A 127,568-nucleotide genomic window follows, 5' to 3' on the forward strand; every position below is an offset into this window, starting at 1 on the left:
GTTTACAGAGAAGCTTTCTGCAAGCAAACTGTTTTGGGGAAAATCACTTTTCCTGGTTTCAATATCGTCATCAGATGCAAACAGCCCCTCTCCATGCAAGCCTTACTCACTGTTATCTGACACATACTGTCACAAGAGCTCCTTGGCAGAGATGGAAGATGTTTAGACAACTCAGAAAACACTCTTTTCTAATGAAGGTTTTAGAGCAGAGGAGTGGGAAGAACAGAACAGAAACAGTCATACCTGCCATTTACAACTTGACTTTCATTAGTCAACCTTCAAGCTCTTTCAAAAAGTGAACATCAGGGTTGATTAGGCCCAGAGAGATAAAGGAAGTTCATGAGAGTCACAGACAAGCTATGAACAAATCTAGGAAAATAATCTGAAGTTTCAGGTCCCATTCCAGTACTTTGTCTATACAACCTAAAAAGCTCATCAATCTTCAAGTCCCAACAAAACAGATGACAGCAGGAGGCAAAAGCCTACAAACTTTATTTATAATGCATGTCAGCAAAGTTCTCTTCTCCTGAACTGAACAGAAACACAGAATGGGCCTTGCTTTTGCTCACATTTCCCAGACTTGTGTATACTCCAGCTGTGTAAGCCACATTCTCCCTCTCCCAGCTTGCCTGGACATAGTGTCTGTGTAACTCTCCTCCCTCAGAGAAATTCTGATGCCTCCAACCAGTTAACAGCTCCTGTTAAGAAGCTCTTGAAAGAGTGCAGGGGAGGAAGGGACAGCTAAGTGGAGAAATCCAATTAGTGTCTCCACTGGGGGGGATGGAGAACAACAAAAAAACCAAACCCTCAAACAAATCTCAAAATCTGCTTAGCAATCAATGCCTGTGCTGCTTAGCTTGAGGCCAGGCCAGGCAGCAAGAACACCAGGCAGAGTTTTCTAATACATGCTGAGCCTGTCCCTGCAACAGACAAAAAATGAGCCCTGGTTTTCTGTCAGAGCAGATGACACATGCTCTGGGCAGATGTGCCAGGAACCCTTTCCACCCCCAGTATGCACATTCATCATTTCTTCACACCTTCCTAAAGATGCTCTTTGCTTCCCACTCCTGTGGCCTGAAACCTTCATTACAAAAGCAGGTTTCCTCATCTGCTCAAAACAATCAAACTTAATACCCGTCATCTTAAGTGGAGATGCAGCTCTTGAAATAGTATTTGTGTCAGAGGAGATCAAGCAAGATTTATGTGAACAGCTACTGCTCACATGTACTGAAAATATTAAAATACACTGTATTGAAACAGCTTCCTTGCTTTTTTCCTCTTTCTGAACTTTAGCCAAGCTTTTGTGAAATAACTTTGCCTTGCTGTATTTCAGCTTGCTAGCTCTCAGCTAGCAGCAGGAAAGCACTGCCCACAGTGTTCAAAGGGTCAGGCTCAGAACAACACTCTTGGTGGACCCAGACTTATTCAGTCAGACCCTGATTTCTCTCACATTAAGCACTTTTCTTTCTTTTTGTTTTCTTTTCTTAAGTTGCATCATAATCACTGTTATTAATAGTCAACTTCATGGCATAACTCATCTTAATTCTGGTAATTTTAAGTGTATAAATCATACCCTTACTTATGGGCATGAGAGCATCAAGAGCTTTCAGGGATCTTTAACAGATGCAAAACTTGCAAATGTAACAAGTGATTCTGTGCACAAATAAGAAATAGAAAAGCACTCTCTTTTAACTGGAAGAACCAGCTGGATGAAATGGGGAGAAATAAAACAAATAAAGAAATGAAGTTCTGATGCACACAAGCAGCATGTGAAGTTAATTAGAAGGTTTCATCAGGTAACTCATTTTAAAGTCTCAAATAGCACCAAAATCTGAAAAAAATGCATGGATAAATAACTGCTCGATAGCATAACTCAGTCACACTGTAATTTTGGATATACATATGGAACTGTCAGAATTGGCTGACTAAACCATAGACATTATTGAATTTCAAATTGCTTCCCTCCGTTTTTTGTCAATTTAACTCTTCAACTGTAAGATTCACAGAACCCTGCTGCTGGAAATTATGCTTATCAAGTTCTTGTGTTTCCATTTCTCTGCCTAAAAACCCAAACAAACAGCTAATAGAGGCACACAGGAATGATCCTTAGCCTCTGATGGCTGCTCCCTTTCCACATTTCCTGCAAAAGCATCGGCACCACAGCACTCCAAAGCTGAAGTGTTGCATGAAACTGCACAGGGAAGTAAAGTGGTGGCTGCTCAGGAAAGCAAGGCAAGAAAATGCTGCAATGTCACTGCTGCCCTGTGAAACTGCCCCTGTGTTTCCTGTTGGAATCTGGAGTTACTACAATCCACTGCAGAAAAAAAAGACCAATTGTCATCTACACTTTTTTCAAGACTGAATCATGCAAGATTGTAGTTGCCACAGTTTTTTTACTAACCCTCATGCATTAAAAAAATGAGGTCATTAGAAAACTGACTGAAATGAGCTTCCATGCCTGTAACTCTTGGTTTCTTAAAGCTTAATTCAGTTCTTAAGCCCATGGATAGCATTAAACCTTTCTATTTTAGGATTATAATATGCATTGATTCCAATCAATAACCTTGATTTTGCAGAAACTTTTTGAGCTGAAAAGTGCAGACTGAAAAATGCAGCAAGCCTGCCCAGAGAAATTATGATAAAATTTCAAAGGGGCAACTTGTACAATTGTATGGATTTTCTTAATCTCCTATTTAGACTGGAAGATAGCATTAGCTAGGTTCTTGAACAAAGTGTTGAAAAACACTGTGGAATATATCAGTAAGTGTGAAAAGTGATTCTCAAGTTAAAGTTTGCTACCCACTGGTACAAACCTCTCTGGTACTTATGAGATCCACAAATGAGTAAGGATTAAAAGTTTTGCCTCTTTCTTCCATTATTTATTCTTTTCCACAGATCAAATAGAAGCTGTGCATGGTTTCATCTCCAAAATTTGCACCACAAGATTTTAAAACTTAGCATAACATTAATTTTTTTAAAAAGAAAAGTTAGAAAACATCATATAATCTGATGGATAGAAAAAAATAAATCTCTCCCTAGTGTTCACATAGTATCATAACCTAGGATATGATAAAAGGGGAAAGAAAATACCCTTCAAATTATTAAATTACCTTTTGTTTTTCTTATTCAAGAAAATAATTTAGCTTTAGGCTGCATGAACTCAATCTTTTACACCTCAAACACCTCAGATATTGTGTAGATGTTTCCTCTTCTATAAAGAAATCACACAATAACTGCAATATTTCAGAATGACAATAACTAATGCATTTCAATGTTTAACTACATGAAACTGCCAGAGGTGTTATCATCATGCAAAACTCTTGAAAACCTCGTATAATATTCAATAATTGGCACTTTGACTCACTATAAGACTAAGGAAATTAAATTCTAAATGAAAAAAGAGACAGATCACAATTACAGAGTATAAAAAAAAGAGTGGGTGTGGCTTGGCTAAGCACCAAGGATCACATAGTTTGGGTTTCTAAAGACTTTAGCTTGGGAAAACTGTAGATTGTCAGAGAGGGATGGTTACAGGAGGCATATCCTTAGAAAGAGTTTGGATTCAGTAGAAGAAACATCTCCACAAATCCAAAGTTTCAGAAGTCATACACAAATTTTAAAAAAAAAAAAATTTAAAAAGAAAAAAAAGACCAAAAAAACCCAAACCCAGTGAGAATTTAAAATTTTGATAAAATGTTGGAGATTAGTGAGATTTTTATTGCTCTAGTAGTGTGTCTACTGATTTTGCAGTTCCTCAAGCTGCAGTGGATGCGAACCCAGCTTCCTCCAGGACCAGTTCCCCTCCCCATCATCGGGAATTTGTGGCTGCTGGACTTCAAACTCCGCCGAGAAACGCTCAGTAAGGTATTTATTTATCTCTGTGCTTGAAAATCAGTCTATTTTAACTTAAATTACATGGCATAGGAACAGCCTAAAATGCTATTTTATTAAACCTCAAGCATGATTATCAGCTAGTTTCAAAGCCTCTGAGGACCCTGCACTATTAAAAATATTTCTGAGTAATAAACACTACCATTGCTTTAGTCTTTGCTATTTTTTCTCTCTTTTGGTTACATTCTCACAAGCACTGTCATAGAATGGTATTTCATTGGCAGTTTGATTCTGTTTCTGTGTTGATATCCAGCCCTGTCAGGCACCTCTAGCAGAGCTCTCCTTTCCTGGCACCAATGCCACTGGAACATCTCCATTAGAAGACCAAACCTGTACCCTAAACAGACATTTTTTCCTTGTTTTTACAGCACAAAGATTTCTTGTCTGCTGTAAACAGGTTACTACTAAAGCAAAGCAGGAAAATCTGATTGCTGTTATGTTTACAACACAACCAATCAAACCAATCAAAACTATTTTTAAAAAGTAAGGAATTTGCTTCCTGCTATTATAAGGGAAAATATAAGTATGATATAGGAAAATAAGAAAAATCCAGTAGAAGGTATAGAAAATAAAGCAAGAACATTTCTTTGCTTTCTTTGTAGGTTAGATACAAGAAGATACCATAATTTTTGTTCCTTAATAAAATAAAGAGAAAAATTCTGGGATTTGCCTGTAATAATTTGTTCTTTGATTCAGAGCTGACAAAATAACTTGCTAGTTTTATTTCTGTGAAATTTTCAGAGGTGTTCTTCTGAGAGATGTCCTTAGCATCTATTCCATAAAGAACAATTATCTTCTCTTCCCAAAGCACATTAATAACAGAAAGCTATTTTTTTTCTGAAACCTGCAATTCCATTTGATGCCAACAAAAGGGTTTAGTTATAACTACAGAAAACTCTAACATAGATTGATATTTGAGTGCACTGATTTATAGTTATAAATGTTCTGTTATCAACTCTTCAGTTAACCAACATCTATGGAAACATCTATACACTGTGGATGGGACAGACACCCCTGGTTGTGCTGAATGGATACAGAGCAGTAAAAGATGCCATCATCACCCACTCAGAAGAAGTTTCTGGAAGACCTCTCACCCCTTTCTACAGGGATATGATGGGCGAGAAAGGTACAAGGTGTTACACAAGATTGAGCTGAACAAGGTGTAAAGGAAGATGTTTTCCTGTGCACACACATCACCTACTGCTATATCAGGCCATAATTGGGCTTCCATTACAAAAATCTTTCAAGCAGAGCTAAGCATGTCAAGGAAAAACCAAAAATTTCTTGTTTTATAAAGCACATCACTCAGGCTTTTTCCTACACAACAGATCCAAAAGAATACTTACCTGGAGAAGATTCCTTCCAGTTGGATCATTTCTAAACCAGGAGACTGCTCATGTAGAAGATATCTATAGACAAAGCTGTTTGGTCCTCACCAAAACCCACTCAGTTTCCAAGGACACATTTGTGAGCAGCTGAGGTCATAAAATCCTCAGAGACCAAAACTCAGTTTCTGACATCTAAAATCAGTGCATCTTGTTCGTGAAATACAACCTCATCTAAATCAAAATTTGCCTCTTGCAGTAAAGGATTTCCCTTCCCAGCAATGAATTAAATGTTTCTGTGTTTTCAGGTATTTTCCTGACAAATGGCCACACCTGGAAGCAGCAGAGACGCTTTGGCATGACAGTTATAAGAAGTCTGGCTCTTGGTAAGAACAATTTGGAGCATCAAATTCAAACAGAGGCCTGTCACCTTGTGGATATCTTTGCAAATACAAAAGGTAAATTCACTAGAAAAACAATACTTAGAGCTTTTCCTGAAATATTAGGGCTGGTAGAAGTTTCACAGTACGTTTTTACAATATAGATATTGTCGATGTTAGGTAGAACTTTCACTGGTTCTTAAATGCATTCTTTGCAAAAAAAAATGTTTTGTCTGCACAGTGGGCAATATAAAATTGTGGGGTTTTTTTAAATATGGAGAGTTTTAAACATTTTTATTATCAACCCAGCTGGTAATGATTCTTACATTCAAGTATAGAAAAACCTTCCTTAAAATACACACTATGTGACCTGCTGGAAGTCATTCTAGGACAGCAGGCTTTTAGGATTTGGCAGAGAAAGAATCCCAACACAAGGAATGTATCATTCAGTTATCCAAAAGAACTTCTTCTCAAGGTTTGGATTAAATAGAAACCAATAGAATTTTAGTAAGCTGCCAAAATAAAGCAATTAAATATAAATATTCTGGGCAGCCAAATCCCTCACCCACATCGTGTTCCATGTGAAAACACAGAGAGGTTGCCTGAGGTCTCTCTCCAGCTATCCTTGGACCAGGCCCATCTCTTTCCTGAGTGCAAGATTCACACATCTTTAAAATGTAGGAGATAAAAAAATCATCTACCTCGAGTCCCTGTACAGCCCAAAGCTTTACCTACCATGCAATCCCTTTTCAATTTTAGACTCAATACATTTATTTACACTTTCCAAGAACAACCAAGAGTGTTGGACCGAAGTCAGGGATGCATTTTCTACAGGAGTATACTTCAAAAGTAGTCCTTGCCATTGAAATGTGTACTTAATTTATTTTTTTCTGGATTTAATCCTTTTCCATGGGAGATGTATTCCACTCTATTAAATGAGCTTTGCCTTTTTGGTCTATGGAAAAAAAATACATCTATGGTTGGATTGTTAAGATGATACTTGAAAATCAAAAAGAGGTAAATCATTTCAACAGACCTAAGAAATGAAAACTCTGAATTTTTTTTATGGTTTGTTTTTACTTCTGGATTTTTTTCCTTTCAGGGAGAAGCAGGTTGAGGATAGTTTGTTTTGGTTTTTTAATTGTGAAACTTAAATATCTACCTCCATATTTGAAGGCATATGTTCTAATTAATTGCTTGAACCCAGACCACAAGTCAAAGCAGGGAAAAGACTGTCTTCTCAAAACTGATAATCACTGCATTTCACAAGGGTAAAGAGCAGATTGAAAATTAAGATTTCATACAGTTGATGTATTAAACCAGGCTTCACTTCCGTGAATTTTTTTCTAAAAGTAGCCTGATCCTTTGTTGTTTTTACCATTTAAATAAAAAAGTCTTCCTCACTTTTCTTGCTGTAGTCTAATCAGAAGTTCTCACAGCATCTCCCATATTCACAGGCAAACCTTTTGACCCCCACACTCCCATGGTCCGTGCAATTGCAAATATCATTTGTGCTGTTGTTTTTGGTCATTGCTTCTCCACTGAGGATGAATCTTTCAGCAAACTCATCAAAGCTATTTATTTCGTGGTCTACTTTCAAGGTACTATCTGGGGCAGGGTAAGAACCTAATTTTCTTGTTCTTGTTCCTTAAGGTACATTTGTACTTGACAAGTCAAAAGAAATTAAAAGTCAACTATTCACAAGCATTTCCATTTCTAAACATACTGTTGTTCTACAAGCCACAGTGAAGCAATAAATCAATACATATCTTGTATATGTAATTACTGGCTTCTAACCCTTCTTTGTGTCTGTAAATCACATCCTCAAATTAAAATTCTAGATCATCACTGCTTTTCACAGATTTCCAATGAGCAATCATTTGCAGAACACTGTGTATTTAAGACTCTTAGTTCTTAAAATGAAAGCAACTTCTAAAATGTAATTTTCATTTAGTCTTGCAAATCCAGAAATGCAGTTAAAAATAACTAAGTCTTCAAACTGATGCTCTTTTGAAAAGATCTTGCTTCAATTCATAATTCATATTACCATCAAGATCTGAGTTATTCTGAGCTTCCTGTAAGATACAAGTTACAACTTCATCACACCAAGAATATTTTTTAAGTTCTTGAAACCCTAGCTATTGCTTAACTGGTGCATATTTTGGTACTCTGGCATTCTTAAAGACTATCAGGTTCCTCATAAAGGGATGCCTAAAAAAAATTACAGTAAAAAATTCAAGGTTGAGAAAATCTGTCAGTCAGATTCAGCACTCAATTACTCACCCATTTTCAGAACCCGTTACATTATTAGGTATTGATCCAAAAAGCAAAATATAATCATGTTCCCAGTATTCAATCTCTCTTACTTGTGTCTATTGCCTCTCATCCCAATTTGGTTGCCCACAAGTTGCAGTGACTTCACAATTCTCAGGAAATCAGAACTGACATTCTTTGCTTTCTGTTTAACACCACAGCTCTACGATGCTTTCCCCTGGCTCATGCACCGCCTGCCAGGGCCTCATCAGGAGGTGTTTGCACACAGTGACTTCATGCACACATTAGTCATGAAAGAGGTGCAGGCTCATGAGAGACACAGCTCAGGTGATCCACAGGATCTCATTGACTTCTACTTGGCTCAAATAACAAAAGTAAGTTTCTGTTTATCACACTCTCTCCCTTCCTTGGCTTCAATGCCTACTACAAACATTTGCTATTCCAACAACTGCCAAAGGATTTTTACATGCACACTGTATTTGTGTAGCACTGTAGGTGTTATCATCAAACAATGACAGTTTCTGTGTGACTGGTGAAATATTTGAAATTATTTACTTCATAGTCCTCTTGTGAATGTATCCCACAGACTAAGGACGACCCTACTTCTACATTCAATAAAGAAAATATGGTTCAGACTGTGGTTGATCTTTTGCTGGGAGGGACAGAAACAACAAGCACCACCCTTCTCTGGGCACTGCTCTACATGGTACAATACCCAGAAGTACAAGGTGAGCAAATCCACTGTCAGAGAGAACTGCATTCAACATCACCACGAACACCATTAGTATAAGTGCTCAATCGATTGCAAGATGTCATCAGCAGTTGAAATCCAGAAAATGGAAGGTCAATAAATGAAGCAAACAGGTGCTTTCCCATCTGGTTCACCAGCAACGGTAGCAAAAATTCGTAGTAAGCCACAGTTTTACTTCATTAGAAGTAAAAACAGAGTAACAAATTAAAGACCTTTCATATGCAACCTCGTCTCCTCCTAACCTCTGAAGTAGAAAAGTTTTAAAAAAAAGATACCCAATCTGACACATATTTATAAAAGATGGAAATTATACCTGCCATTTCAAATTTTAATCTGTTTTTTGAAACACAGAATTGTACTATCCTCATCACCAAGTAGAATATGTCTTAAATAAGACATCATCCTGTGCTTTAGGGAGATGAAGTTCCTTGATCAACTGAAACACACACAGCAGTCAAACCACACGCCAGTGCATTTCATAGAGACATCCTTTCTTTTATATCCCTCGTACAGGACATTCTCATACCAAAATCTGCTAGGTAAAAAGGGGGGAAAGAGGGTAGTGGGGAATTAAAGTAGTTTCATTTGTCTGCAGAAAAAGTTCAAAGAGAGATAGAGGCTGTTCTGGACCCCTCCCATGTGATCAGCTATGAAGACCGTAAGAAGCTGCCCTACACGAACGCTGTGATTCACGAGGCTTTGCGCTACAGCAACGTCACCTCTGTCGGGGTCCCTCGACAGTGCCTGAGGAGCACAACTCTGCTGGGTTTCCACATTAAAAAGGTACAGAGGACACCCCCATTTCTCACATCTTTGAGCTGTTAATATTTAGTATTTGTGTGACAGAGAGAAGGAAAACCTATGGAAAATAAGATCTCTGCTGCTCCTTGCAGGGCACACTTGTGTTGCCAAATCTGCACTCTGTGGTGTATGACACTGAGCACTGGGCAACCCCTTGGAAGTTCAACCCAGATCATTTCCTAGATTTGGATGGCAACTTTGTGAACAAAGAGGCATTCTTACCTTTCTCAGCAGGTAACACCCTGACCTTGAATATTTCTGTTTTGCAGCAAGGTTAAAAATATTATTTCTAAGTTATAAAATTTTAAAAATGTACATTTATAGAAATGTATTTGACACAAAGATTTAAAAGTCAGGTTTTCTGCTGTAAGAGCCACAAATATTGTTGTGGATTTTGTATTTTTCATATATTCAAACAGAAGATAACTATGGCTGGGAGAGACACAATGCTCTTTGCTTGACATAAGAAGATTTCCTACCATAAGGATACCTGAGCTTCTTATCTCCTAATGTGTTAAATCAGGATAATTCCCTGTTAAATCAAGGTGATTCCCCTACATCAGGAAATTGATTTATTTTCACCTTACAAGCAGGAATGTGATTTTTCAAAATATACAGAAAAAAATCTGTGAAGAAGTAGGAAACCAAACCTCAGTCTCCCAAATCCTACATTAATAGTCCAGCACCAGGTTTTCTTGTATCTGTAGGAAACTAGCAAAATCCAGTAGATTTTGTAAATTTTCAGCAGAATATTATTAAGCAACCAAAAAAAAAATCATAACTTTTCAAAAGCATATTACAATGTACAACTTAACTAACTTACAGTGTAAAATGCAGGGATTCAAAGATATGGAGGAGGAAAAAAGGGGGAAAAACCAGTGAAAAGCAGTATCAAACAAGTCTAGCGAGTTTCTCTAGTCTACTAGTTTCTCCAATAAACTGATCATGGAAAAAAAGCAGCACAAAAGAGGAAAGTGGTATAATTACTAGAAAATTCATAATAAAACCACTGGGAAACTGCTGAGGTTTTTTTGGTGGTTTTTGGTGTGACATATTACTACACACTTCTTGTAGAGAAAAAGCAAAGAGCATACTCATACTAACACACGGTCAGATTAAATGTAGTAAATCCGGATTTTTAAAAAAATTGCCTAAGTTGTCTGCAAATCCTAAAATCATCTTTGCAAAACAGGTATTTATCATCTTACCTCCTTCACTTACCAAATGGCCATGAATCAAGACAATTAACTGGGGCTCCCACTTCAGCAGTGGCATAGGACTATTGCTTTAACTCACTCTGGTAGTTTCCTGTTTATGGAATCTGAGTATTTGTATATTCTGAATATTGATCTTTTGGTTTTGTTTTTTTAGTCTGGAATATATAGATATCCTGAAATATCCTGTGTAAGCAATATACCAAAACGAGTCACTAAGTCTTTATATCACTGCACATTTCACTCCCTTAGCTCACACACCTGTTCCTGACACAAGGATCCAATAGACCCTTCTAAATTTCTGTTAAAGAAATCCTAATTGTATCCTTCTCCTTGGCTTCAGAACTGCATCCCACATGGCTCCAACCCTCCCTTCTCAACAACCAAAATAAGAACATAAAGTATATTAATCTTTCTTAAATCTAGTTTAGCTAAGAAGCAATTCATGGCTCTCACAGAGCAAGAATCAACAATGGGAAATGAGAATCACATACATGCTCCAGGGGTGAAAAAAACCTAAACAAACCCAACCAAAACACCAAATCAAACACCTGACAGAGGTGCACAGTTTCTCAGTTAAATGTTTCCCCTCCCTCCTCCTAAAGCATTTTCTGTCCTGACAGAAGGAAATAGGAAAAAATGATCTTACATTAACAGAATTTATGGAACTCAGTAGAATTCTGTGCCAAATTCCTTTACAGAATTTAACTTTACTCAACCAACTGTTTTGGTTTTCTTCTGCAGGGCACCGTGTATGTTTGGGGGAACAGATGGCACGAGTTGAACTGTTCATCTTCTTTACCAACCTCCTTAGGGCATTTACATTCCAGCTCCCTGAGGGAGTGAAGGAAATCAATCTGGAGTACATCTTGGGTGCAATACTGCAGCCACATCCATACAAACTCTGTGCTATTCCACGCTAGTCTGCAATACACCACAATGCTTAGAGACTTCAACCTGTTAGTAACTGCAGATCCTGTAAAAACATGTTTCACTATCTCAGTTCTATTCAGGTGGAGGTAACTCAACACAGCAAATTAACAGTGGTTTTATTTAGAAGGTCTGACCTCATGTACTGAACTTTCTGAAATGAAAATAAGTCTATCTGCAAAACTCACATAATTGAGTCACAAATACACAATATCTCCAAAAAAAAGTCTTTTCACACTTACAGTAGCAGTGAATTAGCTGTAGGATGTTAGAGGAGTAGCCTGTATCAAGTAGTTTCCTGCATATGTGCTCTGTCAGGTATCATCTCTTAAAAAGGGACAGCTGTTCAGTAAGGATGCTTGAATAAAATTTTCTTCAGTAAGCTGTTACTTTTCTGAGTTCACAGGTCTTTTCTTAGATGATCTTGCAGGAGGTAACAAAGCATACACACACTTAGTGTTGATGCCTTTGCCTTTCACTCTCCCACAAAGCATTATATAGAGCAGCACAAACTTCATACACACAAAAATTATTGTAGTATGAGTCCTATCATAACCCTGGCCCATTTAGGAATCCTTATATCTCTTTTCACTTCCTCAGTATCAAATTTTTATTTCATCATAACTTGGGTCCATGCACTTTTACAAACCTTTCCTTCTGTTTAGAAACATTATTGCATGATTCAATAACTTCCTATTTGAAGAGAAAGAAATTAAGAAAATAAATGAAGATGTCAGCAGTTGTTTTAGTAGGTACAGTAGAGATTTATTACTCACGGTGATTTCTTCTCCTCTTTTTCCACATCAAGAGATGTAGAAGGTTTCAACCAATTCAAATTCAGCTGAAAGCATCCTGAATCCTTCCAATTTTCAAAGTTCAACAGGAGCTAGCAGAAATGATGGCAGGATGTATTTAAAAGCAAAAGCAGAACACTGCATATTTCTGGGACATAAAACTAATGGAAGATTGGATTCTCCTTGCAAATATTTCCAATTATTCCCTTCCACTAAGTCAAAACACCAGGGTTGTAACACATGGTAATGTTTGCTACCACAGAATAAATGCATACATCACTTGTTATCATTGACATTTTTCACCTTTTTAATAAAAGCCATTTAAAAATTTTCAATGTTACTTTATTTTTATTGAGGAAAATATAACACTTTAAAAATCCTGCTTGAATAAGAAATGGTTTCAAACATAAATTAAGAAAACTCTAAAACTTTACATTTCTTGCAGTGAGGGCAGCTCTTCCATAAAACACATTCTTACAGATTTACAAAAGCAGTCTGACAAGATAGTTCAATAGTTTTCAAGTCTTGTCCTTTTTATTTCTGGCATTCATGAAAGAAAAACTCACCAAAAGAATCTTTCCTTTGAACCCACCATCTGCTTAGTTCCAGAGAGGGCTCAAGGTAAAGTGCTCAGCAGCAGGACTGGCAGTGTCAGATACAAATCTGGACTTTTTCTACTCCAGTGTATTGTGATGGTTCTTGAGGTATATCCTACCAGAAAAAAAGACTACAGTTTTTCCTCTGTGTTCACCATGTAACTTGGTCACATGAAGTTATTCTGGCAGGTTGAATTCTTTTCCCAATAAAATATTATTACACAATCATAGAATGGTTCTAGTTGGAAGGGACCTTAGAGATCATCTTGTTCCAATCCTCCTGCCATGGGCAGGGACACATTCCCCAAGAGCAGGGTGATCAGGGCTCCATCCAGCTTGCCCTTACATGTAAGTTTTCTGGTTTTCTTCCAAAACTGTAGCTTGGGTTAAAACATGCACATATTCTTCACCTGTGTTTTTGAAGAACCGAGGTACATGATAGTTTGCTGTACAATGCTCCTTCTAAAAATGTAGGAAGACCAAATATTGAGTGTTCATGATTAAAAGAGGTATTTTTTCACAAAGAAGCCATCACAGGCCTGACAGTTGGTACCAGTTAAAAACAGCTGGGCTAAGAGCATTATCTTGTTATTCCATTTAAAACCAAGAAGAGCAAGAGATGAGGCATTCCTCAGCTTCCTGATGGTTCTTGAAAGGACAGTGCAAGAATTCCACATTACCTTTTCATCACAGTTGTAAAGGAAACCTACAAGAAAATGTGCAATACAGAGGAAAAAAGCTATTTCATCAGGGTTTTTTTTGTCAAGAAGAATTGAAGTGAATCAGAGAAAAGAAACATTTAGAAACTAAGGCCAAAACGCAAGCTTTTCATCTGAAACATCCTTTAAAAAAACCCTAAAAACTTTAAACTCATAAATCCCATCACTTCAGTAACTAGAGAACACAGTCAAACTTTTAGAAAAATACACTGACATCCAGCTCTGCTGTTGTTATGCATCTTTTAGAAATCACCAGCCCAAAGGGAGGCAGACTGCCTGGAACCCTCAGGAGCTAAACTCCTGAAAGTTTAAAGTCCAGTTTTTAGAAAAGAACAAACTGTTGAAGATTAGATTCAGGCATTAATTTCTCCCACTGCTAGAAAAATGTAACTGCAGTTTCCAGATTCTTGAAGCTGTCCCAAAGAATCTAAATTATTTGTTTCTTTGATTCTGTTTCCATAAAATAACGAAGAAATATAAGTTTTAATAGATTGCTTTTGATAGAATGGCCTTGCAACATTGTGTTCCCAAAACAATGGTAACAAAGGACCTTCACTCCACAGTTCAGCTCCTAAATATTAAAGTAACAGGAACCACATGGGAGCACACACAGGTCTGTGCCCACTTTGTGAAGCACACAAAATCCATACTGATTGTGTGGTTTTCAGAAAAAAATGTAATCACTGGTCAGCACGACCCAGATTCAGAAAATGAGTAAGCTAATTCTAAATTTGGGTAAAGAGTTTTTCCTACCATTTTTTTTTTTTGTTCATACCCCAAAGGGAAAGACCCAAGAATCTAGATGCTCTTGTTCTACATGATAAGCAGAGTGTTATCAAGGACATGTTTTGATCCACCAACCAAAACACATCTCCAAACCACTGTTAAAATAATACTTTATTTCTTAGTGAAACAAATTTTAACCAAAGCTCTCCTCTGTTACTCTATTCACATCCAACCCTTTTATATTACATGTCTATCTAATCAAGCAAAATAAAACCAAAATCTGAAATAGCTGTCATTAACTTGATCAAAACAACTTGCACTCCAGGAGGGATTATAATGGTGGGATGCTGCATGGGCTGGCTGTAGGGAAACAAATAAAAACTTAATCTCATTATGCTGTGCTTACTAAAGCCTTTACAACACTATAACATCATTAGCATTTTAAAATCGCAATGCAGAGGATATTCAAATATCAAAACCAATCAGAGGGAGGAAGGAAACAACATACAGTTAAAACAAGCAGATCTGTGGTGACACCAAGAATGAATCCATCCAGATATATCCATTAAAACACATCACTTACCTCTTGTAACACTTGTCCAAGTGTCTCCTGGCTGTGAATGCGCTTCCTGTTGAAAACCCAAACCGCACTTTTATTTCTGCACAAAGCACTGGGAATCTTGCAAATATCAAGTATTTATCCCACTTCAAAAACAGAAGTTATATCAAGCTTTGTTACACATCCTTTCCCTTAGCAAATCTTTCTGCAACTCTGTTGAGTCTCACTGCAGTCTTATGGAATTTATAATTCTGATTCAGAGGTTTTGTTCACATCACAGTTAGGAATTACCTGGAATAAGGCTGGCTACTCATTGCATTTTCCCAAAAACAACCTGAATTTTAAAAAGCACTATTAACTTTCAATATAAATCCTAACATTGGTGATACAGCTGGTATTTAATTACTTTAGTGTCATCTCCACCAGCAATAAACATCTGATATTCAGAAACTGATGCAAGAAGATTTAACAAATGCTACCTTTTTTAGTCATTCTTCCAACATGATCAAAGTGTTAAGCAGTGCATGCAAACACAACAGAAATACAAAGACTTGACATAAAGTTTCCATCAAGAGAACACATTACTGCAGTCATTTCCATGCATCCTGTAACATATGCATTAAAATTACTGGAAATGCAAATAATCATTTTACCTGTCTATTTTGGTTGCTATGACCACTGTAAAATTTCCTTCTGTATTGGGCAGGTAAGTAGAAGGGATAATGACATAACTTCCTGCAGGGAGCCTGCAAAGTCGGCTGACTTCCTGGGAATAGCAGTGAGGAACACAGCTCACCAGCGGCTCCAAGTGGACAAAAGAAGCAGTTTGTGGTTTCCAGCTGCTGTTAGGCACCTGCAAAAAAGAATGCAAACACATCTACCTTTTCATCTGTTTCAGGCCTCACAGTATTTCATTCCTAAGACACCATAGTGTGATACTGTCCATCTCTATTCCAAATACCCATTCTGCTGTACAGAGCTAGAGAGAAGAGGAAAACCCAGATGGCAGTACTAAAAACAGATGAATCATTCCTAGCCTGTTTGCAGACAATGCATAGAACCCACTACTCACATAACTCTAGTGCTTTCTCTGTTGTCTAACCTCACTCCTCCCTGCTGCAGCCTAAAGCGCTTGTTTTCCACCTCAGGGATCTGCTGAACAGATTGTTTCCTTCCTGTATCTAGCAGTCTTTCCTGTACTAAAAAGTCATATTAGACTTCATCTCAGTCTCCTATAGCCATAAAAATGCAAATCTTTCTTCACATACTGTACACTTGAAGTTTTATTATTACTTCTGGCACCCAACTCCACACTTTTCACTCAAGTCACATCTTTTTTGAGGCAGGTTTTCTGAAAGTAAAGCTACCTTTCTCTGCTAAATAGTTACTTAAGCAGCAGCTTCTCAGGTTACATTTATGCAGTTGAACACTGGCACACACATGCAGAATCTGTATCCATCCACAGCAAATCAAATCTTGCTTTGTTTCTGATCACCTGCTCAGGATATCACAGTCCTTTTGATCCAGTATCATTTGCATATGGACATTTAATTATTAGACACAAAGAAAGTAACCTTTCATGATGAATTACTAAAAGGTCTGCTCCTCAATTACTAGGGCACTGAGAATTCTTTGCAAATCCTCAAAAGGGTTCATTATTGCTAAAACTAATTTAGAGCCTTGTAAGAATTAAGTGGAACCAATTACCTGGGTACTATGCTATGCAACTAACTACCTAATTCCAGAGTGAGCCTGTGCTTCCCCCAGAAGCAGCAAGTCCCTTGCAAACTGCAAGGAGCCCTGTGCTGACAGGTTAACCTTCACCCTTGGCAAATGAGCAATCAAACTGACCAGAAGCCTTACCTGGAAAATGTGGAACCCTATTGGACAACACTTGCTATCCAGGCAGTGCTGCCGGAGGGTGACTTTCACGCTGCTTTTCCCCGGCCCGGCAGGAATGGAGAGGGGAAAGCAGGGATTGGTATGGAAGGAAGGGAAGTTCCTGCTACCTCCAGCATTTAGCCCATTCTTCCAGCATCCATGCAGCTGCACTGTCTCCCATTCACCAGCTGGGAGTTCTTCACAGAGGGCAGCATCTGAGGGTGGTGGCTTTAGTTCACTGTCAAACATAAGAGAGAAAATAAACTAAAATGTATAAAACATGTACTACTAGAACACAAATCTGACCAGCTTTTAAACAGCTGCCAACATTACATTTTGCCTCTGCACATAGCACTAAGCTGCAGTTCAGAATCAGGAGCAACATCATGACAAAAACATGATGTTTTTGTCATGGGAGCTGGGAAACTTGCATGAATTCAAAGACAATACAATCCCGTTACACAGCACTCCGCACAACTCTTCAAAATATTTTGAACATTCACACTTAGTGCTACACCTGTATTTATGGCAACAGCTTTAGGAAACAGTCTGTTTTGTTTTAAACCTACCTGAGAGAGATCCTTCCTGTTGAAAATACACGAAGCAAGAAATTCCCTACTGCATCTTTCAGAAAAGTGCTGGGAACAACAAGATAAAAGCCAGGTGAAAGGTCACAGCACACATGGACTTCTCTATCGTAGGAATGGCAGATGGTACCTACAACTGGAGGAGCAGAGAGGGTCTTTGGAAGGTTAAATCGTTTCTTCTCCACCTAGAATAGATGCATAATGATGTGTGGTGGTTTAGGAAAAATGAGTAGCTTTTTAATAAAACTAAAAATTAGCAAATATTGTTTATAACATTTTTAAGCATGCATACATTTAAAAATGAAACAAAGAAAAGAGTATCAGCAGATAACCTGAACATCAAAGAGAAGTAGGAAGAGCTAATATTCAGGAGGAGTAAATTTAGGAATGGCTTCAAGTAATCAGCCTGAAATTGTACTAGTTTGGAACAATCCTGAGTGCTCAGTGATAAGAAGAAAGTACTGGGTGAGTAATGGTTTGTACAGACAGTAACTGTGAGATAAACAGAACCACTCCAGCATAAAACAGAGACAGAAAATTTGTGACCAGTTGAATCATATCAGTGGCATAGGAAATGAATGATTTTACTCCAGTGTTTCAGTAATGCATTTAAACTTCTATTTGCAAAGAGAAAAATGTCACTTTTGTATTACCTTCCAGACATGCAATCCCACAGCCTGGTAATTCTTTCCCTGTACGCCTTTGGTCAAAGATGGATATTCCTCTGCTAAGCCAGTTGGATTTTGGATCCTTCCAGCCCAGTCAGTGCTGTATTTCCTGTGTTTCTGCAGCAGAGCAATGCACACCTCGCTCGATTCCCAGACCCTCAGCCAGAACTTGGGGTTGGTAGGGAAGCTGCTGTTGTTGCGGCAGCCGCCTGCAGACTGGCCTCTCACCCAGGATCCACAGAGATTCTGTGAGTGGTACAGCACTTTCTCTAACAAAATAAGAAAATCATGGTGTGGATTTCAGACATGAGAAGCTGGTTAATTTTACACAACAGGTATATGGCAGAGATTCCCCAGCCCAAGAAAACATGTTTCTGCCAAAGCAGAAATTCACGACCAAGATTTTAAGAGGCATGAGAATTAATGCCACAGCTGGTAATAAAGACTGATGACATGATTTTTACAAGAAACTGTTACTAGAAATCTCAAGTGTATCCAACCATTAAAAACAAAACATCACAGGCTGTCCAGAATAACAGCCTTCTATAGAGAGGACACAAATCTCTCAACCAACTAGCAAGTAACTAGATTTCATAGAAATATCAACAGTTTCTCTAAAGATCTTTAATTTCTCTTGTTTCAGTTCTGTCTGTGTTTCAGTAGAGACAGAAAAGGCCTATGGATCTAAAAGAGATGGGAAAACTGAGAAAGAAATCATGGTCTAGATGCACCCATTTGCAATTCAGATAAATTCTTCCCCTTGACATAATGTTATTTGCATGAGAAAGATGTCTTCTCATCACACCTGTATAGAGGCTCTGAAGCTGCCCTTCATCATTGACTGGAAAGCCCACGGTAATCTCATCAAATTCCCTGAAAAATTCCTCTTCATCAACCCAGAATTCTCCCTCTTGGATCTGTGAGAGAAGTTCTGAAGCAACTACTGGATCTATCTGGTTCCAACCTTGACCACTGCACATAAGAGAAAAGACAACATTCAGCTCTTTGCTCAGCAGAGTTGCAGAACATTGTTCTACCAGATATCTTATGGAGCAGGACAGCAAGAAGGGATTTCTTCATTTTACTGCAAAATTACTGCATTGAAAATTTCTCTGCACATTGCTGATCAGTGAGAGAGATCATAGGAAACACAAGTCATAACTTATCAAAGAAAACTTAGAAACAGCCTAATACCAGACTGGATCAGAACCGACTTCTGGGTGAAATGGGTGCTTTGTTTACAACAGTCACTACAGTGAAGTCTGAGAGCAAAATACTGATTTTTAACTGCTGTTAAAAACGAGGTAAAAAAGTAAAACAAGCTGCACTGTGATTGTTCTGAAAGAATTTTAATGCTTTACATCAAAACTTGTCATTCATATTAAGCAACTGGCTACCCTCATGAATCTGCTTGCCAAGTTTTGATAAACCAAGAACTTAAATGCCTCATTATTTAGGGTTCATTAAAACCTAGCATATTCAACATATTCCATTGTCTTACTAGCAAAGAAGAACAGTTCTGCACCTGAATAAGACAGAGCTCTAAGGTCACCCAATGAAACCCTACCCTCTTGAAACTACATGGCAAGTTACTCCTTGACAAAGAAACTACAAGAGACCAAGTGTGTAACCAAAACACTGTCCAAAGAAAAGAACATCAGTTGAAGTCTCAATAAATGCAATTAAATTATCTTTCTAACTCAGGGAAGAAAAACATTTCTACAAAAATATTCATTAACATCACCATATTGTTAACATATTTTAATATTGAATGCTTGTTGCTTTGGTCAAGAATTGCATGTTCTTTTGTACAGTCAAAACATGCTGGCTTTTTCCAAAACAAGCAAGCAGGGTCTGCCCTTTCATTCTTGTTACTTTGCTATTTGAGCTGCTACACATATTTCTGCAAGTCCTTTAAAACAGCTCTCTTCTTTATTTCTACTTTATATGGACTCAGTTACAGCTTCTCCTACTTATATCAATCTACAGAAATGAGAGCACACAAGCAACAAGTACAAGCATCCTTCCTTCTGCTGCAGTTTTGTAATTACTCCTTCGCTTGTTTCCTGCAGCTGAGCCAGGATCTAATGAGAGTCAAGTAAAGCTGAGTGACTGCAAGAAACAAACAAGATCAAAGATACTTAGATCAATGGCAGAACAACAAAGAAGCAAAAAAATCAAACAGAAAAATAGCCAACGCCTTAAGTTCATGTATATAAAAAATACGATGATTTGATAAACAAAAAAGTTATTTCAAAAATTTAGATTTAGAGAACTAGAAGATCAAATTTACTAGCCTTAGAAGCAACAAGCTCTCAGAACCAGCTCTCTAAAGGACTGCACACACACTGAAGCCTCTCTCCCCTGCTACAAATTATTAGCAGTGTCTGCCTATGCAATCCATAATAAGCTTTGTGCTTCAGAACTTACATAAATGTTCTTCCAAATGAATATAAAACTGCTCACCCCTCACACCAAGGCCCTTTCCAGCACCGTCTCCCCCAAGGATTTCTTATTCGTAGCAGGAAAATTTCCTTGCCTGACACTTCAGAGAGATTCAATGTGTCTATCACAATAAAGGCATGAAATTCTCCTAGCTCACTTGCACCTGAATAGAAAAAAAAAAATGAAAATAAACCAAAGAATCTGTTCCACATTTTACAATAACATTAGTGAAAGATGGCAACTTTGCAACAAAATTAAATTGGTTTTAAATCTGTACCAGAAAAGCACAAAGAAAACCCAAACAGTTCATTTTAGTGACTACAGAGAAATAAAGTAACATTGCAAAGTGTATTAACTCACTCCTTGAGCTCAAATCCCTACAAATTCACTGTGCTGAAATTCATTGATGTTTTCAAGGTTGTTTTTGAAGTGCTTTTTCAAGGAAGTACATTTACTTTGGAGAACTGACCATATCAGCTTCTCATATAAAAAGCACTCCTCAAAATCAGCCTTCATCCTGAACTCAGTAACATCCTTAAATCTTCATTTATCCACACATTTCAAATCATACCATGAAACTGGTAAGGTGTTAGAATCAGCACTTTGTATTTGCTAGCTGCCCTGTGCTTTGAAGCCTGTTAATAGAGACATTTACTATCACCTTGTCTGGAGTTGAGGACTGAACAGCTTATTACACACTGCTCCTTCAGATTCATTAATCTTCTGAACACTGCTTTCTCCAAAACCACACCAGTCTTCTCTTTCTCCACATTTTTTCCAGGGTCTTTCAGGGTCCATCTTTCAGCAATTCCTCCAGTCAGATCAACCAGAGCATCTGCCACCTGTCCTGCCCACAACTGCTCATAGGATCCATGCACTCTAAAAAAATTAAATAAAAAATTTAAAAAAAAACCAAAGAAAAAGTTTGTACACACAGAACAAAAGAAACACAGTTCCTACACACTCACAACCACACTCCATTTCACAGTCATGACTGTGCCCCAGTCCATAACCCAAAATAGGCAAGAGAAAGCACATACTAGCTTATTTATACAGAACACAACATCTAAAGATTATGTGAGCCATTGGATATTGCACTGCTTGATGGGAAGTTTCTTACATTCTTCTATTTTAAAACTGCTGTGGTCTAGTACTACTCATTTGTACCTTATTATCCATGCACTACATTATCTTTTGTGATACACAAAAGATTACATTCTATATAAATAAAAATATTTCTTCCTCTTTAATTATTTTTATTTACTCTGCACAAATAACCAGAGCAGCACTTCCCTCAACAACTTAAGCAAACCAAGAGACTGACCCACCTGATGTAGCACAGGCAAAATATAGCAAAGTAAGTCAAGACCAAAATGGACTTATAAGATTGAACAATGAGATCTCTGCAGAAAACAAGTATTATATTTCAAACCAACAGAGAAGCTTTAATATGACATTGGTGCTTCACAGCTTCTGCAGCTGAGTAAGTTACTTCAGTTATGAAGTCTGGCTCTGCCCTCTGCTGGCAACCACAAAAATCGCCTGCTCAGACTCTGGGACATTAGCTATCTATTTTACCAGCGCATTCTGCCTCTAAATTGCTTTGTTGATGTGCCATAAACCATCAAACAGCTGCATTTTTTTCCTAAAACTGTAAACTAACAAATTATATTAAAAAAGCAGTGAAACTCACACAACCAGAGCCTCAACTAGCACACACTTACACAATGTTGTTGCTTTCCATGAAAATATCTTCATGCTTTCTGCTTTTCATTGAGCTCTCATCTTCCTTTAACAAGTTAGATAACTAATGGACAGAGACTCAACAAACATCACTTGAATCCTGACAATTCATTGCAGCTTACTTTCCACCAGAATTACCTCCCTAAGACTAATCTTATTTCATATGCAACTGGAAGCACACCCTACAGACCTACAGTTTAAAGAGCAACGTCTCCACAAGCCAGGATGGGACCACCAGCAGCCGCAACACTCAGATCTCAAAGCATAAATAAGGTAAAATAAATAAGGTAGAACAAGCAAGCAGAAGAAATACACAAGTATTGTAGTTCTATTGCCAGCAGTGTTCACATACTTTGCATAAGCTTTTTCCAGCAGTGGAAGCCAAAACAAATCCTCTGTCTGACACTGGGAAAAGCAGAGTTTGCCCCCAAGGCAAGGCAGGCGATCATCAATGGTCACTTCCACCCAGTGGCCAAACTGCCAGACCCGGCAGGTGAAGCAGCCTTGGTAGGACTCATCTGTCCAGCTGGGCTGACCTGGAGGGATCACCTGGAAGGCAAACAATCATTAAATATCTTTCTTTTTTTGCAAACAAAACTGAATACCAACATTTGTAACAAACACAGAAAAAATATGATAACAAAACCAGTGAAACTGAGCATAATGAAGGCAATGCTCACAGAGTATCTTGGGACTCCAGAACAATACACAAACATCAATTAGGTGAAGAAAACTTCTCCAATATGAAACTTCTCCATACCTTATTCAGTAAATACTTGCTCTTCTGCAAAGCTACACAGGCACACAGGAACCAACAGTCTCCCAAAATTCCTTGTTTTACTTGCACATCCTGCAGATTGTTGGAAAATAACCGAGGAGAGGAACAAATGTCCTAAAATTAAAGAAGAGGAGTTAAAGCCAAATCCTGCATGATATTCTAAGAAAGTCTGTGTTTTAGAGATCTCTCATAAAATAAGGGAATTTTTACTTCTAGAAAGTTTCCTTTTCATCCACAGCCTAAGTAAGAAGCAACAAATGGCCTGTGAGGGTATTTTGCAGGTACTTCAGGAATGTAAAACCAGTTCCCACACGAATTTTAGTACACAACTGTCACCATCAGGTGCAACCTTAGCAAAAGCAGTAATAAATCAAAGACAACATAATTCATCAACTCCTTGCTAGACTTATGATCAACTGTGACAGGGTTGATGCCATCCACATTAAACTGCACATCCCAAGTTAGAAAAATCACAAAATTAGAACAAGGGAAAAACCTTCCCTAGGGCACAGAAAAATAGACTAGCTGGTAGCACAAGAGGGAATTTCTGAACATTTAATCAGATCTGGAAGTGAGTTGGTGAAATGGTTCTCCTTATATAAAAACACTGCAAGAGATGGAAATTAACTCATACAAGAGCAGGAAGCTGCACACTGGACTCCATGAAATAATTTGTTTGCCAATTACACCTGATAACCAACAGCTCTGTCACTGTTCTACAGACAGCCCCAGACACAGGGGAAAAAATACAACTCAAGACAACATGCTTCTTTCCTCCATTACATTTTTATAGCCTTTTTTTTCCTGCTACACAAAGGCAGTATCATAAATACTTCACTTTAAATGGCTGTACTGCAGAAATGCATTCTAAAGCTTTTACCTCTAACACAGCTTGCTCTGCAATCTAACTATAAGTTTAAAAGCAATATGTCATATGACAAGTTATAATCTTTAAAAGTTTGCTTTCTAGTTATCAAAGAAATCAACCACAAAAAAAAGCAATAGTCTCCTGAAAATTTCTGAAATCCAATTACTTATTTTGAAGACAGTTATGCAATATACCAAAAAATTTGGGAATGACATAATGCTGCATTCTAACTTGGTACGCATATAATTTGTGTAATGAAGCATATTTATAATAAAATATCTGAATTTCTACTACCACCATGAAATTTAAAAGCTGTACAAGAGGATTTAAATCAAACCTACAAACAAGCACCTAGACTTAAAACTGTAACTCATGCATTGTTAACACTAACATATAGTGGTTTTACCACTTCCGTATTTCTAAAAAAAAAAACAAACACCACCCAGAAGCAGCCATTCAATGCTAACTTGCATTTACTAGCTAAAAGCTCAGCTCTGCTAAAATCAGCCTTTTATACCTTAAAACTCACCTTAGGTCTCAACCAAGATATCTCGCCTCTGAACTGGGCAAGCGGGGTACAATAATCAAAAAAAATTGAGGTATCGCTGGCCGGAAATGTGGGGTCTGTGTAAAGGTCTCTTGCCACCATTAACTGCTTTTTCTCCCCCAGCATTTTCAACACAGTCCTAAGCAGCTTTGCCGGCTATTCCTACGGCTTTATATTGCCAGGCACCAACCTGCAACAAAAGCAAGGAATTGTAACAGGGGAAACAAACAGGCATCGCGGATTTATTTATAGGGATGCACAGCTTCTCACTCTAACACAGAGCACCCGGAACCACCACATCCTTCAGCACCAGCTGCCACCCTACAGCGCTCGGGTGCAAGAGGAGGCCTCTGAGGAGACCTACACCCACTCAGGTCCCTTCGCCCCGCTATGCGCACACCCAAAGCTCCCTCCCCACACCCTTCTCCTCACACGCAGCCCGAACAAGGCCTTTCCGCACACGCCTCCTCCTGCCCACCAGCCCCTCGTCCCCACAGGAGGTGCCGGCCTGGCCGTCCCCGCTCCCGTTCCCCCCTCACCGCGGGGCGGCCCCGCCGCCATTGCCCGGGGCGGCCGTTACCCGGCAACGCCGGCACGCGCAGCCCCGCCCAGCCCGCGCATGACGGACGGGCCCGCCGACCAATCAGCGAGCGCGACGTAACCGCGCACCACGCGTTGGCTCCGCCCCTCCCCTGGCTGAGGGGAGCGGGGGCGGGCCCGGGATCGGGAGAAATGGGAACTGCCCGGTGGGGCACGGGCCGGGCTCGCCTCAGGTACGGGCTCGCCTGAGGTTACGGGCTCACCTGAGGTTACGGGCTCACCTCAGGTACGGGCTCCCACGCCCCGAGGAAAACGACACCAAAGTGTTTTCATGAAGACTGTGACAGAGAAACCCAGAGAAACTGCTGTCCTTCATTAAATGCTTTCCTGACATAACAGCAAAGATCACATTTTTGGATAGTTTATCGCCGTATAGTCGTACACGGGCTGAATCATGAAAGCAGACATGTTAATTCCCATATTCTGATAGTTACCACTGACCTGTGGTAGAAGTAGAAAAAGTGCCCTAAATGTAGTGCCTAGCTCAGGAAAAAAGAACAGAAATGCAGAAATAAGGGACCTCCTTCAGAACAGCAAGGTTCTGGGTTTCAGGACACACTGAAGGAAGATGTCTTTTTCATGTTTGGGCCTTTCACAGCAGTGTTTCTCCAGGAGCTCAGGTTAATAAAGAAGCTGCTGGGCCACTGTGGAAGGATGAGGTGTTTACCAAAAAATCTGGTTTTCACACTTGCCTGTGATGATGTTTTTAAGTCTAAGGTCACCAGGTCCTTGGATAGAGACGTCACCGGAATGAGAGATCCACAGAAAACATGGGCCCAACTGGTTGTATCAGACGTGAATGCAGAAATTCTCCTCTCGAGCCGACCTCAGCAGATGGAAATGCTGTCAGGTAACTGCAGCCGCTGTCCATCCCCTGACGTTTGGAAACAGGGTCTCTGCCCCTTGGGCACACCCATTTTACAGACACAAGGCTTCTCCCCTGCATACTGCAAATTTAATCAACAAACAAGGCTTTTCACATCGGAGTTTTGACTCTTTCAGGAGCAGAGGAAACATTGCTGGCAGTAAGAATAACCCTCTTGTCCAGGGCTCACGCGAGGAGCTGCAGCTGCGCGGCTGCGAGTGAGCGACACAGGAGAGCTCTGTTGGGGGAGAGAAAGGGAAAAAAGGTCTCTGTGTCAGGAACAGTGAGGCTCTGATCTGTGTGGTTTCACCCCTGCATTCTTTAGGAAACAGTGATCACACAATTGCATAAATTCCATTAGAGGACCGATTCTAGAAAGCAGGATAAATGTTGAGCTCTAACTGTAAATATAGGAGGTCCAGCCTGCAACATTTAATTAGTTAAATACCTAACTATTTATTTATGAAGGTATTAGAAGAAGGAAACATATAGATATTGTCTTGATTTCTCAGATACCTTTCCCTGCCCCTTTGCAAGGTTGGAAAGGGGCAAATTAATCAGTATGCAATTGATGATGTTTTTCTGTTAACCCGAAACGCTTTGGAATGAAAGCACCAGAGAACTTTCCCTGTTGCCTCTTGCCAATCCTACTGGATTAAACTGTTCCTGAAGACAAAACACAGGTCTGTTTAGACAGAATGTCTTGAAGATAATATCTTAAGACAAAATAATACTTGCCTTGTTGTCAACCTGTTTCTCAATCCGCTTTAACATGGGTGCTTCATTTCTCCTTGCTAAGGAGAAAAGACTGAGAGGGGTTGAGTCCCGTTGCTCTAGAAATTTAAAAGGGATTTGCATCCAGCTAAATTTGTGTCCAGCTCATTTTCATGTGAATAAAGATGAACCTTTCGAATATTTTCATGGTTGGTTGCCAGTTCTGGGGTTTCATCAATCCCATCTTTGCTTTTGTCTCCAACTCCCAGTAGTTCAAGGACGTGGAGAGGAGTAAAAGTAATTGAGCAGCAGCGGCTGGGCCCAATGTGTGTTTGTTTCTGCAAGTTCTGACACACAGAAGCTGTTCACAAGGGAGCTCTTCCAATCCATAAAGCGGTTGCTAGGGACCGTCGTCAAGCGCGGAAGTGTCGTAAAAGTGTCGCAAAACGGTTGCTAGGGAGCGTCGTCAAGCGCGGAAGTGTCGTAAAACGGTTGCTAGGGACGGTCGTCAAGCGCGGAAGTGTCGTAAAACGGTTGCTAGGGAGCGTCGTCAAGCGCGGAAGTGTCGTAAACCGGTTGCTATGGACCGTCGTCAAGCGCGGAAGTGTCGTAAAACGGTTGCTAGGGAGCGTCGTCAAGCGCGGAAGTGTCGTAAAAGTGTCGTAAACCGGTTACTAGGGACCGTCGTCAAACGCGGAAGTGTCGTAAAAGTGTCGTAAAACGGTTGCTAGGGACCGTCGTCAAGCGCGGAAGTGTCGTAAAACGGTTGCTAGGGAGCGTCGTCAAGCGCGGAAGTGTCGTAAAAGTGTCGTAAAACGGTTGCTAGGGAGCGTCGTCAAGCGCGGAAGTGTCGTAAAACGGTTGCTAGGGACGGTCGTCAAGCGCGGAAGTGTCGTAAAACGGTTGCTAGGGAGCGTCGTCAAGCGCGGAAGTGTCGTAAAAGTGTCGTAAAACGGTTGCTAGGGACCGTCGTCAAGCGCGGAAGTGTCGTAAAACGGTTGCTAGGGACCGTCGTCAAGCGCGGAAGTGTCGTAAAACGGTTGCTATGGACCGTCGTCAAGCGCGGAAGTGTCGTAAAGCGGTTGCTAGGGACCGTCGTCAAGCGCGGAAGTGTCGTAAAACGGTTGCTAGGGAGCGTCGTCAAGCGCGGAAGTGTCGTAAAAGTGTCGTAAAACGGTTGCTAGGGAGCGTCGTCAAGCGCGGAAGTGTCGTAAAAGTGTCGTAAAACGGTTGCTAGGGACCGTCGTCAAACGCGGAAGTGTCGTAAAAGTGTCGTAAAACGGTTGCTAGGGAGCGTCGTCAAGCGCGGAAGTGTCGTAAAACGGTTGCTAGGGACCGTCGTCAAGCGCGGAAGTGTCGTAAAACGGTTGCTAGGGACCGTCGTCAAGCGCGGAAGTGTCGTAAAACGGTTGCTAGGGAGCGTCGTCAAGCGCGGAAGTGTCGTAAAGCGGTTGCTAGGGACGGTCGTCAAGCGCGGAAGTGTCGTAAAACGGTTGCTAGGGAGCGTCGTCAAGCGCGGAAGTGTCGTAAAAGTGTCGTAAAACGGTTGCTAGGGAGCGTCGTCAAGCGCGGAAGTGTCGTAAAACGGTTGCTAGGGAGCGTCGTCAAGCGCGGAAGTGTCGTAAAACGGTTGCTAGGGACCGTCGTCAAGCGCGGAAGTGTCGTAAAACGGTTGCTAGGGACCGTCGTCAAGCGCGGAAGTGTCGTAAAACGGTTGCTAGGGAGCGTCGTCAAGCGCGGAAGTGTCGTAAAAGTGTCGTAAAAACGGTTGCTAGGGAGCGTCGTCAAGCGCGGAAGTGTCGTAAAACGGTTGCTAGGGACGGTCGTCAAGCGCGGAAGTGTCGTAAAACGGTTGCTAGGGACCGTCGTCAAACGCGGAAGTGTCGTAAAAGTGTCGTAAAACGGTTGCTAGGGAGCGTCGTCAAGCGCGGAAGTGTCGTAAAACGGTTGCTAGGGAGCGTCGTCAAGCGCGGAAGTGTCGTAAAAGTGTCGTAAACCGGTTGCTAGGGAGCGTCGTCAAGCGCGGAAGTGTCGTAAAAGTGTCGTAAAACGGTTGCTAGGGACCGTCGTCAAACGCGGAAGTGTCGTAAAACGGTTGCTAGGGAGCGTCGTCAAGCGCGGAAGTGTCGTAAAAGTGTCGTAAAACGGTTGCTAGGGACGGTCGTCAAGCGCGGAAGTGTCGTAAAGCGGTTGCTAGGGACCGTCGTCAAGCGCGGAAGTGTCGTAAAACGGTTGCTAGGGAGCGTCGTCAAGCGCGGAAGTGTCGTAAAAGTGTCGTAAAACGGTTGCTAGGGAGCGTCGTCAAGCGCGGAAGTGTCGTAAAACGGTTGCTAGGGACCGTCGTCAAGCGCGGAAGTGTCGTAAAACGGTTGCTAGGGACCGTCGTCAAGCGCGGAAGTGTCGTAAAACGGTTGCTAGGGAGCGTCGTCAAGCGCGGAAGTGTCGTAAAAGTGTCGTAAAACGGTTGCTAGGGACGGTCGTCAAGCACGGAAGTGTCGTAAAACGGTTGCTAGGGAGCGTCGTCAAGCGCGGAAGTGTCGTAAACCGGTTGCTATGGACCGTCGTCAAGCGCGGAAGTGTCGTAAAACGGTTGCTAGGGAGCGTCGTCAAGCGCGGAAGTGTCGTAAAGCGGTTGCTAGGGACCGTCGTCAAGCGCGGAAGTGTCGTAAAACGGTTGCTAGGGACCGTCGTCAAGCGCGGAAGTGTCGTAAAACGGTTGCTAGGGAGCGTCGTCAAGCGCGGAAGTGTCGTAAACCGGTTGCTATGGACCGTCGTCAAGCGCGGAAGTGTCGTAAAACGGTTGCTAGGGAGCGTCGTCAAGCGCGGAAGTGTCGTAAAACGGTTGCTAGGGAGCGTCGTCAAGCGCGGAAGTGTCGTAAAAGTGTCGTAAAACGGTTGCTAGGGACCGTCGTCAAACGCGGAAGTGTCGTAAAAGTGTCGTAAAACGGTTGCTAGGGAGCGTCGTCAAGCGCGGAAGTGTCGTAAAACGGTTGCTAGGGAGCGTCGTCAAGCGCGGAAGTGTCGTAAACCGGTTGCTATGGACCGTCGTCAAGCGCGGAAGTGTCGTAAAACGGTTGCTAGGGAGCGTCGTCAAGCGCGGAAGTGTCGTAAAAGTGTCGTAAAACGGTTGCTAGGGAGCGTCGTCAAGCGCGGAAGTGTCGTAAAACGGTTGCTAGGGACGGTCGTCAAGCGCGGAAGTGTCGTAAAACGGTTGCTAGGGACCGTCGTCAAACGCGGAAGTGTCGTAAAAGTGTCGTAAAACGGTTGCTAGGGAGCGTCGTCAAGCGCGGAAGTGTCGTAAAACGGTTGCTAGGGAGCGTCGTCAAGCGCGGAAGTGTCGTAAAACGGTTGCTAGGGACGGTCGTCAAGCGCGGAAGTGTCGTAAAACGGTTGCTAGGGACGGTCGTCAAGCGCGGAAGTGTCGTAAAACGGTTGCTAGGGAGCGTCGTCAAGCGCGGAAGTGTCGTAAAACGGTTGCTAGGGAGCGTCGTCAAGCGCGGAAGTGTCGTAAAACGGTTGCTAGGGACCGTCGTCAAGCGCGGAAGTGTCGTAAAAGTGTCGTAAAACGGTTGCTAGGGAGCGTCGTCAAGCGCGGAAGTGTCGTAAAACGGTTGCTAGGGACGGTCGTCAAGCGCGGAAGTGTCGTAAAACGGTTGCTAGGGAGCGTCGTCAAGCGCGGAAGTGTCGTAAAACGGTTGCTAGGGAGCGTCGTCAAGCGCGGAAGTGTCGTAAAAGTGTCGTAAACCGGTTGCTAGGGACCGTCGTCAAGCGCGGAAGTGTCGTAAAAGTGTCGTAAAACGGTTACTAGGGACCGTCGTCAAGCGCGGAAGTGTCGTAAAGCGGTTGCTAGGGACCGTCGTCAAGCGCGGAAGTGTCGTAAAACGGTTGCTAGGGACCGTCGTCAAGCGCGGAAGTGTCGTAAAGCGGTTGCTAGGGAGCGTCGTCAAGCGCGGAAGTGTCGTAAAACGGTTGCTAGGGACCGTCGTCAAGCGCGGAAGTGTCGTAAAACGGTTGCTATGGACCGTCGTCAAGCGCGGAAGTGTCGTAAAACGGTTGCTAGGGAGCGTCGTCAAGCGCGGAAGTGTCGTAAAAGTGTCGTAAACCGGTTGCTAGGGACCGTCGTCAAACGCGGAAGTGTCGTAAAAGTGTCGTAAAACGGTTGCTATGGACCGTCGTCAAGCGCGGAAGTGTCGTAAAGCGGCTGCTAGGGACCGTCGTCAAGCGCGGAAGTGTCGTAAAACGGTTGCTAGGGAGCGTCGTCAAGCGCGGAAGTGTCGTAAAACGGTTGCTAGGCACCGTCGTCAAGCGCGGAAGTGTCGTAAAGCGGTTGCTAGGGACCGACGTCACGCGCGGAAGTGTCGTAAAACGGTTGCTAGGGCCGGGGCCGGGTGTCCCCGCTCGGAGCTGTCCCGCAGTGGCAGTGGGGCACGCAGCCCGCCAGCAGCCGCGGCGGCGGTGACGGGAGGGGTCGGGAGGAGTCCCCCGCCTGTGCCCCGGGCTGCGCTGCCTGAAGGGGGGAGCTGCCCCGCCTTCCCCACCCCTCGCTGCCTGCACAGGGCCCGGCCGCAGCCGCCGCACAGCAGAGTAACCGATGTGTAACGATCGCGCAAAGCCGGGTTTTACTGGCAGGTCGCTCCACTCGGAACCTCGGTTTTCACTTCCGGGGTTGGAAATGTCAGAAAATTGCTCACATATTGGCCGCTCCTGAGTGTATCCGCATTTCCGGATAATTCCGGATTATTTATGAAGGTATTAGAAGAAGAAAAAATATAGATATTGTCTTGGTTTCTCAGATACCTTTCCCTGCCCCTTTGCAAGGTTGGAAAGGGGCAAATTAATCAGTATGCAATTGATGATGTTTTTCTGTTAACCCGAAACGCTTTGGAATGAAAGCACCAGAGAACTTTCCCTGTTGCCTCTTGCCAATCCTACTGGATTGAACTGTTCCTGAAGACAAAACACAGGTCTGTTTAGACAGAATGTCTTGAAGATAATAGTTTAAGACAAAATAATACTTGCCTTGTTGTCAACCTGTTTCTCAATCCGCTTTAACATAGGTGCTTCATTTCTCCTTGGGAAGGAGAAAAGACTGAGAGGGGTTGAGTCCCGTTGCTCTAGAAATTTAAAAGGGATTTGCATCCAGCTAAATTTGTGTCCAGCTCATTTTCATGTGAATAAAGATGAACCTTTAGAATAGTGTTTGATATTTTCATGGTTGGTTGCCAGTTCTGGGGTTTCATCAATCCCATCTTTGCTTTTGTCTCCAACTCCCAGTAGTTCAAGGACGTGGAGAGGAGTAAAAGTAATTGAGCAGCAGCGGCTGGGCCCAATGTGTGTTTGTTTCTGCAAGTTCTGACGCACAGAAGCTGTTCACAAGGGAGCTCTTCCAGTTCTCTGAATCCTGATAGCAGGATTGGGAAGGCACAAGCAATGCTCAGCTCACAGCGATCAGGCTGTATCAGAGGAACAGCAAAGAGCGGCTTTCTGCTTAAGGGAGATTTTGGAGTGGGTATGTGGGGTTACCTCTCTCCTTACCTCAGGCACACACAGAGGCAGAGAGCACAGCTCCCAATTTCCAGCCTGGCTACCACAGCCCACAAGATGATGCACCTCATTAAATATGATTTTGGAAAAGGGTCTAGTGCTCTGCAAACCCCACTAATGCCATTCCATTTTCAGAGAAAGACTTGGCTCTACTATATTAGAACACCTTCCTTGCTGGACACAGAGCATATTATGTTCTACATAATCATAATTCTCTAGACAATAAATCAGAGGTCTGAGACCTGAGTTTTCCAGTGCAGAAGGTACATTCAGGAAGAAGACTGAAGGGAAGTGTTCACACAGGCGCAATCATTTATTGCAACTCGCTAGTATCTCTCTTTATAGAGTGAAAAGTCACCTCCAGAATATGGAATAGCTTTTCTCTACCCTTCTTTGTCTTTAAAAGGTTCTCGTGTCCAGGCAAGACGTATGCTAACAGGTGCCCAAATTACTATTGTTATTAATGGAAAAAACAGGATGAATAGACAATATTAATAAAAAATTATTTTAACGTTGATGTGGAATATACAGCAGCAATTGAGGTAATTTTTGAGAAACAGTGTGCAATTTCCACTTTAAAAAGATACTGAAACATCATGCTCCACCCAAGCTAAATCAATATACAAAGCTGTGGAAGACACCTTGCAGCAATAGACCAATCAATCTGTTTTCTTTAAGAATTAAAAAGTACTTGCATGAGAAAGAGGTAAGTAGTTTATATCTAAGTAGTTTAACTTCCACAAACAAAGCAGTAGTTTCCAGAGCTGGAAGATAAAAGTAGACAAATCCAAACTAGACATTAGTCATGCATTTCAGGAATGCATGTAATCAACAGCTTAATCAATTTACTTGGGGCTTCAACAAAATCAGTGTCCAACTGTGTCCTCACAACTGACAATAATTCTGTGTCACAGAGGACAGTGGCTTGAAAAATCTCACACAGTGATTTCTAGTACATTTTCTCTTATACACCAAGTCTGATATTGTGGTCAAAGTGGCTTTCAGATTTATCAATTTATAGTAAAACGTGTGAAAAGAAGTGTGATGTGATTTTAATGTGCTGACTGTACTGTGCTGTTATATCTTTGAATAAACAGGGAGAGCAAGAAGTGCTTGACTGAAGTGAATTGTGCAGCACATGAGCTGAGATGTACAGAAGGTGCTGTGTTACCTGAAAAAAGGCAATGGCCAAGGTCTGCAGTGCAACAACTTGAGAGAGTTCTGGTTGAAGCAGAATGTTTGGATGCTTGGTGGAATTGTTCTTGGTTGATGGAGTTTGTGGTTAAAACGTTGTGCAATGTAACATGACACCAAAATTGCTGATAAAAGCTCAACAGAGTACACTGCAGCTAACAAGAATTACATGGAATATATCAACCAATGTGGCTGTGAAATGCTAAAAAATTAAGTTAGAAATATTCCGGTTTATAAAACGGTTTGTCTCTTCGGGGCTTTCCCACAAGTGATATTTCTAGATCCTCTGTTGCTCTGCTCAGAGCTGCAATGAAATAAAGTAATAAAGTTTTCATTTACAAAATAAAGATAATCCAATCTCTTGGCATCTGTTTGAATAAAACTGATTTGATGTCTAATCTGACTTAAACAGATCAGAAATGAATGTACCAAAGATAAGGCAAATAGTTTATATTTAATCACAGCCTAATTTGCCTGTCAATGTGAAGTCTACTACAAATCAAGACAGCAAGTAGCCTGAAGCACCAATTTATTTTCTGTCAATGAAAGGAAGGCTTATCTCCACAAACTTGTTGCCAATTTTTTGTCTGTATAAAATAAAAAATGCACTTCTCACTCACAGGAGAAAAAGAAGTACCTGGAGGAGGATGCATGAAATATTTTCAAAAAATCTTGCTCTGTTTCCATGTTTCAGAAACATGTCCTAGGTAAAAAGCCACTTGATGGGATCTCACAGAGATGAGAGCAGAAACACTAACTCATATCTTGTGCTCTTTAATGTTCAGTTCAGCCAGCATTTCCTTGCTCTGATGGGTGTCTATGCAAACACAGAGCTGATCTGATGTATTGCAGTCAGTTCTGGTAACAACAGATATTTGCTTTTGATCATTTGCTTTTGCCACCTCTCCAACACCTTCCTGTGCAGCTTTGAAAGAGCTTCTAAATTCCCTCTATGCTACACCCCAGAAAAGGACAAAACAAAGACAATGCACCAAGTTAGCTCTTCCACACAGCTAGAGCTGGGACACCAAAAAACCGCCCAAAAGGCTGAACTTGTCACAAAGCTTAGTTTAATTTGACAATCATCATAAGGCATCCATGTAAATGAAAAAATTCCCACCAGGGTCACAAACATTCTCCCACTAAATAAAATGTGTTAAAACAGAGGCTCGTGATTCCAAAAAATGCTAGTGGTTCCTGGTCTCGAGCAGGCTGCTGCTGCTGCTGGCAGTGGGCTCCAGGAGACACAGCACCAACAGCGGCAATTCCGGAAGTGTAAAGTCAGCTTTACAAATCTCTTTCAATAGAACAACAAATGAAAAGGAAAGAGATTTGTGTAGAAAACATCATTCTCCATCCTTTCTGGGAAAACAAAACAGAATTTAAAAGATAATCCCATTCAAGGAGCAAAGAGCAGAGCTTGGAGTTCTGAAGCCCAAAAATGCTGATGGCCCATTTTTAAAACTAATGAAGCACTACAGAGGCCTGAGTTTATTATTGCTTTATCCCAGTTCAGCCCAGGCTAAGGCTATGGTGAAGTCCAAATTAATTTAAAGCCAGAAAATGCAGATCCAGTAACAGCACCTAAGTCCCCATCCACACATGGGTGTAAACAGATACTTTTGGTGAAGGAAAAAAAAACCTCCCAAATTTCCTCCTCTTCCTGTCTGTGCAGATCCCCACACCAGGGTTAAAATTTGCCCTGAAGTATAAAACAATTTCTCTCTCACATCTCTGTTAGCTGAGCCTTTTCCAAATGTTTTGGCTTTTGTCCTAGTATCCTGGTGATGCATCAGCTCAGAGATGCCTTGTGGGAGCTCAGAGAGCACATGGGTACCCACATGTTAAAAAGTTTGTGGCAGTCTAAGAACCATCGCCTGTACTCTGCAACAACCTCAGCTTCCTGAGACCAAACAGCACAGAGGGAAGACAGTGTCTTCCCATCCTGCATGGCTGGCCAGTGATCCAGAGGAACAGCACACCAGGGAAATGAAATGGCACCTTACTCCCACCATAAGTCAGAAAACAGACTTGGGTAAAGTGGGACTTAAAAGTTTCACATCAAGAAAAATGGCGCTTCCCTCAGACTATCATATGACAGGGCAACTGTTATTCAGGCAAACATTAATCAAGGTGGTAAAATCTTAGTATGGATATTTTCACAGCTGACTTACAGGTCAAGATATGCTGAGGATCTTAAAAAAATTTCAGGTCTTGTTAATTCCTCCAAAAGGACAGAACGGGAGACACATAGAGTGCATCTGATGCATGTACCACACATCCTGACACACCAGCAAAAGTTGCAGCTAGACTTGTCAAAACAGTTAAAAAGATTTAGGCATCCAGCTAGTACCAGAATCGATGGCATATGGGAACCTAATTTTAACTTTTTTGAAAATTCAAGCCTACACATTTCTTTATTGCTTGTCCCAACGAGTGCAAAGGGAAAACTGAGAGTAGGGTTAACTAGAGATGGATTTCAAATCCATCATAACGTTTCCCTGTTCTTTTTTATATCTCTTTTAATATATTTAAAGAGCATTATTATTATTATTTAGCCACCTATGGGCAGGGGGGAAGAGGAGCTATTTAAAATTAGTTTCTCATTTAAGCATTAGTCTCCTTCCTCCCAAATCACAATACCTCTGTCACAGGAAGGAGCATAACATGCAAACATGTTTGTTGCCACTAACAATTCCTGAGTCTCTCCTTTGCAGAACTTTAGCCCAAATATTAGGACAATGACAGTTTGACACATACACACTCCCCTGCAACATACACACAGCAAGTAGGACATGCCTCAGCGGCCTCAGATAAAAAAAAGAAAAAAGTAATAAGGAAAAGAAACCCCTCCCCCCTCCAAACAACAAATCTGGAGAAACCATCCAGAAGAGCCTCATGAAAGGGAACTATCCACTTTCCATGGAGAAGCAACAGCCCAGGAGGCCCTGCCCAGTAAAAACTGAATAAAAATATTCATCACACAGCTGGCGGAGATCTCTGAAACCTGGCAGTATCACACGCTGGTTACTTGAAGGCACATTTGCTTTGTGTTTTGGGAGAGAAATCCAGTTACAACACACTGCAGCTGCAAGGCTGAAGGAAAGGAGGCAATGCTTGGTATCTTTCCTCTGTTCCTGTCCCCATTTTCAAGCTTCGTGGCTGGCATGAACTGGTGATCTAAGCAGACACGTTGACATCCCTGAGTGAAATGGCACCATTTGTGGCCTCTGAGACTTTGTCCTCAAGCACCATTGCTGGTGTGTCTGTAGTGACTGCTGTAGTGTCTATGGCAGGAAGTGGATTCAAGCCCTGGGATAAGATCTGTTGGATCGTTTTCCGCAAATTGGGGTGCAGCTGGTTCTGGGTCTGGTAAAAAATTTCTAAGGCAAAAGACTTGAGGGTGCCAGTGCAAAGGTCCTCGTAAAGTGGAATTGTGTACATCCGAGACATCTACAAAAAAGGAAAACATGATAAAAACACCACAATAAAAGTCAAGAAGTTCAGCTTTTCTACAGCTACACTCCAATAGCCCTGAGTAACTTCAGACTGGAGACAAGCAACACATTTCTGCAAAAGACAGATGAGTCTGTTTTAAGTCTGATGCAAGGAATTTTATGAATGGTAATAAAAAAATCTGCTTTCTGAGCAGAGCTACTTCCACAAATAACAGAACAGTTTTTAAAGGCCAAATAGAAGAGGCCACACTGAACACATGCATTAACCTTTTGCTCCTGCACAGTAACAACTACTGAAAAGAACTTGATGAGCCCTAGCCTTGCTTGAAGTATAAATTCAAATAATCACATGATTTAGTGGTGTCAAAACTTGTCTGCAAAAACCAGGGCTGCTACAAAGCAATACATAAAATGCATGGGGCAGAGATGGACAAAGGGTATTGAGTCAGGCTAGAAAAGCAGAGATTATCTGTAGGCATTTGAAATTACATCTGCCCATTCCTCCCCACCGCTAGCAGGTGAGCCATGCTCAGCCCCTTCGCAACACACCTGGGCTACACTTGGCCAGGAAGCAGAAGTTCCAAGGTCTTTCACGTCGCATGTCTCATGCACATGTCTCATGCACTGAGAGGTGCAGTGATTTTAATCCAGCAGTTAGTACCTGGTTTTCCAAGAAGCGACGGACTTTGTAAAGGTCTGGGTAATAGTCATTTCGGACTACAATCTGCAACCAGCGGATACGGATTTCTGCGTTCATGGAGTCCAGCTGAGAGGAGTAACATTCCGAGAGCTTTTTTATCACCTCTGAAAAGAGCACATACACAGAGAAAGATCTGTGATCTATTTTGTGTGCCATCAGATAATAACAATTCATAAAATCACAGAATCATAGAATCCGTTGGGCTGTTAAAGACTTTTGAAGAGCCCATATTTCAATCCCCTCTGCCATGGCCCAGGACATCAACCTGACTTTACGTGAATTATAATGTCAACCAGAGGCAGGGATCTTTAGAATTCAATCAATTATTCCAGGGATAATTTTCTACTATCCTGGTAAGAACTCTTACCATGTGGCAGTGGTGATCCATCCAGCAATCTGTCCAGGAAAAGCACAGTTTGGAACGTTCTCCATTTAGTGAGGTCAACACTGCTGGCAGCAGCAACAGAGTCCAGAGGCTCTGTGGTCCAGAGTTTGAAGAGTGTTTCCACTGGTCTGGTCAGACTGGATCCCTGAGATAAGTCTGGCTCAGCTAACGGAGGTCCTGTAGCATTGAGCCAACGTTCAAACTCCAGTCCTGCAATGAGGAGCACCAAAAATGTGGAGCAGAGATCTCTGCAGGTGGCTTGGCTGCCTCAAAGTTCAGGAGTGCTTCTAGCATAGTTAAGAGAGGTTCTAACAGCACCAATAGTTATAGTGACACAATGGTCTCAGCAGCCTCATTGGGATAGCCTACAGAACACCTGGAACAGTGCCAGCAACACCTCTCCAAACCTCACTGTGAGTTTTCTAGAGCTCAACAGTACAGTAAGTACAGAAACACATGTGCTCTTAAGGTAGCCAGGCTGACAAGTACTGATGTTCAAATTATGCTCTAATATTTGTGTGCCTGCATTTCTCTCTCAGAATTTTGAGGAAGACTGACAAATATGGAGAAAATCTGCTTTATAAAACAAAAGGAAGTGAGAGGGCTGACTAAACTCCTTCTACCCACCAGTAAACTCAAGCAATTTATATTTATTTATGCAACTAATAACAAAAAAAAAAGTTTCTTCACAAGCAGCAGAGCCTGCTTTCCAGCAGAGCTCTTCCTCTTGACCTTTTACCACCTCTGTACCTCCCTAACCCTTGGCAACACTTCCTGTTCCACACCATCTACACTAAAACTTCTATCTTCTGCATCCCCTGAATATTAGCCAGGCAAAAATTAGCAAATTCTGTGGTTAACTCACTAGCCTACCAGTGGGCCAAATAAAACACAGAACACTGAGTTCATGCTGCAGCTTTTCCCACAGTAAACTCTTTCATCTGCACCTCTCCACAAAGCCTGCAGGCACCCAGTTTCCCTAAGAGCTGTACTCTGCCAGCCTGGTTTAAACTGACCAACAGGTTCAATAGCTCCTCACAGGGATGGACACACAGCAGGACAACATGAGTCTCATTTCTTTAAAAAAGTGAGATAATAAGCACCTGGTAGGCCACAGTTCCACAAATCCACCAACAGCTACAAACAGGGGATATAAGAGAAAGTGAAACATTCTGGAAGAGCTTTTATACGTATGGGTAGGATCTCAGGGAAGTTACAGTTCTCAAAGCAGGTTTTCTGTTATTAAAATAGATGACATTTCAAAGTGTGTTCACCTTTTCCCTGCATTTAAGCATGTGTAAATCTCACAAGCACTGATCATTCTCTCTGCAGAGTGAGTTAATGAGAAAGTTAACCAAGGGACACTCAGCTAATTATTGCCAAAACTGTCAGCAGATTCAGAGGTTTCTTATTCCCCAACATAGAGGCACAATAACCACAAATTCTGTCAAGAATACATGGTTGTTGCCAAACTATTTTGTTTGCTTTAGCACCTCTCTGTGCATCCTCCAAGCCAAGCAAAAAAATTTATCATCCAGGTTTTCTACAGTGTTTACAGTTAACTTAATAAATCTCCTACCTGCTTTGCTCTCAACACATTGCTCTTTCAGCTCTGGAAAAAAATTCAGGAAGGAATCCAGAAGATCTTGAGCCACAACGCTGGTAAATTTATACTTCTCAATGTAGGCCTAAAATAGTAAAATGTTCAAATTATAATTAGAAGCAAGACAGCTTCTTTTTGATGTAGAACCATTGCATGCCACAACAATAACAGTAACAAAAAAATACAAACAGAAGAGTAGGGACAATTATTTTGATGGTTTAAAAAATGAAGAAAAATATTCTCCCTCCTCACCATGTTAAATAAAGAAGCACCATAACAAGAAAAAAAATAGTATCTGCAAATACATTGGCAGCTGAGTATCATTTCATTTTCCTTTTCCAAAACAAGGAGTAGCTGACAATTTTCTGTAAGTTTTGCAAGTGTGCCTCTAGGCACTGACCTGCCCCAATACAGTAATCCATACCCTTTGTCACCTTGGTTAAAAAAACCCAAGTTGACACTTCTTAGTAGTGAATCAAGTCCCATCTTTCCACTCACAGGCAATCTGTGCTTTCTAATTACTTGGAGCACAGAACAAGAGATAACAATAATATATTACTACTCTGTATCTAGTACCTCATGAGCTCAGAATCTCAGAAATCTTGTAGAAAGATTCATGTAAGTTGACAGACAGGCCTACAACATTCCTCCATCTCTGACACACTTGTACTCAACTTTACCATTAACAATTAGCCACAGGGAAAGAATCTGGGGGCAAAAAAGCCCCAAACAACAACAACAACAACAAATCAGCTCTAAACCTCAAGACAACACATATTGACACTCACTCTTAGGAAGGAGTCAAAGTGTCTGGGGTCACCACAGAGCTGGGACAGGTAGTAAACAAAGCAGTAGCCTTTCTCATAGGTGAAGAGGTTCATTAAATTACTAGGATTTACACCTGAAAGGAGAAGACAAGATGATTAGAAACTAACAAGGAGAGTCAGCCCTTCTGAGTTATACACAGCCCTCAGAGATCACCAAGGTGAGACACAGTGACTTAAAAAATCCCGAAGCTTGTTGTCAGTATGTTTAAGTTACTGCAGTAAATTAAATAGATGCAGTCCAAAGATACAGCCTGAAAAATATTTTTTTTAAAAAATCAATAATTGTAAGGTGATTCCCAATGGAATAAGTCACTTCAAACTACAGGTCACTCAAAACAGATCTGGAACTTGAAAACAAATCCTTTTTTCTTTTTTTCAGTGCCAGGTTGTGGGAATCACCATACCACAAATTTTCAAAGATACCAATATATGGTGATCACCACTTGCTCCTTTTTTGAGGCTTCCAACACATGCTTTTCCATTGCATTTTACTCCAATATCATCTCCACTTGCATTTTAGATTGTTTTAAATATCATCTGGATGGAAGACTGCTTCACCCACCCAACTGTGACCGCAGAACTAGAGAACTACCAGTGAAGGAGACAGGTAAAAATCTGGAGTGCAGTCATGCATCTGGCTCAGGGAATAACCAAACAGCCTCTGCACTGCTCAACTTAGAGTTTATCTGTTTATCTGCATGCTAAATACATACATACTTAGTTCTTACATGAACACATGAAGAGAAACATTGAATAGCAGAGGATTTTATATTATGTTACCAAATATTTCCATTTCAAAATACTTTATTTTACATATCCAGAATTTCAAACCCACATAGCTTTTAAGGCAGATTTTCACATTCTTTCTACTCAGTAAGTCTGTTCTTACACAGAACAGTATCTATAAAGATGAGTTACCCAACCTTGAAAAAAAGCTTGAAAGCAAAGCCTCTTTACTTATTTTTAGACTGATTCACAAACCTGGTTTGGTTTCTTTTTTCATAAAGGACACGTAAATATCAGTCAGAGTGTATAATTTTGTGTAGAGCAGCCTCAGCCAAAAGCAATACCTGGCTCCAGTTTAACCTGAAGCTTGCTGACCGGGTTGTCTTCTCCAAGGAGCTTCATCTGTCTGTGGAGAGCATCGAGGCGGAATGCGGTCTCCAAACAAGTGAAGGCAGCTCCTACCCCAGAAAGTAACTTGTTAGTCATGGGAAAATGATCAGCAAAACCTGATCTGAGACAAAGTAAAAGCTGCTGCAGGTGCAAAAGACAGAACAGTGAGACAGAATCACAGTAATGTAATGGCAGAGAAATTTGAGTGCAGAACATCCATGTCATTAGTAATGGAAGCCAGAGCCTAACCCAGCGTATTTCCTCACTCTGATTACGCATCAGGCTGCACTGAAAAACAAAACAGCGTGAAAACTAGGCTAAAGTTTACATCCTTGACATCACTACATCAGTTCTTGCAAGATAAGGAGAGCAGCACTGAAAATAGTATTGTACAGGTAACTTTCAGGAGCAATCAAGTGCTACAAAAACACACTGTCACTTTTAGAATAGTAGACACAATTCCATACTCAGTGCCAAGGATATTACTAAGCAAATGTCACCTCTTGAGTGGAAAGAGAAAAGGATTGGATTTGGTTATTTTATTATAGATCCTGCATATATTTTATAAGTTTTATCCATCATCCTACTTGTTTTTTGCCTGAAGTATTTCACCTTCCTCTCATTAGGACTTTTTACAGCTGTGAATGGGTAAGCTGCTCCTGTTCTCCCTAACTGCAATGTAGAGCATTCTGTGCTTTCAAACCAAACTAGCTGTACCACACTGCCAAGTCAAGAGATTTTTCCTCTGCCCTTGCAGACATTAGAAGCTGCAGAAAATGGATATTTAGATTCAGAAGATAATTAACATCCATAAGTATTAACATTTTATCCTTCTTTGCTGAGTTTTTAACCTGAAGACAGGGTTTGTTACATAGATACAACCTGAGAGTCTCAATGTAACACCCGAACCCTACAGAGCCTAATGGGAATTAAAAACCAAGATATATTTGGAAAACCTGTATGAGCAGAGAAATAAATGGACCTCCTTCCCAGGGGAAAGCAAGAACTAGGATAGTGTTCAGGGCAATTACTTCAAGCTACAGAGAGGAAAATTAAGCAAGATCCAAGAGGAGTGGTAGTCAGTGGACTCACATTTCCCTAAACAATATCATTGCAAAGATGCTGTTTACTACCAACAGAAGATACTCCAGAAGTTATGTCAGAAATGGTAAGATTTAGATCAGAGGTTTGTCTTGAAAACAAAATAGAATGGAGAAAGAGCTTACTAAAGAATTGCACAGGGAAAGACATTTTTTAGTTTCCCAGCAAATGCTCCTTGAAACAACCAGCTCTAGAGACCAGACCAAAATCAGCAAGGGTTTTGTTCTGTGTTGGATGGAACAGACTAAGATGATGAACAGGTTATGTGCTGACCTACTCACGTTACTGCCATGTGTAATGTGACTTCAGACAGTAAAACCCACTGAGAATTACTCAACATTAAACAGCTTTCAGAGATACATAATATGCATTGTAACATCTCCATAGATGCTCAGAGCACTTCTTTGCCTAAACTTGTCATCAGCTCATGTCCAAAAACAATGTACATGAATAAAAACAAATGCTTTCTTCTAAACATTTTTGCTGCCAAGATTTCTAGGAACTTTTCTAAGATTGTTTACAATGGATGCTTGAGAAAACACAAAGGGACAAACTAGAAAAGCATATGTTCCCATTATTCACTTCAATAACAAGCCAATTAAACTTAAAAGCAAGAGGAATAATTTACTACTTATGTATTCTAAAGACAGTAAGAAAAAACTGACCTGTGAAATTCACTGACACAAACAAAGGCAGGGCCTACAACCCTGCAGGAAGCCTCCAGCACATACACAGCTACATAAATCTGTGTATTTTTTTAGTGCTACTGCCATCATTGTTTCTAACAGTAGGTAGCTACTAACTGATCAGAATTCAAAGGACACTAGTTCAGCAGACAATTATTTCACAATATAACTGTGATGAGATTTCTTATATCTTTCTCTGCAGCATCCTCTACTTCCAAGTCCCCACAGCATTGTGCTAACACACCTCACTCAAAGCCCCTGGTACCACATCAGGTACTGAGCCCACTAAATCCAACACAACGTCAAATTGTAAATACGCCAAGATGTTCAACACAAAGTTTGGGGCTGTGTGTGGGTGTGTGTTCCACAAATAAAAGCTAACTGAAAACCAGCTCCTCACAGAGCTCTGAGCTTCCAAGGCAAATGTCCTAGCAGGCAGCTCTGGGTTATGGTGAGGAGCACAAGGAGAGGTGCCTGTACCGTAGGTCTCGGTGGTGATCCGGCGCTGCGCATAGGTGGCCAGGCCCTCGCTCAGCCACATCTCCTCCCACGTGGCGTTGGTGACCGCGTTCCCAAACCAGCTGTGGGCAACTTCATGAATGACATCAATGATCAAAAACTCATCACTCTCCAGAATGGAAGAGATGATGAAGGTCAGGCATGGGTTTTCCATGGCAACAATAGGGAAGGATGGAGGAAGAAAAACGATGTCATATCTAAAATTAGGGAGAGAAGAAAGGAGAAAGGAGATGAGCAAATTGCAGCTAGAAAACACACAGTAACATTTTCTCCTTTCAGAAGACACAGTAACATTTTTCTTCCTTTAAGGAAAGGCCCGCTCTTCTGAGACCTTCTTGTGACTTCAGGAACAAACTTTCTAGACCAGGGGTGCCTAATTCTTCTGATCAGAGGATCACAATCTATTTTGTTGGCCAAGGACCTGCTTATGTTCGGACGTAGACTTTACAGTCTTTTGGTGTACAGTGGATGCAGCACATCCCAGAAGCATTGTGCTCCCCTCATACACACAAACTCATCTCAAGTTGTGTATCTGGAAGCTACAAAAACTGTTTACTCTGAACAGTAGTGTAATAGTGTTGAGTCCCCAGAGGCTCCCAGGAAAGAGAGAGGCTAGGAAGCTGTCAATGAATTAATTGATTTCCTGCAGATCCAGTGTCAGCAAAATAACTTTAATCTGTCTGTTTCAGAACACAACAGTAATATTTGTTTTGTAAATTTCTGTTCCAGTGATCAGCACTGGCACACTGGTCCATGTTCTCAGATTATTTCAAGCAATATTTTGTAAGTCAACACTAAGGCAATCTTCCTGCTTACTTTTAGCCAAGAAATGTAGGAAACCTTTGTAAACATTTTCTCCCATCCAAAGACTGAAAATATTCCCTCTAAACCACTCTTTTTTAACACATAGTCAAGCTATTCAAGAACTATAAATGTTGGTTTGGGGGACTTGGATTCTCAATGAGTCTGTAGTGAGATTTTCAGTATTCTCAGGCATGCCACAACAAATGCAGAAATAAATGAGATAAATAAAATAACCATACATTTTAAATGGTGTCTGGCCCAGTGCTGGACTTATATCACAAAACACTGTAGTATGAAAAAAACCTATTCCTCAGGAAAGTTCCAGTGTTTAGAAACCTCCAGTTCTGCCCTGCAACCAGCTAAAACACCTCCCTGCCTCCATGGTCCTCCCTGCCACTTGTGGAGACAAAACTCCAGAGTCTGTTGTCAACTACTACAATGCCGCCAGCTGAAATGCCAGTTTGCCTGCTATAGGGAAAAAGCATGATCATTTCTCAACACTGTTTTATTTTGTTCTCATTGCACATTCCCAGGAGACTGATTAAACTCACCTTCCCCATATATAGGGGCCATACAGACTCTCTGCAGCAGTCAACCAGCGTTCAACAATGCCAGAAAGTTTGCTGATGGCTGTTGGCAGAAGGCAAGGCTCTGCCCACACTCTGCTCCTGTCAGAAAGCAGAAAACATCAGGTGATACTTCAGCAAACTGAATTATCTCTTAGAACAAAAAAAAAATAGCCTGACTGCTTACCACACTTCCATGTATGGTAATAGAACAAGGAGACCTCCCATCAGACCTGGGCCCTCCTAGACTAATGCTCCATGGAACAAGCCAAGAGGTGACCAAAAATCCCTTCAACAAGGTAACCAGAAAGCAGCTGTAATGACTTCAGGGAACAGCAGGCAACTTTCATGAAAGAGGAGCACATCTTTGCCAGTGCAGTGCCATTAATTTCTTTATACCCAGCTAGCTTCAAACTCTCTCCATGCTCACAGCTCATGAACCCAACTGCTCCCTTATCAGTGATTCAACATCTTCACTGCTTTACAGTATGAAGCACTGTACAGAGACATAAAATGCAGAATGAACTCACTGCAAATCTTACCTTGGACCTATGTCTGCATGTATGAGGTCTCCAGCCACCAAGGCCACTAGGTAGGCAGGAACTGGATATTCCATGTAAAATTGATATACACCTTCCTCTTCTAGGTAGGAGCTTTGGGTGGCACTCATCAACACCTGTATGCCTGCTGGAGCCTGCAAGACCAACATCATACACATCAACTCACCAGATAATCACAGCTGAATGACTGAACCACAGACCTTCGGTTCATTTTCATCTATGCCTGATGATGTACATTACAAACAATCATTTATATAACACAAAATGTAAGGTTTCTGTGAGGTTTTTATACCACAATCTGCCCATACATGAAAACACACCAACCAAAGATAGTACTCCTCCTATATGCCAGCTGTCCCAAAAGCACCCACATATTATTTCATCTATACAAAATGCAACATTATTTGAATCTGATTTCAAAAGACTTCAAGTTTTTTCTTACAAAAATTGGTACAATACAGTGGAGTATTATCAATAACCACTGTTAGAAGGGATCAACCACATTCTCTCTCATATTTGCATTTCACAATTACTCTTTCAGCATTAAGTACAAGTAAGGCAAGCCCCATGAGTGGTAGGCAACAGAGTTACCTTTGTGGTACTACTGTGATTCTGGCCCAAGAACCAGAACTGAACCTAAAACATTCAGTATTCTTTATAACACTGAACCACAATATTTTTACCAGTGTAAACTGCTAAAAACACCTGATGTAACTATGCTTTCACAGGTTAACAGCAACTAAGAGCTGCATGAACCATTCCCAGGCATCCCTTACCTTGACAGTAGCTGAGTAGGTGCATTTCACTGCAGGGGTGTCAAAGCAGGGGAAGAAGGAGCGGTTACACACCGAGTGTCCCTGGGTGAAGACAAAGGGCTTGGCATTGCCGTACGTCAGCTCTGGATCCAGCCACCAGATCTGTTGAAACATGAAGAGGCAAGGGAATTGGAGAACATGACAAGGATGAACTGCCAAAAACAAAATGTGAAATGAAGAGGATTGTGGGGGAGAAGCACCACCTCAGCTGCTCAGCTCCCCAGATGAACACCTGGCACAGGGAACATTTCCATCTCTAACAATACATCTCCAGTTTATTTGCTGGGAATGCTCAGAAAAATTTCTTACTGTTTCAACACTGAGTGGTGATGTGTAACATAGTGACTTCCAGCCACTCACTATTTCTATTGTATCAATTTACTAAGTTAATAGTAAGTCCCTAACAAACATCCACACCACCTTCTTCTCAAAGGGAGTATTCTGCATATCTCCATGTTTATAACTCAATATGAAACAGGAATAGAAGGGGTGAGGTAACACAAGCTGAAAAAAAAAACCAAAAAAACCCACCCAAAACAAACCCAAATCCACAAACCAAAAATCCCTGAAGCTGAACAGTGTACACAACATTATCTGTGACCCTGACACTGCCCTCCTGGCGAAAGCATCAAACATTTTGACACTATGCAAAAAAAGTCGGTATATGTAAGAAACATCTGGTCAAGGACACTGGAGGCCTCTTTTTACAGAATGGATAAGGAGATTCTGGGTGGTCACAAAAGAAAAGCCAACAAAACACACCACTGAGCACGTCAATTTTCAGTACCAAACGGCAAATAAATCACAAGTCAGACCCTCAGCAAATAATTAGAACAGATTAAGAATAATAAGAAAAAGTCCAATTATTTGCCTTTTGGTCTTACTGTTTCAAAAGTTTGTGCTTTCACATGCTCCCTGCCTCCAACTTTAAAGTGTAGGAGCAATTTTAAATAAGGATTTCCTTGTAATCCTAGAACTCTGGAGCTGAACTTTGATGGAAAATATCAAATATTGTGAAATTTGCAATAAAACTGGAACCACTGAAAGTCTTGGAAACAGTCAAGACCAAGGAATAAAATTTCTGAGTCTGCTGAATTCTTAGATCAAAGCAACCAATAAATCTGAGATCAGGGAACAGCAGTTAGTGCAAATACTAGCTCAGTTCTGGTCCTCAAGGGGTAGCAATGAAACACAGAAGAGAAGCCTGGGTACTAAGTCTGCTCATGTTTTAACAACATACTACAACTCTGTCTCCTAGTCAACTTCTGGAAGTTAAAGTTTTCTTTTTCTCCTTCTGTCCTGTAAGGTTACTTTTTGATATCTTCTTCCTTTGCTTTTAGACCTTTCTCCTCTGATGCCAGTGTGCTCCTCTCCCAAATCCTCCACTGCAGCAGCACCCCCAGGGATCAGTGAAAGGTGAGGACAGGAAACACACAGTCAGCAGCTTTCAGTTATTCCCATAGAGTCTCACACTTCTGCTGGCAAATGTTTGGGGTTTTTCAGATGGGAGACATTACAAAATTAAAAACCATTATCTAGAAGTAAAATTCATCTCTTGAAATTTAAGATTATCCTCTTCTATTTCAAGACTGTAGGGCCAGAAACAAGTTTAAAGCAGGATTTCTGAGGAGCCCTGTCTGTTCACATCCATGTGCTGCATTTCAGCACAGCACTGCCCACAGCCCTGGGTCACAGCCCAGGGGCATCTACATAGCTACAGATTTCCACTGCATTTCTCATGGACACCTGATTTGAGTGAGTATCATCTCTGCAATGCCACGTTATGGAACTGGAGACAGCTGTTCCAGAAGGCATTTGGGGACATGTGTCTCATTACTCACCAATAACTAGTAACTTCCACACAGAACACATATTTACAAAAATAAAAAAGAAGGTGTTGTATTTTAATACAGGGTACTAGTTTTCTAATGATCCAGGCAAGAGGCTCAGAAATTAAATTTTACAGATCTGCCCCAATGCCTTTTAAAAGCACTCCTCTGATCAGTGGCTTTCTGCTTGCATCAGAGTCTGACTTCCAATCTGTATCAGCTGGCCCTGATGAAGAGACTCATCTTCAAAATATTGTTTCCTTTGCTTTTTGAGAGACAGAAGAGGCTAACAAAGAAAACAGAGAGATAAGGCACCACCACACCTAAGTTGCAACACTTGAGTAGGAAGGAAAAAGGGCTGACAGACGAGGCCTTTACAGCAGAGAGATAAGGGGAAGTTCTCCCTAAGCAGTGCAGGAGGAAAACATAAGCAGGAAGGGAAGGGGAACCAAGAGTTGATTCTTGTTTACAAGAAACTCCATAAATTAAGGACAACTTCTTTTCAACCAGTCCTGCTTTATTTGACATTTGGTTGGAGTTAAGCGAAGCACCAGCCCCACAAGCCAAGAGGGAAAACATTTGAAGAGGATGAAGTATTTTTTTCCCCTGTTTTCTAATGTCTGCAGCTACATGGCAAGCCTCTGTCTCACTTTCCAGACGTACTTGGAACAATGATGAAAGTTATCCTGAAACAATATAAATAGATCTGTAATATAAATAGACCAGGCTATGCTGCTGGACAGAGGCAGGGCTATGGGCTGGGGAAAATGAGTATAAGCAGCATCCCAGAAAGGAGTGCAAGGCACAGGGTGCTGCTGGGGCGGGTGCTGGAGCACAGGGACAGAGCAGTATTTGGGGCTGTATCACCCACTCCACATCCAAAATCCTCCTCCACTTCCCCTTGGGAAATATACATGACATCATCATCATGCTCTTCATTTTTATCTAGCTTTTCATGTATACAAGAAAGCTGTTTCACACATTAAAGCTGTTCTGTGGTGCATTTCAATTAAAAAGACCTGCTTGATTCCTCTGCTGAACAAAGGCTTTGGGCAGCCCAGGCTTTCCCCTGCCCACATACTGCAAAGAAGCTCACACTTTATAAGGCACCTGCCAAGAGTGCAATTTTTATTGACTTAGATCATAATCTTTTCCCCAAATCTGGCAAATGACAAAGGCAATTAGCTAAACCTCTTTTAATTTTAAACCTCTCCATGTTTCTACATGCATTATTGATGAAGGTCGAAGGAAGAGCTGCAAAGCCACAGCTTCTGTTCTAGGCAAACAAGCTGCTCTATCTGATGAGAAAGTAAACAAAACACCTGAGATGGAGAGCATGTGACAGGAGCAAAGCACACCTGGGTGGCAGCAAGTCATTCTATGGGGACTGAGAAATCAAGACAAACCTAAGGAATTACAGGGAAGTTTCCAGGACTGCAAAGAGGGTTGTCCTTTCTGCTAAATCCGGAAGATGAGGAAATGTTATAATTTTTTGTACCAGAACTGAGAGGAGGATTTGCATTTAAGGAAAGAAAATAGCATCGGTGTTTAGATGTGCACTCCCAAATCAGAGGGATGACACAGTGGGCAAGAGACAGGTGTAGATTTTTCTATGTAGGGAAGGAAAAAAGGAAGTATCACATCAGAGTATTGCTAAGAAATAAGGGATGAGGGAAAAGGAGATGAAGAACAGGACTGCTATCCCTGACACACCTGATAACTGTGTCCCTTCAGCCCACACCAGGAGAGATACACAATGATTGTGACAGTCTTGCCTCTGATGGAAACTGGTGATGTACTGAGCATATGGTTTCCTAACAGTACAGGGAGCTGGAATGCTCTGTGAAAGGCAGATTTAATCTCTCAGCTGTCTCTCAATGTCCATCAAACACCCAAAGATCTTGGCTTCTTCCTCCACACGAGAAATAATGGGACAGTCAAATAACATGTCCAGATGGCTCAAAGCAAGTATATCAAGACAACAGGTTTCCAATTTTAAACACTACTATCTCTGCTGCTGATCTTACTGCCAACACATTCACACTGCACTGTAATATGCATTTACTGTTTAATAGGTCCCACAAGTATGTTAAAGGTCCCACAGAAAATAAACTCTCACCTAAGGAGAATAAATTCCTAGAATGGCCAAAGAAAATAGAACTTTCAGAAGAGAGAGGTCTGACACTACAAATATGTGCCTCAATGACAGAAAAAAGGAACTGCCAGAGCATTTACAAGACATGAGTATAAAGCAGTTGACCCTTACACACACATGGGTTACTCATCCCTGTTAAAGTGCAGGGCTGTGCCAAAAAGCAGCAATGACAGAGAGCACTACAATAGCACCAAACCGCTTTGGATCCAAACAAAATAGTTCAGCATGCTGAACATGAAGGGATACAACAGGTGCTACTCGAGGACAAATATTTTGCCAGCCAAAACCTACAATAGAGAGTGAGCAAACATGGTAGGATTTATGTCAGTGAGAATGCCTGCTTCTGCTTTCCAGTATCACTTGGGAAGGGCAGTGCCTGTCCCCAGTGCTGTCACCATCAATAATCTTGACATGAGCCCTTCCAGCTGAAGCTGAAAGGACATGCTGTTAAAGGTACAATGAAAACTTCAGAAACAGTATAAAGAATAGGTAGTTCACCTCTGATCCATGGAGAGCAAAACAACAAGAGAAGGAATGGAAGAAATGTCCTTGTCCAGCATCCACACAGGACTGTGTGTGGGGCCAAGGAGGCAACACAAGGTGAGACTAAATGAACATCACACAAGTGCCCCAAACCCTCCAGTGGTCCAGATCAGTATTTCAATCATACTGAGATGATTTCTCCATAGACTCAGCAGGACAGGCTGCCCCTTTGGCAACAGGGCTGGCAAAACACAGGGGAAAGCACAGGCTGGCCTAAAATAAAACAATTTGTTCAAGAGGAGGAAAGCATGTTATCGTGTACTTTGGGAGGTGTGGCTCAGCCAGACTGAGAACGATTACAGAGCACACAGCAATGCCAAGTTAGCTTTAAAGCCTTCTCACCATAAACAAAGCAGAGAGTGGACAAAAGAAATAGGTTTCTTCATAAACCTGGGGAAAAAATTATGAAAATAATCTTCTGAACACACTGTGAGCTACATAGCAGAGTATTGTACAAGCAAATAGCAAAGCCAGGAATTCCAGAGGTGAAAAGGAACAATGTCCAAGTGGATCTGAACTTTAAGGGTGCCAGAATCTTACTTCATTTTTTAACTTTTAGGGAAGGATTACAACGTTTAAAAGTCACCATGTGACCACAGGAAACTTCTGTCAATAAATATCTTCATGTAGAACTCACTATTCCAAGTAAACCAATATACTAAGACTATCCAGATCATCCCAAGGATGAAATTACTTTTGTGATCTTCCACGTAGTATTAAAATTAGACAGAGAAACATTCAGCAAACGCATTCTAATCAGGAAAGGCCTACTGTTTACTTCCTGTGGGTTGTTTTGCAAGAAGCTTTTATGTTAAATTCCTGCTCTTGTTAAATACATTGTAAAAGTTAAATAGATCCACACATTTACTGGTATTGACCAGTGCAACAGCAACACCAAATCAGAGGGCTGAGAGACAATTCCTCCAGGCAAGATAGATGCAAGGCTCTTATAAAAAAACCCATTTCTTTTAAAAATAGATTCATGAACCACATGATGAAAATCACCACTGTTAGATTTCCAACAGACTGTACAGTAATAAAAAGAACTGATGTTTCAATGGGAACTTCATGTTCTCACTGTCATAATTTCTTAGAAACACAAGATCTGACAAGCAGCACCTAAAAGGCTGGCAATAAGGTGCTTCTAAATACCTGGGGTTTAAAAGGAATGACAGAATTAACAAAGCATTTCACTGCTCAAGAAAGCTAATCCACAGACATGGAAGAACCTCCCTGGCTACATCCAAAGGGGTGTTTTGGGCCATTTCTCATCCCTTTTTTTAGCAGATAACTTGTAAGAACATGTAGAATCAGCCCTGCTCTTCTCAAAGCTCCCGACCATGGCTCATTGGAACACCAGCCTAGGTGTGCAAGGTCTGATTTTATGAGCAGCTGGCAAAATCCCTAGAGAAATTCCTACAATTGTGGATAATTTATCCTGAAGGACTAAGTCGGGGAGGAGTTTGCAAAATTTCACTCTGCTCACCAACAACTGCACTGTCCTTAAAGAACGAAAAGCTCCTAAATTACTGTAGTGATGTGGGATGAATAGGCTTGGGGTCAACGCGATGGGGGGAGCCAGGAGGGAGAGCGGCTGGGTGGGTACGAGCATCGCTGGTCTTTGGCAGTGCCGAGAGCCCCTGCGGGCAGGGGCAGATGCTGCTGCCCAGCGGGCCAGCACTGCCAGGCCATGGGGACAGGGACAGGAGCGGAGGGGCTGGCAGTGAGATCCTTTCGCTGCGGAGCCGGGTCACTCAGAACAGGAGCACAGAGTGCGACAGGCGCGGGCGGCACCGGAGGGCTCTGCCAGCCGCCCCGGGACGCGCGTTCCTGAACAACCAACCCCCGCCCGGTACTCACGGCGGGGCCGTCGGCCGTGGTGTAGCGGACGATGATCTGGAAGGGCTGGTGCGGCTGCAGGGCGGCGGGCAGGGAGACCGTGAGGGACGAGCCGTAGTCGGTGAAGGGGTCCACCCTGAAGCCGAGCGGGCAGGCGGAGCAGGGCGGCTGGGCGAAGAGGGGCAGCGGCGGCGGCGGCTCGGCGGCAGGCGGGGGGCCGGCGGGCGGGTCCCCCGGGGGGGCGGCGGGGGGCAGCGGTCCGGCGGCGATGCAGGGCGCCGAGAGGAAGGTGGCGGTGGCGGGCGGGCTGGCGGCGCAGGGCGGCGCGCAGGGCGGCGGCGGCGGCGGGCAGGGCGGCGGGGGCGGCGGGGCCGGGGCGGCGGCGGCCTCGGCGGGCGAGAAGGCGAAGGCGCAGGGCGCTTCCCCGGCCGCGGCACGGCGGAAAGCGGCCGAGAGGACGCGCAGCGCCGGGTGCACGTCCAGCACCAGGGCGCGGGGCTGCGGGCGCAGCGCGCAGAGCTCCAGCACCAGGCAGCCCGCCAGCGCCCGCGCCTCGGGCCGCAGCTCCAGCCCCAGGTGCAGGTGCCTCAGGCTGAAGAGCTGCGAGCTGGACGCCGACGCCACGTCCGGCGGTGGCTCGGGAGGCGGCGGCGGGGCCGGCGGCGCCTCCGGCCCGGCCGCGGAGCCCTTGCGGCAGCAGCACAGGCCGGGCGGCCGCGGAGCCGGAGCCGCCATGGAGCGGCGGCGGAGGAGGAGGAGGAGGCGGCGGCGGAGGCGGCGGCTGCTATGTGAAATCCATGGGCGGGCGGGGAGGAGGGAGGCCCCGGCGGCCGGAGCGGCCGGGGCGGGGAGGGGGAGGCGGAAAGGACCGGCCGAGGGAGCGCAGGGCCCGGGCCCGAACAGCAGCGGCGGCAGCGGCCGCAGGGGGGCGCTCGAGAGCGGCCCCGCCCCGCCCGCTGCGCGCGCACCCGCCCCGGCCCCGGCCCCGCCCCGCGGCGCCTCAGGCCGGCCCTGGCACAGCCTGACACCGGGCGGGCACCGGGACAGCAGCGTTCCCTTGTGCATTCACCCGTTCATTCCCTCACTCACAGGCGTGGGTGTCTGCGCGTGCCGCCCTGCCGCCTGCGCCTCCGTCCGGCCGTGCCCCTTTCACAGGGCGGCTTTAACCGGCCCACACCGAGCTTCCCTCCTCTCCCACAGCCCGGCCCGGACACACCGAGCCCAGCACTCCTGCATGGCCCCTAGGCCCCGCTCGGATCGCTGTGTCCCCACCACACCGCCTGCATGCCTCACTTTCACCGTCCCCGCCCCAGCTCCTCCACAAACACCCCCAGACCCTCCCCCGCACGGCTCCCAGGCTGATTCCTGCACCTCCATCCCACCCGTACCGAGTTTGGCTTCCTCACTCCTCCTGGTCACACCCCCACATCGAGCTCACAGCTAACCCTAAATAACCTCCCTTCTCCCTGCACCCCATACACACCCGTTTTTATAATCCCTTCTCTCCCAGCTGGGCTGGCCGTCGTTTCCTGCCTTCAACTCTCACTGCAAACCGGCCCCAGAGCCCAGCTCAGACATAATGTACTTTAGTCTTCCCCAGAACTCGAGGCAATCAATCACACACCCTCTACTGCTGTCTTACTAAATGGGAAAGGACAGAAACCACAAAATCATCAGCTTTGTACAAGCACTTGTTTCTCTGCATGGCAACAGCAGGAGTCAGCAAGACGGAAGGAAGGAGGTGTGTGCAAGTAACTGTGATTTGCACTCCCCCTAACTCAAGAGAAGCACAGACTCTGCCCCGTGTAATAACAATTCTGTAAGTTATTTTCACTGTTATGCTTTGCCTACCTCATTGCCTGATGAGGCTCCAAGGCACATATTTTTGACAAGACAGGAACATTTTTCACATGGTTGTGGGTTTAATGAATCTGTAGTGGTACATTCTGAAAGCCACCCAAGTCTTACACTAACAACTGCAGCATCCGCACCAAATTCCAGCTCGGTTTCCACTGTATCGTCACACCGGAGGCACAAACTGTGGCCTCAGCACATTGTAGCTGCGGTTACCGGCTCAGCCAAGGGTTAAACAAATCACAGCATCACCCTCCACCGACCTGAAGCTAAAGAAAACTTTTGTGTAATCACTTATATATAGTAAAACACATGCTACAGTTGCAGTAAAAAATTACAAGATAGCATTCAGGCACCTTGGTTGAGCATAAAGCAGCCTGTACTTTCTCAGTGTTCTTTTGAAGCATCTTCAAAAAGAAATTTTGCCTTTGTAATAAAGCCCCTTGTAACTCAGAAAAACATTTCATCCTGCCATTGTTGCTGTCCACGTCCTCCTTTAATAAATCAAAGGTTCTGCTTTTATCCTTCTGACACCTTCTCTCACTCATACCAGCTGCTTTTCAAAAAAATTCAGTTTCCTCCAATTTTGTTTCCAGCGATGCACTAAGCCTGTTTGACCTGGCTTTCATCTACAGGTGATGGGCAAAGCACAGCTCCAGCAGCCTCAGGATCTAACTCTGCATGACCTTCACCACAGAAAAGGGTGGAATGTCCGCAGGTGTTCAGTCCAGGACAACTTTAGGGCCTGATTACACAAATCTAACTGCACGTTAACTCCTGGGTAATTTTAGAAGAATCATACCTGTGCTTTGGTTGAAGTGCCAAGCAAGTGCAGTGTGTCCACTCATCAAACAGATGAGATGAGCAGGAACACATTCTCTTGAAGAGGTTCTAAGCTTTTGATAATAAATCAGGATCAGCTGCACTTGCTGTGTTTGGACAGAATAAGCAAAACTGACGTAATGGAAAGTCTAGAGAACAATACAGTGACCAGTTACCCCAGGCAAATCTCTCTCACACACCTGCTGGTCTTGGGCCACAGCCTTTGCTGTAGGATGTGCTGGTTTTGGCTGGGCTAGAGCAAATTTTCTTCACAGTAGCTCGTATCAGGCTGTGTTTGGGGTTGATGCTGAAAACAGTGTTGATAATTCAGGGATGTTGTACAGCTGTTGCTGAGCAGGGTTTGCATGGAGCCAAGGACATTTCTGCTCCTCACATGACCAGCAAGGAGGCTGAAAGTGCTCAAGGAGATGGGAGTGGACACAGCAGGGACAGCTGACCCAACTGACCACAGACATTCCAGACCATATGGCATTATGGAGAGGAAGGAGGGGACATTCAGAATGATGGTGCTTGTTTACCCAAATCACCATTACAGACAATGGAACCCTGCTTTCGTGGGGACAGCTGCCCCTGGGAAGTAGGGAATGAATACCTTGTTTTGCTTGGCTTGCATGGCTTCTGCTTTCCCTATTAAATTGTCTTGGTCTCAAATTTTTTAGCTTTTACCCTTTCAATTCTCTCCCCATCCCACAGGACTGTGTGGGGCTTAGTTGCCAGCTGATATTAAACCAGAATAGAAGCATGTGCTATCTCCATGGTATTTTTGAAAGGATTTCTTTAAGGAAAGTCTCAATCCCAATACCCATGCATTATCCTATTCCACATAGGATGAAGTCTTCTCTGGATATCATACTATAAATTCTAAAGCAGAATCCAACTCCTGAACACTCCAATAATCATCATCAACCTCATGCAGAATGCTCCAGACACAGATATTTCAGTCCCATTTGTAAATATTAATGTTTCTTCCCTGCACCTCAGTGACAGGGCCCTTGGCCAGGCTGCAGCTTGCTCCTGTGGCTCAGGATGAAAGCCAGTAAAAAAACTACAGCTACCCCTGTGAGCAGCAATACTTCAGTATACCTGTGAGACAAGTGCCAAATGAAGCACAGAAGTGATCACAACAGAAAGAACTTTTCCTCCTGTCAGTCTCTGTCTTTAATTCCAAAGTAACAGTGCTGCAGCTAAGGTTTAACAAAATGGTTGAGCTAATCCCTGCTGTTCACAGGTGACTGTTCACCCACTGCAACACAGACCCTTGTTTAACACCTTGCTGAGCTGTTTCAGCTGACCAAAGCTGCAGCAAAGATTCAGCTCTTTAGGAGAGTAACTGGGAAGCAGCAGTTTGGGGCAGTGCAGGCTGAGCAGGTCCCTCTCACACCTATACTACTGTTACAGCCAGTGCCTACTGAAAAGGGCAGCCCCACTTCACCTCCCTTCCTGTGAGTGGTGCCTTCCTGTCTCCTCCTTTGTACAGCATTCCTGCTTTCTGCAAGTTACTTTCTGAACTGGACCACACAAGAGCCACTGCTGGCATCGGGAAGGCAAGAGGAAGTCCCAGCCTGGAAGAAGAAGGAGGATAAGATCAGGATGGCTCCCCTTTTGCTCAGATTGCCCAGACTGCAGCTCAGCCTTAGCTGCAAAGTGAAGCCACACACTGACCCCAGCAGCACTCAGAACCAGGTACATTAGCCCATTTCCTTCAAGAGAAATGTTGAAGTCCATGGGGTAAACTCCAGGCCTGTGAGCAGGGTAAGGTCTGTGCCAGTTAATTCTTGCTTTGGACAAGAGTTAAGAACAATCCAAACAATGTTTTTAGTGCTACTTCAAGTTACAGTGCAAGCTCTGTTAATACCACAATTTTCCTGTGGTACTGGTAGGTAGAAATGCTTCTTTCTGTGACTTTGCAGTCGTGTCACTCTATAAACAGCAACACTCAGGAAAAGAAAATGGAAAATACAAGCCTACGAAGGTCTTCCACCAGACCTCAGCCCTTCTACTTGCACTATGAATGATTACTCCCTGTACTACTCAACATACGTGTATTGTAAGCTACCCCCATTCTGGAGGGCACAAAAATCACCCACTACACTTTTAAAGAAACATCTTTACTCTGAGGAAAGGTCAGACCACAGTGCATGACAAGGGGAAAAAAAAAAAAGGAAAAACCCAAAAACCCAAAAACCTGTTCCCCAAGGTTCAAAAAGGTGCAAAGCTCTTCATGTGCCCAAAACAAACCACTTAAGCCAATAAAATTTACAAAACCCAAAATAGTTTTATTTACTTTTCAGATTTCTGCCTCAATGAGACATTTTGCAAACATGCTAAGGCTACAAAATGTCCAAGTTGACAAAGACATGCAACGCTGACCATTCAATAAGTCACGGCTATCACAGGAGCGACTGTGTCCCCCCGGGCCACAGGTCCCAAAAAACAGGGATGGTGTACAGTGATCATGGCAACGCACTACGCAGGACCCAGTAACCTGAGGTAGGTCATTTACAGTAAGAAAACCATGTCCTACACCAGTGTTACATCCTGATCAACAGGAACCCCCTTTAAGGTTCCAGAAGATGTGGGGTCGAGGACTGCTTCCTTAACAAGTGTGCAAGAAAGAAACAGGAAATAGTAATCTTAGTATAAGTGAGCAGAACAAAGAGTTAGTGTTACCCATGCCAGTGAAAGCCAACCTAAACCTTGAGGAGTGTTAGCAGCTTCAAGATAAAGAGTCAGTCAGCTGAAGCAACTCTGAAAAGGCTTTCCTGCCAGCATACAGGGTATGATTTGAACCTTATGATTAATTTGTTACAGATCATTCCACAAACAGTAAGATTTTGGTTGTGTTAGATCAGCGAAGCAGGAAGAGCTTGGGCTTGCTTGCATTAAAATAAACTCTGCTGATACAGTAAGAAATACTGTGTCAGGACACTGAGAAAATACAAGGCCTTAATGTGACCCAGGAGTGGTTCTCCTCTCGGATCACTAAAAACCCTGCTTTGGAAAAGCATCGTGGGAAGCAGCAGCCACTGCCGTGGTGAACATTAGCGATGCCCCAAATAGCTTTGATAAATTACAATGCAATAGTTACACCACAGAGCTCTTCTCTGCTGCGCTAGACAAAGATGTGACAATAAAGGACACTATTGCAAAGCTTCACTTCCACTCAGACACGCAGAAAATCCGGCACTAGGAAAAGATGAACTGTAAAAGACAAAATGTTGTCTGATACAGTCCGATAAAGCCAGACCTCCGGTACCATAAACTGTACAAAAATTATAGAAAAGAATATGCACTGTTATTAATACAGTGCTTATTTTAATATAAAATAAACAGCTTACATTTCCACTGTAAATATAGGCTATATACAGAATTATGTATAGATATAGCTACATGTATAAAGCTTCATTATAGGCCTCTGATACATTTATAACTATGGCTCCCTGAGCCATTTGTAGAGTGCATTTAATAACAAAAAATTAGTAATATGGAATAAATACAATAATAAAAACATGAAGAGTTCTTCTGACATGGTTTTAAAAACTCTCTGGCTTGACACATTGTGCTAAAAATTAAAAGATGAAAAGGCAATAATCTGCGAGGAGGAGGAAGAGCTGGCCTGCCACAGGCAGGGAGCGTAGCTCTCCAAAATTAAAGTGACTTTGCCCTGAATTTCAGCCCTTGACAGCAACCTTGTTCTCTGCAGCAGCAAACATAGCATAGAAGCGCGAGTTCTCGTTGGCCAGAAGGGCAGTCGGGGTGTCGAATTCCACTACCTGAAACCAAACAAGGCAGACAAAGCATGTCAGCAAAATTCAGCAGAGAATTGATTCCCACCCCTTGGACTTGTGATGTGATGGTAAAGAATAGAAAACACAGCATTCATCTTTAGATTAAACACCAGGCAGTAAAAGTACCTGCATTTATGGATACTGTAACCTGGAATGCTTCAAACTGGTTCAAAAACTGAACTAGCCCAACAGGAAGCAACCTCTGGTGGTTCTGGCAGAGGCAGATGCTATGGGCTTCTGCCTTCTCTACCTTATAGAGCCTTGCCCAATGTTCTTGCATTTAACTGTTTAGGCTCCCAAATGGAAGCCTGAAAAATAGGTAAAGTATCTGTCATAGGTGTGCTTGATGGCACAGGGCTTTATGAAAGTAATGGGAAACTGCCACTGCGTCCCAGCAGAGATGTTGATGTTATTACCCCTCTCAGAATTAACATACAAAGGAAACCTCAAGAAGATTTTTAAAGACTGACTGTTATTCTATGGCACTTTCTTGGTGTGAAAAACAATTTTTGCCATCTTTGATCTAGTCACAAGATTCTTTTGCAAGTGATTCTTTTAGACAATCAAATTAATGAACACAGGATTTTTTACCCTGCAGTGCAGCTGTTTCCTCAGTTCAGTCTGCACACACCAGACCAGAGGAAGAGATGCCTCCCTGCTCACCTGTCCCTGTGTTAGCACCATGATGCGATCACAGCCCAGGACCGTGTGCAGGCGATGGGCGATTGTTAACATAGTGCAGTCTGCAAACGCCTCTCTGATGGTCTCCTGGATCAGTAAGTCTGTCTCTGTGTCCATAGCAGCTGTTGCTTCATCCAGGATCAATATCTGAAAGCAGCACAGAATCCTGGCTGTTACCCATGGTCACACCTTCCCTCCCTGAATATAAAAATACACAGAGTGGGCAGAATGGCCACAACCAAGCACTGTGACAAATGGCAATCCTTATGGAGTTGTGAGTGTAAATGCAGATTTTACAAGTACCTTTTCAGTTTTCTTTAGGTAACTACCTTCAACAAAGCCTATTGATGACACATTTTATGGTCACATCCTAGAGCTACATGTGGTTTATGACGCAGGCCTCAAGTTTCCACTACTTTCAATTTTATATTCAATAGCTGAATCTCAAATACAAATTTTACCAGTAAACTGATTTGACATATCCCTGCTGGTGACATTCCTCCTGGAATGAGTCAATACTGACTAGGCTTAATAGCTTTCTTACACTGGGTAAGAAGTCTCTTCCCCTCAGACATAAACTGACTTAGGGTGATTTCTTGTCAAAGCTGAACTGGACATGCTTTGTGCAGGTACTGCAGAGATGGCAGTAACTTCTGCTGAGTAGTCTGGCTTTAAAAACAGATGCAGAGTGAACTTTGAAATATTATATGTTGCATTTCAGAAAAAAGGTTGTTAAAATCAGAATCCTGGTCAATCTCAATCCAAAAGTCCTTTCTCGCTGTAATTATTGTTTGTTTTCCATTCCTGCAAAATTTTTCACTTGGCTGGCATAGCATGGTCCCAAATTCCACTTGGAGACCACAGTGGAGTGCTGCGTGGAAGGAAAACACTTGGCTCATATTCAGAAAAAGGTGAAAGAAAGGAAAAACCTGATGCTCCCCAGTAACAGGACCCTGAATAAATAATTAGGCCAGTCTGACACACTATTGCTAGCATTTGCAACAATGCCTTTCCAATGGCAGGACATTACAGGAGCTGGCTACAGACACCTTCCTGATTGTTTTAACCTTACACCTCTCTGGGTTGCAATAATCACTGGTGTGATTCCTCTGACAGACAGAACAAATCCAGCACAAAAAAGAAAAGCTTGCTCAATCTTATAATTTTGGTATCTCCAGCTATTTCTCTCTCTGCTGTGCTCACCTTGCAACGACGCAGCAGAGCTCTAGCTATGCACAGTAACTGTCTCTCTCCAACAGAAAAGTTCTCCCCATTTTCCATCACTTCTGAATCAAGTTTCATAGGCAGCTGTGCAATCTGTGGGGGAACGAAGAGGCAAAAATCTTATGGCATTGCACAAAATCATCTAAACACAAACAGATCTGACAAACTTTATCACCAGGAGGAGAGAGTGAATCTATTCCCTGCAGGAATTCCTGCAGCCTATGTTCCATAGCCATACCTGCCACCTCAGTTACAAGAAAAAGAATTGGAAATGTCATGGCAGCAAGACTTGGGCCTTGCAAAGGGCAGGTTTTAAGCTCAGTACAAATTTGCACATGTGACATGTACAGTCACAAATGCAAATGTAGAATGCACACCTAAGGCACATACAGAAAAATATCACTTGAAATGTCTTAACACCTAAGAATCCCTGTGATGAAGCAGCACTCTGCTATGCTATATACTAAGAAAAACACATAATATAGCATGATCCTAAAAACCCAAAAATATCAGTCTGATAAAATTATGGAGGGGATGGAGGGGGGGGGAAATAAAGCATAGATAACAAAGGAGAAAATGCAGAGAAAAAGCTTAAAGGCCTCTAAAGTAGCTACTAACAGATTATGTTGCTTTGGAAGTCAAATGCAAACATGTATTTCCTAGGGCACATAATACTTACACACTCCTTCATGTGAGTCCTTTCCAAAGCAGCCCATATTTGTTCCTCACTGTACTGATTGAAAGGATCCAAGTTTGATCTGGAGGGGAAAGCAGAAAACAAGCGGAATTTTAACTCAGCAATGAATGGCAAACCAGTAGTGTGCTAATTCACCCAGAGAGGTGATTCCCATCTGGCCTCTCACTAACAGCTTCCTTGCCAAGGAAATCAGAACACTGAGGTGAGAAGGACCAAAAAACAAGAGTAGAAATGGAAGACAAAGATACTAAAACTTAACCACATCTGAAGGAAAGCACAACTTCCATGCAGGATGATCACACCCAGTGGTGCAGTGGGCCAGCTAAAATCATTCATCTGTGGGGTTTTTGTTTCAGAACCAGAACAGAAGCTAGGATGCCTGAGAGTTACCACCTCACCAGGCACCTATTACATTTCAGGTATAAGTTGGAACACTGCTCAGTCCCTTCTTATGCTCTCACTAACCTCACAGTGCCACTGAACAGCACAGGTTCCTGAGGGATAATGGAGAGTTTGCTCCGAAGATCTGCCAAGCCAATGTCATTTATTTTTACTCCATCAATTTTAATGCAGCCTCCAGACAGTTCAACAAGACGAAAGAGTGCCATTCCAAGGGAAGACTTCCCTAAAAATGAGATGAAAAAACAAGACCAGTGTTTCTTCCAGAATCATAACAGCTTTCAGATGAGAAAGCATTTCAAAAGCTGTCCACATCTAAGAAAAGTTTAAAAATACTAAAAAGTCCTGGCAAGCAGTGCTCTGGTAAGTTCTGAGGTTCAGCATTTAAACTTCTGAGCAATTGTGGGGGCAGCTCCTAATCTCTCCTCAAAGAAACCACCCCTGGAGTGCTGCCCCAATCCCACTGCCAAAACCCTGTCATGAAAACCCAATAAAAAATATAAATTGCTTATTTAGAACCTCATTTTGAAGTTGATTCAAGTCATCTCACAAACAGGGGTTAGAATTATTCACATTAGAGCTCTGAGATGGTTCAGAGCCAAACCTGGCTGCAGCATCAGTACAGAATCTTTGAAAATTCAGACAAGCTGCAATGAGCACATTGTAGGCACCAATCTGTGCTGGTCAGTGGTTTAGAGAGTTAAATATGATCAACATACTGGTTCAAACATAGGATATCCCTCTGCTCTAAATGGAAACTTATTTTCATCACTGTTTACAGGGATCTTGCTTCTATACAGACATGAATGGAAACCTCCAGGGACAGAGTGTGCAACCCCTCCTGTGCAACCAACCTACTCACAGAGGAAAGTAATACAACTGCCCAAATCTATTCTGTAAAAGTAATAAAATCTATTCTGTAAAAGTAATAATTTAACTCTGCTTAGTGTTTTTCCTTACCTGAGCCTGTCCTCCCCACAATGCCAATCTTTTCCTTCGGTTTGATGGTAAAGGACACTTTTTTAAGTACTAGAGGGAGGTTCTCTCGGTATCGCATCTCTGCATTTTCAAAAACAACTTCACCTTCCTGTGGCCAGTCCAGAGGAGGAGTTTTGTTCTTAATTCGAGCAGGAGCTTCCAGGGAAAGTGTCTTTTAACAAAACAACAGAAATTCAGTTTCCAGTAAGCAAAGCACTAAAGGAAAATTATCAGCTGCAGCTTTCAGCAGCTCTTCCCTGCAGACTCAGCCCAGATCATTTATGGCAGTTTCATGATGAGCTGCTTGTCTGGATGTGGGCCCAGTGGTCCAGAAGTTTGTTGTATTACACTGACCACACTCCTAATTCCCCTCCTGTTGCCTCAGTAATGACATCAGTCCTTCCATACAACAGTGGGATTTTTTGCAACAAATACCAACTACTATATAGCCCAGAATTACAAAATAAATATATATAGCTCTCTCTGAGGTTCACAGGGAACATTAAATGGAAAAGCCTTTCACCTCACACACCAGAGCCAGTAGGAGGCTTTCTCCTGGCTACACTTTCCCCACTGACCTATGCCCAGTTCTGCACACACAAATCCCAGTTACAAAGAAAGGGTTACAGATAATCAGAGCAGCTTGCTAAGCATTTAGCCTGGCACATTTATCATGTTCAGCTGAGCACATTTGTCCTGTTTGCAGTAAGAGCATTCCCTTGACTTTGCAAACATGTAGAAATAGCTGCATAAGCCTACTTTTCCACAGCTGCTTTATTAAGATGAAGTGGAATTACTTGTAGATAAAGTAACAAACAGTTATGTGTGTTTAAATGAAGGAATTCCATTAGGTTTGGAATGAAGAATACCAGAACACCATCCTTTTGCTGTAAAATAATGTTTTGAATCCCCAAGTTACCCCTTTCACACACTCTGCTCTTTACTGTGAGCGTCAGCAAACTTCCAACAGCCTTACATAAATCCAGTAATACCTCTAAGTTTAGTTACCTACCAGCTCTGGGGCCATTCAGCCCCCAGTGCTGATACATGTGGTTCACAAAACAAACTCACTGTGCATGTTACAGCACAGGCTTTAGTGCCTTTCTAAAATCAGGAACACACATTCTTACTACAGCAGACTATGGCTGAGGCCAGCAATGTAACAAGCAACACAAAATTTTACAACAGGCAGTGGAATGCATTACAGTCCTACCTTGATATAGTGGTCAATCCTCTCCACTGAGGTGAAACGAGCTTCTGTCTCTGAAGCCAGCCTGACTGTAAACTGGAATAACCCTGTTAACTGAAGTGGTGAAAAGAAAACAAATTTTTAGAGCTGTGATTTTGTGTCTGTGTGGTTTAATTAAGAGATGGCAAGCAGGATCAGGGCAGTGACTGTACTTGGGACTGATAAGCTCACACCTCAAATCCAGTGTTCAGTTTTGGGTCCCTCACTACAGCACAGATACTGAGGTGCTGGAGCATGTCCAGAGAAGGGCAACAGAACTGGGGAAGGGTCTAGAGTCCTGTGAGAAGCAGCTGAGGGAGGTGGGGGCTGAGGCTCAGCCTGGAGAAGAGGAGGCTCAGGTGCAACCTTATCACTCTCTGCAATTCCCTGAAAGGAGGGTGCAGCCAGGTAGGGTTTGTTCTCTTCTCCCACTTAACAAGCAATAGGACAAGAGGAAATAACCTCAAGTTGTACCAGGGGAGGTTTAGTTTGGATGTTAGGAACATTTCTTTATGAAAAGAGTTGCCAAGCACTGAAACAGACTGCCCAGGTGAGTGGTGGACTCACCAGTCCTGGAGGTATTTTAAAAGTTGTGTAGATGTGGCACATGGCCACATGGGTTAGTGGTGGGTTTAGCATTGCTGAGGTGATAGTTTGACTCACTTACTCAAGTATTGGTGTTTTACAACCTAAAAAATTTGATATTTGATACTCTTGACATTGGGCACCATATAACCAAAGTGTTCAAGGCAAGTTAATTAAATAGTCCATTTTAAAATCACCATAATTTATTAATCCCTTGAGAAACCAGCAGCTTAGAAATGTTTCCCAAGAGCAACAGCTTTAAGTATGAGGGGTCTAAGCTCTTTAATTTCACCTTGGCACCACAGGGAGGCAGAAGAGGCCAAACAGCAGCTCCAAGAGGAGTGTTAAGAACCCTGCAGCTCCTGAGCCAGCACTGCATGCTGTTTGCTCATGAGAACAGTAAGTATTATAGTATGTGGTCATACTCACCTGCACAGCATATGAGATGGCCAGCCCAGCATAGGCAGGAGGGATCTGACCATGCATCAGGACAATCATAAGGCCAGTGGTTGTGATCAGAGCAATGCTGATGATGTCCAGGCGCACAGCCAGCCAGCGCATGGCGCAGCTGAACAGGTAAAACGGGGCCTGGTTGTCATCCAGCAGCTCCTGGTACCTGAAACAAACAGCAAAGGTTAGACTCCATGAGCCTGATGCTCTACAAATATCAGAGCTACTTAAACCCCTGTTCCAATATCAGGATTCAGTGTGGGAAGACTATCACTTGGTTTCAAACCAAAATATGATGGCAGGGTTTGCAAACTTTCCCCATCACTGCTCTTCCCAGTTTTCCCTTACCTTTCCTTCTGTTCTCCCAATTTTTTTTCCCCAGAAAATTAACTTTCAGTCATAGAACCAACAATCCATCAGACCCCAGTAATAAATCCTTCTAAGTGCCAGAAGCTGTTCCATTCAGCTTTGTGCTTGACCATTCCCAGACAAGTATCTAGACTGACCTGTGCAGAAATTCCTGTCCTTTGTGGTAGGCATGGATTGTGGAGAGACCCTGGATGCTAGATGTAATGTGAGACAAGAATGGAGACTGTGTGATGTTGTCCAGACGTTTGAGCTCTCGAATAAAGACTCTGTAAGGAAAGAAGTTTGAGTTTTATGCAGAACCACCATATGCCAACCACTATATTGTGCCTAAAGGTGGAAGTATCTGTAGTTTTAGCCAAAGCAGCTGGTGCACTTACCTAGACACAACATGCAGAACTGTGAACAGAACAATGAGGGGCCCCACTGCCACCAAGAACCAGGGGAAAACCCCAGAAATCACTCCCACACAGAAGAACACAAGGATGACATTCTGGATGAACATTTCCGCTTGAAACGGCAAACGAACATCAACTGGTGAAACAGAAGGAAAAGAGGAAAATCTTGAGTATAGAAAACTAAAAGAACCTATAGAAATCAACCCAGACCAGCAGCACATCAGCAACACAGTGATTTCTCTTTGTTTATTCAAATTAAAAATGTACATTTTCATAGGGATGTTTTTACCTTCCGAGTTGCTGGTAGCTTAATTATTCCCATTTGCAGAAATAGCTCTGATGGAACACTGACCAAATTATCACCTCTGCTGCACATCAGCCTCACTCTAACGCTTTAAGTTGCTCCTGCATTGAGAGCCCATGTGCAGCCTGGAGCACATTTCCTTCTTTGTAAGTGAAGGATCAGACCTGAGCTATCAGCTGCCTTCTAGAATCATAACCCAGGTACATCCCACATCCTGCTCTGTTTATTGCAAGTGCACATTTGGCAAGAGACGTAGGGTACAATCCCAGCAACAGACTGGAGAGTATTCAGGAGTTATCTGGGAGGTCTGAATGTGGGGTTTACAGGGCACACAGTGAGACATACCTTCATCCATGTCTTTGGAAAACCTGTTGAGGATCCTCCCAGTGGGGGTAGTGTCAAAGAACTTCATGGGGCTACGCAGAATCCGTCGGAAGAGCTCGTCATGGAGCCTTGAGGATGCTCTGAGAGTTCCCTGACAATGCAGAAAAGATTGCAGGGTTATAAAGCAGTGTCTGCCTTCCTGTCACTGCTTCTTCTCTGGCACTCAAACATTCTACTGTTTCTTTCTCCAGCCATAAGAGGTTTTTTACTGCATTCTGTGCTTCCAACCAATGGAGATAGCTATTAATCTGGGCAGAAGTTTAGCAGAAACAGTGCAGCCTCAAGAGCTGGCTATGGAAACACTAAAATTCATGACCGACTCTGGTTCAAATGTCTCTCTTGGGAGATGACCAAAAGAACCACAGTGATGCAATTTTCAGAAGTAGGAGGGGGAGACAAACACCAACACTGGCACATACCTTTACAAAGACCACACCACGAACAGCTTTCAGGATCAACATAACCGCCATAGACAGTGCATAGATGCCAGCATAGTAATGCATGTGAGGGTTATCCTTCATACTGTTGCTTATGACAGTCTCATTTCCCAAAGCCACAGTGGTGTTCTGCAGAAAATTCAAGGTTTCAGAGGTTGGTTAAGACAAGGATGAAGCATATATACATTGCATATGGTAGAATTTAGCTGTCTTGCATCTTCTCCCACTATATTTGATATTTCTTCTTTAAAGTACTTCAGTGACCACTGAATACTTCAGAAACTTTTCCCTGGCAGAGATGCTTGACCTGTATATTTGTAGCCCTTGATCTTTTTCCTACAACATCTTTCAAGATACTGCCATGATGCCTATTTCATTTGATTCCTAATCTTTCATTTCATGTTTATTTCTTGTGCTCTCCTGAACAGTGTCAGATACTTGCATATCACTACACAGCCATATTCACCTTGGCTAGATCTTTATCAAACACTTATTTCTGCCACTATGCAATAAATTCTTTACTGTAACACTCTTATACATTCTCATTCTCTTATTTTTGATCTTTAGGTATGTTTAAGGACCTCATTGCTGATTCTAATACTGTTGGCCATCTGCACTTCATTATTTCATGTCTCAGATTAGTAGCTTGCTCTCTGTGCCCCCACAAAAAACCCTTGTGGTTATATCTGGATTTTTAAACACAACAAGATTTGCAATCAAAGCTCGGAGAGTGGGAAAAAGCCCAAGCCACCCCAGGTCATCAGAATCTTCAAAGCAATTTCCAAAACAATTTCCAAAAGTCATTTGACTCAAATTCGTATTTTAACAAAAAATATCCTATTAAGCATAAGATCGTATTTAAACTAAAAACAAGACTAAAAATAGCTTGTTGGCCATTTTCACTTCCTTTTCTTAGACTAACCAAGAAAAGGAACAAGAGGATAGCATTAAACCACAGAGGTGATTATATCTTTGATACTACTGGAGCTCTTATTCTTGGAGATGAGCTCCCTAGTGAGACCACCTCTTGGGGAGCATCACAACTTATTTAAATTAGGAAGCACCATTTGGTCTCACAGGACTGCTTGGGATTAGTCTAGCAGAGCAAATCCCCAGCCCATTAGACACAAGAGTAGAAAAGCTATTTAACTCACTCCACTGCCTTGCTTGATCCAGAAACTCAGCCACCAGTTGCTAAAAGCTGTGCTGCCCACATTCAGCACAAACAGTGCCATGATGATCAGGAATGCAAAGGGGCCTCCAGCTGCCTGAATGTAGACACCATAAACAGACCAGGGGACAGAGCCTTTGCCTTTCTCTTCCAACTGGACTAACTGGCCTGTGAAACAACAGAGGATGAAGAGAGAATAAGGAAAATAAAGTTTTTCCATGAAACTCCTATAAGTTTGTGAACATAGAGAAAATTAGTCTTTTAAACTGTGCAGAGTACTTTCAGAAACACTTCACACTGAGAACTCAGTGGTTCTAACGGTTTTTCCAGAAGCCACATTTCTTCTGCAGAGTCATTTAAGTCATGGTACAGCTGAAAAAGCCTCATCAGCACAGACTTATATGTTAGGCTGGGATTAGCCTCAGCATTGCTTTTTAAACCCTGAAGTTCAAACAGAACTACAGAGGTCAGACCTTCCCTTCAATCCATAAATGCCAGTCCTGCCCAGGACTGAGTGCCAAGCTGTACCCATGGCCCTCTTAGGACAGGAGGAGAGGTGGTGTGGGAGACAAGGCAGTACCAGCTCCTTTGTGCTGATGGCATCTGACCAGCAGGAACCTGATTGAACTTAACATTGTACAGGCACCCATATTTAATTAATTAATAAATGTTCTTTGCCCACTTCCTGCATCCTATCAACAACATTAAGTGATTAGGATTGAGACAGCTTCCAAAACCTGAGGGGTACACTAACTATACACTTTGAAGCACATGTTTTGAGCTTACTGGAGTACAAAATAATTATAGCCAGAAACTTGATTACATAGTTACCCTCTTCTTCCTTCTTTACAACTTTCTCCTTCTTCACAGATCCTGTTTTAGTACTTTTATCCTGAGGCCTTTTCAGGGAATTGTTTGTGTTCTTCTTTATATTAATCTGCAGGAAAACAATGACACCAAACATATCAGTACATGGTTTCAACATTTTCATATCTAAATGTGAACTTTTATTAATCTGCCACCCAAGGACAAAGGCTTTCAACAGCTCAGCATTCACGTCAAGGAGGATATCAACTTCAGTTATTACAGATTACTGCCAACTCTGGTGGATTAAATTCTCCTCCTCTGTTAATCTGAACTACTACTACTACTGCAAGATAAAATCTCTCTATCCCTTGTAAAAATAACTCACAATTTCTTTAAAGAGGTTTTTTCCCCAAGCACCCTAGCACTCAGACGTTCCAAGGGAGATTACTTAAGAAAAGTCAGGTTAACTTGATCTTCCAGAAATCCAATATCCAAACACTAAAGTGCACACTTTTAGTAGAAGCACTGCTCTAAACCCATCCATCTTCCCATAACTGAGAGTTACTGCCTATTCAGTCAGCCCACATGGGCTGAAACCCCTGACATACCATGCGCTCAGGGCTGTCTTCCCACATGTTACACAAGATCAAACCACAGAGAATCCAAATGATCATCCATTTATTCTTATCCCCTAGGGAATGCAACTTAATGGTCCTTCCATGAGCTAATGTTTACAGGGACATTGAAGGTCAGCTAAGCATGAAGACTGTACACTACCATTATATTAGCCTTAAAATGGCAGAACTATAATCTTCATGGCTCAAAAGATATGCAGAGCAATGCATTATATCCTTGTGCTTCTTTCACAAACATCTCCCAGGAAAATGTGTCACCAAGCTCCTTCTATGTCTGTAATTCTTATAATGCTTCTTTCTCAGAAATGTTTTGTTTTAAATGTCTTGTGAGCCAGGAGCCTCTCATCCCTTAAAAAATAAACTGCTGATGTACTTTAAATCTCTTCTAAGAGAAAATGCACACAAAATTTAGACAAGTAAGTTATTATAAAGCAAAATGCAAATATCCTTACTCCAGATATTAACTTCAGGAAATGAAGAGCAGAAGGGTGGGAAAAACTGAATTGTTGGAAATTCAGATGTTGTTGTACTGAATGGTTCTTGTTATTTTCCAGATTTACAGTTTTTGCACAAACTGAAATACTTGAGCAGATATTCAAGTTTGCATTTACAAACTTTTTTCATAACAAAATTCATGTCAAGGCAAAACATTCTTTCTCAAACTCCCCCAGAACACAGCATCTTCAGTTATGCTTTCAAAATACTGTCACATCTAACTTTTGACAAGCTGTGTCACACCTGCTGTGCCTCAGTCACACTCCATTGAAAAAGTAGTAACAAGCCAGTAAGAATTTTCACACAAAGGTTGAAGATCTGTGCTAATTCAGAGGTAAATCAGGGAATAGAGTGTACAATAAGAGAGATAAACTTCCCTTTCTGAGCATCACCAGGGGAGACACTACAATATTTTCATGATTAACCCATGAGCTCAGTGGCAGAGTCCTCTCTAGCACACATTCCCTAAAAAGAAGCTGTGACAAAGTGCTAATGAAGTACAGATTATTCTATAGGAAATCTATTGGTCAGATCAATACATGAAAATGTATGAAGCCATCTTCCAGTTTTCCAACAACATCACTTGGTTCACCTCAGAATAGTCAAGATTCAGAGTACTTTAAAATAAACAAGTACCTCAATATGTGGTGTTTCTCCCAGCTGTAGGCTGTTGAAAATAGTTGCATAATCCCCATTTAAATTCATCAGCTCCTCATGACTGCCTCTCTCTGTAATGCAGCCTTCTTTCATGAAGACCACTTCATCACAGTCAACAAGATACTGCAGAAAGTGGCAATAAGACAAGTCTTTATCACGACATTCAAGAACCAAACACTCCCACACAACCTTTTCTCTGCAGTGTGTAGACACAGCACACCTATTCCCACATAACAGACAGCTGATCCTCCTCTGACTACAGCACCATAATTACTTACACTACACAAATAAAAAGCTTTTGTGTCCTATCAAAACCAATCTCTTCTGGAAGACATGACACAGGATACTTCTGCAAATACTGATAGACTAAACACTAATATTTCTATGCACAGAAGACAGCAAAAAAAATCTCAGGTACATCAATTCTGATTTACTGACACCAAATATAACTTTCCTGCTGTGATGAAATAGCTTTATAGCAAGTTAGCAAAAATATTTTTGAACAGGGTATTTATTTCTCCAGTAAATTTTCTTTAGCCAAGTGTTACCAGTCCCAATCAGACACGAAGCAGCACTGGTATCAAATAATTAAATTGTGCTCATGCGTATTTGCAAACCTAGTTTATAATTGTAAACTACACATTCTATAGACAGGGTTAAGGCAGAAGTTTCCAGTATGAAGGCAACTGTTTAACAAATCGCTTCAAGAAAGTCCAAGAAAATGAATGAGAGATTCCATACCTGAAGCTGATGTGTGATGAAAAGGACAGTCTTTGACTTCAGGTGCTTCCTTATTGCACTGTTAAAAATGTGATTTCCAACATGAGCATCTAAGGCACTAAGGGGGTCATCGAGGATGTAGATGTCCCTGTCGCTGTACAGGGCTCGAGCCAGACTGATTCTCTGACGCTGCCCCCCACTCAGGTTAGCCCCTCGTTCACCAATCTGCAGAGACAAACACCCATTGCTTTATTTCTTCAGCACCATGCAACACAGATGACCAGAATAAAGCAGACCATAATATTCATTTATATATTTATAGTAACATATGAATTAATATAAAATGTTATGAGGGAGTATATGCATTCAAGTTTACATGTCCACTTTGTGGCATGTTACACATTCAACTAAGGTTAATAAACTTGAAATGTGGTAGTACTTTCTTTGCTGATTTTACCTTTTATGAATTAGCATAGCTATTGTTTTTCTTAGCTATTTTAAATCAAGTTCAATTAGGTCCTGTTAAGGTAGCTAAATTTACAACACAATAAAAAATTCCCAAACAGTCAACATCTGAGTAAAAAGCAGGGTACAGCTCCTAAGAGTCCAGGGCCCACTAAGCTCAGCTCAAGAGAGTGCATTCAATAGCTTGGCTCATATGCACCCCAGACTGATATCCTCGCTCCAGTTTACCCTGCCAAGCCAAAAATCTTCTCCATCTATTAATTAGTTTAGTATAAGCAAAACACACCTCTGTCAGGTCCCCATTTGGAAGGATGGCCAGGTCAGGCCTTAGACAGCAACCATTCAGCACAGTATTGTATCTGAAGAAGTAGATAAATAGTTAAGAACACTGATTTTCTCCACAATTATTTATCTAGTACAGCATTATACCATTTTCTACACTAATAGATATTCTAGCAGCCTAAAACAAATAATCTGCTTTGGATTCCTGGGAGAAAACTGAGGGTAATTAATCACCTACCTCAGAAGTATTGTGAGGATAAAGAGAATTTGTTTTCAGGGATAGCTGGCTTAGGGCCACAGGAAAGCCCCCCACTGGAGGGGAGCCGTGGAAGATGTCAGTACATTGCACACAGCAGTTGTGTTTGAAGAGGGCAAGGCCAGGACAGCAAGAGCAAATATCACTTTAGTGCTGTTCACAGCAGCTGCTGGTTTTAATGAGAGGTCCAGGATGAGGCCCAGCCTCACTGCAGGGGGTAGTGACAGGCACAGTGACTGTCACCAGCCACAGGGCCACATGCAAGAGTAGCAGGATCCTAAGTGGGATTTAGAGGCGACTTAGAAACAGACTCCAAAAGGGCATAGAGCCTTTATCTAAAGTGTACTCTGCATTAAATTTCTCCCACACTTGGGCCAAGAATTAGTAAGCTTTCATGAAAATAAGCAAGCAGTCTGACAAACCTTTCCTCATCATAGTCCCTGCCAAAAAGGATGTTGTCCCGGAGAGTGGCGTTGAGAATCCAGGCCTGCTGGGCCACGTACGCGAAGGTGCCGCTCACTGCGATGCTTCCCTCCAGCAGGGTCATCTGGAATTACAGACCAGCTGTGAGACCGTGCTGCCCCACGTTTAGAAAAGACTGCATTCTACTGAGTACAAATAAGTGAAATAAGAGATGGGGAAAAGAAGAGCAGAAATATTCAAAATAACATTTCTCACCTGTCCTAAAATTGCTGAGATAAGTGAAGTTTTTCCACTCCCCACACTGCCACAAATTCCAACAAGTTTTCCCTATCAAGGAAAAAAAGATGGTAATCATTACATTCTTCACCCCTTTCAGAATTCAGACCACTTTTAATACCTGAGGGGACAGTTAGATATGAATAACAGCTCTGAAGTGACATAAGACAAAAAAGCAAGAGTCAGCATTTTAATGTTCAAACTGTATAGAGTGAACATAATGCCACAGTGAAATAAAACTGAAATAAAATCTACAGGTAAAAATAAATGTGTTTGAAGATCAGCTTCCTTCTTACTAGGGATACAGGCCCAGAGGATCAATAAACCAAAAGCACCAAGGCCTGCCTGAACAGAATGCACCAAGATACTTTTGAGAGTGATAAGGAAAGATAAAGAGGAAAAGTCTGAAAGAAAAGAGAATTTAAAATGTATGGGTCCAGTAAAACTCCTTGCCAATTAGATCCAATTTGCTGAAGAACATGTACCAAGAAAATACTAGAATTCAGTCATCTTGAAGAATTTCTCTGCAATAAAATGGGTGGGTTAATATCCACATTAAACAATTTGTCAAAACTATTTTTAATCATTTTGTAAAAAGTGTAAACAAAAAAGGCACATGGACACTTGTGGAACACATTGCTGGGCTCCTCTTGATAGCACACTTCTGAGACAAAACCAGCCTTGACATTTCCAAGGAACTGCACTTTTTTTTGAGGCAATTTTTTAAACTATATGCCTTCTCCCTCAGAGTTCACAATAAGACAATTTAACTATTAATATCTTCATAAATATATGGATCCCATTATTACAATATGCAACTGCAGACTGCTAAGCTTCTGTATTTGTAGACAGTATCATGAATTAAGTTCAATGCTTTTTTTGACATCTTACATGATTTTACCATGTTGGAGCAATAGCTCCAAATGCTTCTACAATTCTTTAAAACCTTCATCCTAATGTACAAAAATTCTCAGGGAAGAAAATTGCACATTCTTCAGTGAAAAGCACTGTAATGCCCTACTGGAACACCTAATCATCTAAAATGTTCACCCAGGATACTGCTGAAACTCTGCAAAATTATCAAACCACTGCAGGAACACACTGTTCACCAGCACCTGGTACCCTGCAGACTCTCTGAGCTCAGTGGCTCACACACTGTGCTGGGAGCTGCAAACCCCTCAGCTGGATGTGGAAGCTATACAGCCTGCCCTTGTTTCACAGCCTGTTTGCAAAGATCTAGCTGCTAAAACAGCACAGCTGTTTACAGCAAATCAGACACCGCATCCTGGATACTGCAGTTGCCATGGATATTACAGGAGCGCACAAAAGCAATATGCTCCATTTCATACAAAATGAGACAGCACACAGCTCTCTGTTCCATGGGGCAGCTAAAATGAAGCCTTTTAGAAGCTCAGATTTCCTCCTTTCATTTCTTCTTACCTTTTCTATCTCCAAGTCAATGTTGTAGAGAGTCCTCTGAAGCCGAAGGTTTACCAGGTGGATGATTTTGTGCTCCTCTTCAGGGCTGTGATGGTCATCACTGTCCACTAGAAGATGGCCCTTCTGCTCTGCCAGCACAGCTTGCTGTCCCTCATGCTGTAGCTTCATTTTCTCTTTCTTGCTCTTGTTGACTTTCTTGTCTTTTTTCACTTTGGGGGTCAACTTTGGTGAGCTCTGGACGCTGGCATGGGAGAAGTCCCAAGCCAAGGTAGCATTTTTCACCTCTATCGCGGTGTGAGGATTGGCTGGTTTTTTCTTTATCATATGAACCTCTTCCATTAGAAATAAACTCTGATAGGAGTTGTGAGAGAGGTGTAAAGATGAGACACCTGATCAAGACTGGGAGACAAGCCTATGGCACACTCACGCAGCAAAACACATCAGGCTATATAGTAGGAGGAAGCTGAAGAGCAAAAGGTAGCTCATTAGTGTAAACTAACTCCAGGTCTGCTAAGTGGCTGGGGCATTCCTGGATGTGGTGGAAGCACTTGGATACACTTGACTTTCACAGAACTGCAATACTCTGGATTTGACAAGATTTGATAAGATTGTTTCTTCCTTTGACACCGTTTGCAACTGCAGCTCTGTATGTTCCAGATTAAAAACACGTGAGCAGAACACACAGGTTGGAAAGGAAAGGTCACTCGAGACAAAGTGACTGACTTGTCCTGCACACCAACTCATTATGCAAGGAGACAGAATGGTTTTTAACTTAAGCCTTTACCCATCAACTTTTCTGCTGGGAAAATGTCATCTTGCTTAAGTGTAGCTGATCTAACTCGGGCTGCTTGGCATTATGAAGTAAGCCATTAAGTCAACTGTACCATGTTTTCCACCACATTCATCAGTATTTACAATCAACAGATTAGGAAGACATTTTTCACACAGTTTAATCACACGATAAAATGTTTGCCACTTACACAATTTGTTTTGAACCAAGTAGTCTTTTGTAACTAAAAATTCTCAATTCCCAGCCTTATTTATTCTTGCAATTGCTATGTCTGAATCACACACTCATAAGAAAGCTCATACTCATTTACAGAGCCAAAAAGTCAATTAGGTTTTTACTGTGATGTCAGAGTATCCCCACCTTATATTTCCTACACAATTTATAGCCAAACTAGGAGATAATTCAATTTCCTTTTTCTTCTCTTCCCTCCCAGAAGATTCCCTTTAGTGCTCTTAGATTTAAGCAAGGCTGATTTTAGGTTGACTCAGAAGATGAAGCAAAATTGCTCAAAAGCAATGGAATCTCAAAACAACTCTACAGATCCTGTTTTTCTCACACAGAGGTTTGTTTCATTAATGCAATGCACAGAATTCATGTAGCTGTCAATGCTTGTGAAAGTTTCTATTTAGAAAGTGCTATTTTCTATTCTGGAAATTTCCAAAAAGTGCAATATGCAATACACTTATCTTCAAGAGGCAAGACAAAGTAAAGGTCTCCCCTCTGAGTTCATAAAGTACACACAGTGTATTCATCCTCCAATCCCCATGATGTGAGATATTATTCATTATCAGAATTTCACATTTTCTACCATAGATCTGTTATGCCAGACCACAACTCCATTTTACTGATATAGGGGAATTTCAGTTATTTAATCTCATCTGGAAACATAAAACCTCAGGGTTCTGTGACCACAGATACAACTCCACTGTTTTTTGTCAACCTGCTTACCTAACACCTGATATTTTCAAAAAGTTTTATTAGCAAAGCATAAAATTTCATTGTACACATCTTGCAGTCTTTTCATACAGGTGTTCTTAAAATGCAGTTAGTTATTATGCAGTGAGCCACCAAGTCCTTCACTCTTATCTCTTCCTGTGGCCAACTTCAAAAATCATAAAATCATGGAATCAGACTATTTTGCTTCTCCTCACACAGCTATTTTTATTCTTAAACTGCTAATATTCCTTCACTATATTTGTATCTCTTGCAGAGTCAAATAATCTGGAATGCAAAGCGTAAAGAAAAATAACTTCTCTGCCATTAAATCACATTACCTTCCAAGTGCACCCTTGGCATCTACTGAACACATACAACACTCCACACTTACAGTGAAAACTGTGAAACCAAATGACTGCTTACCTTAAATCTGTCAACAGAAACAGATGCCTCAGACAGAGACTTCACTGAGAATGGAGTTACTTTGAGAGCAAAAGTCATTGAGTTAAATACAGTGACCACTGTGAATGCCTAAAAACAAGACAAGAAAAATAATCACATTTGGATGCAGTATTCTAATAGCTCCAGCCTTCTAAAAGCTGAAATGGCACAGCAGCAAGTCAAAACCATAGAAAAGACCCAGTCCAAGAACAGCCATTTAAATACTCAACATATTCTCAAACAGCAGAAAAATCTACCTAACTCCTTCTCTAGTGCTTTTAACACCTGCTCCATTTGTAGGTCTAACAAATGCAGCAGTCAGCAAATTCTGCATTAACTTACTAGTGAAGGCACAAACTCAAATCCTATTTTTAGACATTTGTGGTGTTTGCATCCAAGCACACTGCAAAACAAAAAACATCCAGTAACCCCTAAAGACCCATCTAAACAGGAGTACTCATTTACATTCAGCCCAAAATCTGTTCTGAGCAAGGTCGGGACAAAAAAGCACCAAGAGCCTTTTGTGCAAAATATAATACACCTGCTGCTGTCACAGCCATCAGATACTCAGTTCTGTGAGCAAGGACACAGCCTGACCACACAAGAAATAGCTCAGCAGAACAGCTACAGAAGCAAAGGCATAAAGAATATTTTCATCAGTTTACCTGAGCTGCTGTAAGGTCATAGCCAAGGATCATGTGGACAGAAAAGGTCACCACACTGGCAATGACAACAACAATGGGAGCCACTCCCACAGTGATGCTCTGGAAGTAACCTGCACGCTCCAAGATTTTGCGTTCTTCCTCACGAATTTCTAGAAATACAAATAGGGGCACCAAGTTCACTCAGGGGCTACATACACACAACAGACAGTCCCATAACACTATAAACACTGAGTAAGAGGCCTAACTCTACACTTTAGTGTTTATCACATCATAAAACTTTTCATAAAGAAAGCAATTATAGAGGAGGAAACTATAATGGTCTGCAATCTCCAGACAAATATAGAGATTCAATTAATTTTTTTTAAATAAAGCAGCCAGCACATGTATTAAAAGAGGAACAAAACAGAAAAATTTAAGATTAGCGTCATGCCACAAATATCACATTAGAAAGTGAAATTTCAGAAGCAGGTCTGTTTGTCCAGCCCATTGTGCCTAACAGAGGAGCCTGAAGGATGACTGTTCTTACACTGCTTGTACAGCAGCACAAAGTCAGGCTGCACCAGGCCACAAAGCTATGGAGCATCTGCAGCAAAGGAGACATTTACAGACTCTGGGAACTCACTTTGAACGTTCTGAGAAAATGGTTTGACCCAGGCATACATTTTAATGAATTTAATGTAATTAAGAACTTCGTTCATCTTCTGCACACGTTCATCTGTTGTTGCTACGCATTTTCTTCTGAAATAAGCTGTGAGGCGTGACACAAACATCTGAAACAAAAGACAACACCATGAAACATTAATGGCAACTCAGAAAAAGCAAGCACATTCAATTTCTAACTACCAGAGAAAATTAATTTTTAACCTGAAAAGGGGATTCAGGGATAGGGCCAGGCAATGCTGCTCTAACATAAAACTCAGGCTGGAAGCACCATTCATTTCCTCCTGACCAATCTGCACCAAGTACCAGACTTGTGAGAGCAAACTTTAACAAAAATTTGAGAGAATAAAGGTGTGTACTTTTACCAGTATTGAATACTACCAGTTTGGTTAATTTCTGAAGCACAAAGTTAACCTAAAGACACATGAAGCTGACCCCCATTTTAGCCAGCCTTTTAACCTGATTCTGCAGGATTTTGCCCAGCAGATCAATTTCTATGCCAGTGCTATGAAGGTAGTAAAACAGTTTAAAACATTTTTACTAAACTAATCTAAAAACAAAGTTGTTTGACATTTTTAAAAGTATCTGCTACTCCAACATTCATCCCATTCCTGGTCTGAAACTCAAACCCAACCACACTACTTCAGGAAGTTTTTGCTCCTTGCCTTTCTTCATACACCTACAAACTCTTTTGGAGTCCCCCATCAAAATAAGGGGGCTGATGGAAGGAACTGGTAAAAATGTTCCAACTCTACTCCTCATTCCCTCTCTAAAATGCAATGCCCACTACACAATCCTTGCTTCCAGTCAGATAAACTGGACCCCAGTGAACCTCCCTTCAGCCTCCATGGCTTAGAAAACATATTAGGAATACAGTGACAAATATTCAGCAGTTTTCCAGGCATTTTATAGGCAAGAAGATTTTGGCTTGAACTAGCCTATTTCACAACTCAGCAGAAGCAGGAGTACCTCATCAAGAACAAGCTGTGCCAGATGTGGTGTTTTTCAACATCTTGTGTTTAGTCAAGAAATCAAGAACACTGCTTATGTTACACAAGCTGGAGGTCTCATGTCTTTCCAACCTCAACCATGAGTACCTGAATATTCTGCAGTTTCATTTAGCTATGAATATCAGTCTCAGCCAAGTCTATCCCCATTTTCTAATTTTATCACTTTGGGCTTCCTGTTTCCAAATTTCTACTTCATACACTATCATATAAATGCCTTTGATAATGTGCAATGCCAAACTGGCTAAATCTAGCACACTTGAACACTTTTTATTCAGAACTACACATTTGTCTGACCTAAGAAAAATTAAACAAGTCTTAATTCTTTCCAACTCACCATTGCTGGGTAGAAGAGGATGAAGACAGCAGATCCCAAGAAGCCTGTTGGACCCAGAATAATCACATTGTAAACCATTCCCAAGATGGCCACAATAGGGCCCCCAGCCAACAAACTGCCAACTGCTGCAGCTTCAAACATCCTCTGACCATCATTGGAACAAACATTTATGAGCTGAAAGACAGAACAGATTATTTAGATTTAAGGTACAGCTCAAATATATTACACATCTCTTCACACTGCCATTTCCAAAACAAGGTTGCAGCTTACCTCTCCAAGAGACTTCTCCTTGATGTTCTTCAGCTTAAGAATTTTCTTAAATGCCATTGTCAGGACAGCCCCACGCAGTCTGACCCCCGTGCGATAATTCAACGCCCAGGTTAGCGCCAGGGACCACGATCGCACCACTTCCGTCATAAAGATGCCAAAAACTAAAAACAAGCTGTACTGCAGGTTGGACTCACTCTGCTGGGTATACTCCAAGAGGTGTTTCACAACGAATGCCTACAGGAAGAAATGCAAGCTTGCATGAACACCCCATCACCTCAGAAGACCACACAACAACTTTATGTTAAGTTAGAAATAAGTAGGCTACTTTGCTTTTAAAAGAGCCGTTTGAAATAGAAAGCATCTTCTTTCCAGAAGTAAAAGGTGTCAATACAAGAAGTACTGTAACACAAGCCCTGCTGAGAGCCAAGCACTGAGTCAAATTTAGTAAGTAAAGAGAGTTTAATTTGGAACCATATTCCTCGCAGCACGCTTCTAATCCTCCGTGTCTTCTAACTTAACATAAATGTGTCAGTTAGCTGAAAGCAATGTATTATCATACAGAAGAATTTTTAAATATAGTCACTACTTATACATCTGCACACATTAAACATTCCTTTACGTGACATTAAGACCTTTATTTTATCTTTGGTTTGCTTCAAACGTGCTTATTTGATAAAAAGGAACAATGTACCTACAGTTGTAGAGGGGAAGAGTGAGAAGGACATTTGCAAAACATTCCTGGAAATAAACATCAGCAGTTTAATAGTAAAGAAAAAAACAAGCAGAAAGCACAAGGTACGCAATACCACAGATCATTGGGGACAGGGGAAAGAAAAAAAAAAAGACAAAATTAACCATTCAATCCCTCCCCATACCCTCTTCCCCAAGAATATAAACACTTTACCTCAGGAATCACATTTCAAAAATCACCTGCAGAAAGATGACAGGCCCCAGAACCACCAATTCCCAACTCCAGCTCTTTTGTGGTCCAATGGCACAATATAACATACAATTCACAAGCACCAGCATTAAATATTATAAACTGCGAATCAATAGGCTTTTATTGGAAATGAAGTGTCATCTTAAATGGTAACATCTCAAAAAAACTATACAACAGGTAGAGCATTGTATAAACATACAGTCTGCACATACAGGATAATTATAAAGGGCTAATATCTAACAGTCTTAGCTTCTAACAAATTAGATTTGCATCTACACACAAAATTATAAAGATACACAAACAGAATGGTATTTGTTCACGAAGTCCAAAAGTAGTCAAACTTGAAGGTACCAACAGAGAGGCTTCTGAGGTTGCACAAATTCTGAAATCTGGTTTCAAAAGTATCTTACAGTAAGACAGTAAAAGACTTCCTAGAGAGCTTTTCAACAAATGATGTTTTAAGATACTGGTGCTTTTGATATACTAGTACAGAGTAGAGAATTACCTTTGCCCACAAAAAAAAAAAATCAACAAAAAAACTGAGATCAAAGAAAATATTTGAGAAGCCTTTCACATCACAGTCCGCTGAAGTCCTCTTGGATATATCATGTTTTGCAAGTAGGAGTTCTGTATAGTTTGAAGAGAGGGAAAAAAAAAAGCCCACTACTCCAGCAAAGGTTTTGATAGCTACAGCACAGCACCAAATTAAAAAAAAGAAAAATGGAGATCAAATTGATCTGCTCAGAGGAAAATAATTCTGCACACCAGAACCAAGGAAACATGCTGTAAATAATTTCACTCTTTTTCACAGGTGTGGATTAAAGCCAGATGTCCATTGGGTTCTAGAATGGTCACTGAAAATTTACATACCGGTCATTGAACAAATGTGAGGAACTCACATTCACAGATCTATTGCATTCCAACTTTCTCCCGATTGGATTTAATTTTACATAGACTGTTTGGATCACAACTGCATACAGTTGGTTTGCAGTTACTGTGGAGATTACTGACTTCTTTTTCCAGTATTCAATCCAACATATGCAACCGAGTCACTGAGCAATTGGGGTGAAAATCCCCCTTTTTCCTCACGAGCTGTAACTCAGCATGGTCGCAGACTGCAAGCATTTTCTCACACACCACAGCATTGCTGAAAGTCTCCAAGAGAGGATGTATAAAGATAGCAGATGTTTCCTGGGGTCTCATTCCTCCCAAAACTTTAGTGCAATTTTGCAGCACTATTTTATAGATTCAGCATCTCCCATGATGAAATAGAGACCAGCTTACATTATACCCCAATTTATTTTTGTTCCAAAAGAAAGAAAAGAGGAAACAGCAGATTAAAGGGGGGAGGAAAAAAAGTCACAGAAAAATTAACATTTACATCTGAACAAGTACTATTCAAATTCATACTAGTTTAATGAAAAGAATTCAGCATAAAGTTATTAACAAAAACATTACAGTATATAAACTAAGCTAAGGGGGGGAAGAGCTCCTGTGGCTATTACCGCAGTGGTTGGTACAAGCTGCTCAGCTGTCTTAAGCATTCCCATGGAATAAACATTACCTTACCTTTGCTCTTGGCGGTGGCTCTGCCCAGCAGGAATGCCTCCTCCTGACGCAGAAAACAGCCATCCTGAAAATGCTGAAGAACAGCTTCTGTCACTGGTCCCACTGCAGTGCCGGCGTCCCTGCTGCAGCCGGCACGCGACAGCGCGAGGCAGGCTGCAGCTGGAGCCAACTGGGAAACTGGAAAACTTACCTCCCAGAGCTTACCACTCCCCCCTCCAATAACTGACCAAACTGTCAAGCTGTGCTCCACTAAAATAGCAAGTTTCCCCATCTCCCAAATGGGAAGAATAGCTCTGAACAGTGGCAAATAGGTACATTTGTTCAGACCTGGAGTTAAACTGATTGTGTTCAGTAATCAAGAAACTTCTTTGCTCCTTCACCAGAACTTGGAAGTTTTGGTAGTTGATCAAATAGCAGCAAGTATTTAGTGGAGATAAATAGTGTATCACCTATACTAGTACATTCTGATGGTTATTACAAGGCAGTCTGACACATGCAGCTGACTCACCAGGTTATAGGTTTAGATTCTGTGCCAGATGCAAAATTTATCAAAATTGAAAAAAAAGGAGGATCCTTGAAGGATCTGACCGCACCCAAAAAAAAAAAACAAAAACGCCCAAACCAAATCAAAAGAGTCCACACAGGAAGTCTTGAACAATTCCATTCCAGTTATAACCATCACAATGCTCATTAGCAAAGCCACAGCCATTTGCTGGCATTTCAAGATCATAGACACTCAAAACTTTTGAAGTTTAATAGTGTTTAACTCCACTTTCACAATTTTCCTCCAATACATGAGGTCAAGTCAAGTGCTTTTCCTGATCTCCCTTTTCATCTTCAGGTGACTGAAAGGGTGTAACAATACAAGAAAGCACTGATACTTCTGAGGAGACAGCATAGGCATATCCCTGAGGCATGCCACTCTTTAAAACAGGGAGGAGGGATGGTAGACTTACTTTCATGCCAAATAGTGGAACCAAAAGTAAATTTGGCCTTATTCAGAAAAATGAATAAGGTTATCTGTAAGTGGGTAACTGTCTATAGATAATTTTAAGTTACCCATATTGAGTAGCAATTGCAGCAGTAGCCCCCAGCATAATCAAGCTGGTTTGTTTTTTCCTTTTCCCTCTCACTCTCTCATTCAGCAGTTTGGGTGAGACAAACTGAGACTGTTATGCTACAGAAAGTAGGGGTAACCCTGCTGCAAGCTCTTTGCTAAAGATAAAAGCAGCTCCTCAAGCCCTGTAGTGAAACAATGACAGAAGCTCTTCTTGGGAAAAGCTAGTGCTGTTAAAACCTTAATCATGATTTATTGTTGATTACCAAGGCATGTTCATATATTTTATAATAAAGACAACTATAAAATATTACAAAGAAAACAATACCACGGAAACATTTGTTGTTATTCATATTACATGACACAAAGCAAACTTTAAGACTTAAAAAACAGAACATTATTTTGATAAGACATTTAAAAGCAGGAAAACATTTTTAAAAGACATTTCACCTAACAGTGCACCCAAGCGTACTTACCCAAGAAATGAACCTCCAGCTTACCAGCACACTGAAATGTGTACTACTAGCAGTAATACTGCTCCTACTTCTCAAGGGAAATGTGTAGAGAATAAATTTAGTCAAAATTTCAACTTTAAATCTGCACAGTATGTGCAACAAACAGGTGACAAAAAAATGGTGTGAATGTCAAGTCCCATGTTGTTATCTTCAATACGACCCTTAGCAACAAACAGCAGCTGTTCCTAGAGGCAACAATGTTTTCTAACACTTCTACCTGAAACCTGGCCATTCTCAGTAAAGGATCAGTAAAGACTATGCCCACAGACTTCTTGAGACCTGCTCACATTAGTTTTTAAGCAGCACTCTCAATAGAATTGTTTCGGTCCACTTCTTGAAGACTTATTAGTGCCAATTTGGATTAGCTTTTTATCAGACTGAATTTTATTCCAAGATAAAGTTACAGAATTTCAACGAGAAAAACAATCAGAAGACCTGTACATAAGGATCTTACAAAAAAAGCAAGTCATGCAGTTAAGCTTATGCAGTTAGGGAAGAACTTTAAGCTATACTCAAAACCAAAGAGAAAAAACAAAGAAGTCCATTTCCTCCAGAACACCTAAACTCCCCCTCCCTTCTCCAAGAACTTGCCTGGGTATTCAGCAACTGATCCATCACCTGTAGGAATCCTATCTTGGATTACCAAATCACTATTGAACTTTACCCCAAAATTTCTAGCTAGTCAAAACATTTAAGCGATTCTGCAATGAAACCTTAAGATTTTACAGTTGGCCATGAGATGGAGCCCTCTGGGGTTGTTAAAAAAAGGATGGATATTACTTACTGGTCCACTGAAACCTGCGAGCTGCGTGATCATCAGACACACTATGGAAATGATGAGCCTGGTGCGGCAGAAAATCCACACAACCCTCCGGAGAGAAGCATCGTCAGGCCCGTTTTCTTTCAGTTCTTCCTGCCACAATCTTTCCAGCCTAATAAAAAAAGAAGATTCATGACATTTATTCATGTCATAAGTTTTTCACCATGGGAGAAGTTACAGTTTCATAGATACTTCTTCATTAAAACCCTAAGTGTTTCCTAGCTCAGAACAACAACAATAATATTAAGAGCAATAAATACATTCTGTGAGGTAAAGAAAAATATCTATGTAATAATGTTGCTTTCATTGGACAGAGGGATGAAAAACAGTGTTTTTTCTTTGCCTGGAGCCTCTGTGGCAATCTTAATATTCTGACAGCCTTTCTCTGCTGAACTGAGTGAAGAGCTGCAGAGTCAAAACCTGAAGAAATTCTCATTAACCACAGAAGGTTAGCCTGATCAGAAGATCTGATCCACATTCAAATCACCTTGCTACTGACAGTGTTATTTCTCATTTTAGCACAAGACCTTTTCACTGTAGCCTTGAGAAAAAATTCTGTTTTAATAAAAAAACAGATTGAAGACATGCAAAATCAGAAGAAAAACTGAAAGACACTCCTAAAGATGTAAACCTCTAATTTCACTGAAATTGGCAGGGCTACAGAAACTGCACTGCATGAGAAAGTTCTCTCAAAGATGAAAGTGAATTCCACCACTCAGAGAGGCAAAACAAAATGTCAGTGCTGCTCTTCTGAGGCAACACTATACCACTACCTGCACACTAACATGCAATAAATAGGAACAAGAAAATAACTAAATGTCTTTACCTTCTGCAATTGACATCTGAAGACTCGTGCCTTGATAAAGACCATACATCATCCATAAACAACTCCCCTTTCTTGTATGCTCTGTGGGCCAAAGGAGTGAGCCAGGAGAAGGTCATGGAGGAGAAAAGCCCAGCATTATCAACAGGGTGCTGGTGTCTAAAAGAATTGGAAAAAAAAATCACAAACAAATGAAAAAGGAAACAGGAAATGTAAATCTTCAAGAAAAACAAAGCCTCCTCTCATTGAAAGCACTCAGAGTACCAAATGGTCCATGCCAGCCACACTTGCTAAACAAATTCTGATGTTTCCAGTACCAGTCAGCAGACCTACATCTGCAATTGTGCTGTGTGACTGGTCTGAAAAGCAAATGCTGTATCAGTTCTGTGGTAGCCTAAAGACGTACTTGGAAGTGGTCCGTATGGGTTTCAGTGCATTCAGACCATGGTGGTATTTGCCCTTGTGATGCTCTTCATCCAGCATTCTCAGCTGGGAATGCACAGAGGTGTCCAGTGGCAGGCCCTCTGCCCGAGCTGCTGCTTCCAAGGCATCCTGGCATTCAATCTGCTTTTACAAGAAAGACAACAGATTCAGACTTCAAAACTACATTTGAAGTCCATGACTCCCATCTCCAGCAATTTTGCACCTCTTTCTTCTGAAAATTGTGCAACAATCACAGTTATTTCAATGTCTCAGACCACAGGTTTTATCCTGGCAGCAAAGCCACAGAAGGCACAGGTTCTAGATCTGTGTTAGACTGCTGCATTTGTAAAATATAAATTAGTACCAGTATTGCACCTGTGCATTCAAACAACAAATGGAAGGACCTGAGTAATCCTGCCACAGGAAATACAATAGAGAAAAATTACAACACCAAGTACCTATGACATCAGATCAGGAAGTCAATGACTGGTTTATGCAGTGAAAATAGGATATTTCCTTGATTAATTTACACCCTCTTAGTATAATTTAGATATTCTTATCCACAGAAAATACAAGGTATTTTCAGAATGCTCCTAAAGTCCCTTCTTCAAAAAGACTTTAGATTAGATTAAAAAGTCAAATATGCACTAAGCAGAATTGTACTTCCTTTTATCACATTTCCTGTTTTTCCTCTTTTCCCTAATCTAAATGAAGCAAAGATGACAAGTTTCTTTCTCCCAGCAGCTTTGGTTAAAAGGCAACTTAAAAGGCAAATCTTATCTCAGGGAGGGTTTCCATATCCCCAGTGCAAGGCAGACTTAAACACTAATCCAAGAGGAGTAACAGCAGTGATACAGGATAGTCAACATGTTGTAGAATTCAAAAAAACTTCTTATGAGCAGCCAGATGTGGCAAAACTGTATGAGGAGATGAGCCTGCAATCTGTACTGGCAGAGGGCTCTTGACTGGTTCTGTTAATGTGACATTTATTGCAGGACCACATTACCTGCTTGTATTCTAGTTTATTGCAACTGAGCTACTTTGTAGAAAAAGAAAAAACCTGAAGTAAAAATCTTCCTGAAGGTCTTACAAGATACTATGATCCTACCTTTATTAGTGACCTATCAGAGCCAAGTTAGCTTATTTCCTTGAAAAGAAACAATTGTAATGCCTTGTAGCCTCTTAGAAGCCCTTGGTTCCTGACTTCCAAGTCATGTAATTGTTTTTGGAAATGTCAACATTTATCATCAGCTTTGTCTGTACTATGTTAACACACTAGTATAGCACACTAAGACACTGTCTCCATCCATGTGAAGGATGAGAACAGGAAACTGGTAATGTCATAAATCTGTCCCTTATTTACTTAACCAAAGTACTTAAATAGTGCCTGAGCATGTTGTCAAAAATCCATGGTTCTATCTCAAAAAACATATTTGCTAAGCTATCACCTAAAGCTATGATAAAACATAGTCAAATAACAAGAACAAAAGAACCTTAAAACCTTATGACACATGGAATGACTCAAAAACACACAGTACTTGCAATCTGAATTAAAAGACTTCTCACTCAATTTACATTAAATTACTGACTCACTAAGGCAACACTGCCTTACTAAATCTATACAAATAAGCATTAATAAGGGACCTGCCATAAATCCCAAAGGAGTCAGTAGTGGGGAAGAGCTCTGCACCATCTCTTTTCTGGATACAGCATTGGAATTCTTAACTGGTTTGTGTTACCCTCACAAGAGGCCCCAGGCAGATCTGCCCAAGTATCTTGTTGCTGATAACACACTTGTTTCTAAGTGATGCCATAAGCCAGTTGTATAAACATTGCTTTTCAGAGCACATAAAGGGCCTATGAGAAAAAAAATAACTTCAAAATTAGAAAAAACTGATTTTTCATTATTTTGCAATGTGCACAAAAATAGATTTTCACCACTTAGAAACAAGAATAGCTTTTTAAAAGGTAAACACAATTGTAAGGGGTTTAGGCAGTCCAAAGATAATACTCATAAACGATTACTATTAAAAAGAATTAAACTCTCCAGAGTTTAATTCTGCTGTTTAATTCTAATTTAATTCTGCTCATGAGAATTATCTCAGCAAATGTGGAAAAGCTGCATTGATAAAGATGAGGGCACTGCCTTTGAAAGGCTTTTATAATGTTTTGCCATAGAGACAACTACAAGCAACACAAACCCCCTGATGGAGAGCATTGCTCATCTCCATCTTGGTGAGATTGTCCAAGTCCCACATGTAAGACTATCAAGAAACAAATGCATCACACCACTGCACAATTCAGATTTAAGAACAACTCTACAGTTCTAGTTAGCTCTTTGAAGATTAGAAAAATCTTCAAAGCAGAGTTTATCAGGAAGAAGCAAGGCTCCCAAGTTGTTCTACAATGCACTTCAGGAACAAAAGACCAAAGTAAAAAAACCTAAACAGCCCCAACACTGTTCACTTAGTTTTCTGATCAGGTTTTCTGATTGCCTGCATGTGTGCAGTTTTCTTGGAAACCAATGCCTTGAGTTCTTACTCATGTGCTCCAACAGGCTGTGGCCCTGCTATTGAGAAAAGTCTAATAAACATAAAAATTAATTAAAATACACTTTCTAGTTAATCAACTTAATATGCCAAAACAAGCAATGAAATGAGTGACACAACATGGTATTGATAACTCCGAAGAAATGCTCACAGAAACAAAACAAGTCTAAATCAGATATTGCTAACTGGAAGAAGATTTCAGACATTTATTGAGAAACAGCAGATGACTACTCAGCACCAACAAAAGTTCAAAAAAACACAATGAAGTACTGTTACAAAAACTGCAAAGGATAAAGCAGAAAACATTACCATACCACTTAAAAAAACCCTAGGGTTTGCATTCTTTTTGAACACCAGACTATGTCCCTTGTCACTTCAGTTCAAAAAGGGTATTAAACTCACTTTCCTTGAGTGATAACCATGGGGCTTGGAGTAGCATAAACTTAAGATTTTTCAGCTGTATAGAAAAAAAATAATAAAAGTACAGCTATTTGAGAGATCCATAAAGCCTGAAGAAAAAGAACTCTAGAGTGACCAGCAACTGTTCTTATAACAAAAGAAGGTGGCACACTTAACTTTCAAATTCTCTGTCATAGGCTACTGTAAGGTTTAAATGCATAAATGGACTAAACACTGGAGAATTGAACTCACAAATGATAATTATATCATGGTTTACTAAACACATGACAGAGGGCAAGAACAATCACTGATCCAGCATCTTATTGATAGCTGGTGGATCCCAAATAAATTTTCTGCAGCCATAGGCATCTCCTAACAGAGCATAATAGTTCTAGACTCCACATGAAGCTCTGCCACACCTGAGTACAGGCTGATACAGCTCAATAGATGAGTATAAGAATTAACAGATTAAGAAAACAGTTAAACTTTTAATCTTGGGCCCAGTCCCCAAGAGGAGGGCAAGCACCAAGGAAGCATCACTGCACACATGATCTTCCTTCATGGGTGGGTCACAGAGGGGCAGAGAAAGGGAAGCACAGCTGGTGCTGCTACCACAGAGCACATCTGCCCCATCTGACTTTTTACAGCTTAGGAAAACAAAACCATACCAGCACCTGTTAGCATGAACTCCTTGTCAAAAAATTGATCATAGCAATGGTAAGCACAGAGTAATGAGAGAGTCAAAGATTACATGGTTGGCTCAAGACGTATGACAGAAAGTCTGAGTGAGGCAAGGAAAATGAGTGGTTTAGGGGCAAGGGGAAACTATTTGCTCATTAAGCTAGAGACAGACAAACCAAATGCACAGTTTGAAAATGCAGGAAATTTAGGAGCCAAGCTACAAAGCTGTCACATACACATGATGTCAAGTTCCATAGGAAGAAAGAATGGCATGAGGAACCTTACTCAGAAAGAAAAGCAAGCTCAAATACGTGAGCTTGCACACTCCTGAAAATGTGCTAAGCAGGCAACATGGGCATCTGAGGATGAGGAACAGGTAAAGAAAAAGGAAGGATGTGTCATGTAGGTGGGAAGGAAAAAGCCACTCAGGGAGATTCCAGCCTTTCACACAGTCCTATAACAATCTTCTATTTAAGAGGAGGTAGCAAATTATTGGTTTGACAACTGTAACATCATATAACTGCAAAACCAGACAAGACCGGAGGCAAAGCAGAACTGATTTGTCCATCCCTTACTCATCTTGCAGAGGAAGAATCTGATGTGTGCTTACAAACCCCATCCACCAAACAGCTATTGTCCCTTCTTCCATAAGGCAGAACATCTTCCAGGGCACAGATGACAGCAGGGAAGAAGCTGCATCTCTTCTGGTCCTACCAGCAGCTGACAAGAAACTAGAACAGATCTATAACTACTTTTTAACTAATCCTTGCAGCTGACACAGAATACAAAAGGTATTGTGGCTGACTTATTATCATACAAAGCTAAAATTGTTTAAGTTGTAAAGGTCTCTGAGCTGGCAACACTGCAGAACAGAACTCCCACCTCTTGCATTCAGCAGCCAGAGCTCAGCAGGCTTCCTCATACCCTTAAAGCTTCCAGCAAGGAGAGGCAAATGGGAAACCTAAAGACCAGAACAGCAGAACTCAGAACTAGGTGGGCATGTGATGAGAAAGAACAATATCATCACCAGTTCCACTCAGTGCTTAAAGCATTCTCCATATTACAACTCCAGAATAAAGAACAATTTAAAAATACTTCATTAAAAGATTGGTGTTGCAAAACAAGATTAGCTATTAGTTTGTACAGGTTGGGGAAGGGAAGGAAAGAATTGACTGTTCCATTTAGCATCAGCACAACAAAATAAAACAAGAGCCTAGGAAAAGATTCTCTGAAGTTGTAATCACATTCTTCTCCCCAGAAAATCCTCTGAGTCCAAGAACACTCCACTAGAAACAAGTAGGGGGTATATACACTGCTTTTGCAGGTAGCACAGGCAACCCCTAAAGCACTGCTGTCCAGACTGCAAGTCAAACCCCAGAGTATCTGAAAATTAAATAGGTTTGCAGGTCCAAACATTGTCAAGTCTGCAGTTGTCTGGTGAAAGCAGTAAGTGCACTACAAACTTTATAGTCTACTAAAACAATTCTCTTCTCCTTTCACTGGATTTGATGCAGTACATAATCTACAAAAATATTAACAAGGTGATTTGTAGCATTAGGCTCCCAGCCTTCTCTGTAGCTAGGATACTTTATAATACCCTGCCTGATTAAAACATGAGCCTATTTAAGACTACTTTGGTGTATCATCCACCCATACCAGCTGTCTCCCTGATGCAAGGAGCAGGCACTGGGCTAAATCAGAGACCGTGGGTGTGAGGAAGGAAACATTGATCCTTTAGGCACCTGCACAGTACAGACAGCACAGCTGCAGTCACACAGCACCAAGGTGAGACCATCAGATAGTGTCAGATGCCTTGGAATTATGGTTACAATCTCCAGAACTGCTGAAAAGAATCAGGTCAAGAAGTCAGAGACTCCATTTTCTTCCACCTCCTGAAAAGGGGGGTAGAAATGAAACCTCATGTCTCTGCTGCCTTCCCAGCTTCTGCTACCCAGAAGAACAGCTCTTGATAGCCCCAAACACATAACCAAATGCAGGAATAAGTACAGCTGTGCCACAGTTCTCTTAAAAGGTACAAATTAACTGTTCAGAAACAAGATCTGATTTACCAGAACAGTTCAGAGATGGAAAAGTTTGAAGTCCAGCTACTCACTTCAACAGTTACATGTGATTTGATTACACAAGACCTGCTGTTAGTTTTCTGGGCCAAAATTAGCAGAACTTGTATTAATATTGGAGTCATGGTTTCAAAGCTAGCTTGAGTTTATGCATCCTCAGATTAAAGCAGAAGTTTCCCAACAGTGCTTGGTACTGATATCAAGGCTCTGCAGCCAAACAAGGTCAGGGTATGTACCTCTGGTAAGCCTGAGTATTTCAGTCACATATATTGATGACTTTTACTTGAGGCACAGAAAGTCCCTGGTGAGGACAGGTATACCAGCTTCTTACAGGAATATTTCTTATTTTACCTTGCCCTTGAATTCTGGCCAGCATCAGCTTTGATGTGAGATGTTCTCAACTCTTTCCTAGCAAATCCATTTACTCCTGCAATCCAAGAAATACAGAGTGTGGCATAAAGCATTTCTTTTAGGATTTTGCAACTGTGGCTGCTATGAATGCACCTGATAAGCAGCTGTGCATGTGCTTAGGCTTGTGGTATCCATGAATCCCTGTCTTTCGTTTTGCATTAAAGCCAGTATTCATGATCTTGTAAGCAAAGGTTCTAGGTTTCATTCAAAACTAAGGCTGCACACTGATCATCCAGCTCTGGAGCTGCATAGTTCATGCACAGTGACACCAGGCTCCTGTGGAATTGGAAACAACCAGCTTTAGAATTGGCACCCTACACACCTCTGACTACAAAGATGGGGAACCAACTCCTCACTAAGCAGATCAACCTAGCACAGCACAGGTTGAGAATTTGGCTCCTGTCATGCTAGGTCTGCTCTCCTGAACCACCCTGACACTGGGTGTGTTCTTCAGTAACATCTTTATTCAGGCCATGCCTAAGCTAGGTCACAACAGAAGCTACACAGGTGAATTTTGTACAGCACTTCCCAGGGAGGCTTTGAACTGAAATGCCTATTGAGTGGCATCACCAATGAGTGACAGCAGAAGCATTTACACCACAGCATTTATAAAGCCTAATACAACAATCTTGCATTGAATTCACCTTCCTGTACCAACACATGCTTCCAAAAAGCAAACAGTAAACTAGGAAATTCAAACTAAACATCTCAGGGCTCTAAACATGTTGACTTTGAAATTTGTTAACCTTCATCCTCAAAAACAATTGAAACACATTTTGTTTGTGGAACAGCTTGTTTGCCATCTGTGGTTCAGAGCACAACTGACTATTCCTTCTCACTAGGATACAAATTTTCAAAGACTAATTATCATCTCAATGTCCCAAGACATCAGAACCCCCCACATACATGTGAATTTTAAGTTGCTTCAAGCTAAGTTCACCAATAGTTTGGGATAGATGCAATAAATATTTCTGGCAACTCTTATAGTTGTACACTGAGTTTCTGAAACAGCCAGAGCAGAATGTCTGCAGCACTAATGTATATTATAGAACACTACAATGGAAAAGATACTGCAAGATTTCCTTCACTGATAGCTAATCTACTCCTTACACACTTCTGGCCATGAGCAGGCTGATTTAAAAATCTGCTCTGAACAAAGGAACAGCGACCCACAATAGTTAACAACACTACAGCTCTGACAATGTGGTCAGAATTGAGGTTTTATAATGTGGTTAAGACTTAGAAAATGGTTGTACAGTAAGGAAGGCAGTCAAGTTCCAATGGAAGTGTGAACTATCCAGAATTCCAGTGTTCCTCTGGAAAATGTCTCTGCCCAGTCACAGATTTGGCCTTTTTGTTCCTCCTGTTATGTGGAAGGTTTCTCTGATACCATAAACTCCCCTCCAAGTACCACAAATTTTGATACAATGTGGATGTGTGCCTTTCTCAGATGGTGATATGTACATTTGGTATGGAGAACAAGGTAGAGATGCCCCTTCTTCAGTGTGGTTAGAAGATCATCCTACAGCATACACCCACAAACAATTCTAGGATCCTTGACAGAATCACTTGAATCAAGTGCTCCTCTGTCAGTGACTGCTTTACTAGCAGAAGCTCAATGGTAAAACAACTTAACAAAACATGATTGTAACCAATATATTCAGTTATTTGGGATACCATAGAATTCATGCATCTTTAGAAAGCACCACAAATGTTTGCTTCTACACCTAGTCTAACTGTGTTCAAAGTTTTCAAAGATAATAGAACTGCTAAAAAAACAGATTTTAAAATTTTGCTTTCATTTTACTTGAAAAAGTTAAAAAAAAAGAAGTGTTTACTTGGTTATGGAAATATGCAATCATCTGGAAAAATGCAAACTTACACAGAAGCTTCAGCTACAAGTAACAGTTTATAGTTAAGTTGTCTAGGACTGCTGTAAAAAGGCAGAAGTACCCAGGTTACACTCACAGCCCTATTTTTAACCTGTTGTTCAGTTGACTCAGACACTCAGATGTTTCAGAGAGGTTGAGGTAGAATTGATCTATTTAAATACTCAGTGATAAATCGCTTCAAAGCTATCAGTGCTTGAAGGATTTACATCAATTGCAGCAAGTTCTGATCACATTCCCTGCTGTCTTGGGCAAAAGATGTCAGACAAATCTGAAAAACAAGAGATCAAGGTAAGGACAGGAATATTAGTAGGGCTTCTGACAGCTAAAGTTAGCAACACACTTCCTGCATGTTGGAAGTGATCTCTACAGTTCCTCTGGCTGGTGCCTTGAAATGTAGCAATTTGCACTTGAGATTTACCAAAGTCATTATCCTTCAGCAGCAACTTAATCCTGAACAGTACATTGCAGCCAGAACTACAGCTTGGAGTACAATTTGTAAATACGTGCTGCAGCATTGTTAATGTAGGAACTTGAATTCCAAGAATTGAGTTCTCATAAGTTCTGTATATTGTAGAAGCTGTTCTCATATCCTCCTCTATTGCAAATGTAATGGGGTAGGAAAGCAAAATTCATTGCCTACTATTCTATCAAATAAATAAAATCTACATTTGAGAGAAGCCTATTCCAAAAGCAGTGCAAAAACAAATTCTTTCCCTTCCTTGTCTGTCATTCTATTTTATATGTCCATATTTCATGGCCACTGTGAGGTCTGTCCCCCCAGGATACACTGCTTCCATGAGAAAAACTACACACAATTACTTCAGCTGCAAGTTGAAGGGCACAGGCACATTCTGAGAACAAAAAGTCCTAAAGGTGTGAGTACAAATCAATACTTCAAAACACCCCTTAATTATTACTCATTGGTCATGCAGCAGCTTTTACAGATGAAGACCACTCACTGCAGTGCTAGGCAGAAAGTGCACCTACAAGTTCTCCAGCAGAGGCATGTCCTCAAATACAATAGGCTCAATTAGTACAGTACTATGCAGTGGGAACATGCAGTTAAGACTCTGTTTTGTAAGCTACATTAAGGTTTCCAAAGACTTAAGAATCAATTATTATCAGAACACACTGCAGACACTTGTTCATGAGGTGAATATATGTATCCACAAGCTGAATAAATTTTTTCTTGAATTTCAGTCCCAAAGTGCCTATTTCTAAAGTCCATATTTCTATAGCAACATTCCCATTAAGCACCAGGAAATGTTGGATTAGACCTACTTATACTGCAGAATTATTTCAATTATGATTCCAGGATGCCTATTTGAAAAGCTCCTGTCTTTCAAAGATGTGATCTTTCAAGCTGTGACCAAGCAGCATTTAAGTTTCCAAGGAAAGAATTGCACGTTCTTTTTCACTATTGTCATGAACACACTTGTGGTAGTTTGAAACAGCATCCTTTCTGCAGGAAATAAACACAAGAATGGAGGTTTCAGGACAGAAAATAGAAAGTTGAACATAACCTTTATGCAATGCAAAGAAGAGTCATACAGAAAAGCTCTGGGACCTTGGCTCAATAATAAAACAGGTCTTTCACCTATAAAGATCATTATCAGAAAATCAAGTAGACTTGTCTGCTTCAAGTTAAGGAGGCAGAAAACGCAGCAATATAGGCAACAAAAAACCCCAATGAGTCATATTATTGATCAGCCAAATGTACTTGTAACCCAGCCAGAAGTGGTCACCACCACTAGCCATGAACCAGTGGCCCTTGATTACTGTCCCCAGAGCATACAGGATTCCACCTCACCCTATAAGGGTGCACCACGTTAGCAAGAAGTCTGCCTCATACAGTCAAAGTCTGCTGCAAAATAGTCTCAAACCAGCATTCCACAAAGATTCTGAAGTTAGTGCTGCAATAACAGCCTACATCTGTTTGCAGCTTGCTCCTGGCAATACACATCACGCTTACAGCTTAGTCATTTTCTGGTCAACCTAAGCCAAATCCTGAGCCAGATTTTCTACAAGAAATTTCAGAGTCACAGCATCTCTACTGATGGTACACTGGACTCTGTGGTCCAAGTGACAGAATTCCACTACAGCTTATCCCTCCATCTGAACTGCTGTGGTCCTAGTCCTCCTCATCACATCTGCCCTTCATTGTGTTCTGTCACCAGCCCTGCCAAGCCAATTTAGGCATCTAACCCAATCCAGGTTCCATAGAAAATACAGTACCAAAGGACAGAGTTCCTTCTCTTCCCTTGAAACACCATTATCTTTACAGTTTCTACCGTTTTCTCACATGCAGAGGGAAGTGCTTAACCAAACAAAGATCAGCCTTATGAAAGGGAAGTCTTTGCTCTTCCCTAAGCCAAGCATGCTGCTGAAACCAGAGCTTGTTTCAACTGGAAAGGGAAAAACCTGGTACACAAACATAAATGCCTAACTTAGATAAGGTGCTGTGAATACTAAGGTTAAGTAAAAGGAGCAGTATTCTGCAAGCAAGCAGGATTTCATCTCACTGACATGTAGCAACAAATTCAGAGCTGTTTGTGTCTGTGGACTATATACACCCCAGCTGCAAGGTTACCAACACAAAAATGGTACCAATATCTGAGCTGGAAATTAACACAACCTTGGCACACTGAACAAGATAACTACTAAGTAAAGTGGACAACCTATCAAAACCAGAAGATTTCATTAGCAAAACAAGTTAAGTTCATTCTTCTGCTCAAAGAGAACAAAACAGATAAAGTCCAAAGCATGAACTTGGGTAAGCCATTTTCTTACATCAGTAATCAAGTTCACAGAACCCCTGTTTTTGCAATCAATTAGCTGGGTGTATTACCCTGCAGTCATAGGCAGTATATCAAATGCTAGGGGTACAAGGGTAAAAAAGACCAGCAACAGAGTTAAGCTGTCCTGAAGCTGCCTCAGAGTTAGAGACTTTCATGCCAGGCTGTACAGACATGCAGGACTTGGCTTACTTTCAGTCTCCACAAAAGAAAAAAAACAAAAGAGTACCCACAAATATGCCGGTTTCATAATTTCATTTAATTAAAAATGTACAGGTAAGATAAGGATCGTTTCCTTTAAAAGTTAAACCCTGATTAGATGATGCAGAGCAGAAGGGAGAGAACATGCAATGATTATTGCTGAACTCCACTGCCACTGGCCAGGAAACAGAGCTGCCCACCAATGGCATCACTGTTGTCACCAGTAATTCAACAGAGAGCAGATTTGCCACTGGACAGGGTAGGGTCAGTAGCAAGCCTGTGACATCAACATAATAAAGGCTGGTAAAAATCTGCACAATGACTCCGGAGGGCTCTTGGTTCTGCATCAGTGCCTGCTCTAATGCAATCAGACACCACCTTGCTGGAACACCGTCAGCAGCACTGTGCTGAGTCATGGAGCCTGTGGGGACACTGGACCTGCAGGGCCTGCGAGCGCTCACTGCACTCAGCCTGCTGCAGAGCTCAGCTCTCCAATCCCAAAACACAGCAGTGCAGCACAGGGAACCCCTCAAACCCAGAGAAACAAGGGAATCCCTCAGCTGAAATACACAGCATCCCAGCACTTACTATAACCCAGCAAAGATTAAGCCTTTCTTCACAATTCTTCCAATCAAATACAGCAAGTCCCCCTATCTCCAACCCTCTCACAGGCAATCTGTGTGGAATGACCAGCAGCACATCTGCAAGGAACTCATCATTGCAAAAATCAGACAGAAGCACTATTAATTTCATTTGTTTGTCTTCAGAAAATTCTACAGTGGGTGTGTCTATGTACATATAAGTCAGTCCTTGGAGTATTTCAGAAAAGGTCAAGAACAGCATAGGCAAGAAAATTGTAGCTGCTTTGAATGCTAGCACTGGAATATCTTTAACCTTCTTCAGCTGGCAGGGGTTATTAGTTTCTGACCATATCTTTCACCAGCACAAGTATTTCCATCTCTCTGAGCGTTTTTCCCCTATAGCACTTGGTGGTATCTGCATTCTTCCCAGTGAAAACATGCTCTGAAAGTCAGAGGCTCTGAACAATGACACACTAGCTCTAAGTCAGTGGGTCAGTAAAGACCCAGTTCTCAAAATAAACTAGAATTATGACAGTACCTCACTATGTTAAACACACAGATGTTCAAGAATGTGTTTAATAATAATTACTTTCATCTGAGAGGAAAAGTAAAAAAGTCATTCTACTAGAGCAAACTAGACATCTGTTTTAGAAAATTAATCCTTGAAACAACCACAGCATGATTAAGAGTTTTTTCAGCTGCCAACACTGAATGATGCATGATTTGTGCCGAGCTCTTCCCTGCTCTTGCTTGGTTGTAATGATTCTTTAAAACAAAGGTTCAAAAAAATTCCTTGATTCACATCAGTATCTGAATACTAAAAAAAATTTTGTTCAAACGTTACTGAAAAGTCACATTTAAAAGTAAAAAAATGCTTAATAGGTGCTCAGATACATTATCAAACAGCTACAGCACCCCTTGGAATGACCTCTTCCACACAATAGGCAATACTCATTATTGACCTTCAATGCAGCAAATCTATACAGAGATGGCATAGCAAAAAGGCTGCTGCATGCAATTCAATAAGCATAAAGACTGCAAAACAAACAACAAAAACTGACCTTAAGTTTAGAATGCTGAAAATTAGACTCTTCCTGCTCTTCATGCTGCACCGAGTCAGCTCTTTCCCTCACACTTCTATACCCAGGACTGGGTATAATGTACTCTTTTCCTATGTCGATGTCTTTCATCTTCTGTAAACGCCAGGGTTTACACGTGTATTTTCACCTCAAGTATCTGAAAAATAATTAAATTACCCTTCATTATGTGTCGTGCCCAATACATCGGTTACATTTAGTCACCTATTTTAAAAGTCTATTTTCAAAATCAAAATAATTAATTGTAAATGAGTTATATTACAACAGGACTGTAATAATATAACTTTTGAAGTCCACAAAAGACTAACTTCTCATGAACTAGTTTAAACATACCCTGAGGTAATCACATTGTACAATGATCTTCAGTACACTAGAGTGCTGTCATACTTCCTCCCTTAGATCTCCAAAACATAATTATGCAATCTGACAGACTAAAGTAATAGCTACAGCATTTGGCTGAAACCCTGCAAAACTTGACTGGGGAGATCAAATCCCCAAAATTTTTTGTGAAGAATCAGAAACTGCATACATCCAATAATTTATTGGTACAAAGTTTTGGAAAACCAATCTCTCTAAAGAGAGTACTTGATAAAAATTAGTCAGTAAAAACACTCCAGTGAAAACTACATCCATTCTCTACAGCACAGCACCCTTACTCCATAGGCTTGAGCTATAATTAAGTACAGACATGCACAGGAATGAGTCACACCTTCAGGGCTGTAGCTTTCCACTCAGTCTATCAAACTGCACTGAAAGGTCAGAAGGAGAACCAGAGTCTGGAAGACAAAATCACTCCCCTCTGCGAGACTCTGTTTTACAACTCCGCTTTATTGCATTCCGCCACCAGCCTTCAGCCAAGGCGATGGGAGACGCCTGGTTGCGCTGCGCTGCTCAGACTGCACCAGCAGCTCTGCCGGGGGGCGCGGGGCGGCCACGGCTCCGCCGCCGCAGCATCGCCGCCTCCGCCGCGGACACCGCGGAGCTGAGGGTGCTGCACCGCCGGCTCCGCGTCCCTCCCGCGGCGGGGATGCGGGACAGGTCCTCCGGCCGGACATCCCCCCCAGCCCGGGGGAGCCCCTCTCCGCTCTGCCCCCGCCTCCCCGTGTGTCCGCCGCACTGCCGTAAACACGGGAGCCGCCCCGCCCAGGGACAGGTGCGCACCGGGCGCAGCTGAGGCGGGACGGAGCGCGGCGGGAGGGGGCACCGCGCAGCCCCTTCACCGGGAGCGAGGTGATGGGGCTGCTCGGCCGGGCTCCTGACAGGAGAAGGGACGGCAAAGCGACCTCCTCACCACACAAAGATTCGCCCGCCCCCGGTACCAACCCCGCTCACCTCCGCCCGCCGACGGCCCCGCCGCAGCTTCTCCGCTCCGCGGCCGCAAACCCAAACAACGCCGCTTATAGCGGTTCCGGCGTCCCCACTGCGCCTGCGGGCGGGCGCTGCGGCGGCCGCTCCTTCCTGGCGCCCCACGGGAGATGTAGTCCGCTCCTCCGAGCCGGACACTCTCTGCCTGCTGACAGTGAACTACATTTCCCTCAAGGCCCCGCGCGGGCCAGCTCCGTTTGGCCGCGCCCCCGTCCCGCCGCGCCCCGCCCAGCCCCGTCCCGCCGCCGCTGCCGCAGCGTGGGGGGTCTGGAACGTTCGCCGCCCGCCGGGGCGGCCCTGCGGCGGGGCGGGCGCACCGGGGCACCGCATCTCTCTGCTCCTCACCGCTCGGGAGGGTGCAACGCAATGTGCAGTGCATCGCAATGCAACGCAGCATAGCAGTGCCGTGCTGAGCCGAGCCGTGCCGTACCGGCCGGTACCGTGCAGTGCGGGAAGGACGGGTCATTCCACCGAGCCAGTGCCGGTGGGAAGCACTGGGGTCCGCTCTGTTCGGACACCGCACACAGAACTGAAGGGCTGGCTCGGTGCTGGAGAGGGTGAGGGGTGTCTCGGTTCCCCGTCGCGGCGCTCCCGGCAGCGGGGGCTGCCGCAGGGCGCTGCCCGGTTCGCAGAGGCGGAGCGGGGCCGCTGCTGGCGGACGGAGCGGGAGCCCTCGGTGTCCGCCCCTCCCGGCCGGCCCGCGGCTCGCACCAGCCTGTCACTCACTGCGGGTTATCTACAGCCCTCGGCCGGGGAAAGTGCGCCGTGCCCTTCCTTATCTGGGGCTTAACCTTGGCCGCGGCGGGCCCGCAGTCAGTGCCGGCTTCCGCGCACAGCGGCCGCAGGCTGCGCTACCCAAGGAGCCGGGCACGGCTCCCTTGCCAAGCCCCGCTGTGCCCTTCCAGCTCCTTCAGACCCCCTAAAGTGACGGGGAACTTGTCCCAGGGCTTTCACAGCCAAGCTTGGCCGGCTGAAAGGGATGGAAGCTGCGGCTGTGTGTCCCTGTGTGGTGGTGGCTGAGGGCCAATCCTGCTTCCCCCAGAGTGTGACACAGGGTGTCCAGCCCCTGCCTCAGGGGAGTCAGTGCAGGAGATGGACACAGCTGCGTTTCCTCTCACAAAGGGCTGTAAATATCCTTAACAAACCCTGAGCTGTAGCTTCTCCCCTGCTGCGTTCAAATACCCTGTCCTCAGCTGACATCTTCCTTCCACCAGCCAGATTTGGCTGATGTCTCATTTAAGTGGTTTATGTAACGAGTGCCTGTTTGCACCGCAGTCCTTGCTCCCCTGTCAGGAATATTTGTGAGAGTCAGTTTGATAGAAATGCTGAAATGAGCTCAGGTAAAGAAGGGAGATTATAATCTGGAAATAAAATGGACCATAATATTCCCTCCAAACCCACAAGCCAGAGGTACAGGTAAAAGGTACCACCATGCAAGTAACAATTCAAGGACACCCTTAAGGTACCAGAGAATCGCTGCAGAGCTCCCTGACACACATGGTCACACATCCTGCAGATCTCTGACTCTATTTCTGGGAAAAAAAAAAAAGAAAAAGAGAATCAGCTCTATTGCAGATGCTCTTAATATTTTGGGACAGGGGAACTGACAGACAGACATACCTTGCACTGATACAGCAGCCAAGAACAAATGTAGCTGCTGCATTTTTCTGCAATCTCTTCCCCAGGCCTCGCAATCATGCAGTTTCAGATTGGTTGGACTGGCATTTTGGTGGGCAAGGTGCTCAAGGTGCACTTCATGCTTTATAAATGCTCTGTCCCAGCAAAATGTGGATTTTAGGACAGAAGCCAGGAGGCAATTTACAGTAAGTCCCTCAAGAGTCATTAAACTGACCTTTGTCTGTACCAAACATGCTGGAATGTAGGGGTGAATAGATGTCTAGATACAGAGCTGTGTAGACAGCATAAACAGAAAGGACAAAGCATGAATGATGGGGAAAATTAAATTGTGTTAAAGCTTCAAGGTGAATCACTGATATTTTAGGGTGTTGACCTGCAGTTTTTCTGGGTGTGAGCATATCTTTGGCCCCTGGGCTGTGGAGGCAAACAGAGCTGCTTTTTGGAGGTGGCTGGCTGTTTTTTGAGCTACTGCCATGTTGAAGCCCAAAGGCTCTGCATCACATGCCTGGGAAGGAAGAATATAAACCTCCATTATGCCAAAGTCATTACTAAATGTGTTCAGAAAGATGAGCAGGGAGTGTTTAAGCCAAGGGAGCCCAAGCCCTGCCTACACTTGTTCTGTCCTCTATTTCTCCAGTGCTGGAGGAGGTCTGAGAGTAAAAGGGAGGACATGAGTGCTAGTAGAAAACTGCTGGTTAAGTAATGATGTGTACACTCCACTCAGCTCTGGGCAATGGGCTGGCAGCAGCATCAGGAGTGTTGTCACACCTGTGGTCCTATGAGTACATTCTCCCTTAGTACAGCAGTGGGATGAAATGCTTAAGTAGGCATAACCCACTTTTTAGTGTGTCACAAGTCTCCTCCAGCGTTTGTTCTAAAGGCTATAAATGTACTGGTGCTACCAGCCAGAGGAGTTACATCTTTAGCTCCAGTGGCAGCAGCTAATGCTTTTAGTGCTGCGAGTCCTGGATTCATCCCTGAGGGATGGGAGCTGTTACATAAACAAGGCCTGTACGGTATTAAAACTTGCCCTGATTCAAGATCTGGGATTTGCTGTAATCAGCCCTGACTGCAAAAGAAAAGCAGAGCCAGACCAAAGAGCCAGCAGCAGCTTCAAAGGCAAGACCTGCAGACCAGGGCAAGGAACAATTAGTTTTCTTAGAGGTGTCCAAGAGCTGCTCCCCTCCACCCCAAAACAACCATCAGCAACAGATCTAAAGTAATGCTTGAAACAAATTCATTTGAGCCACTGGAGCAGAAAATGGAGCATCTCCAGATTGATCAGGAAAACCAAGGTTCAGTTTGTTGGGAGTGTTGGTTTTTGTTCATCTGTCTCTCCTATTACATCTTCCCTGTAGGACCTGAGGACCTACTTCTGCCTTTTGAGGAACTGGAGCATGTACTGTCCATGTGAATAAACTGAGCTGAACCCTGGACAAAAACAGAAAGACAGACTTCTCAGGAAATCTGAGCTTGAGGAGCATGGCTGCACTCAGCACTCAGTGTTTGGGTTCATATCATTGCAATTAAGACCAGCCATGCAAAACCCTGTTACACACAGGACTGGGAAGCAGAGAGTTTCCTATGTGTTGAAGGGATGCAAATGCCTGGTGAGCCCAGAAGGCTCTGGCTGCAAAGGCTGGCTGAGTGACTAATGGGATGGTGCAGTCAGTGTTTTACTACTGTAAAATATTGCAATGAGGCACTGAGATAAAACAGCTTTTCTCTTTGCCCTGAAAGAAGCAGCACGATGTGATTGGACTGATATCCATGGAATTATTTAGAGTACCAGGAGGGTTAACAGGAGTGGAGAACTGTCACACCAGACTTGCCACCCACTCATCAGCGTCTTTCAGGCCTGTGGGCTCTATGAGCTGTCTGGGAAAGACAATATGCTTTGGTCAGTGTGGATGGTCCTTGAGGAGGTGTCTTCCTTTGACACAAATTTGGACACTGGGAAGACGAATTCCTTCCCCTCTCCCAAATCTCCTTTCCTACGTACCTTATATGCAGAGGACATAATCTACTTGCCCTTCCCTACTGGGATGCTTGGTCCAGAGTGCTGACACTTGCATTTTCAGCATGAGTTTCCTGAATGTGTCTCTCCCGATGAGCATGCTGACAGTTGTTATGCTTGCTAGTGGTTTTCTACTCTCTTGCTGATCAGAGCTCTCAGCAATGAAGTGCAGAACTCACAGATTCATTGGACAGCTCAAGCAGAAGTCCCATGACCAAATTTATCCTGTAGCACTGCAAACTATAACAAGTCCAGAAACAGGGATGTCTGAAGAGATTGCATTATCAGCTTGTTCATGATTCTCTATCCCTGTGTAGTGGCCAATCTTTTATTGTTCATCATGTCCAGGTCTCCCTCCCACACATATCCTGTTCAGGACTTTAAGCTCCCAGAGCAGTCAAAAAAATTTCCCATTGCACTGTAACTACTTCAGGTCACTCTTCTGGAGAGTAATAACTTAGCCTCAGCTGGGTCTCATGAGCCACCAATCCATGTGGGCAGCTCTGCAGCTTAAAACAAGCTGCCCACATAGGTAGGTATATGTTGCCAACAACTGAAGGGTAAAGGGACATTGCTGTTAATTTTCCGTTGTATCTTGTATCCACTTTCACAGTTCCAGAGGAAAGAAAATTTTTGTAGCAAAAGCATCAACAAGATCACTGAGGGTAGTTATTCTTCGTTCATCATACTCAGGCTACAGAGTTAACATCCCCTTGGGAGACAGGGAGGGGGGCAAAAGTCAAGGTGGTACTTGTAGCAGGGCTGTCATAGACTGCTGGGTTTGCTCAATCATTCCCCTCCTCAATCTCACCAGAAAATAAACAATTTGGGGACATCAGTGGGCTGGGTTTGTCACGTGAAAATCACAGTCCAGTTTCCTGCAAACAATGACGTTAATAATCATCAATAACATTGCACAATTGTTACAGCAAGAATCAGGCATGATTACTTTTAATTTAAGAAAAGTTATGGTATCCAATGGATACCATATTGAAGAACTAGAGGCACCAATATGTCCTGCACATATTTAGTGCTGCTAGCATCAGAGTCTTCCTAAATATCCTCCTGCACTGGTCTGGAGGGGGTCATGAGGACTTGCCCTCCAAGCTGCCTGCAGCAACACCTGGATAGACACAACCGTGCATGCTGTGCCATCCCTGTCTGCTGCACATGGATACTTGTCCTCAAACTGCACACACCACCCACACACAATTCGTGCCTGCCTGGTTCCATCCACCCACAGCATGGGGCTGATAACCTCCCCATATGGACCTGGTTCCAAAACCTTTCCTCCATTCCAGTCACAGCTGCATAGAGAGGAGTTAGCACGCTTGGAGCACTGAAGACCCAGTGCCCACGAGCCAAACATTTCCTGGAACTCGGTGTTTTCCATGTGGCTGCTCCGATTTTCAGGGCATGTGAAGCACAGGACCTTGTGGGATGCTCAAGACCTAATCAACACCACAGGAATCCCTCACTTCACAGAATGGGCTCTCTCTGAGCTCTCACTTTTTCATTACTGCAGTCTCATTGTGCTTACAGCTCTGCAAATGACTCATCCAGGCATTCAAGTTCATATGCTTTATGTTGGTTCAGTGCTGAACAATCTGTGTTGCTGATCAGAAACTGATGAGAGTGAAGGCCAGCTCACACAGTACAGTGGAGAGCTGTTATTTCCCTGCCCTTTCCCCAGAAAAATACTCGAGGGATATGATGTGTTTGGAACTAGAGAAAACAGGAATCTTTCTCTTTCCTCCTGACCTGTTTTAGCAGAAAGAGTTCATTAATATCTTAATATACCTGTGCATTTGGTTTTCCTGAAAACAAACTGTACTTGCTTGATTTTTGTGCAAGGCTGTTGGTAGCGTGGGTGCTCACATTGTGATTATATTTCAGAGGATGAGGCTTCTAAGCTGATCCAGGCAGAGATACCACTCCAGGCTATAGCAATATCACCCATTGCCTTCCCGTCAGTTCACGTGGGAGGATGAACCTTCCTAGCCAAGCTAACGGTGTTTTACTCTTGTTCTCATCAGCTTCTACAAATAGCCATGCTTTTGCAACAAATGCCTCTTGATGTTATTTTTCTTTTCTCAGGTTTTGATCATCCTGCCCTCTTTCTGCAGTATTTGTGCTTGTAAAAGTGCAGAGGTAAAAGGTGCAATGGTGTGCTCTATCACATAGATTAAATTTTATTTGTGATTCGTCATTCAGGTCAGAAGGAGAAAGCACTGAAAAAGTATCTTATTTCATATGCTACTTTCTTTGGGTTTTGGGAGAGTGGGATACAAATAAAACCCTCCCAACACAATTAGCAGCAACTTATTCAGAACTGGTTTTTTTTTCTTACAGGGAGAAGTAAGAAGGTTTCAAAGCTGTTGCAACGTTTGAAGTATAATCCAGCGCAGAAAACCAGTTAAAGGCAGTTCATACCTGGACTGATTGTTCGATTTTTCTTTTATAAACCTGAAAATTCTGAGGACAAGATCAATTCGAGGGCAAAGCACTGCCCAGGGACCAGAAGCCAGAGCAGACCTTCATGGAGAGCAAGTTTCATTACTCCTACGCCTTGCACCACACCCACGGCTAATGAGTAATTGATAGAAGTCAGCACCATGGGTTAGGCTGGAGCCTGCCTGTTCTCACTGGCACAGCAGACTGTGTTGTTTGGCAGGTTATTTGATGAAATTAGCAGAAAGGACAAACAGTCCTGTGATAAGAAAACTGGAGATGTGTCTGGATGAGCATTAACGGACTGGGATGCATTCTAACTATACCACTCTGGCTTTGGGAGTTAGGTCCTTCCAGCTGGAGCCCTGGTTCAGTTCCCATAGCCTTTGTTAGCCTGAGGCATGCAAGGAAAAACTCCTCTAACCCGTCTCCAAAAGCAGCCCAGGACTGTCCCCAAGCCAGGGCACAGAAAAGGGAAATGGCCACATCAGAGTGTTATGTTAGTTCAGTTTGCTTTTCTGAAAGTTTTTGGGTTGGCCAAGCAGCCATGGCTGGGGCCATACACAGGCTGTGGCAGAGGGGACTGGTTTAAACCTGACAAAACCCAGAGCTGGTGACCAGAGCATGATGCAGCACAACCTTCCCACTGGCTCCCAGGGACAAGGTCACAATCTGCTGCCAGGGCAAAGCACCCTCTGTCCTCTCCTCATCTGCCTCTGCAAAAACAAAGCTGTGGTGGAGGTCCACTGAGGTGAATGTGTCACTGCTTCCAGCTGCATGGAAACAGCAGCGCCAGGCACAGCAGGAAGGTCACTTGGCTGGCCTGTGCTGGGATGTGGGTTTCTCTTGGTGGCTGCTCACATGGCTGCACAGGGCCTGCTGGATAGGCACCATCAGGATGTACCATGGAAAAGCGATGTGTGGATGAAGCAGTGACAGCCCAGTGTAAAAGTGCAAAGTGCTGCCTCCTGCTGCTCTCTCTGCCAGCACCCACAATGCTGCAGCTGCTCTAAGCAGCTCTTGGTCCATGAGCTGCACATCAGACGTGGACAGACACTATCTTTTTCACCTTCCAGCAGATGATGACTTTGCCACTAGCCATGTCTTCACCCCCATTCCCACAAATCCTCTCCATTTCCTATTTGTTGTTATGTGACCCTGCCAGGAAAGGGTCTTGGGGATGCAGCATAGCAGTGACATCTAACACCTTCCTCTGCTGTTCTTCCCCAGGACACAGTTCATGGTACCATCAGCTCTCTCACCACCTATTCTCATCCTCTTGTTGATGGCAGCTCAGCTGATCATTACACACCTCACATCTGCATCCTTCCCTACTCCTGGGAAGATGGGATGCTTCTCTGGTGCCTGACAGCAGGAATGTAAGGAAGGCACTGCAAGGACTGCCACTACTGCTGGAGCCAAGGTTTCCCTACTGTCCTCAAACCCTGGGGCTTTTCCACAGTGGAAATACAGCCAGCTTGTATTTGCCTCTATGCTCTCAGGTGTCCCTCTGAGATGCATGGGAAGGATGAGCCAGCCTGAGCAAGCACACAGCAAACAGCCTGTGGGGAGAGGGCCGTTCTGTCCCATTGGAAACAGTGTAAACAGCACGAAAGAAAAGGGCTTCAAAATAGGAGAAAAATAATTAAAAATGCTGGGAGCCCCTGGCGGTGCCTGGAATCCCACGTGGGGGAGAAATGGCCGTCTGGGATGCCAATTTTGGAGCTCGCCAGTGTGATCAGCCAGTTTTAGAAACAGAGGACAGCCAAGGTCAGAGAGCATTGGGCCTCTGGGATTGTCGCTGTACAGCTGAAAACTGGGAAAAAGGTGAAGCTGCAAGTCAAACACAGCTCTGTCCTCGCTGCTGCAGCTGAGGCTGGGGCTCACCCAGGTCTCAGGGTGCCCAAGCCCCAGGGGCTGGCCTGGCTGCACACAGGGGTAATGGGGGAAGAAGCTGGGATTTTTAGGAGACTTCTGCTTGGGGTTGCAAGGGCAGTTCTCTGTTCAGAAAGCAAGGTGATGGGAACTCTAGGGAGCAGTGAGTAATTATCAGGGCTTGGGAGACTTCCTCTGTTCTGGTGCTGGAGGAGAAAGCAGAAGAGACTGTTGTCTCCTGCTTTCCCCTCCCAGGAAGAACAGGTTTCCTGAGGGCTCCTCAGATAACCCTCCTGTGTACATCTTGTTTTGCTGAGCTAATTGCTTTTGCTTCCTCATGAAGTGCTCCCTGAGCACCAGCAGCCACCCTGCCCTGCCATGACAGCCCCCAGGCTCCTCAGGAGCCCCATGCTTCCCCCTGTGCATTGCTAACTCCAGCCCCACAGGGCTTGCGTGGGACTGGCACAGAGTGGTGGATGAGTGTGTGTGTCCTAGTGGACTCTTGGCCCCTGAGTGGTGGATTAGAGCCACAGTGCAAGGAGGCTGGGTCTCTGTCTGGGTGGCCATGGCACTCATCCAAACCTCCTCTCATTGCTTCAACCAGTGGGACCGTGGGGATGGCTACTGTGGGACACTGAAAAATCTGGGACAAAGCCTAGGCAACAGCCTAGGTTAGCCATGGTGGAGCCTGCAGTGAAGGTGTATACCCCAAAAGGAAATACTGATCAGTCTGAAACTTAGGGGCTGTAAAGGCTGCAGAAATCCCTGAAAAGGAAGGCATATGTCTGGTGTAGGTTTGTTTTGCCACACAGAGCCATGTCACGTGCCTGTCCCATGTGCTGCAGGCGGGGACAATCCCCCAGCTGTTCCGAGCTACAAATAGGAAAAGCCCCCTGTGTAATCATGGCTTAGGTCAACTGGAAACAAAGCACTCCAGCTGCTGTGTGCTGCTCTCCTTCACAGCTCAGGACAGGAACCCCCCCAGCTGCAGGGATGAGAACAGTGCTTGAGGAGTGGGAAGCAGCTCAAGGGTCTGCAGCCTGGTTAATTCAAAGCACAACCCCACAATATTTAGAATAGCAAACAGTCTAATACTGACAACCAGAAAATATCTCAGCCTCCAGACTCCCCCTGCCCTCTCCCCAGGACTGGGAGTGCAGCACGTGGGAGCTGGAGGATGTAAAGCCCTTGAAGCATCAGGATCACTTCCTCCAGAATGCAGTTTCAGGGTGAGAGCAGGGAGACAGTGGTGAATATTTGGAGGGGCCAGCAGCTTGTTATGTGACCACAAGTGTACCACATCTCCAAATTGTGGCTCCGTTCCTCCTCCTAAAACACGCGTGACTGCTGGAAACCATGTGATAGAGGTAAAGGAGAGTCACTGTATGAAAAGCAGAGCAAGGTCTCAAACCAACTGCTAAGCAGAAGATCCTCCCCATGAGGGAGAAGCCTCTGGCTTCTTCTTAAAGACAAAAGATTTAACCAGTTTGAACTAATGAAACATAAACTGTTCAGACCCAGCTCCTTGTCGAAGTGAGGCACATGTACCATCAATCATCAGCTGCTCCTCACTTGAAAATACAGCAGCTCCTCATGTGGGTGGGACAAATGAGCTCCAGCATTGTATGGCTTTTGTGAATCCTACTGCTTCTCTCTGTCTTTAAAAGAGCCAGGGTCTGCACTCTGCAGTGCACTTACTGTGCCTATTCTGAATTAAGTTCAACTCTCAGTGTTTGTCATTTTTCCGTTTCCTAAATGTGTTTGCAGTGATGCAAGATTTTATTGCAGGCATTTATCAGGTCAATCAAGTCACATCCTGATGTCCTGCTTGCAGGCAGAAATATGATATAGATCAAGTTTCTGGCTGAACACCTGTGTCACCTGTAGGTAAGAGTAGGCCTGGGTAATGTCTCTGCAGGGAGAATACCTGCACCATCCAGCTATGGGGAGAAGAGCTGGGCCCTGCCTGTTCGCTTAGAGCTGCATGCTCTGGACTCTGGCATCAGTATGGAGAAGTTACTGCAGTCATGGTGTGTTTGTGCTTACCTTTGCCCTGATTTGCACTTCATGTCATTGCAGACACCCACTCAAAGTCCAAGCCAGGTCTTTACAGATGCCCCTACCCATGAGGTTGTGAGTGCCTGAACTGCAGGGGTCAGAGCTGCTGCATTATCTCCAAGGGCCAAGGATCAAAGCTGAGTATTAGGATGCTGCTAAGTGTGTTTATTCCCATATATAGTATTGGCACTGCAGTCATGTCTGGAGTCCCTCTTTGGAAGTAGAGGCCCTCCAGTGGGGGACAGACAGCCCCAGATGCAATCCAGACTGGCTCTGACAGCATTCATCAAGCCTGGCTGGGTCAGGAGCTATCTGAATGCTGAGGAGGGGGCATATTCCTACCTGGTGGAGACAATAATTTCATTTCATCACATCTCAGGTTTGTGACAAGAAACGGTTTTGATAACTATAAGGCAGCAGGTGTCAAACTTGTGATTGGTGGTATCAGCACTGCTTTGGATTGTGGTTGATTGCAAAAGGATGAAAAGAAGTAGAAATAACACATCTGTTTAGGGCAGCCTAACAGAGCCAGCACTCAGATGAGAGAGCTGCAGACAAGTGGAGACTGGGAAGCTGTTGTCAGAGAAAAAGCATCCCAACTGCCTGTGCCTAATACTCCCACTGATGTGACAGAAAAGTGATGGGAGCATTGAGATGAATTCCTCCATGTATCTTAGGTACAGACTCTCCTCACATGGCTGAGCACACTGTGTTACAGCATTATTAATTGCTTTGATTTGGAAGAAACAGTAAAAAAGAATCTTTAATCTAAGACACTTTATCTTTTCTTATTTCCAGTGTATTACCTTTTCTTTGGTATCTACTACAGCTGGAACAACCACATCTACACTACCAGGAAAAGGGTCATTAATCAGCAACTTCCTTCAACTTTTCTGCAACCATGTGCATGTTGCACTTTGAAACATATCCCTGACAAATTAAAAGAAGTGTTGGAATGAGTCCATGGGAAACATAAGTTCAGTAACCAGATCTGTAGTATACAACATCTGTCAAGATAACGTGATCTCTCAGCAGCTTTGATGTGGTATAAGGGGGCCACTGAGTTCCCCTGAGAAGGTTTCCCTTCATTCTCTTTATTAATTAGATCTGTAGGCAGCCTCAGTACAAAGATTTTCTAAACCAAAACCCTGGGTGCATGAACAACTGAATGGATCCTTGAAAAGGCACAGTTACTGAACATCACTCAGTTCTCAGACATCCCAAGAAATGTGAAGTCCTTTGGGCTGAAAGTTCTAATAAATGTGCCTTTCTTGTGGAGCTCTAGGCTCTCAGGGACAGAAGGGTTAAAGGAAATGTGCCCTTTCCACTGAACAGAGTCCTTGCAGGAAAGGCAGTGATCAGAACACAGATAGCTGTGCCTTGATCAAAGCTCCCCCTCACTTCTGGCAGACCAGGCAGTGGGAAGCAGAGCTGTCTCCTTCCTGAAGTGATGCATCTGGGGCCAGCAGCAGGGAGAAGGCAGAGGGATGGACTCCTCCTCATTCAGCATCTTCTCCAGGCAAAGCTGGGGCTCCTTTGAAGGGAATGCTGCAAGAGTCCTTTTTGTCCCCTGGATAAGTTGAGAGATGAGGAATAACCCTGCCCTCACACAGGAGAGGAACAGCCCCATCTCAGAGCAGGGGAGCAGGAACAGAGCACACAGTGTGTCTGCTCCACATTGGTGATATAAGGCCCCAGGTGGGAGGAAGTAGAGGGATGAGCTGGAGCCAGATAAACTCTGGAAATGAGGGCCTGGATCAGGCTGTGGCCAGCCAGCCTTCTCCTGGGTATTTGTCCTGGCTGTTTAGAAACAGGGAGTTGCCTCCTTGCCCCTGGCAGCCCTGACTTGGCACCATGGGTTCCCTTCTCATGATGCAGGTGACACTAGGTCTTGTCCCATACTGCTGTGCTATATTGTATTTTTCCACCCATCTCCACAGTCCCAAGGTTGTGGTTATCCAGCCCCACACCTTTTTTTCTCTGGCTCAGCCCACAGATCCCTTCCTAAGAGAGATTATTGAAGTGCAAGAATGTCTAGGCTACCCTGACATACCTCCTTGGGGAGGGCTCTTCCCAGATTCTCTTGCTACACATATCCACACATATCAGAGCTGGAAATGGGTTAGCTGGGAGAACAGGAGGAAGCTCTGCTACCTCCCACCTTATGCATCACTGAACTGGGAAAAAGAATCTGGTCAGAAGCTGCCACCCCATTTTGCATGGATCAGTGCAGAGACAAACAGCAGCACAAAGCAGGGGCTAAACTGTGGACTAAGCTAGGGTTTGAAGGGCAGAGACCCCAGGGAAGGAGGTGTTGCTGGTGCAGCAGCAGTGCAAAACATTGTATGTGAATAAGGAATACAGAAAGGGAAGGGGAACTCTGCAGACTGAGGAGCCTTGCTCCAGGGTGTGTGTGCTCAGGCAGTCCCCATGTGACTGGGAGTGCCTGTCCCTGTGACTGCTTCAGTACTGTCCCCCATGGGAAATGTGCTTTGCTCTTCAGGCTTAAGCAGCTTCTGGGGTCACACAGGGTGGCTGCCTCCAGGGACTGCTGTCCCTGTGGCTGGAGCACATGCCAAGCTCATGCCTCTGACTCATTTTCTACCCCTGGACAGGGTGTCCTCACTGAGCTCTCTGAGGAGCCTGTGCCTGCCATGGCCAAAGCCTCCTCAATCTCTGAGAGTAACCAGAGGGATGAATCAGCAGAGGATGGAACCAGAGCATGAGCAGCAATAGTAGAAGGGCAGCACACAAGTGCTCCTGCATCTGCACCATGGTTATCTGGGCAAGAACATGTCTGCTAGTTGGACATGAGCATCATCAGGTCTCATCACTCTGGGGCTGGTGTTTCTCCTCAGGAGAGCTGCTGGGGAGGGATAATGGAAGCAGTGTCCTGAAGGATGAATCACATCATGCAGAATTAACCCATGAGCTACCTAAGAAATCTTGCTGAGACAATGTGAAGAAAAAAAAACCCACTGTAAGCAGGAGAAACTGAAGCAAGGCTTGTAATGGAAATTCAGCTTAAATATCCAGGGCAGTATATCCTACTGCTCAGGCTGTGTCTATGAGGGCAGAGCCTGGGACCAGGAAAAGTCCCAAGAAAAAGTAAATTAGAGAGAAGTTTATCCTGGGACCTTGCTACGCTTTCCCTCTCATTTCAGGTTCCTGAGTTCCAGGCAGGGCTGGTCAGTGGTGGACAGACTGTCACATGGATGTCCCTTCTCTAATTAAGGGACATCCTTCTGCTGTCCCTGTCCCTCCAGGGAGACCTGTGGCACCTGTGAACCTGCTCAGCTTAACATACCTGTGTGGTATCCAGAGACATGGGACAGCAGCACCTCCCTGCTGTGAATGCTTTGCTCCTTGCAGATGGGCCCTTCCAGCCCTGTCTCCATATTCTGGTAGCTGGGGAAGTGCTGATGCAGCTCCTGTCTCATTGCATGTCCCAGCTGGTACAGCAGCAGCTGAGTACAGGGAGTTGAGGTAGGCCAGAGCTCAGGCAGCAGTGATGCATTCTCCCTGTTAGCAGGTGAGGGATGCTGTGCCCATTCCTGTGCTGGACAGAAATACCAGGTACAGGCAAGTACCCCAGGGGAGCTGGAAACCCAGTGGGAAGCAGACAGGGTGGCTGCATGTCTGGTTCACGTTCTCAAGTCTGTCAGCCCAGGAGCCAAGAGCGGACGAGGCCCAGCAGTTCATCTGGCAGAAACCCTCTGCTGAGAAGCACAGGAGAAGCCCAAATGAGCAAATAGTAGATGAATAGCCTGTGAGTCAGTATCCCTGCTGTCCCTGCTTGGCCAGAGCCCAGGGTGTGGGAGGGAGGGAGGCAGAAGGGTTGGAGTGTAGAATCTGTCTGGCTTTCATGCTTACTGACTTACTTGTGGTCTGCAGTTTTATTTTTCCCTGCAGAACTTGGTTCAGTGCTCAGGTAAATCAGGCACAGAGTCATTCAGATGTATAAGAGGGCTGGACAATGTCCATGTCCTGGGCATTGTCTACCTCTTCTCCCGGGGCAGGAGCTCCTCCAAGGGTGCTTGGGGCAGGCAGATCCCTCTCTAGACCTGCCAAATGAGCATTAGCTGTCCTGGGTAAGTCCAGGGCACTCCCCTGAATGCCCAGGGTTCTGTGTGCCAGGGCTCATGGCCTGCCCCTGTCACCTCTGGCACTGTGTGGGAACAGTACCAACCAAACCAGGCTCCCTGCCAGCATGGAGGGGGCCAAGAAGAGCTGAGTTTAGGCCCTAATTACGTCACTGACCTGGAGCTGAGATGACAGAAGTCTCATAGCTCTACTGAAAGCACAGAAGGATGCTCTAAGGGCATCAGAGCTGCTGGCCATGAGACAGAATGTGAGGGGAAATGAGCCTCGTGTTAGGTATGGGGTTCTTGGTTCTTCCATGCAGACTTCCTGTGATCCTCCTCATTGCATTGATCCTCATCTCACCACTCTGGGGACCCCCTGATTCCACTCAGCCCCTGTGGAGCCCCAAAGCTGACTAAGATAGGACCAAACCCACAGTTACCTGCCAAGGCTTAGAGATGCCTCATAGGCCATTGTGTCTGCAGAGGGAAAAGCCAGGAAAAAACCAAATGCTCAGAGACAACAAATGAAAAGAGAAAAGGGTTTAAAATGCAGGAACAGGGACGAGAAAGATGTCCCAGGAAAGCAGAGCACCCTCACCTGGCTCATCATTCCCAAAGTTGGTGTATGCTGTCCTCTCCAAGGGTGTACGCTCTGTCCAGGGATAGCTAAGGATGATGCAGCAAGAAGTCCCACAGCCTCTGTGTCTTCCCACCACCCTGCCCAGCCACTGTGGGATACTGGGATTGATAGACCTCCTGTCAAACCCAGCTATGTCTCATTGCAGTTTTCATTATGCAATTTCAGTTTTAAAAACTCCCCTGGAATTACATTTCTTTCAGAAAATGTTTGGGCTGGGTGCTGGTGGCCTGCAAGTTCACAGTGAGACCAAAGGGAAACGTGTCTGCAAAGCCCGAGGAATATTTATCAAGCCGATTTTGAGTTTAGTTCATTAGCAATTACCTTGATTTGTCTTCCCCTGTTCTTGCCAATTTACCAGGGCAACGTCTTGGAAACTTGCCTCATTTGGAGAGTACAGGATGCAATTAGCCAGATAATCTGCTGATTCCCCCGTCAACCTCTCTGTGCCCAGTCCCAACACACACAGTGGCTGTGCAGGCTGGATCAGACCTGATTTCTGGTGCTGTTTATGCACTTAGTGCCACATAGGCAGGAATTAAGATGCTGTCCTGCCCTCAGGCAAAGACAAATCCATCTCTTGGATCACTCCTCAGGCTGTAACCCCTGGGCTGAAACCATCTGGGAACTTTCTGGGGTTAGTTCCTTCACCAGGCCAACAGAACTCCCAAGGGTATGCAGATACCTATTTTTAAAAAATTATTTATTTCCCCTGGGCAGCTCATTTCTATTTTCTTGCAGTGTCCATCCTTGCTGCTTTTTTCCAGACCACTAGCTAAGGTCAAGCAGCTCAGCTGCAAGTTGCAGCACAGCAAGGGCTCAGTCACAAGTCACTGGGTACAGATGGCACCACGTAAGTGACGCCTGAACATTTTAACTGCTCAGGGAAATTTCAGGGCATACCCAAGGCTGCAGAGTCCTTCAGGAGACAGAGGAGACTTTGTTTTCTACATCATTTCTGCAATTCCATCGGTGGGAAGGAATACTGTATTTTGCCTATTACAGCTTTCTTCCCTTTACTAAAGCAATGTCATGGGGGCTGTACGGCACTGCCCATGATGTTGTGGCAGTGCTGTAGGTTTGTGGTTAAGTGGTGCCTCCCTTAATTTTCCTCCCTCAGGATGGAAAGGCCATACTGTGTGCCTTGGGCTGATAAGTGTGTGCCACCTTCCGCCCTTGGGAGAGGCCCTGCCACGGAGGTGGGGGTGCAAATGCCCTGTGTTTTTCTCAGACCACAAATGAATTTGAGACTCTGAGTCTTTGGGTTGTCACTCAGTAGCAGATGACAGCAGCGAGGACCAGAGCAGGGTGTCACAGTGGGTCAGTTTGTGGGGGCCGAGGGGCAGCAGGAGAGGCTGGTGAGGTGACAGAGCAGGAGCTCCGCAGGGAGGTCTTTCAGTCTGTTCTGGTTTTGAATGCAGGGTTGTCACACAGCTTTTCCTCGGTGACAAATGAGCAGGTGATGGTGCTGTGTGAGCTGTGCCAGGTAAGTCCTGCAGCCCTGGGACCGGCGGCAGGGAAAGGCAGCAGAGGAGGGGCCCAGCTGAGGGCAGGTTTCTGTGCTGAGGGCTGTACACGGCCCATCCCTTTCTGCCGACCAGGACAGTACTGAAGCACGATCAGAGCTGTGCGAGGATGGAGCCTGGACTGGGGCAGGAATGGCTGGAGGGGATCGGGATCCATGGAACTGACGGCGTCCGAGCAGGGGGACAGCCAGACACCAGCACTGCTTCACCAAGCTGAGGGGAACAAAAAAACACCACCACCCTCAAAAAACACGTCTTCTTTCCTCCTGTCCACTCTGGAAGGGTCTCTGAGCGAGCTCCGAGGGGTTCCTGGGTGTGAGTTGTACACTGAGGGGCTGCTTCACATCAAGGCTATTCTCTGCAGAAGGACGTCTGGATATTTGGAAACGCAGCACGTTTCCGTGGCTGCTAGGAAATGTATCAGAAAACATCACTGGTCCCAAAACCAGACACCAGCGGGGTCACATCAAAGCACTACACACACCCCGAGGCCACATGGGGGTGTCTGTGGGGACATTCAGGCCTTCCCAGGCCGGGTCTTCGCCACAGAGGTGATGCCGGGAGGAGGGAGGCGATGGGGAGGCAACGAGCAGCGCTCGTCCCGCTCCCGCCCCGTTCCCGCCCCGCTCCCGCCGGGACGCGCCGCCCCGCGCTGTTGTGTCCCCGCCGGGCGCCCGTTGCCGCTCCCGCCGCGAGCGGAAGCGGAAGCGGCGGCGGCCGCGTGCGGCGATGGCGGCCCGCGGTACCGCGCGGCGCGGGGCGGGCGGGGGGTCCGCCCGCGGCCCCGACCCGCAGGAGGAGCCGCCGCCGCCGCTCCAGGCTGTGCTGGTCGCCGACAGCTTCAACCGCCGCTTTTTCCCGATCTCCAAGGACCGGCCACGGGTGAGAAATCCCCTCTGGGTGCTGCTGCCTGCGCCGCGCCGGTGCCTCCGGGGCCGCCTGTCCCGGTGTGCACCGTCCCCGGGCGGCCAGGCTGGGTCGGGAGGGTTCGAGCATCCCCCGCCGCAGCTTCTCCCGCCCTCCTGCGCTCCGACAGTTCTCGCCCGTGGGAGTTTCTGTCACCCGCTGGAGAGGCAGCGAGGGTCTGATTGCTGTGTTGGTGCTGTCCGCTTTTCCATATGGCGTGGCGAGCTCCGCTCTTGGCTCCTCGTCTGTGGCAGCGGGTTCGGACAGGCTTGTTTCTGATAAAGAAACAAAATCTTGGTCCTTGCCAGCTGTAATGCGTGAAAGAATATGGCCAGAAAAATGGATGGGGGTAGTACTTCAATTATCCAGCTGAAAAGGCTGTGTGTTAAAGGAACATAAAAACCTTCTGGAGACTTTAGGTCTGAACAATTATCTTACCTCGTTTGCTGATGAAGTGTTGGTGGTGCTTGTAATTATACACGCGAGCTCAGGCCTGAAATGAAACAGCACCAAAAATGAATTAAGGAATGGTATGCCATCACTCAGGTGTGACTCAGTACCTCAGTTTAAAAGTGTGAATTGAATCTCAAGTCAAGAGAGTATTTACTTCATTTTAGGTTGAGCTTTTTTTCCCCTTGTTTAATTCTGGACACTCATATTCCTGTGGCTTCATCATTCGTGTCTGACAGGTTTTTCTTGAAGCAGTTAAAGCCTGAGTCAGGGAATCAGCACTTTAGATTTTTTTTCAGTCTCTGTCATTTATCTGAGTCTTCTTGAACACTTTTCAGTGGTAACTTCACTTTTTTTATACTTTTCTTTCGGAACTGAGGATCTGTCCCTAAAAGATCACAAATTAACTCTTACTGTTTAGATCAACTCTAAAAGATTTTTATAAAACCTGGTGGAGCAGTTACTTGTGTTGTGTTTCTGATACTTGCTTTCTGATTGATGACATTATATGCCCAAGTTGGAAGGGGCTGTTGCTGATGTTGGGGTACTGAGTGTTTATTCAGCTATCTATATGTTGTTTTGTTTTGGTTTTTTTTCAGGCTCTTTTACCTATGGCAAATGTGGCCATGATTGACTATACCTTGGAGTTCCTAACAGCAACTGGAGTGGAAGAAACCTTTGTTTTCTGCTGTTGGAAGTCAGCTGAGATAAAAGAGCATTTGCAGTAAGAATCTCTTCTTTTTAGTTTTATCGTGGAAACTATTCTTCAAAACCTCAAAAGCTTCGCTGATTCTTGTCAAAACTGTAAAGGACACCCTTTCAGCAGTGGTCTCCTAGCATAACTCAGAAAAGGCTGTTCCTGCTGTGTAGGAGGCTGGTTGTGCAGTGTGTTAAAACAGTTGAGTGTTGTGGGACTGCTCCTCAGTTCACCTTCTGAGCGTACTTGAGCCTGGCAATAGCGGGCTCACTGTCACAGGATGCTCCTTGCATCCCCTTGCAGGTGTGGCATGCACTGGGGACACTGTGTCCTAGTGTGTCTGTAGGAATAGCCTCTTTATGCCTTCCTCATGGATTTTTTCCTTCTTGCAGGAAATCCAAGTGGTGCCAGCACACGTCTCCCAACACGGTGCGCTTTGTCACCTCGGACCTGTACCGCTCCCTTGGGGACGTGCTGCGAGACGTGGATGCCAAGTCCCTTGTTCGTTCCGACTTCATCCTTGTCACTGGTGATGTGGTGTCCAACTTCAATATATCCAAAGCCCTGGAAGAACACAAGTAGGTGCTGGAAGAATGAATGGTTACCTGGTGTGCTGAGGCTGCAGTCTGTAGCTCTCTCAGGGGTGTTCTCATAGTTCTGCCCTCCTTTTTCAGGCTGCGTCGTAAGATGGAAAAGAATGTGTCTGTGATGACGATGATATTCAAGAAGTCCTCGCCTGGCCACCATGCCAGGTGCAAGGAGGATGACATTGTTATTGCTATGGACAGTGCCACAAACCGCGTCCTTCACTACCAGAGAACGCAGGGGCTGAAACGATTCCGCTTTCCTATGGTGCGTCTGGAACCTGGCAGGGGGAAAAGGGCTGTGGCAGTGAAGCAGCCCACCCAAGGAGATCCTCCTTGTATGGGGACTGGGGAACTTTCCTGGCTGCTCCTCTTGGAGGAGCAGATGATAGGAAGTAACTTGGGGTAAACTGTTTTTTTCTCCCTTAATCTCTGTTTGAGGCTTGGTGAAATCATGCTGGGGACAGGCATGTTTGTGACTCATTTCAGTTTGAACATGAGGCAGATGTATTTCTCACAGTTCAGGTTTTGTCCTTTATTTCCTTTCCATGATGTAAAACAAGGAAAGGAGATTATTTGTACTATTGCAGGGGCTCCCAAATTGATGTGCATATACCACTGCCATACACAGACCATTTTTACCAAATCATTTAGGTTGGAAAAGACTTTGGAGATCAGAGAGTCCAACCTTGATCACCACCTTAACTATTCCATGGCACATCCCGTCATTTCTTGACCACCTCCAGGGGTGGAACACCAGCACCTCTCTGGGCAGTCCATTCCAGTGTTTAACATCCCTTTCCTTTTTGAAGTGTTGTTGAGCCTGACATGGGCTGGAATTACAGAGGTGCAAGGAGTGGTACCTCCTATTACCTGTTTGTTCACCTAATAGTGTAGTAAATGCTCTGTAAAATGTCTGTGGAAGCACTTTCTTTATGAGATAGATGGACCAGTTTCTTTCTTCAACTCAGAACTAAGGCTATGATTGTATAATATTTTCATCCCCAAATCAGTAATCAGGAGGTTATTTCATGTCTTTGAATGGAAGTACAAATCACCTTAAGAAACCAAAAAGGAAAAACCAAAAGAAACAAAACCCAACAATACAAAACTGACCCACAGCTGTAAAAAGTGTGTTTGAATTTATCAGTGGTTTTTTTGTACAGTTGTAGCTCCCAAAGACTGAAGTAAGGAGCCTTCTGGAAGAAAAGTGATTGTTGGAAGTGCAAGCTGTTTGTGGGAGACCTGCACTTTGTAATGGCAGGGGCAGTCTCAGCTGTTTGTGTGTGCCTGCCAAGATTGGGTCTAGTGTAGATTGTAGGTTTCTGTGATCCTCAGAACTTCAGCTAGTTTAATAATTCAGTCAATACCACCCCTGGCTTATGGAAAGCTTTTGGGGTTCAATAATGCGTGAGGCACTCAGGTCATCTGAATTTTTTCCTCTTTCAGAGTTTGTTCCAGAGCTCTATTGAGAATGTCGAGGTGCGCCATGACTTGCTGGATTGTCATATCAGCATCTGCTCTCCACAGGTGAGCCCTGCCCTTGCAAGGGTCCAAAATTCAGTCTGCACTGCTCCCTTGGTACTTACTGCTGGTGTGCAGGGTGTGTGTGGCCCAAGTACCACGTTTGGAAAACAGAACTGGCTGAGCTGAGGGCCTGGGTGATCATGTGGTGCTGCTGTGTGGAACACGGGGGCTCAGTCTGTTTCTGGCATCCACTGCTCAAGCCTAGGCAGAACTACATGGTGGATGCATCCAGAGTCTGTCTGTTTTGACACAGAATGAAACTTTCAGAAAATAAGTGATTTCACTTTGGGTGTAATAATATCTGTGTAGCAGAGGTGGTGGCTGTGCTGTGGAGAAGTGTCAGTAAGCTGGCACCATGTTAGGGTAACATTCAGGGTTATTCCAGCTAAGGCTCATTAACATATCTTCCAGATCTAATAAAGTTTTTCTGCAGCCTTCTTTGGGGGTGAAACTACAGAGTAAGGCTGGGTAAATTGCTTGGAAATGCTAAAGCAATGTCTTACCCCTTTTGGATTCTGGAGGAATAGTAGGAGGAGGAGATGGGAGAGTCAATATTCGTAGCAGAAGGAGTCAGAGCTTTATTCAAGGCAAGACCATCACTTTCCCATTTTGTATAACTTGACTCTATGTTATTTCTATGTTCTTTATTCCTGGCAGGTGGCTCAACTGTTCACAGACAATTTTGACTACCAGACACGGGATGACTTTGTGCGTGGTCTGTTGGTGAATGAGGAGGTAAGGAGAGGGTTGTTACAAGGGAGATCCTGTTACTTTGCCTTAGAGAACCTTCTGATGTGCTCCTGCCTGTCTGCCAGGTCCTGGGGAACCAGATCCATATGCATGTAACAACAGAAGAGTATGGTGCTCATATATGCAACCTGCTGATGTACGAAGCTGTGTGCTCTGACATCATCCGGCGCTGGGTTTATCCTCTCACTCCAGAGATGAACTTCACTGATGACAAGAACCAGAGTTACACCCACTCTAAACACAACATTTACCGAGGGGTGGATGTGAGCCTTGGCCACGGCAGCGTGCTGGAAGAGAACGTGCTCATCGGGCAGGGAACGGTCATTGGCAGCAACTGCTTCATCACCAACAGCATTATTGGGCAGAACTGTAGGATAGGTGAGTGCAAGAATGGGGGATGTGCCAGCTTTGCCAGGCCAGGGCATGCATTTCTGGGTATTCAGTTTTTAAGGTGTGCTTGGCCCTGAGAGAGGATGATAGGTGGGTACTGTTTGATTGCTAATGGGAAGAAAGGAGGAAAGCTTGGTTTTCCAGTGGAGGAAATAAATTAAAGTTTTCAGGGTACCATAATGAAGCTGGAAAGTACTTCATGCAAATAAGTTGTTTCAGCAGCAGAGAATGCATGACCTTTGCTGACCTAGATTTATCAACCACCAACATCCTGCAAATGAGGGACATCCGTCCCTATTTTCAGGAGCTGTTTCCTAGCAGCTCACTCCTAACTTTGCTCCCTCCTAGCTCGCTCCTTCTTAGCCTTGGCTGGATTTTCTATTTTTCTTGTGATTTGCCTGTTATTCTTGTGATTGTCCAAAACTGAGATGTCAGTTGTTACTCTCAAGTCTCTGTAGAGAACAAATGTGTCTTTCAACTTTGGTTAGGAAATGGATGTAGGTCTCTGAGGCAAATTTTCTCCTGTCATCTAACATCCATCATGCATCAAGGGCATTGGGAGGCAGTAAGATGCTTCCTAATGGACTCAGCAGCATCAGAGAGCACCAGACAGTCTTCCTCAACATGTTTGTACTTGGTGGTGTGTGGCAGGTGATAAAGTCACGTTGGATGGAGCTGTTCTGTGGGACCGAGTGCACGTAGCAGATAACGTGGAGATCCACCAATCTGTTATCTGCGATGCGGCTGAAGTGAAGGAGAAAGTAAAGCTAAAGCCCCGCTGTGTCCTCTCCTCTCGGGTGAGCTGATTGATGTCTGTCCTGCTTTCTGCCTCTCTTGGCAGGTTCCTCATCTTACACTGTTCTATTCCAGAACACAGGGCTGCCCCAAGCCTTTTTGCAGAGGTGGAAACTGTGCTACTGCTCCCACCCTTTTCCTCCCCTTGCTTGGCTGGGGCAGTGTGGTATGGAATACAGCAGTGCTGGTGTCCTGAGTTATACTTGTTAGTGACAGCTTGTTGGAGTGCTGCTGTGGAGGTACAAGGGGGCAGTCAGAGTGTTTTTCATTAAGATATGTTTCTCCTATTTTCAGGTAGTAGTAGGTCCTGCCATCACTCTCTCTGAGGGCACAGTGATCTCTCTGTACCCCCCAGATGAGGAGGAAGAGGATGATGACCAGTTCAGTGATGATTCTGGTGTGAACAAGGAGAGCAAAGTGAAACTGAAAGGTATGAGAGTCTCTGTCTCCATGCACTAAAGCTGTGCAGAAGGTTTTGTCTTCCACGATCTTTTGGGGTCCAGACACTGCAGTGCCAGGGTGGAGCTTAGTGCTGCATTCAACCTGGAATTTGTGTTTTCATCAGGGCAAACAAGGATACTCAGCTGTGTCCAAGGGCTTTGTCCTTGTGAAGTACTGTTGCTACAGTGTGGGTTTGTCAAGGGATCTAAACATGGTCTGCCAAATGTTGCTGCTGTAGAAAGGAGTAAGTCACTTGTCAAGGCATGTGAAAAAATCAAAGCTGAAATCCACGTGCATCTGCAGGAATCCCAGCTCCCTCTTGATGAAGGCTATTTAGGGGCAGTAATGTGCAGGTTACATCAGTCTATTTCAGGTTTGCCTGTGAGCAGATCCAGTACATCCACACTCTGCTGATTCTTTTCCAGGTTACAATAAGAAGGATGTAGGCTCAGAGGGCAGAGGCTATCTCTGGAAAGCAGATGACAAGAATGAAGAGGATGAAGAAGAGCAGAGACAAAGCCTATGGGGTGAGGAATATTTAGTGTGATCACCTGGGGGTGAAAAGAGGTGTGTGTTGGGGAAACTGGCCAAGTGGGATGCTGGTAATTGTGCTTAGAGTAAGACCTGGGCTTTGTGAAGCAGACTGGTTCCAGATAACAACAGGTCATGGACCAGATTCTCTCTACCTGTGCTCTGTTGGAGGTGTTGGTTAGATATTTGCCTTGCAGTAACACACAAAGCTGTCTGTGCTGGAAATGCTGCACCGTGGGACACCAGGCCCTCCCTCAGATGGGAATGTGCTTTGGCTATTCCGGGTGCTGCTGGCTTTCTTCCTGCCAGTGGCAGTGTCTGCTGACATTGCTCCATTGTGAGTCAGCAGTCTGTGCAAACTGCAGTTGCTTCTGTCCCTGTCCTTTGCTGTCTGCCTGCAGACTCCCAAAAAATCCCATTATCCTAGTGCCAGCAGTAGTGTTCCCTCTGCAGCAAATGTAATCATCTGGACCTGTAAATAGAAGTTTGCAAGGACAGATAGTTGCTGACTTGGTTGGGAAGTCCCTGGGACACCTGGTTCCTCATGGCATGTGGTAGTTGCAGCTTTTGAATGCTGAATGCTGCATCTTCTCCTTCCTCAGGCCCAGCTATGCACTCAGAGGAAGAGAGTGAATCTGACAGTGACCTGAGCATGGGCTCTGAGGAGCCAGACAGTCGGGCAGCTTCCCCTCAGCTGGATGACATCAAAGGTGAGATGGGCTCTGAGGAAGTACAGTAGCTCTGTAGATAATGCAGTGTGTGAGGTTTGTGCTGCTTTCTCTGGCTGTATTGGAAAATTTGTGCACCTCTGTGATACCTTGTTTCCTGATCTCACTTCCTGCATTTTCTACAGAGTTCTTTAATATTCCCTGTATCACTGCTGGGTTAACCCAAGGCATTCAAGGATAAAAAACTATACAAAGAGCTGGATCTTTCTTATTCCTCATCACTGCACCTTCATGAAAGAGACCTCCCTGAGTTGTCTCTTTAAATGGCAGTGTCATTGCCTAATTTCAGAGACTGTGGGAAGGTCCAGCAGAGTTTCTCTGTATGGACAGCTTACTACTGTAATCATTCTAGAGAAATAAATGTCCTTGTAGGAGCTGCCTCTTTTGGCAAAGATTTTCTGTTTTATTGTGTTAAACTTAGCTGGATTTGAAAGAGGTTCAGGCCAAATTGGAAAAACCCAAAAACTTTCACATGTTGAAATATCACCCCAAAGGAAATTAAACCAATACATTTTAGATTTGAATTAATACTTTCAGTTATGGGAATATGAGGTTTGTCTGAATAGGAAAGGTTTGATTGTGAAAGTGTAATAGAAACTCTGCTCTAAAAGGCTGCGTAGGTAAATAGCTTTGTACTGGTTTCTGTGGGTAGATCAATATTTAGTAGGTGGTTTCCTTTGTTTGAGTTATATCCCACTGTTTATAAGTATAGTTGCTGTGGGTTTGTGTCAGATTACAGAGAGCAAATAGACATATGTGTCAGAATACTTTTTTTGTGAGGATGGGCATCATTCCTTCAGTAGTGAGCAGTTTGAAGAATTTCTGCTTTTCTCTCATGTCTAACTGCCTGTCCTTTCTTCATTAGTTTTCCAGAATGAGGTTCTGGGTACATTACAAAGGGGTGAAGAAGAAAACATTTCCTGTGATAACCTGGTTCTGGAAATCAACTCCCTCAAGTGAGTTGGGGATGTCCTTAGGGATCCTTGGGGATGTCCTTAGGGATATTGTCCCTTTTGCTGAACAGTTGGGATTGACAGCAGATGTGTCAAAAGAAGAGGAGAAACCATGTGAATGCCCATTGTTAGACATTTTATCAGTATGGAGCATGAGAAATGCAGCTTAGACATCATGACTGAATGACAGCAGGAGTTGATGGAGAGCACCAGCTGCATCTCTAGCATCCTTGGTGGTTAGGCTTTTCCTGCCCCACCTCTGTAACAAGAGATTGAATTGCTGCTAACTGTGGACTGAAGAGAACAAGCCAGTTCTTGGCACAGCTGCCTGGAAGTTCATGCAGGGTCTGCTGCTCTCAGCATTGCAGCATTCAGCCAGCTGCCTGCAGCTGGGGCTGTGCTGTACTGTGGCTTGTCCACAGTATTTTTGCAGCAGGAAATCTAGAACACATAATCAGAGTGCCTTTTATCTAGTGTTTCTCAAATCCAAACCTGTGTGCCTTCTTTTGTGCAGGAGCATTCCTGCAGCACTCTGGTAAATGTGAGGGTGCTGTCCCTGCAGCAGCTTTTTCCAGTTGTGATAACAGATTTTCAAGACTTGCAGCTTTATGTAGGGCCTGATGCAATGCAAAGTGATTTTATTGTCTTAATATTTGGAAAATGAAATTACCAAATAAAAAATAGGTTGAGAAGATGAAAATCAGATTTTCTGCTCTATCTCTGTGAATAGCCACAGTCTGCAGAATTCAGACAGTGTGAAATGTTGAGGGTTTTTTGCCTTTTTCATTGTAGGTATGCATATAACATTGGCCTGAAGGAGATGATGCAGGTGCTCAGTAAAGTGATCCTGGAGTTCCCACTGCAGCAGCTGGATGCAAACCTGGACTCCCAGAACTATTTCACAGCGTTACTTCCTGTGAGTCCTGCTCCATTTGACTCTTCTTTGAGCTTGTCTCCAAGTGTGTAGCAGTCGTTCTGTGTGCCTTAGGTAGATCCTGCCTGAGAAATCTCTTTGTTTAAGCCTGGAGCCACTTGAACTCTTTGAGTTCATGAGCCTCTTTGTCTTCTATAGAAATAAAAATGAACTGAAACTGTTGTTCCTCCTTGACAGAGCTCAGTGGGACCTCTACTTCAGTACCTGTGGTTGTTTCTGTTGCCTTTGTGAGACAGTAGAAGTGCATCATTTGTAAAAGAGAAAAGAGAAGGTTTCTTAGAGATGTCTTTACAGGCTTGCATTCCAGCAACCTGGTTCCAGTCTGTCTCAAGTCCTGTCCCTGGGGCAGTGGGGAGCACTCCTCTCCCAATGGGATCCTTTCCAAGGTCTTACTTGTCTGCATACTATGATTGATGCCAGGTTTTTTTCAGCCAAATGCAGAGGCATGGTATTGTTGTTGTCTTGGTGCAAAGATAAAGTTCTGCTTTGTTTCTAGGGAGATGGGTTGTATAGTTGAGTGTACCAACTTAAATTTCCTGCTTTGTGGCAGACAAAACAGGGTAGGATCTGTTTTAAAAAGCAGGCAGTCTTCTCTTAATGGTTTTGTTCACCCCAGCTGAAGACATTGTATTTTTGTCTCCCTGTTACAGTCCATTTGTGTATTTGACTTCGCAGACTACAGATTCTGAAGATATTCTTTCAGAATGAATAGGTCTGACACATTTTGGGATAGACTACTTCAATTTTTTTAGGCCTTTTTTTTTTTAGGAGATTGAGAGGAACACTAGACTTCCTCATAATCCTTTCTCTGAGGAAGTATGTGCTTTCAATTGATGGGAAAGGGTGGAAAACTAATTCTCTTTTGTGTAGGTGTAAGCATGCTACTTAATTCACCTTTTGGACATGTGGAGATGCCTTCTGCAGAAAACATCTGTGTAAACTGATCTGTTGTTCAGAGGGCTTAATGAGATTTTGCTGCTCATTCTGTTTAAATTCTGCTTGCTTTTGTTCATTTTTCCAGACTGTTTTCTTGAATAGCATGTCCTGTCTAGAAAAAGATAATTGAAGGAGGAGGACCAAAGGAAATGTTGGAGCAGGTGTTAGATTCTAAGTGCAAAGCAGTTCATCTGGACAACAGCTTGGTAACTAT

General features: G+C 43.3%; 5 protein-coding genes across 10 annotated transcripts in view; 2 read left to right on the plus strand and 3 right to left on the minus strand.

The window, feature by feature from the left end:
* Positions 1-3,667: 3,667 nt before the first annotated feature.
* On the plus strand, positions 3,668-12,058 carry LOC117000834 (cytochrome P450 2J2-like). Its single transcript, XM_033068882.1, has 9 exons — positions 3,668-3,864; positions 4,855-5,017; positions 5,525-5,674; positions 7,054-7,214; positions 8,071-8,244; positions 8,457-8,598; positions 9,217-9,404; positions 9,515-9,656; positions 11,381-12,058. Exons 1-9 carry the CDS (start codon positions 3,694-3,696, stop codon positions 11,557-11,559), a joined length of 1,470 nt encoding a protein of 489 aa, XP_032924773.1. The 5' UTR covers positions 3,668-3,693; the 3' UTR covers positions 11,560-12,058.
* Positions 12,059-12,872: 814 nt separating this feature from the next.
* CAPN10 (calpain 10) lies at positions 12,873-26,169 on the minus strand. 2 transcript variants are annotated; one of them, XM_033068881.2, is made up of 13 exons: positions 25,299-26,169; positions 24,460-24,667; positions 23,045-23,176; positions 22,637-22,833; positions 21,203-21,420; positions 20,563-20,704; positions 18,902-19,068; positions 18,082-18,365; positions 17,411-17,613; positions 16,824-17,079; positions 15,614-15,813; positions 14,985-15,030; positions 12,873-13,662 (listed from the first exon to the last, which is right to left on the minus strand). In XM_033068881.2, the coding sequence occupies exons 2-13, from the start codon at positions 24,601-24,603 to the stop codon at positions 13,633-13,635; spliced, it is 2,019 nt and encodes a 672-aa protein (XP_032924772.1). In that variant the 5' UTR covers positions 24,604-24,667; positions 25,299-26,169; the 3' UTR covers positions 12,873-13,632. The 2 variants fall into 2 exon arrangements, with proteins under 2 accessions (XP_032924772.1, XP_032924771.1); XM_033068880.2 differs by lacking the exon at positions 25,299-26,169 and adding an exon at positions 25,017-25,086.
* Positions 26,170-34,447: 8,278 nt separating this feature from the next.
* On the minus strand, positions 34,448-53,635 carry RNPEPL1 (arginyl aminopeptidase like 1). The gene is made up of 11 exons (XM_033068908.2): positions 52,922-53,635; positions 46,496-46,636; positions 45,702-45,853; positions 45,145-45,261; positions 43,751-43,986; positions 41,438-41,551; positions 40,329-40,441; positions 39,517-39,625; positions 37,920-38,147; positions 37,514-37,656; positions 34,448-36,847 (listed from the first exon to the last, which is right to left on the minus strand). The coding sequence occupies exons 1-11, from the start codon at positions 53,633-53,635 to the stop codon at positions 36,575-36,577; spliced, it is 2,340 nt and encodes a 779-aa protein (XP_032924799.1). The 3' UTR covers positions 34,448-36,574.
* A 4,217-nt stretch (positions 53,636-57,852) lies between these two features.
* ABCC5 (ATP binding cassette subfamily C member 5) lies at positions 57,853-100,515 on the minus strand. 5 transcript variants are annotated; one of them, XM_033069181.2, is made up of 30 exons: positions 100,413-100,515; positions 99,045-99,219; positions 86,380-86,537; positions 85,977-86,132; positions 85,115-85,262; positions 80,250-80,483; positions 79,980-80,153; positions 78,598-78,745; positions 77,976-78,124; positions 77,293-77,400; positions 75,144-75,494; positions 73,683-73,754; positions 73,427-73,551; positions 72,753-72,825; positions 72,023-72,226; positions 71,261-71,404; positions 69,519-69,624; positions 68,671-68,855; positions 67,499-67,645; positions 67,041-67,170; positions 66,374-66,527; positions 66,134-66,262; positions 65,607-65,793; positions 64,578-64,667; positions 63,347-63,536; positions 62,453-62,612; positions 61,970-62,048; positions 61,270-61,383; positions 60,049-60,213; positions 57,853-59,370 (listed from the first exon to the last, which is right to left on the minus strand). In XM_033069181.2, exons 2-30 carry the CDS (start codon positions 99,171-99,173, stop codon positions 59,269-59,271), a joined length of 4,311 nt encoding a protein of 1,436 aa, XP_032925072.1. In that variant the 5' UTR covers positions 99,174-99,219; positions 100,413-100,515; the 3' UTR covers positions 57,853-59,268. The 5 variants fall into 5 exon arrangements, with proteins under 5 accessions (XP_032925072.1, XP_032925071.1, XP_032925073.1 ...); XM_033069180.2 differs by having other exon boundaries at positions 86,380-86,540; XM_033069182.2 differs by lacking the exons at positions 86,380-86,537; positions 100,413-100,515 and having other exon boundaries at positions 99,045-99,179.
* A 16,946-nt stretch (positions 100,516-117,461) lies between these two features.
* Positions 117,462-127,568, plus strand: part of EIF2B5 (eukaryotic translation initiation factor 2B subunit epsilon) — an 18,056-nt gene continuing 7,949 nt past the window's right edge. Inside the window, exons 1-13 of the mRNA XM_033068999.2 lie at positions 117,462-117,614; positions 118,688-118,812; positions 119,178-119,363; positions 119,460-119,637; positions 120,819-120,899; positions 121,554-121,631; positions 121,712-122,024; positions 122,688-122,833; positions 123,126-123,261; positions 123,698-123,799; positions 124,406-124,513; positions 125,397-125,487; positions 126,277-126,400. Of these exons, the coding sequence (XP_032924890.1) occupies positions 117,462-117,614; positions 118,688-118,812; positions 119,178-119,363; positions 119,460-119,637; positions 120,819-120,899; positions 121,554-121,631; positions 121,712-122,024; positions 122,688-122,833; positions 123,126-123,261; positions 123,698-123,799; positions 124,406-124,513; positions 125,397-125,487; positions 126,277-126,400 (1,821 nt within the window). The remainder of the gene's footprint in view (positions 117,615-118,687; positions 118,813-119,177; positions 119,364-119,459; positions 119,638-120,818; positions 120,900-121,553; positions 121,632-121,711; positions 122,025-122,687; positions 122,834-123,125; positions 123,262-123,697; positions 123,800-124,405; positions 124,514-125,396; positions 125,488-126,276; positions 126,401-127,568) is intronic.

Source organism: Catharus ustulatus, chromosome 10, assembly GCF_009819885.2.
Source record: "Catharus ustulatus isolate bCatUst1 chromosome 10, bCatUst1.pri.v2, whole genome shotgun sequence".
NCBI classification, from domain to species: domain Eukaryota; kingdom Metazoa; phylum Chordata; class Aves; order Passeriformes; family Turdidae; genus Catharus; species Catharus ustulatus.

What these genes read in the sequence shown, in the direction of transcription:
- RNPEPL1 (XM_033068908.2), bottom strand. Translation starts at nt 53,635, where the DNA reads ATGGCGGCTCCGGCTCCGCGGCCGCCCGGCCTGTGCTGCTGCCGCAAG. An exon ending in CATGCAGACATAGGTCCAAG is followed by an intron (nt 45,262 to 45,701) that starts GTAAGATTTGCA and finishes GCTTTCTGACAG; the next exon opens with GAGCAGAGTGTGGGCAGAGC. An exon ending in GATCACCACCGAGACCTACG is followed by an intron (nt 41,552 to 43,750) that starts GTACAGGCACCT and finishes TTTCTGGGGTAG; the next exon opens with GAGCTGCCTTCACTTGTTTG.
- CAPN10 (XM_033068881.2), bottom strand. Translation starts at nt 24,603, where the DNA reads ATGCTGGGGGAGAAAAAGCAGTTAATGGTGGCAAGAGACCTTTACACA. An exon ending in CTGGAAAAAGCTTATGCAAA is followed by an intron (nt 21,421 to 22,636) that starts GTATGTGAACAC and finishes TAATTTTTTTAG; the next exon opens with AGTGCATGGATCCTATGAGC. An exon ending in TAGGGTTCCACATTTTCCAG is followed by an intron (nt 15,814 to 16,823) that starts GTAAGGCTTCTG and finishes TCTTTTTTGCAG; the next exon opens with GTGCCTAACAGCAGCTGGAA.
- LOC117000834 (XM_033068882.1), top strand. Translation starts at nt 3,694, where the DNA reads ATGTTGGAGATTAGTGAGATTTTTATTGCTCTAGTAGTGTGTCTACTG. An exon ending in GGATATGATGGGCGAGAAAG is followed by an intron (nt 5,018 to 5,524) that starts GTACAAGGTGTT and finishes CTGTGTTTTCAG; the next exon opens with GTATTTTCCTGACAAATGGC. An exon ending in ACAATACCCAGAAGTACAAG is followed by an intron (nt 8,599 to 9,216) that starts GTGAGCAAATCC and finishes ATTTGTCTGCAG; the next exon opens with AAAAAGTTCAAAGAGAGATA.
- ABCC5 (XM_033069180.2), bottom strand. Translation starts at nt 99,173, where the DNA reads ATGAAAGACATCGACATAGGAAAAGAGTACATTATACCCAGTCCTGGG. An exon ending in GGATCAAGCAAGGCAGTGGA is followed by an intron (nt 67,646 to 68,670) that starts GTGAGTTAAATA and finishes AATTTTCTGCAG; the next exon opens with AACACCACTGTGGCTTTGGG. An exon ending in GTGGTGTGGTCTTTGTAAAG is followed by an intron (nt 67,171 to 67,498) that starts GTATGTGCCAGT and finishes CTGCATTGTCAG; the next exon opens with GGAACTCTCAGAGCATCCTC.